Source organism: Drosophila virilis, unplaced genomic scaffold (assembly GCF_030788295.1).
Source record: "Drosophila virilis strain 15010-1051.87 unplaced genomic scaffold, Dvir_AGI_RSII-ME tig00001479, whole genome shotgun sequence".
In the NCBI taxonomy this organism is placed as follows: Eukaryota; Metazoa; Arthropoda; class Insecta; order Diptera; family Drosophilidae; genus Drosophila; species Drosophila virilis.
The window spans coordinates 223,765-367,943 of record NW_027212837.1 but is presented as its reverse complement, the minus strand read 5'-3'; the positions used below and the strand labels follow the sequence as shown (position 1 = coordinate 367,943).

Sequence of the window (144,179 nt, the reverse complement as noted above, 5' to 3'; positions counted from 1 at the left end):
TATTGGCCTTCACGCACTATGCGGTATACACAGCGCGGCATCGATCCTGCCATACGCACGCAAGACTCCATTGTCATCCAAGTAGGGCGCCAGCCTTCTTATGCCGCTTCGATGACCGACTGATTCTTCATTGTATGAGGCTCGAACCTCGTGCGCGTGAACCTTAAAACCCAAGCCGTCGTCCTCACCAGCCGACTGTAGCTAGAGAATCTCTGAAATGAAATGAAAAAGTTATTTGCTGCAACTAAGGCAAATTCACTCGGCATCTCTTCTTCGTAGGATGAGTGTTCAATGCCCGGTTCGGACTGTGACCGTGACCGTTGGCTGAGGTCTACGTGGCAATGCGGCCTCGTTGCGTCGTCTGCTGCATTTTTAGCAGTAGGTACCCATCTCCATTGGGAAACCTTTCTTGACTCCAAAATTTCTCCCACTCGATTTCCGACGAACTGCTTATATCGATGGTGGGTGCTGCCTATCCAACACAGCACTGTTTTGGAGTGAGTCCATAGTATAGAGTCGCTGATCGCTATACTGTGGTCCTTTTTAAGTGTCCATCAGCCTCTTGCTGCTTGCAATTCCAGTCGTGGAATTGACATCGTCTACATTGGGGCACACTTCGTCTTGGCACATACGAAGCATACACGCACTTGTTGTCGTAGCTGGCCCTTAAGTAAGTCACAACTAGGAATGCTGACTGGCTAGCAAGGAGAAAAACGTGCAGCTGTATTGGCCGCACAGGTGTTGAGCTCCGAAATCCTTCCACGTTGTTCATATCCTAAAGCCATTTGCAAAAGGCCGGGGTACTTTGCGGTACTTTGTATGTATGTTGAATTTGAAATCGTCCGTGTCTGGTTGCCAACACATGTCCAGAATCTTTTCTTTAGCTTCCGATGCTCCTAGCAGCCCCATGTTGGCCCAGCACGTCAGCTACAGTAGGCGAACTGGAAGTAAACTAGCACAATTCAAATCCAGCATTTGCATATATTTCTCGTATTCTTGTTGATATGGCTTCATCTTTACTATCAAAACTTTTCACATAGTCGTCCACATAGTGGCATTCAAGAATAGCTTTAACCGCGCGAGGATCTGAATCCTGAAACTGCAGGGCATTGAAGGTCTTCACATAGTGCGCAGCGCTTGGCGAACATGCTGCTCGAAACGTCATTACCCTCATCTCATAAACATCAGGCTCCCGGCGCCATCGCCGTTTCGCCACAGGAATCGCTGGGCGCATCTATCCTGCGGTCGAATCACACAATGGAACATCTCTCGGATGTCTCAACAAACGCCAACGGCATCTTCCCGAAAATGGGAGAGAGCAGCCGGCAGCGACTTATAGTGCTGCGGCCCCTTGGATAATGCCAAATTCAATGAAATATCACCAACTTTTGCTGCCGCGTCGAACACCAGTCTTATCTTACCGGGCTTATGTGGATTTTCAACTCCAGAGTGCGGAAGATACCAGAGTGTCGCTGTTGGCTAAAGCGACCTCATGCTGCTTCAGTCGTCGAGCATATCCTTTATGAACATAATCGTCCATAATTTTCTTATAGGCTTGTTTAATCCGATCGTTACGCTTCATCTTTCTCTCAATGTTAACCAATCTTTTGTTTGCCATATCATAGCTTCATGGCAACTCAATATTATCACGGTTCCATAATAAACCCGTCTGGTGACGTTCTCCTATTTTCACCGTGGTGTCTTCGAGTATCCTCTGTGCTCGTGCATCGTCGCCTGCGACTGGTGGTGTAAGCTTCACACCGAAGTTTTCGATTTCAAAATAGTCGCTTACCATTTTTTGGATTGCATCCTCCTGCGACACTGCTGGAGGCATGACTTTGATGACATTGCCGTCGGTTGACGTCTTACCGGCCCAAAAACTACGTATCCAAGTTCGGTGGCTGCGGCATATGGTCCCTGTGGTGCAAATCTTTTTGTTTTCATTGGCAGTCCAAGATGCGCATGGTTAAGTCCAATCAGAAGTTTTGGTACCGCCCCGCGATACGGTTTCATTGGAAGACGTGCACCGTTGCCCCACATTTGGACGTCACGTTAATGCAGGCTTTGCATTGACAAGCTCAGGTTGGACACGGCGTACACATTTCGCAACACATGACGTTTGCCCTTGTCCGCTCCACTAACTTCCATGCTTACCACTGTGGTCGGCTTTTTTACCAAACCAATGTATATTTAGTTGCCTGCGTTCCCCTTTGATATCTAGATCTCGCAGTAGCTCGTCGTCGATCATCTTTACAGTCGAGCCCTCGTCGAGGAGCGCGTACGTATCGATCCGCTTATTGGCCCAGTGCAATGTCACTGGCAATATGCGGAATAGTAGGCGTTCTCCATCCGAATCGAAACAACTTAAGTTCCTTTGTTGCGTCAATTGAGCATCCACTGGCTGCGGTGCCCTTGTGTGAGGATCCGCTGTCTGCGGCATCCGTCCAGTATTTATCACTCTATCACCTGCTGGCTGCGGTGCATTGTGGCATCATGATCATGTAAAAGTCGATGATGTCTCTTCCGGCATCCATTAACTTGGCATTCGTTGGCCCTATTGCAGCCTCTTGCCATGTGGCCACCTCGTAAACACGAAAAACAAAGCCGGTGCCTTTTTACCACTGTCCACCTTTTTAGCGGAGAGGCTAAGTTAAACTCGTGTCAGTCGTTGACTGCGTGTTGTCCATTATAGATTGGACACTGTTTGGTGCGACCTCGGTGACGCCCTTCATTATTCTAGTCAATGCTGGCATGCAGCAGTTTACGTCTTTTCTCCTTACTATCGACGTCCACAATCGTACATACCACATTGGCGTAGTCCGTTAACCACGCGCTAAAATGTATGACTGTCGGGATAGGCCTAATCGTAGCTGCATGTCTGGCCCATTCCACTCTCTTGCTTGGTGGTAGCTTAGCGACCATATCCTCCATCAGTGTAGGATTCGCTAAATGCTGTTACTCGTTAGCCGATTGTAGAAAGGCGGCAAGGTTACTCACGCCTGTAGCATATGACACGATTTTAGCTATGCTGTGCTCCTGAATTGGCTGCACATCTCGAATACTAATTAGCTGGCTGCGTATTAGCTGTTCTCATTCCTGGGATGTATAAGCAACGACTTCACAGTGTCACGTGCTTCGCCTTTGAGTGCCTTCAACAATCGCTGATTATTCTCCAGATTCGTACAGTTGTACGCCAAAGCTGTTTCCGTAAACGCGCAAATGAATATAGGCCAATCTTCAGGTTGGCCTCCAAACTCGGGTGGATCTGGCAATTTGCGTGGCAGGCATACATCGTTCCTGGGAGTCGTCCATGCGGAGTTCCCAGTTACCTCCAAAATTATCGCTCGTTGGTTCTCCTGTGCCGGAGTGTAGCTGAGCGTTGGCTGTGCAATGCTTGCAGAGCAATTTGGCGTCGAGCGGCTTGACGTTGTAGAGCAGTTATCCATAACTGTAGCCCGTTCTACCATTTGCAAGTGTGTTCCCGAATTTCCACTCAATGACGTAGGCAGTGCCTCACTCACAGATGACGATCTGCCCCAAATGTCAGTTCCACTCAAAATTGCAGTTTCACTCAAACTTCCACTCGATGATGGCTCTCCGGTCAAAGCTCCAATCAAAGATGGGGGCAGGTTGGCTGTACCACTCACGCGAGATTTACTGAACTTAACGGGATCAGTAATTATACTCACATGTGCTTGTCCAGTTTTTGACCTCTGCAACTCGTGCTCTAGCGCAGCGACTCTCTTTATCAACTCCATGACTTGCGTACTTGAGAGTTGCGTGCTTGGGCTTGGCGCTCCTGTCAATGTGTGGCTCGTGCACTCACTCCCGCGGCCACAGTGCCGGCAGGTTGTACATGTGTGCCCACATCCTCGGTGCTGGGGCTTTGTGGTGCGATAACAGCAGGAACTTGCATTTGTGATACAGTGCTCACTATTTTACTTGTCCGCTTTCGCTGCGTCCCACTCGCCGTGGTAACTATCTCCTGGCCATCATTTAAGCGTGGGCTTTTCCTGGGTGACCGTTGTGTCATCCTATTCAGCTCGAAGATGGTTTCTACTGTATTTTACGCTGGCTGCGTATCAGTGACTATGCGTATCAGTGACTGTATAAGTGGGTGGAGGCCCTGCCTGTGCTGTGTCTATGTACACACAATGTAACACCAAGGTTTCACCACGTCTTGTCTTCAGCGCCAGTCGCCCTTGCAGTTTCTTACAATAAGAACTGCGAATAAAAGATCATGTCGCGTGCCAAAGGAAGGTGTAGTTGCAATTTGAACACTGCAAGGTTTATGCCTGGCCCACGGCCATGTTACTCCGATGTTAATAGAGCTAGTCCAAGTGTTTTATTCTAAACAGATTACATAGGTTAGAACTTAGATATATATTCCCTCAGCAGTCTTTCCTCCTACGGCTTTCGAACTTACGACAATAAATGTCTTAACATTTAAGTAATGGCGGCAACAACCCAAATACAGTGTGCCCGTACATTCAAAAGGCAAAAATACATACTTTCAGAATGTACTTAATACTAAACAATGTAACTTAATTCGTCCCGCAACAGTTACTATTATGTATCTGTATGACATTTACAATGATGGGGAAGGATATGATTCTATAATGTGCCTTGTAGGTAGGTCGTCGGGGTGCAGCCATATATAAAGGAAAAAGCAATAAAACATATAGGAAATTGTTTAAAATGCATTGCCTTCGCACCCAAGTCGGGTAAGAGTAAAGGACTATTATATAGCATACCGAAAGGAAAAAGCCATGGAAGATAATCCATATAGACCATTGCGGACCAATTAATGCAGGAAGAGCTAATAAATATATATTTGCGGCTGTTGACGTATTTTCTAAATTTGTAACACTTTATACAGCAAAGACAACATGTTCTGAAGTAATCGGTCGAAGGCCTGTTGAACGTCTACAAAGACTCCATAGCAATAGTCTTTGTCGTCGTAAGCCTTAAGAATATGGTTATTCACTCTGTGAACCTGTTCGCAATGCTCACTCCTGAACCCAATCTTGTGATCAAAAAGAGTGGCCATTTGATCCATAAGCAAGTCGGGCAACAATCAGGCTTTCCCAGACCTTGGACATAGAAGGCAGGAGACTGATCGGCCGATATGACCCAGGGTCATATTCCGGCCTGGCCGACTTATGGATCCTCGCTAACTTCCACTGTGCTGGGAAGTGTTGCGTCCTTAGCATAGCATTGAAGCTCAACGTTATAAAAAGGAGTGCGCGCATTGACAGGGCCTTCAGAGTGGTGTGGCATATTCCACGCTCCACGCAGATGGGACAGGTGGTGAAACTGAAGCGGAGTCTCCAACGCTCGAATCTAATCGAGCTCTTCTGGGGAGGCCAAATCGAAAGGCGTGAACCATTCCTCAAGCTGGCTGGCTTGCTCAGCTTGCTCTTAGTCTGTAAGGCAGTATTTCCCATTGTAACGAAGAAGGGGAGCGATTCTCCAGGGTTGGCGCTTGAGGTATTTAGTTGCTCTTCAGAGTGAGTAATATGAGCCCTCTGGGCCTGCTGTCCAGGGCAACAATTAGTGCCAAATGGTCGCTTGGGAGATCCCAGCCGTCCGCGATTGAGAGGAGCTAGACAGGAATTCCCTGGCAGATGGCGAAGTCTATGCAATACGGAGTGCCTCTGCTGCCTTACGGGTATCCTTTGGGAGATCATGTGGCCACTACCTTCGCTTGACGATGCATTGCTGTTATTTGGCCTGCAATAGACTACTGCAAAGTCCACGCTACCAGCATCAGTGGAGACTTTCGCCGTCAAATATTGGTGAGCACGATGGCAATGCTCAATTGTGGGAAATGTGCCAAGTTACTCCGGACGAGGACAGCGCAGCCGCCACTAGCTGCGCGATTTTGAGTCTAGTGTACAGGGTACGTCTCGAAGCCAAAGATTCTGAGGTAGGTAGGGCCGTTGGCTCTAGTTTCTGACAGCAGAATTATGCCGATGGCGTGTTTTTGTACTAGGCTCTCCACCTCTAGTACTTTACCGAAAATGTCATTGGAATTACAGATTATCACATTCAGTGGTGTGTTCATTTGGATAACAACGCGGGCAGAAGGTTAAGGATTTGCTGTTGCATACTCAAAACCTGCTGTTGCATTTCTGCCATTTTTTCGATAGCTCGGCTCATGCCTTTGATGGCAGAGGAAAGTCCTTCCCCGTATCCAGATGTCTGCTGTTGCTGTTCTTACGCAGTCAGCCTGCCCTGTGTGGCTGTTCCCTGAGCAATCCATGTAGCCTAGCTTGCGCTGGTCCTTCTCTCTGGGTGCATTGTTCTCTCTGCTGAATGCATCTAGTCCTCTACTGATGGCAGCGGCTAATGAAAGCCCTTCTACTTGTTTAGTGGGTGCTGAATGGAGGAAGTTAACAGGTGTAGGCCAATGAGCTTTATTGCTGCGGCTCCGACTCGCTTGAGGCGCTGGGAGATTTTTCATTTTGGCGGGCTTTGGGGCTCCCGCACGCTATATGTATTCGGTGAACCACTCGCTCCTTTATAATTAGTCAGGACGTGTGCAATCGGCAGTGCGCTGATGGAGGTCGCATTTAATGCACTTGTATCGTTTTCTACAGTATGTGGCTGAGTTCCCGTACTCCTGATATCTTATGCATTGCACACCGTCCTGGCTTCTTCGAGCAGTCTCCAACTTGACCACCTGCTAGCACATCTTCCTGAGGGTAAGAGCCTCCTTTTTGTTGGGCGCCGGCTTCAAGTAAATGAAGTGGATATTGATGAGCTCCTTGCAGACTTTGTTGTTGTGCACGTAGAGAGCGGTATGGCCCTGGCTTCGCAGGACGTCGATGAGCTCACGGTTGAGTGTGGAGTGGTGGAGGCCTTTGACGACTATGTAGTAGGGCTTCTCCTTCTGCAGCAGGTATGAATATAACTGAATTTTTGTTCTTTCATTGGCTAGGAGTCGCATAGTCCCACCTAGGCTGTATTTGATGGTCAATTTATCAAATTCCACAACTTCGGATAGTATAAGCCACACGTCGTTGATGATGCCAATGTCATTAATGACGATGGGGGTTGGCTTCTTGCCTCCAGTGGAGGCATTGTTGTCGCTAAGGCAGGCTAGTTCTCTTCTTGGGCTGAGCTAATCTGCTCTGGCTCAGATTTGCTAGTCTCCATGTCTTCGTCGCTATCGGGTGGTGCCAAGTGAAGGCATATCATTAGAAATGAATCCAATAGGATTTATGTTTTTGAAGTGAACTGGTGTCAGTCTTGTTCTGTTTTCGCCGAGCGGCAGGTGCAGACCTGCTGTCATAGACTTTGCGTTTATTGTTTTTTTTTTTTTGCCTGTTTTTTTTTTGCCCCACTTCTCTTTGTACCCAAGAAATCTCTGCCAAGTTCCCAGGAGAATATATGGCGTTTAGTAGTTGATTATCGCTAAAAAAAAACAAATAACTTTTAGCAGACAAATACCAACATTTGATAGCCTTCGAACTTATGTCGGGATTCCACCAAATTGAACTAAATGAGAAATCTAGAAATATTATATCATTTTCAATGAGCACTGGCTCTTATCGCTTCACGCGGTTACCATATGGTCTTAAGGTAGCATCAAATTCATTTATGCGAATGATGCCAAGCATTTTTGGGCCTAGAGCCATCCCAACCATTTATATGGAGCAGATAGTGGTTATCGGCTGCTTAGAGCAGCATATATTCAAAAACTTGACAGGCATATATGACCTTTGTCGAAAACATAATTTAAAATGAAGCCCTGAGAAGTGTGGGCTTTTCATGGAAGAGGTAACATTCTTTGAGCATAAGTACACAGACCTGAATGACATGAATAGGAAAATATAAATGGTTCAAACAACATCATCCAAGCATCATTGTGTAACTAAAATTCGGTAAGATAAATTGTTTACTTAAAAGAGGAACGAATCATTGTTACGGGCAGCAAAGCGATTCAAAAATTAAATACCACACAAAACAATATGCTGTTTTTGAAATTGCCAGCTGTGGGAAATATATTGATCGATTCGAGGGGTGCGCAATTATCGGAGCCTCCAGTTTCTTAGCGTGAATCTGGATATTTTTGAAAGGGAGAGAGGTTTTTGGAAAGCAAAAACAATGTAAGGAATGATCCAAACTCAACTGTAAGCCGGCCGCAAAGAAATCAAAAAAATCGTAATTCATAGAAAAAGGCAAATTTCCCGTAATTTGAAAATAAATATTAATTTGATTGAAGTGAAAAAAAAAATATGCAAAAAAATATATGTAAGTTAACACATAACACTTAATATAGGATATTTCGTAAATTTATAATCAACCCTCGCTATCGCGTGCTTCATAAGTTAAGGAACAGCCCTCGCAATTGTGACACTGCATACTTTGTATCAGCGCGCTATAGCTGCAATGGTCAGCGGCAGTAACCGGACACTTTTGTTTTCCGTGATTGCCTAAGATTTTGCTGAGTCGGCTTGCCGACCATGACATTGTGGCGTGATGTGAGTTTTGGCTTAGCTTAAGTGAAATATTCTGTGTATTATGAAATTAGTTTTTAATGCGGCCCAGGGACTTCGCGCTTTAATTAACTCACTCACTACGGCGTATCGGCCTAGTGTTTTATAAATAACCAAAATAAAGTCTTATGACGAAAATCCGCGAAGACCTTTATATTTAAATATTAATTTGTATATTAAATTTATGAGTCTCGCCAAAACTGAAGTCCAACAATACGTGAGGAACCGCTGGCGAAGATCAGGTCACCAGAGGAGCGGATTGGCCACCACCTCTGGGTGGCCCCAGGTTTTTTTTTTTATAAATTAAATTATCAAAATTAATCAAATAAAATTAAAACAAAAACAAATTATTTTAATTATCCATATTATTTATTATTAATTATTTAGAAAGCGACGAACTGCAGTAATTCATTAACCCTGATTTTCAGTTATAATAAACTTAAATTAATTTATTCGTCCTAGGTGTCAGTGTCGTCAAGCCGTTTTCGCATCTGCCCTACACAGAAAAATTGTTATGAATATTGTTAAATATGTTAAATGTTACTTTATTAAATGGGTTTGTATGAGCAACAGTGAATTGCTCAAGTAAGGAGCTATGGTGGGTGAGATAAGGGTGTAAGGCGAGTGCCCGTCAGGATTTGCAGGTGCTTTTATGGCCAAATGACGGTGGGGAGGGCTCCGTTAGGGTGGACCTTAAAAGCTGTCCACCGTATGCATGTTTTCAGGTTGTCCGACAGAGTGCTCGCAAAGTAACCGAAAACCCAAGTTTAAATATAAATAAATTTGTTAACCGACTCTTTCATTTATCGAGAAACAGTCGTGTATTTTTTGTAAAGTCTGTGCATTGACAGTCAGCTGTTTGGACCGCGGAGAGGATCCTAGAGCCACACCTGTTGCTTCCACGGATGAAATGTCAGCCATAAGACATCAAAGAAATACAAAATAATTTCAAAATTCGAAGAATCCGTAATGGAAGCCCGTAAACTGGGCCCAGAGTGAAGGCAATAAATTCACTGCTGCGCTGCCGTTTACGGATCTGCCAAGGAAACTGAGAATATCAATTAGGTTTTTTTGCATACAATATCAATAATTCAACTTGCCACATGCAATCGTTGTCCAGCCTTTGTTTTAGATACAATTCCATGCTATACCCAGGAGTCAATCTGAGGAAAATGTAGGAAAGCGGAAATTCGAAATCCATATTTTACGTTAGTAAAAAAGACTTACAGCAGCCGCCTAAAACCAAACTTATCTCACCCATTTTTGTTATGTGCCAGTTCATATTTATAAAAAACATACAAGAAAAGTAGGAATCGTAAGTAAGTGTTACAAGTAGTCCAAATAGTTAGGTATATGGAATTTGGTAATACCAAAAGGGAAAGAGAAGAAACATACTTTGAACAGAAGGTATAGGAGCGGAATAGCATATATAAGAGGTTAAGTGTCGGAATTTTTTACTCCAATAACGCGCTCCCCATCTCAGAGAATCAAAGCCTGATATCTATCCAAACTGGATAGCAGCTCACACTAGTAGGCCATGGATAACTCCTGGGAAACGCGGGATGCCAAGAGAGGTCGTGTCATAGGAGACAGCGAGGGGCAGTCCACGTCAGCAGCAGCTCAAAGATAACAGAGAGTGGCCACAATCCCAAGCGAAATATCATCGGTCATAAATTTGGCATTGTTCCAGGCCCAAGAGACATATCGCTATGCCATGGCCTCAGAATTCGCATCCTTTCATGATGGAGGAAGGAGGAAATACTTTAATTTATGAAGATATAAGCGACAGTTTGGCGGAGTTGCGAGACGACACTGGAACATGACAGCATGAGGAATTGGCAGCTCAAAGAATGCCACCACCATAGGATCAAAGAAACAAGCCGGAACCCTGTCGTAGCAGCAACGATAGCCCATCCGGGGCACATCCGGTGAGGGCGATCGACTATCGATTGCTGGAAGCTGTTCAGAAGGACGACACTGGAGGAGATAGGCCGATCAATTTCTTATCGGCCAAAATGCGTGGAGCACAGCTCAGTTATAGTGTAACGGAAAAGGAATGTCTTGCTGCCGTCAAAGATGTCGAACGCTTTCAGCAATACGGGGAACTGATGCCGTTCACCGTGATTACCCACCATGCTGCAGTCTGCAGTGGTTTATGACATTGAAAGATCTTAGTGGGAAACTCGCTCGATGGTCACTGGCTCTTCCAACATTCGATTTCAACATCGAACACCGCAAAGGTAAAGATAATATCGTCGCAGATATGTTGTCTAGGCTGTTTAAAGTAGAGGAAGTGGATATTTTTGATTTTGAGACCACCGAGCTTGAGAGCGAGGAGTATTTGGAAAGGCTGAGCGTTGTCGAGGAGCAGACGGACAAGTTTCCAGATTTACGGATCGAGGGGGACTGCTTTTTGAACCCAGCTCAACGGGGAAGACAGCAAAGAATTCCTCTTGAAACTGTGGATTCCGGAAGCGTTGACATCGATGCTCATACAAAAGGCGCATGAAGGCGAGATGGCGATGCATGGTGGAATTGCAAAGACTTTGGCCAGAACCATGTAATTCTACTACTGGCCTTGTATGCCGATACAAGTCCGCGAGTACATCAACAACTGCGAAATCTGCAAAACGACAAAGCACGCGACTCATACAACTCGTCCCCTTATGGGCAAGGAAGTTACCACCGAAAGGCCCATACAAAAGCTGCATATGGGCTTTTTGGGAAAATATCCACGCCCTGGATCATTTTTCCAAATAAGTCTGGCTGAAGTCAATACCTAAGGAGACGACTGCGCTATTGGTGAAGTTTTTACGCGATCACATATTCACACAATTTGGGGTACCTGAAATTATTCACACGGATAATAGAAGGCAAATCATGTCTAATGACTTTGCCGAGTTCGCGAGTAAATATGGAACCACTCACCAGAAAACCGGGAACTATGCGCCACAAGTCTGAACTAGCCTCAATACGGATCCATATCGGCGACGATCATGCGCGATGGGATGAACTACTACCCGAAATAGCGGCTGCATTACGTAGCGCGATACACAACAGCATCGGAACGTCGCCTTCTTTGCAATGTTCGCGCAGCACATATTCACGAACTAGCCGCAGGTTAAATGTTAGCGACACAGAGGTGAAGAATTAGGCCCGTGTCGATAAGCACCAAATTTATAGTGCTAAGATACAGGACACTATGCAGGTACCACAAGTACATCATGTGCGGAGTCGTTAGTGAATCCAGTCGGTACGAACTTGAGATGCTACAAGGTGTGCCGATAGGAAAATTTCACGCCAATGACCTGAACGAGTAGGCATAAGCTTGTGCCCGGCTAAAGCTCTGGAAATGTATATGCACCTCGGAATATACGACGCAGCCGAATCTCAGGGAGTGGGCGATTACCTACGTTGGCGCTAACACAACAGTCGCAGCAATAAAGCCCGATTTCCATTCCTGTTTAAAGGGCATGCTTTCAAAACGGAGTGTGGTGTTCCGAGCAGAAATGCGACTAAAAAATAAATACCACACAAAACAATATGCTGTTTTTGGGATTGCCAGCTGTGGGAAATATAACGATAGATTCGAGGGTTGCGGGTGAGAGGATTTTGTTGTTGGAAAGCAAAAACAATGTGAGAAATGATCCAAAGTCAACTGTAAGCCGGCCGCAAAGAAATAAAAAACAAGTAAGTGGTTCTAATCGGGAGCTCCCGACTAAGGAATAGCCTGAACCCTCTTATTCCAACATCAAATAAATTAAAAAAAAAAAGGTTCCCTTGGCAGGGTTCGAACTCACAACCGCATTTCTTGCTGTCGACTCTACTCAGCAGCCACACGTCGGCTTGCCGACCATGACATTGTGCCGTGATGCGAGTTTTGGCTTAGCTTAAGTGAAATATTCTGTGTATTAAGAAATTTGTTTTTAATGCGGCTTTCACTGAGGCACATCGGCCCAGGGACTTCGCGCTTGCATTAACTCACTCACTACGGCGTATCGGCCTAGTGTTTTATAAATAACCAAAATAAAATATTAATTGGCACCCAACTAGTGGTAGTTACGATTACCCACGCGATTGCAAAGAAAAAAATTCTTGCAAAGTGAACATTAAGTCGCGGTCACACCAACAGTGCCGCGCAGTGAACATTACAAAAATAAAATAATACAAATAATAAGCTAATCACTAATAATAATAATAGTGACAGTGAGTTAACAAATGTAGTTGCGCAGTGAACACTACAACAAGAAGCAATAAGCTGCAGTAACAGTGAATTAGCGATCATAATCTCGTGATTCACAAAGGTGCGCTCAAGCGCAGTGCGATTTACATATACTTTTACACCGAAGCCGCTGGAGCTCTTCGGGCAGCGGAGACTGCGGCGAAGGGAGCGACTTCGAATAACAAGCCGTGGAAGCAGACCTGGGGACCGAGGTCCTCATTAGAGGGAGGGCGGTCCACAAGGACAACCTAAGAACTTCATATTGCGATTGTTTGACAACGTCATAGCTGAATGCGATGGAGAAACCCACACACTGCAGAGTTGCACCGCTTCACCTGGAGCCACATTTTGTCGTCTGGCATTAGAGAATTCATGTGCCAAAGAGCTCCATGCAGGTGGCACGGCACACGGCGAGATCCAGCCGAGCAACCTGGAAATAATCACCCATGTAGATGACGGAATCATCATCCTCAACGACGGGTCCACAAGGATTCAGGTGGACAACGGCACTGAGATCCAGGTACAAGGCACACATCTTATCACATTCGGAGATCGAGTCGCAATTAACGGGACTCTGTTTTACAATCACAACAACGTACGCAATAGAGTCCTGGGTATTGCTAATTCTCCCTTGCTGAACATCACTGCCAGCCAAGATTTCCTCAGCCTCCCTTACCTCCATCGTTTGAGTGAACGTAATTTGGAGGTGATACAGCAATTCAAGAAAGACGCCGGAACTGATTATCGTGTCGTATTCATCATTGGAGCCATATGCTGTGCTTTAATCTGCATTGGCCTCACTCTTTGGCGGATCATCGACGCAAAGAAGTCTGCGAAGCAGTTACGAGAAGTCGTCCTCAGGATTGGGCCGGCCGAGGACGGCCTTATACTTGAAGGGGGGCCTTATACTATAACACTTAATATAGGATATTTCGTAAGTTTATAATCAACCCTCGCTATTGCGTGCTTCATAAGTTAAGGAACAGCCCTCGCAATTGTACACTGCATACTTTGTATCAGCGCGCTATAGCTGCAATGGTCAGCGGCGGTAACCGGACACTTTTGTTTTGCTGCAAGAGTTATTATCCGTTATTGCCTAACATTTTGCTGAGTCGGCTTGCCGACCATGACATTGTGACGTAATGCGAGTTTTGGCTTAGCTTAAGTGAAATATTCTGTGTATTAAGAAATTAGTTTTTAATGCGGCTTTCACTGAGGCACATCGGCCCAGGGACTTCGCGCTTAAATTAACTCACTTACTACGGCGTATCGGCCTAGTGTTTTATAAATAACCAAAATAAAGTCTTATGACGAAAATCCGCGAAGACCTTTTTATTTTTATTAATTTGTATATTAAATTTATGAGTCTCGCCAAAACTGAAGTCCAACAATACGGAAGGAACCGCTGGCGAAGATCAGGTCACCAGAGGAGCGGATTGGCCACCACCTCTGGGTGGCCCCAGGTTTTTTTTTTTATAAATTAAATTATCAAAATTAATCAAATAAAATTAAAACAAAAACAAATTATTTTAATTATCCATATTATTTATTATTAATTATTTAGAAAGCGCTATTATTTATAAGTTGAGGCCACGCGCAGGCGCCGACGAACTGCAGTAATTCATTAACCCTGATTTTCAGTTATAATAAACTTAAATTAATTTATTCGTCCTAGGTGTCAGTGTCGTCAAGCCGTTTTCGCATCTGCCCTACACAGAAAAATTGTTATGAATATTGTTAAATATGTTAAATGTTACTTTATTAAATGGCTTTGTATGAGCAACAGTGAATTGCTCAAGTAAGGGGTTATGGTGGGTGAGATAAGGGTGTAAGGCGAGTGCCCGTCAGGATTTGCAGGTGCTTTTATGGCCAAATGACGGTGGGGAGGGCTCCGTTAGGGTGGACCTTAAAAGCTGTCCACCGTATGCATGTTTTCAGGTTGTCCGACAGAGTGCTCGCAAAGTAACCGAAAACCCAAGTTTAAATATAAATAAATTTGTTAACCGACTCTTTCATTTATCGAGAAACAGTCGTGTATTTTTTGTAAAGTCTGTGCATTGACAGTCAGCTGTTTGGACCGCGGAGAGGATCCTAGAGCCACACCTGTTGCTTCCACGGATGAAATGTCAGCCATAAGACATCAAAGAAATACAAAATAATTTCAAAATTCGAAGAATCCGTAATGGAAGCCCGTAAACTGGGCCCAGAGTGAAGGCAATAAATTCACTGCTGCGCTGCCGTTTACGGATCTGCCAAGGAAACTGAGAATATCAATTAGGTTTTTTTGCATACAATATCAATAATTCAACTTGCCACATGCAATCGTTGTCCAGCCTTTGTTTTAGATACAATTCCATGCTATACCCAGGAGTCAATCTGAGGAAAATGTAGGAAAGCGGAAATTCAAAATCCATATTTTACGTTAGTAAAAAAGACTTACAGCAGCCGCCCAAAACCAAACTTATCTCACCCATTTTTGTTATGTGCCAGTTCATATTTATAAAAAACATACAAGAAAAGTAGGAATCGTAAGTAAGTGTTACAAGTAGTCCAAATAGTTAGGTATATGGAATTAGGTAATACCAAAAGGGAAAGAGAAGAATCATACTTTGAACAGAAGGTATAGGAGCGGAATAGCATATATAAGAGGTTAAGTGTCGGAATTTTTTACTCCAATAACGCGCTCCCAATCTCAGAGAATCAAAGCCTGATATCTATCCAAATTGGATAGCAGCTCACACTAGTAGGCCATGGATAACTCCTGGGAAACGCGGGATGCCAAGAGAGGTCGTGTCATAGGAGACAGCGAGGGGCAGTCCACGTCAGCAGCAGCTCAAAGATAACAGAGAGTGGCCACAATCCCAAGCGAAATATCATCGGTCCTAAATTTGGCATTGTTCCAGGCCCAAGAGACATATCGCTAAGCCATGGCCTTAGAATTTGCATCCTTTCATGATGGAGGAAGAAGGAAATGCTTTAATTTATGCAGATATAAGGGACAGCCTGGCGGAGTTGCGAGAGGACACTGGAACATGACAGCATGAGGAATTGGCAGCTCAAAGAATGCAACAACCACAGGATCAAAGAAACAGCCGGAACCCTGTCGTAGCAGCAACGATAGCCCATCCGGGGCACATCCGGTGAGGGCGATCGACTATCGATTGCTGGAAGCTGTTCAGAAGGACGACACTGGAGGAGATAGGCCGATCAATTTCTTATCGGCCAAAATGCGTGGAGCACAGCTCAGTTATAGTGTAACGGAAAAGGAATGTCTTGCTGCCGTCAAAGATGTCGAACGCTTTCAGCAATACGGGGAACTGATGCCGTTCACCGTGATTACCGACCATGCTGCAGTCTGCAGTGGCTGATGACATTGAAAGATCTCAGTGGGAGACTCGCTCGATGGTCAATGGCTCTTCCAACATCGAACACCGCAAAGGTAAAGATAATATCGTCGCAGATTTGTTGTCTAGGCAGTTTAAAGTAGAGGAAGTGGATATTTTTGATTTTGAGACCACCGAGCTTGAGAGCGAGGAGTATTTGGAAAGGCTGAGCGTTGTCGAGGAGCAGACGGACAAGTTTCCAGATTTACGGATCGAGGGGGACTGCTTTTTTAACCCAGTTCAACAGGGAAGACAGCAAAGAATTCCTCTTGAAACTGTGGATTCCGGAAGCGTTGACATCGATGCTCATACAAAAGGCGCATGAAAGCGAGATGGCGATGCATGGTGGAATTGCAAAGACTTTGGCCAGAACCATGTAATTCTACAACTGGCCTCGTATGCCGATACAAGTCCGAGAGTACGTCAACAACTGCGAAATCTGCAAAACGACAAAGCACGCGACTCATACAACTCGTCCCCCTATGGGCAAGGAAGTTACCACCGAAGGGCCCATACAAAAGCTTTATATGGACTTTATATGGACTTTTTGGGAAAATATCCACGCTCTGGATCATTTTTCCAAATAAACCTGGCTGAAGTCAATACCTAAGGCGACGACTGCGCTATTGGTGAAGTTTTTACGCGTTCACATATTCACACAATTTGGGGCACCTGAAATTATTCACACGGATAATGGCAGGCAGTTCATGTCCAATGACTTTGCCGAGCTCGCGAGTAAATATGGAACCACTCACCAGAAAACCGGGAACTATGCGCCACAAGTCTGAACTAGCCTCAATACGGATCCATATCGGCGACGATCATGCGCGATGGGATGAACTACTACCCGAAATAGCGGCTGCATTACGTAGCGCGATACACAACAGCATCGGAACGTCGCCTTCTTTGCAATGTTCGCGCAGCACATATTCACGAGCTAGCCGCAGGTTAAATGTTAGCGACACAGAGGTGAAGAATTAGGCCCGTGTCGATAAGCACCAAATTTATAGTGCTAAGATACAGGACACTATGCAGGCCTATGAAAAAGCGACCAGAAGTTACCACTTGAAGTCACGAGAAATAACGTACGCACCTGGACAGGAGATATAAGGCGTAACTTTATCCTTAGTGACTTCGCGAAGGGCCGCAACGCCAAGCTCTACCGCAAGTACATCATGTGCGGAGTCGCAAGTGCGGTCGAATCCAGTCGGTACGAACTTGAGATGGTACAAGGTGTGCCGATAGGAAAATTTCACGCCAAGGACCTGAAAGAGTAGGCATAAGGTGTGCCCGGCTAAAGCTCTGGAAATGTATATGCACCTCGGAATATACGACGCAGCCGAATCTCAGGGAGTGGGCGATGACCTACGTTGGCGCTAGCGAAACACAACAGTCGCAGCAATAAAGCCCGATTTCCATTCCTGTTTAAAGGGCATGCTTTCAAAACGGAGTGTGGTGTTCCGAGCAGAAATGCGACTAAAAAATAAATACCACACAAAACAATATGCTGTTTTTGGGATTGCCAGCTGTGGGAAATATAACGATAGATTCGAGGGTTGCGCAATTATCAGAGCCACCAGTTTCTTAGCGTGACTCTGGACATTTTTGAAAGGATGAGAGGTTTTTGTAGTTGGAAAGCAAAAACAATGTAAGAAATGATCCAAAGTCAACTGTAAGCCGGCCGCAAAGAAATAAAAAACAAGTAAGTGGTTCTAATCGGGAGCTCCCGACTAAGGAATAGCCTGAACCCTCTTACTCCAACATCAAATAAATTAAAAAAAAAGGTTTCCTTGGCAGGGCTCGAACTCACAACCGCATTACTTGCTGTCGACTCTACTCAACAGCCACATCAGGAAAAAAAATTTCTTTACCCGGTAGAGCTCGAACTCGCGACACACCGCACTACTTGCTATGCCTCTACTCAGCAGCTACACCAATACTTAAGTACTTATGATAAAAAGGAACTAAACTAGCATTACAGGAAAATGTCGCAATAACCGTGCTGTTATAATGCGAAGCAGACGCGCATGATTGTGTGTGTGTACATGTATACAGAAATTCTTAAAGCTACCATTCCCCATTCAATTGCGCAGTTGCATATAACTTTGGTTTTTCTTAACCGATCTTTATGAATTGTTGATTTATAGAGGCGGCGATAGGTATAAAATGAAATATACTTGAAAAATATATAAGATTCTAGAAGCAATATATTATGTTTGGTGGATCAAGCTCTTATTATATATCCAATTTGCCCAGAAAACAGGAAGTCGATATCGATTTTTATCGATTGTTTGGAAACGGAGTAATTTATCGATTATCGGAAACAAAGTCGATCTGCGCAGGCACTATGATAACCTACATCTAAAAATTTCAAGTCTCTGGCTCTTATAGGTTCTGAGATCCTTGCGGACGGACGGACAGACAGACGGACATGGCTAGATCGACTCGGCTATTGATGCTGATCAAGAATATATATACTTTATGGGGTCGGAGATGCTTACTTCTACCTGTTACATACATTTTGATTTTGCACAAATACAATATACCCTTATACCCATTTTTAACGGGTTCAGGGTATAAAAAATCGTAATCCACAGAAAAAGGCAAATTTCTGGTAATTTGAAAATATATATAAATTTGAATAAAGTGAACAAGAAAAATATGCAAATATAAATTAGTGCATTTATGTCTGCAACTTTGGGTTTGCCGGTTGCATTTAAAAATGCATATAAAAAATGAGTTAACTAACGGGAGACTTTAAGGGACGATACGTCGCGCTTTTATTGTTTCCTAACTTAGACTAAAAAATACAATCTTTATCAATCTAAGCAATGCCTGCAGAGCCGCCGTCGCTGCCCCAGAGCCGCCGTTGCTGCTGTAGAACCGCTGCCGCCGCTCTCGCAAAAGTGCAGCGTTAGCGCCTCGTGTGCGGTGTCGGATGACCTTCGCGGCCGGTGACATAGTTGCGACATATCCGTCGCCACATGACTCTGGTCATTGGCTTCCCCAGAACGCTGGGTCAGCACATACCAATAGTCAGTGGTTAACTACTTCCCCTCTCGAAGATCGACCGTCCTCGGTTGCATTTAAGTTTTCCAATATCTTCGAGATCTTCCGGGAGTTTCGACGCTTGATTGTCAGCCTATGGAGCCAGTAGACTCCAGCCCCCACAGCACAGGCCAACAGCATTATGCCGAAGGAAATCGCCAATGTATTTCCGACTGCAATACTGTCTCTGACCTCTTTGATGTAGTTAAGGTTGTTTTCACTCAGCCGGTGAATGTAGGGAAGGCTGAGTATCGAGTCATGGCCGCTGATGTTAAGCAACGGTGATGCCGCTACCACCGGGAACCGATTTTGCACGCTCTTGCGATTGAAGTATCGCGTGCCATTTACGGTGGCATAGGACGAGAAGGTGACGAGGTTTGTCCCATCTATCTTCATCGCAGTGCAATCGTCGTAGGTGAGTATTGCGCTACGATCGTTAATGACGATGATGCCGTCGTCCACTATGGTGACAGGGGCAAGATGACTCGGCTGCGTTTGGCAATGGGCTGTACCCCCTGCATGGAGGCCTTGTGCGCAACTGATGCTCTTGGAACGCTTGCAGAATGTGGCAGTCGCAGTTTGTGAGCAATTGGCTACGGCCAACATCTGTCCATCGCAATCGGCCACAAGATTGTCGTGGAGTTGGAGCACAGAACCGTTGTGGGCGACTGGGAAAATTGTTATCTTCCTGCATTGCTTACTTATTATAGGGAATTCGATTATCAAACTTATTACATCATCCTTACGCTCTACCTTAATATTAGATACTTTCAATATGTCAGTGATAGGGGTCCCTGTGATTTGGTCAGTGAGAATATTCATAAGATCAGAATGATCTATTATTGTTGGGTTTATTACGTTAATTTTTTCTAGGGTTAAAGTAAGCATAAGGTTCCCTATTTCTGTTATTATCATTCTATTGCGTGTGCTTAAGGTTTCAAAAAGGTGGCCAGTGTCGGCCTGCTTTTCTTTTGAGGACTTAATAATTCTGTTAACGGTGTCGGTCAGTTGATTGATCTTTTCCTGCATCCTGGAATTTATAGAAATTTGTCTGTTGCTTGCAGTGACCAGCTGCATCTGAGTCAGTTCTGTTTTCCTGAAGTCGTTTGCGTCCGGGGTGCCCGCTACAACCTTAAGGGCTGTTCCCAAGTAGTCAAGGCTTCTTACCTTGCCATGGTGCTCATCGAGAGCGGACAACATGTATAGTACATGTCCAGTGTCAATTTCCAGCAATTTCCTCATATGGGATTGTGGAAACATTCCCGTCAGCTTCATGGTCTCCTCAGTCATTGTCCTATAGTCCGTGAGATTGGTAGTGTGACGTAAGTATCCGTAACTGTCCCAAAGTAGAATGTCCCCGTCCATAATCGGTATGTAGTCCGCGTGCGAATAGTCCGTCACCCGAGCAGTTGTCATGGACATGATTGAAAGTATGGTGAACATAATCCTAAAATGTTGAAACTACTGTTATCGGAATGGTAATGAAAAAAACTGTCCTTTCAATTCAACGGAGGTTGTCCTTGTGGACCACCCTCCCCCCAATAAGGACCGTTGTCCCCAAGTCCGCTTCAACCTTTTTTTCAATGCACAAAGGCTATAGCTTGTTGGCTAGTCTGCGGCTCGTCTTTACCAGGACCTTTTCTCCTACTTCGAAGACTCTGTTCCGACGCATTTTATTAACCCTAGCGTTCTGCTGGATTTGGGCCCTTTCTATCCTGCCTCTAACCTCGTGGGTGGATTCCGGAAGCGAGTCAAGCAGGATGTCCTTAGGCTTCTTCTCAACCACTGAGTGAATGGAATTGTTATACTCGATAGTGGCCTGCAGGATAAGGTCGACTGTGTCAACTATACCCCTTTGGAGCTTTAAGCACCTAGCTATCTCCAGAAGAGTGCTGTGAAAGCGCTCTACCTGACCGTTGGACGTGCTGTGAAGGGGAGGCGCATTTATCACGCTTACGCCGTAGTTATTCAATAGCAGAGACCTGATAGTCTCTGACTTGAATCCGAGCTCATTGTCGCAATACACTTGCTTAGCCGAAGGGAAAATATTCATTAAGACCAGCAGAGGTGGTCTCGTGTCTTCTATCGTTCGATACGCGATAGGCTGGACTACCGCAAACTTCGAGAACTTGTCAACACAAGTAAGGAAGAACTTTTTGTCCGTGGAGAAAATGTCAATGTGCAACATTTCTCCAGTCTATGAAGGAAGTGGCGTCTGGCCGAGTTCCTGCTTCTTTGGGTGTCTGTCGTATTTTGCTGTCGTGCAAATTCTACAGTTAAGCACCACTTCATTAGATAATTTGGTCATTTTAGGGAAATAGTACTCCGTCATGACCTGTTTTACATTCTCCTGAGCCGCCCTATGGGTTCGATTGTGTTCCCTAGTGATGATTTCTCTTCTATCACTGACGTCGAACACGTCGGCCACGAAGTTTTTGCAATACCAAAACTTCGTAATCGGAAAGGTTCTTACCAACTCGTGCTGGAAACTGGCCAAGATTGGGAGAGTACAGTGAAACGCATTAACCACGTTTGGGTTAATGATGGCCTTTATCGTTTCGATGAGGGCGACCATATCGGTAAAGTTTATCAAATGGCGGGTTTTCTCGCCGAAAAGTATGAAATTTCTTTTTAAAGGAAAGCGAGATTCCTCTAATACAACCTGGTTTCGGAAGCAGTTTAAGGGCTTCTCCGTCGAATCGATTGTGTAAGACAGGGACAATTCACTGTGAATCGTGGCCGCGTCAGATTCTGGTTCATCGCGGCTACCCTGCAGGGCATTCACGTTCTGGCGCGACAGCGCGTCCGCTACATGATTCTCTTTGCCAGGCTTATAGAAAAGCTTAGCCCCGGTTTCATCAATGCGCGCTTTCCAGCGCTTTATTTTTGCATTGGGATTGCTCTCGGATACCGAGAACGTGAGAGGCTGGTGATCAGTGAAGATATTTATGTCCCTAACCCCGTAAAGGAAGTGCCGTAACTTGCCCAATGCCCAGACGATGGCAAGCAACTCCCGCTCGTTGGTAGCGAAGTTTGCTTCCCTATCTTTTAAGGACCGGGATATCATAGCAATGGGGCGACCATTTTGCGACAAGACAGCACCTATGCCATAGGCTGAAGCGTCTGTGGTCAAGTCAAATGGTTTTTTATAGTCCGGGTACATCAGTATGACGTCTTCCGACGCTAATATCTTCCTAAGCTTCTGGAACGCGTTGCGTTGAGCATCGTTGAATTGTATAGGGACCTTTCTAGACCTGTACTTGCTAATGGATCCGTTTTCCCCTTTCAGGATGTCGGAGATTGGTTTCGCTATTGCTGCAAAATCTTTGATAAAGCAGCGGTAATAGCTTCCCAGCCCCAAAATGGATCTTACTTCAAACACCGTGGTCGGCTCAGCATATTCCCGAATGGCCTTTACCTTTTCTGGATCTGACTTTGCACCGTCTTTAGTCACTATGAAGCCGAGATACTCGACGCTTTCTTTAAAAAACTGTGACTTCTCGTGGGCCACGCGCATGTTCGCATTTAAAAGGCTCCCTAATACCCAGTCGACATGTCTGACATGGTCCGACTCGTTTTCCGAAAAGACGATGACGTCATCTACGTAAACGTAGCAAGATTTTCCAATCTGCTCCCGCAGGACGTCATCTATGGTTCTCTGAAAAATGCTTGCTGCATTCTTCAAACCGAAGGGAAGTCGACAGAATTCGTACTTCCCGCCATTGATCGAAAAGGCCGTCTTCTCACGATCCTGCTCCGCCAGCGTAATCTGGTAATAACCTGACTTTAGGTCGAGCGTCGTGAAGTACTTGGCTTTACCCAGATTAGCCAGTATCATTGTGATACTTGGCATTGGATATTTGTCGGCAACCGTCTTGAGGTTGAGCTTCCTAAAGTCTATTACGAGACGTTTATTTCTATTGCCTACCTCGTCTGTGCCTTTCTTATGTCAATCCCACAGTGGATTGTTGTAGGGCGATTTCGACTTTCTAATTATACCGTTTTTTAGTAGTTCGTTGACTTCTGAAACGACAAAATCCTCTACACCCCTAGGGTAGGGGTATAGCTTTGAGTAGACCACATTTTCGTCGGTCGTACGGATCGTGGCCACAACAGCCGTGTTATAAGACAGCGCCTCGTTGGAGTCCGCAAAAGCCTTGTTGTTTCGATGAAGTACTCGCAGAAAATCTGCCTTCACCGCAGGTGGTGCCTCTACTTCCTTATTTTTCGTGTGATTAACGCTCACACAATTGTGGTAGTGCAACGCTTCCGAAGTCGCACCAAATATTAACATTTTTTTAGGCATAAAACCGCTCCCACCTGCTTTAGCAGGTCCAGCCCTATGATTCCATCAAAAGTGGATAAAGAATCCAGTAGGAAAAAATATGTGTCGCACCCAAGCATGGATAACTTGCATTTTTCGGCGATGTTGTTGGACCCATGAATGGAGTGGACAACGAAAGGGGACTCGACCGGGACGACGCCTTTAAGGCGTTTGTGCGGTCTGATGTAATTTTTTGACGCACCCGTTTCAATTAAAAATCTCATATCTACCCCCGCTATTCTCCGTCGAATGAACGGTAGCAGGGACCTTCCCCTTAAAAATTAGCGCTATCGCTATCATAATCAGGGCTATGTTCGTCTTGTTGTTCGTCTGACGCCTCTTGTGCCGCGTCGGTGTACCCTGCGCTCTAGGCCTCGCTCGCCTGGACGTGGTCTACCCTTTGCCTCCTTTGGCCTGTCGCGCGTTCCGATCCGGCGGAGCGTTTATTTCCCTGACCTTGGCTGGCGTTTAACTTAGTCGAGCCCTGGGAATTCGAAAAGTTTGTGGGTTGCCTAAACCTGGAAGAAGAAGGGTCGACTTCCATGGGAACTGGGGCATCGGCCCCAGCTCTATTCTGGGCTTTGTCTGTGGATTGGCCGTTCTGCTTCTTGAAATGAGGATTCTTGCCCTGGCCACCCTGAATGAATTGCTTTTTTTCTTGCTGTTGTTGTTGCTGGCGCCCTTGTGGGCGCTGCTCTGGACGAGATCCCTCTTCCTGCCCCCTAGCAAAACTTGTCGCGAAGGCATATCTCTCGTGATTAGCCTCGACCTCCTGGGCTATTGCTAGTGCCGTCGGTAGATCCGAGGGGTGAGCGGAAAACAACACATCGGTTAGACTGCGTTTTAATCCAGAGATAAATACGCGAAGTGCGTCACCCCTGAATTTTTCACACATTCCCGCTGCCAGATTGCTGTCATATGACATATGGGCTTTATTTGTGAGTAACGTGAGTTTCTTTTCAACCTCATCGTAGTACTGTAAAATGGACATGCCGCCCTGCCTAAGCGTACCCATTTCCTGTTCAACTACATGGATAGGCCGCTTATCACTATAAGTGAAGTCCATCCTCGCTATGATGGCCTTAAAGTTTAACGGCGTGTTAAACGAGGCGAGAACAGCGTCTGCCGGGCCTCTCACTTTACTCCTAATGATTGCGGTGGCTTGGTAGTAACGTGAACTGCCGTCGTATTTTTTGAATATTTTATAGGCGGCATGCGCGGCCTGCCTCCAGGACACGTAAGTGTCTTGAGTCCCATGGAACTCGGTAAGACATTTTACCACGTCGAGCGGCTCATTACATTCCACCCCGTCTATGATTTCAACTTCCCTGTAAACCTTTACCGGGACTGAAGGTTGTGTGTTTCTTAGCTTATTCGATACCTGCGCAATTTGTTGTTGAAGCTCTTGCCTTAGCGTAGCTTCCCTATTCGCGAATTCTTGCGCCTGCGCTGTGAGTGCGCTCCGCACTGCGGCCTCAATTATCGCACGCAACTGCTCTGGGTCCATAACTGAGTCTGTTTCTGTATTATGTTTAGTTGGGGTGACACAACCTGATACCTGCAATGTTCCAAATCCCCCTATTAACCTCGCTAAAATACTGTCGTCGCTATCGTAGTGTTCATGCGCGTCTACGTCGGAGTCACAGTCGCTCATTCGAATTTGAACCTCTGTATGAAACCGAACAACACATAAAAGGTTAAGCTAATGGGATTTTTCTTTTTCTTTTTTATTTTTTTTAAAAAATAATTCTCATAAATTTTTTCCTCAATTAAATATAGACACTCCTTTTCTTACTTTAACAAAATTAATTTGTGCGTATTCGAAAAAAAATTGTTCTCGAAATTTTCTATTCTCACTTCACAAATCACTTACATAATTCTATTGTTGTGTATTTGTGTATTTTGATGAATTCCACCGCTGCCGTCACAACTGGAGTTTTGAAAGCGTTTTATCGCGTTTTTTTTTTTGTATTGGGTTTTTAGGTTGGGCGCCAATTAGTGCATTTATGTCTGTAACTTTGGGTTTGCCGGTTGCATTTAAAAATGCATATAAAAAATGAGTTAACTAACGGGAGACTTTAAGGGACGATACGTCGCGCTTTTATTGTTTCCTAACTTAGACTAAAAAATACAATCTTTATCAATCTAAGCAATGCCTGCAGAGCCGCCGTCGCTGCCCCAGAGCCGCCGTTACTGCTGTAGAACCGCTGCCGCCGCTCTCGCAAAAGTGCAGCGTTAGCGCCTCGTGTGCGGTGTCGGATGACCGTCGCGGCCGGTGACATAGTTGCGACATATCCGTCGCCACATGACTCTGGCCATTGGCTTCCCCAGAACGCTAGGTCAGCACATACCAATAGTCAGTGGTTAACTTATATATATATATATATATATATATATATATATACTTCTTAAATTTATTAGTGTCGCCAAAACTGAAGTCCTACAATACGGGAAGTGCCGCCGGCGAGGATCAGGTCACCAGAGGAACGGATTAGCCACCACCTCTGGGTAGCCCCAGGTTTTATTTTATATATAAATTAAATTATCAAAATTAATCAAATAAAATTAAAAGAAACAGTTGAACAATTAATATGAAATAGGCATAATTTTATATTAATTTAATTGTTATTATTTTAAAAATCCATATTATTTATTATTAATTATTAAGAAAGAGCTATTATTTATAAGTTGAGGCCACCCGCAGGCGGCGCCGAAATGCATTAATTTATTAATCCTGATTTTCAGTTATAGTAAACTTAAATTAATTTATTCGTCCTAGGTGTCAGTGTCGTTAAGCTGTTTTCTCGTCTGCCCTACACAGAAAAATTGTTATGAATATTGTTAAATATGTTAAATGTTACTTTATTAAATGTCTTTGTATGAGCAGCAGTGAATTGCTCAAGTAAGGAGTTATGGTGGGTGAGATAAGGGTGTAAGGGTGCCCGTCAGGATTTGGGAGTTGGCAAATGCATTAATGGCCAACTCATGGTGGGGAAGGCTCCATTAGGGTTGATCTTAACAGCTGTCCACCGTATGCATGTTTTCAGTTTGTCTGATAGAGCGTTCGAAAATAACCAAAATTTACTAGCCCAAGTTTAAATATAAATTATTTTGTTAACCGACTCTTCTATTTATCGAGTTCTTACTCACCCCTTGTTGATCTCTGTCTATCCGGCAAATCGACAAAGGGAATGTAAACGTGCAAATAAATTCTTTCCCCGCATCTCACCGAATCCACGAAAACCAGCGGTAACCGCTTTTCGTTCTTGCAACGCAGCAAAAGCCAGTGATAGCTGCTTTTCGTTCTTGCAGCGCAACGAATTCCAGATATAACCGCTTTTACTTCTTGCAGCGCTTTCTTGGTGTCCTTACACGAATCAGCCGCCAAAAGCCTGCATGCACACCAACACTAAGCACGGGCCACACTCAGCGAGGAAGAGTAAGAATCGCTCTCTCTTTCTCTCTCTCTTACCGACTCTGAGTGATACGAATTCACCACAGAAGACTAGGATAACTTATGTTCTTCTCTTCTTTTTTTTTGTTTGAGTACATATTCACCACTTACAATATTATGGTGCTGTCTTATTACAATTTCTAATTGATTTTCTCTTTGGTTCCTCGACAAATTTAAAATTATGGGCAATATATATTAAAATATGTTAAAAGAAGCACTACTAACAAAAGTTACACAAATAGGCAAAGAAGATGAAAATAATATATAAGCAATCCTTTTAAAATATCATGACGATCCAATAGAAGGAGTCCATACGGGGATTGATACTGTTTTAATAATAATAAATAATAATAATAGATATCCAGTATCAGATAAAAGTGCAAAAATAGTAGCTAAGGCAATATTTGAATCTTTTGTGCTAAAGTACGCTCCTATGAAGACGTTAATAACGGACTTGCGTTCTGAATACAAAAATTTGCTAATAAATGACTTATGCAAGTATATACATATAAATAATATACAATCAACAGCACACCATCACCAGACGAGTTTATCCGTTAGCATATCTCACTGGGCAAAGACGAATGAGACATATGGTTGAATTATTTTACCTATTGTTTCAACACTCCACCACCGACACTACATGACTACTGTCCATGATAACTTGTTTATGGTAGATTACCAAGACAGTTCACAGAATTTAATAATATAACTAAAATATAACCTATCTATAACATAGATGCTTATGCAAAAGAGTTTGAGTTAAGATTATAAATAGCTTATAAAAGAGCAAAAAATCTAACAGATTTAGGAGAAAAACAACGCAACACAGAATACGACAGAAGCTAAATGGCGCTTAAGTTAGAAAGTAAATATTAAGGTTCCTACAAGGTTATAAGCATAGAAGACAGAAGTTAAGTTTATCAATACAACACTATATATATAAGTTAATTATATATATACATTATATTACGTTATGATTCTAAAAGGGGAATTTAGGGTCCATATGCATTAAGTAACACCCTGTATTTAAATACATAAGTATGCTACACTTTGTTACATACAAAAAGAAACATAAAGCCAAAAGCGCAGAGCCAATTGACCTAGGCTCACATTACGTAGCGCGGACCGCCAGTACTCTAGCTAGCCGTTAAGCTGACGGCGCATATCTCACGCTACGCTTATGTAGCGCAAGCCAAGAGCACCATATATGTACTCACCAATGCATGCACATAACATTCATTCTCTTTCTCTCTCTCTCTCTCTCCCTCTTTTAATTATGCTCTGCTGCGACATAGTGATTCATATAATAATATCTCTATCTAAGGTTTTGAAGCAGACCGCGTTCCGAGTAAAGAACATTCCTAAAACCTGACTGAACGAGAATATTCGTGGTGTTTCTCTCAACATATTTCAGTAGTTTGTGAGTGGTTATTTTCTATGAATGATGGGCACATGTGACAGTCACTCTTGATGCTAGTAAAATTGCAGTGATAAATAATTTTTCAAGTAATTAAACAAAATCGAATGAGAAATTTCTGTTAGACTTTTTAGAGCTAGAGTCACCAAACTTGACATGTAGCTTCTAGAATAGTACATTTATATATCAGGTACCTTTAAGTTTAAAGCTTGTTTATAGCTATGCCACCATTTAAAGTCACAGTTTTAAACTCTGTCAGAATAAGATATACTATTGAAAATTTCCTAAAGATCATTTAAGAACCACAAAAGTTATTTTAAAAATGTAGGAGGCTTTAGTCGGTAGCTCCCGACTATGGGATAGTCTGAACAATATTATTCAAACAGACGGTTCAGGGTTCACCTGTTGGGGACTCCCGACTAGAGCCTCCTTCGACATAACCAACTGGCATAGGACAGACATCACCTCAATGAGGTGCAACGCTTTCACCGTGCTACCTTTTTTGTCGACAAGCTCGCCAACATGAATTCTAGCAATGATGCCCTTTTCTCGCTGTTGAAAGCAACGCTAACGTCAAACGATGTCGTGTGACGACAACCAGGCCAACACTTTTGCTGCTCGCCTCGCCAACCGTTTCAAGCCTCATGAAATGGCCTCACCAGACTATGTGAGAAAAATCAGGAATTTTATTCCGCTCCGCTTCAGTTGAACCTCCCAATTCACCACTTATTTCGGCGAAGTCGCTAGCATTTTCAAGGATATTAATTCCAAAAAAAAAAAAACCGCCACACGACTTGGTCTACAACAGAACTTTGCAGGCCCTTCCCGAAAATGCGCTGATATTAACACGATGTTAAGAGTGAGTTATTGCCATTGTATCGATATTCCTCAAGCCTGGAAAGCCTAATAGCAACCCTGCGTCCTATCGGCTGATCATTGTCCTGCCATCGATTTCTATGGCTTGGAAGCGACTAAGATGATTCCTATCGTGGAGTCCCGTGGACAATTTGGATCCGCGGGCCACAGTACTTCCGAACAACTACACCGGCTTTTAAACTACTTTCATCAGGCGTTTGATGCAAAAGACTATTCTAATGCAGTTTTCATTGACAGAGCATGGATTGGTCAGGTGTAGCTCCTGGGTCTCTTGGCCAAGGTTAAATCTTGTCTCCCCTCGATCGAACGATCATTTAATGACAAAGCGCGAGCGGGATTATCAGTCATATATTCCGTTCTGGCAGAGTTCCTCAAGGTAGTGTTCTCGCTCCTATTCCATTCTCGCTTCTCTCTGCTTTACAATAGGCAACCGGTCCCTGACGTAAACAAGTGGTGCATTGATCCGGGCAAAATGATGGTCACCTACGCTTATGATGTCGAAATCTTTTTCAGCTTCCGTTGCGGGTACAAAGCTTTAGATGGTATCCACAAGTACCTTCACCTTTAGACAACTGGTCTCAAATTTTGAATATTGCAATAAATACCTTCAAATGCACTAACGTGTGCTTTAATCAGAAGATAAATGTCCATCCAGCTGTGCAACTCTCAGGCGATACCGTTCCGCATGCCAACAAAATGTAATATTTAGGTTTGCCCTTTGACCAGAGGCTAACTTCATATCTCACATCAAGTCTGTGGTTGATAGTTGCCGTACCAAAATCTCCAGTCTGAATTGGCTAAATTGCATTGTTGCTCCCGTGTGGATGCACGACATTCCGATCTTGGCAACTGCTGCCAAATCCCAAAGAAAGAGAGGGCAAATTATACAAAATAAAGATTGAGCTTAATCACCGACAATCCATGGTAAGTTAATAACTCAACTCTGCATAGAGACCTTAATCGCGCGGTTGACGAGGACCATATCGCACCCACACCTATACGGCGGCTCAAAAGGTGGCACGTCGACCTTTTCCTTCCAGGGAATTCACGGCGCACTAGGCGACGTGCTCTTTATGCCGTAATTCGTTTCTAACATAATCTATAATTTTGCTTTTACATAATCACTATATTACTAAATTAATGTTTGCCTATACTTGTCCTAAAGTTATAAATTACTGCATTAACCTGGCCGTACTTAAGTAACCATACTCAGTGCATTTGAAAGCATTTCAAGCTCTAATTGACGCTTGATAAAATAAAATTGAGTGTGTATATGCATTAAATAACGCCCTGTATTTAAATACATAAGGATGCGACACTTTGTCGCATACAATGGCAAACATAAGGCCAGAAGCGCAGTGCCGCATTAGTTTATTGACTCAGACTCATATTACGCAGCACGGACCGCTAGTACTCTAGCTGGCCGGGTTTAGCTGACGGCGCATATCCCACGCTTACCTTATATACCAATAGTACCATATATGTACTCTACTAATGCATTCACGTACCACACTCTCTTTCTTGTAATTATTCTGTGCTACGACAAAGCCATACAAATAAAAATACTTATATCTAAGGTTTTGAAGCGGACAGGATTCCGAATAAAGAACATTGCAAAAATTACTATAAACCAGTACTGACGTGCAAGATCTTTTTCTTTTCATTGCGACTGTGTCAGGTGTCATCCAAATCCATTATCATCTCTCTTAGTCCACCATGGGAGTAATAGACACAAAGACGGTGGATTCCATCGCCAACGTTATTAATAAAGTTTAGACCAGACTTAAGAATAATAACAGTTCTGGTTGCAATTATCGTAGTGCTGAAGTGTATTAACCTTTTCTTAAAATTACACGAAGTGCACAATAGGTGCTTAAAGAGAAAATATATGAGTCGTACAAACGACTTAGATAAAATATAAAAAAAAAAAAAACGATAATATCATTTTACTTTTGATCTTTCCTAATAAACTCAATGGATACGAACAAGGCGATAGCATAAGACTTACATTTTAGGGAAAGAGTTCAGCACTTAGTAACTGCAACTCTAATAAGTATATACTTACGAACTCATGTACCTATATATGGAATCTCGATCACTCACCTCTGCTCAAAAACGCAAAACGGAATAGTATTAAGTACAATCCCTGGTATACAAGTGAAATCAGTAATTAAAGAAACCCAATATTAGGTAGAACGTTCGATTTTGTAGCATTCAAAAAAACACACAACAATTAGAAACCCCTATTTTAGGACTTACCGACATTATTATTGTGCGTACAGATAAATGAAAAATGTCTATAAATGTAATGGAAGCAAATCGTTACCATTCTTTGGGAATAACGCAAGGAGTTTAATAAATCTTTCAAGTGTCTTAACAAAAGTGCACCTCTCTCAAACGAGACAAAGTGAAAACACGTTAAAATTCTTGTAGATTCCTACAATATCAACCGTCAACCTATATGTGACAATGCAACGAAATTAAACGATTGTCATATAACACAGACAGTTGATGCATTAAGCACGTTAAGAGAAAACAGACGAATTTCGGAGAGGCAAAATATAACAATAATTCTTCCAAATTGTCTTAACACTTCAGCGCCATTCATTTTTATTGCCAGCTCATACAAAGCCATAAGATTAATACTCAATCAATTGATAACGCAATGGGAAAAATAATATACCAGAAACTCTGCTAGTAGATCAAGGAAAAAAAATGTCTCAATTTTAAAGAACAATAAAACAGTTTCAAATATATATAAAGACTGCAAAACAAATATCACAGCGATTGGACAGGGAACAATAGAGTCAATTAGACATCCACAATCAATCCATTTTGTAATCCCTCACACTTTTCAAATAGTTCACAATAAATTTCCCATACCTTGCGATGGAATTCTTGGACTCGCCCTCATCAGAAAATTCAATTACAGAATAAATAAGCAATATGATGAATTCATCATAAAAGCAGACTCAATTAATTATTAAATACATGTACCGCTAATACATAATGATATTGATAACTCAATATTATTACCAGCTAGATCAGAGATAGTGAGAAAATTTACGCTTCTGGCAAATGAAAGTACAGTTCTTATACCAAACCAGGAAATACACCCTGGGATAATAATAGCAAACATTATCATAACAAGTAATAGCGCAACAAGTAATAATAGAAGTAGTAAACATGAAAATAACATTAATACCAGCAATAGAACAAATGAAATCATAAATAAATTAAAATTCCCTGATCAATTCAAAAACAAGCTTTCTGATTTATATACCAAATAAGTGACATATTTGATCTAGAAACAGAAACAATTTCAATTAATCGTTTTTATAAAGAACAAGTATGATGTTCTAGTCGGGAGCTCCCGACTAGGGGATACCCTGAACCAAAGACAGTATAAACACTGAGATGAGTAACGTCCATACATTTGAATGCGACGCAAAATTTCTAGCCTGGCCTTTCATCTGGCCTTTGAGGCTTCGTACGGCAAGCCTGCCGACTGGTTGTTCGTTCTCCAAAGACCAGACGAAGGAATGCCGAAGTCGTGGCTTGCTGATGCTGACACGAGCTACGAAGTTAGTCGCCAGCCTGCCTTCAGCAAAGCTGGTCGATGCTTTGCGTCGCTTCGTTTTCGAAGTACATTGAGCGAAAAAGCTTAGAGCTAACGATCGACGCAAAGTGATTTAGCTTTATTAATGAAATGCATGCTTTATTTAAATGATATATTACCCTAGATAATAACGATTAATTTTACAGGAAAGTTTAAGAACTTATATAATTTTTACACAGGGCGCTTCTTGCGCAATAATTATGTTAAGAAAATAGCACACATAGATTGATTTCACTTTTCTTTTTGGACAGTGTATGCTCGAGAAAAGTTCTTGTCTCAGCCAATAGCATGCGTGCACCTTTCGTTGTATGTGTGAATTATACATGCATAAGATCTTTAAAGTATGTATGTATGTGTTGTTAATCACTGCTCTGGCTTTAGCTGGCAAGAAATTAATTTTGTTAGTTTTCTAGCGCAGATCATGACCTATCCCAAATTTGTGTTGATATATGAATGCATTTTGTGTACTGAGGTTGGCTCCGCAGAAAATACCCGAAGGTCATATTTAGTTATGACCCCATTATAAATTTAATGGTCTCCTCGCGGTGTTCCCTGCGTACTTTGTTCTTTATAATTCGAACAACAAAAATAATAAAATAAAAAAAAATAATTAAATGTTTCTTTGAAAAAATAATAATTTAATTAATAATTTCAAATATAAAAAATTATCATAGAGCCGAAGCTGAGAGCAAATTCTATTTGTAGCTTTTTCGCAATGCTATTAATTCCGTTTTCGTTCTCAATTTTCAAAATATCAAACTGCATAGTAGCATTTTGTTGTATGGCGTTACTCATCTTAGTGTTTATATTGTCTTTGCCTTTGGTAAATGCTCTCGATGCGTAAGCTACTGGAAGATGAGTTCCATTTTGGGCCTGTGTTAGCACTGCACCACAGGCTTGATTACTAGCATCTGTGATTATACAGAATTCTTTTGTAAAATCTGGATATTGTAACAGGGTAGGCTTTATTAATTGAGCTTTAAGATATTCAAAAGCATTTTGGCATTCATCAGTGGAACATTCTTTTTACTTAATCTTGTTATATGCATAGAATAATCGGCGAAATTTTTGATGAATCGTCTGTAGTAATTACAAAATGCTATAAAACGTCTAGCGCTATCAGTGCTATGCGGAATTGGATAATTTAATATGACATCAAACTTTTTGTCATCTGGCAAGATTCCCTTATCTGTGTGTCCCAAAAATGTGACTTCATGCATGAAAAATGAACATTTTTCAGGATGTAGCTTCAAGTTGTGTTTCCTACACATGTCAAAAACACCAATTAAATTATTAAGCATGTGTTTTTCTGAACAACTGATTACTATTACATCGTCTATTTAAAGGAATGCTTGTGATGGTTCAAATCCAGAGAATACAATAGTCATCATTCTTTGGAATGAAAATAGCATTCGCGTGAAGCGATAATAGCCATTGCTCGTTGAGAAGGATGTTATATCTCTAGAGTTTTCGTCTAGCTCAATCTGATGGAATCTTGACATCAAGGCTTGAGAAATATTTTGCTCTACCTCTACCTTTGATCTAAGATATCATCGATCCTAGGAAGTGGAAATTTATCGGAACGTAATTTTTTATTATTTCGGCGAGGATTTCTTTGGTACTAGTAACAGTGGACTGTTGTATTCTGAGGCTGAAGGTTCAACTATTCTATCTTTAATTAGTTTATCAACTTAAGCTTAAATTTCGTCTTTTCGACTTTGGGGAGTGCTATAATTGTTTATATATGTAGGTTTAGCATCTTTTAATCTTAGTTTCTGCTTATAAAAATTATTGGTTGTTATTGATTCGGTATCAAGTCCGAATATGTCTGTGTATTTACCACAAAGTTCTTTTAATTGTTTATTAAACAGTTTTGGAAAATTTTTAGTTAACTTTGACATAACATCGTTCGTTCTAGTTTCATTGTTTATTTCGGATATATCATAATTTGCTAATGGTTCATAGTTCAACTTATTTATATTAATCATTAGATCGGTACTAGTTGTATTTAGTAAACGGACGAATGCATTTGTAGCTGTTGTAGCTGCATATATACCAGGTTGAATTTCCTGGTTCGGAATTAAAATGCTATCTTCATTTGAAGTTAACTCAAATTTTCGGACAACTTCGGATCTTGCTGGTAACACTATTGTATTGTTACCATAGCAGTAATTTATGGGAACATGTATAGGATAGTTTAGATTGTCTGGTCTTATTATGAGCAGATCTTTTGAAGGTGTAAAATCTAGTTGACAATTATATTTTTTAATAAAATCTATGCCTAAAATTCCATTACATGGTACAGAAAAAGTGGAATCGACAATATGAAAGTTGTGTGGAATTATATATTTAATTGTTTGTATTTCTAAGGATGTCAGTCCTTTAGATTGAATTAATCCTTGATTGATTCCCTTAATATTTATTTTGTTGTCCATGTTTATATCATTATATATCTTAGTTGTCTTTTAACAGAGATATGTCTGCACCAGTATCTATCAAAAACATTAATTTCTTGCCTGTAGCTACGTTTGTGAATGTTACGAATATATTTACACTAAGATTAATCCTATGAACCTTTTTACTGTCTATTGCTGTGTACCTAAGGGCTGTTGTGAGTTTCCCGAAGCATTCTGGGCAGTGCTCACATTATTGTTATTGCCATTATTATTGTTGTGGCCTCTGTTTGAGCTACCACGGCCTCAAGAGTTACCCCTTTATATTGGCCTCTATTTCTATTGTTGCCGTCATTATTATAATAATTATTATTATTATATCTATTACTATTATTTTGATAATTTACACGGTAGTTTCCGCGGTTATACCCTCGGTTCGTCTGTGCAACTATCGACAAACACAGTTGCAATCTCACTCATTGTATTGAAATTTCGTGATTTCATTACAGGCCTAACTTCGTCAATTGTGCTGTTTTGCTATGATTGATTTTGCAGCAACTTGTAGGCTCAGTTCTTCGCCATGTTCTAGTGATACACCGTTAATCATATGTGCTGATTGCATAGCCCTTGTCAACTGTTCAACTTCTTGAATATATTGACATGCTGTCTTTTGCTTTTGCTGCAGATTGAACAATTTAGCGGATAATGCTTTAGCTGATTCGCCTTTTATACCGCTTTTTAGTTTGTCTATTATGGACACTATTGTTTGTTCAGTATTGATTAAGTTTCGAACATGGCCTTTGAGTCTAGTTTTTATTAGGCTGACTGCTGTAGTTTCATGTGTTCCTTGTAGTGAATCCACTAAATTAAGAGCATCAATGAAACTTTGTAGATTCTCAGACTTTCCACTAAGCTCAGGTATGAGTGAAGAGTCTAGCTTAAGAAATTCTACTTGTGACATGGCCATATTTCGAGTTTTTACTTCAGTAATCGAATCTGGTTCAGGCTCAGATAGTTCGGCTAGTGTGATTACCGCTGGTATCGTAAGATCGCTTAGATCTTCTTCTTTTATATGTTTATCTGAAAGGCTTGCGATTTCAAATTCGCTTACCGTCTCTAAGTCTGTGTTTGTTTCTTCCTCGACTAATGCTGGAGTATTCAAAATCGAAGGTATTGTTATGTCTAGTGTATATTTAGATTTAATGCTATTTAGGTTTGTTTTCAACCTACCAATGTGGGGTATTTAATTTTTCTTTATTGTCGTGTATCAGTGAACGTGCTTGGTTAAAACATGCAACTAGTGTTGTTGCGTCTCTTCCTATAGTCTCATTGGCATTATTCCTATTTTATGCCAAACAATTAATTCGGTATTAATCTTTTGCCATTCCATTTCATTTCAAAAAAAAAAAAAATTTGTTGGTCTATATTATTTTAAATGTTTTCAGGAAATAAAAATAAAGTCTTACTATGCAGACAAATTTATAAAATAACCAATAAAATTTGCAAAAGCATATAAAAATGTATTATGCAAAAAGTCATATATTTTATTATATTTTTTATTTTTTTTTTCAATAATCTTTTTTAAGCACTGTTTGTTGCTGATTACTAGGAAATTTATTTTAAATTCTATCCATGCATTTATTATGGTACTTATACAATTTGTATAATAGATGTGCTAGTATTATAATAACAATTATAATAATAAGTATTGTCATTAGTTTTAGATCGATGTTATCGACTTTGACTTTGTTTATTACATTAGCTGTCGAGTCTACAGGTTTTACGTCTACAATGCCCATTTTGCAAAATTTTCAAAATTTTCCACCGATTTACTTATTTCATTATACCCTGAACCCATTTAAAATGGGTATAAGGGTATATTGTATTTCTGCGAGATCCAAATGTATGCAACAGGCAGAAGGAAACATTTCCGACCCCATAAAGTATATATATTCTTGATCAGCATCAATAGCCGAGTCGATCTAGCCATGTCCGTCTGTCTGTCCGTCCGTCCGTCCGTCCGTATGTATGAACGCAAGGATCTCAGAACCTATAAGAGCTAGAGGCTTGAAATTTTAGATGTAGGTGCTCCTAGTGCCCGCGCAGATCGAATTTATTTCCGATAATCGATAACATACTTTGATTCCAAGCAATCGATAAAAATCGATATCGATATCCCGTTTTTGGGCAATTTTGGTAAATAATAAGAGCTAGAGTCACCAAGTTTGACACATAGCTTCTAAAATAGAATATATATATATATGCATTTGATATTGGAAGAAGAGGGTTCAGGGTATCCCCTAGTCGGGAGCTTCCGACTAGAACCTCTTACTTGTTCAATACATAAGTATGAGACACTTTGTTGCAAACAATAATAAACATAAAGCCAGAATCGCAGAGCCGCATTAGTTTATTGACTCAGACTCATATTAAGCAGCGCGGATCGCTAGGACTCTAGCTGGCCGTTTAGCTGACGGCGCATATCTCACGCTTACCTTATATACCAAAAACACAATATATGTACTCATTAATGCATGCACATACCACACTCTCTGTCTCATTTAATTAAGCTTTGCTGCCACAGAGCTATACATATAGTAGCACCTTTATCTGAGGTTTTGAAGCGGACAGAGTTCCGAAAAAAAACATTTCATAAATGATTATAAACCAGCACTAACGTGCAAGATCTCTTTCTTCATAAATAAATAAAAACAAGTAAGAGTTTCTAGTCGGGAGCTCCCGACTAGGGGATACCCTGAACCTTCTTCTTCAAACATCAAATGCATATATATATTCTATTTTAGAAGCTATATGTCAAGTTCGGTGACTCTAGCTCTTATTATTTACCAAAATTGTTGAAAAAACAGAATATGAATATCGATTGCTTGGAAACGGAGTACGTTATCGAGTATCGGAAGTAAACTCGATCTGCGTGGGAACTAGGAGCACCTACATCTAAAATTTCAAGTCTCTAAATTTCAAGTTTCTATAGGCTCTGAGATCCTTGCGTTCATACATACGGACGGATGGACGGACGGACGGACAGACAGACGGACATGGCTAGATCGACTCGGCTATTGATGCTGATCAAGAATATATATACTTTATGGGGTCGGAGATGCTTCCTTCTGCCTGTTACATACATTTGGATTTCGCAGACATACAATATACTCTTATACCCATTTTAAATGGGTTCAGGGTATAAAAATGACCATTGCCAATCACGACTCAAATTGCCCTATAATGCATTTAGAAACAAGTAAAGATATTTAAAAACTAACTTAAAATCGTAAATTATTTACGGCCTTGGGTAACCACAAGGACGCCTCCTGCGCCGTAAGCTCACTCGTGGGAGAAGGCCAAAATATCGCCTTATGAGCCGCCGGATGGGTATAGCTGTAGCCAGGGCTCGGCCAAGCGATTGCTGTGAACCAACAGATCGTTGTATCGGCTTGAGTGGAAGGCGATCTGGCCCTCGAAAATCTCCAGATTTAAGCCTATTTTGCATGACTTGGCAGCCATTCCCCAGATCGGAATGCCGTACAACCATACGGGGACCATCATCTGCATATATACTGTGCACTTATTGTTCAAAAAAAGCTTGCTCTTCTTATTTAGTAGCCAATATAGGTTGCGAGACTAGTTTGGCAACTATTAATCACTGACGTGATGTAGAGTCTAAAATTTAATCGCTGGTCGAAGAGAAATCTAAGATATTTAACTTTATAGCTCTGTGGGATGGTGTCGCCGCAAAGCTGCACAGCTGGATGGACAGAGTGAAGCACACGTTTGTGCATTTGGATTTGTTTGTTTAAATATTACATCTTTTAGACCAGTTGTTTAGAAGGTTAAGGTACTCTTGGGTACCGTCTGCAGCTTTGTATTCGGAGTGGGAGCCGAAAAAAGGGTCACTATCAGGTATTTCAGACTTAAGGATCATCGAAACAATAGCAAACTTCCACGAAGACGGGAAGTATTGTGCTCTTAAAATGGCGTTGAAGACCATCGCAAGGAAGAGTAGCGCGTTCTCATGAAGAGCTTTCACCGTTCTATTGCAAACCAAGTCGTGTCCGGGACCTTTTTTGGAATTAAGTTTCATTATTATATTGTAGACTTTCGCCTAGATAAATGGTCCAACTGAAGCGGAGCGGAAAGCAGAGACCTAATGTCTGTCACATCGTTTGGTGGCCATTTCATGCGGCTTGGAGCGGTCGGTGAGGTGAGCAGCAAATGTGTTAGCCTATTCTTCATCTGACCAACACCATTTGCCGTTGGCGCCTTTCAGTGAGAGTCGGTTGGCGTATATGCTCCAGGTTGCTTTCCACAGCGAAACGGAGGTTTCGTTGCTGGAGTCCATGTTGACGAGCATGCTATCCAAGAAGGCAGCTCGGCGTGAGCGTAACGCCTCTTTGAGGTGGTGATCTGCCGCGGGCGGATACAAATTTTTCGGAGCTTGCGTTTCTTTGACAGGAGGCGACGCAGCTCAGGGATTAGTGGGAGTGTACCGCTAATGTGTGTGTGGCGAGCTTCAAGAGTGGCTCTTCGAACTTTGCTTGTAAACATATCTTAGGCATCGTCCATGTCCGTACCTGAATTCAGCTCCATGTCGGGGTAAATCGAGCCATTCAAGCGACCGATGAGCATAAGGAAATTAGCGAAGTCCAGACAGCTTGGTTTGTTCTTATCTTTGCTTGGGTGTCTCGTGGGACAGCCAGTCGCCAGCTCCCTACCTCGTTGGCTGGCGTTCCAATCACCGCCGACAAGGAACATACGGTCTAGATCTCTTAATAAGTCTGCAAAGTCGGTACTCAGCCAAGTGAAGGTTGGAGGGCAGTAAATAGTAATTAGTAGCTTGGGGAGTCGAGTTTCCATGAAGTCGGGTTTCGCTGATGAGTATTATATCAATACAGATGCTTTGCGCGAAGCATTCGACTTCGCTCATTTTTTTGGAAGCTCCATTAGCGTTCTAAACCAACGCACTAATGGAAGCGCATAGAGTATCCTACATATAAATCTCTCTCTCTGACGTTGATATGCATTGTGCTGCTTCTCGGGTGAGCTTTAAAGGCCCTTAGTGATATCTGCATACGAAAATAAATAAACAATCGTTATAAAAAAAATAAGCCGCAAAGTTTATGCGTTAAATATTTTAGCTCATTAAGATGATTAACAATTGACTTTGTCTCATTATATGCATTTGTAACATTATAACTATTACTAAAGCACTGATAATTTACGAGGCTGACCTCTATTTTGGTTCCAAATAGCGTCGCACCTGGAAGAAATTTTAAGTTAGTTTTAAAATTTGAACAAAAAATTAATAACATTATAATAAATTAAAAGTCATAGTTTTGCGTAAATGTACAGATCCCCAACTGCCAGCGATATAAGTGTCCAAGACCTAGTGCTAGGCTGGTAAAAAGATTATTTCCCTAAGAGATTATTACCCTAAAAGAAACGGCGGTCATCTCCGCGCCTACACACCTGTCAACATTTTTGAAGTCTGAATTAGCTTCTATCACACAAAGCAAAACAACAACTGTTAGAGAAGAAATAGAAACAATTACATATCATATGAATTCAGTAACAGTCAAAACTCTCCTGCAATAAAACATAAAGTAAAATAAATCACACAATTTGCCGGCAAACAAGAACACTATATCTCTTGGTGACAGGCGGGAATTGACGCATACGAAAATTTCAAGCCATACAATGGCAGTTTTCAACGTTATCAGGCAGCTTTAATTATAAACAACAAAGCCCGTCTTAAATGATAAATATAAAAGTGAAGCATTGCTAACATTTGTCTCTGGATTCAAGAACTTCTTGAGGATTGGGGTCTTCCCAGTTCAACCAAAGAATTTCCCAACGTTCATAGCCCTTGCTTAGGAGGAGAAGTGAGCTACGATTGATATGCGATCACGGCAAATGTTGCCAAATACAGTGAGGAATACAACCATCTGACCAATAACTAGCCACGACAAGTAGGTAGCTGAAAACAATCTTCGTTTAGTCAGAAAAATAACACGTGGACACGTCGTCGCGCTGCAGACAAGCACCACAATTTTTATGAAAATCAGCATCAGGGATATACTGTTCTCAATATGACTCGGCCTCGTAACATAACACACACAATTGAATCCTAATGGGAAAAAATCGGCTTAAAATAGCAGATCTGAAAACAATACAATCGCAATTGCAATACTGTTAATCGATTTTACAGAAGAAGAAGCTCTTACCTGCTATTTCAATTCGTTTTTTTTTTTTTCTCAGTAAGACTCATTTTTGGGTGTGGCAGTTGCAAGTCTGTTTCGAGTTCGAGTGATACTTAGTGAACTTTTTTTTTAATTTAATTTTATATCTGTTACCCCGTCGATCGCGATGGTTTTGGGAGCGACTGGTCGCTTCTAAGATGATTCTTGTCGTGGAGTCATTCCTGAATAACAAATTGAAACCGCGGGCCACAGCACTACCGAACCACCTCGCCGGCCTTCAACCTACATTCTCCAGGTATTTGACGCAAAAGACTATTGTAATGCAGCTTTCATTCACATAGAGCATGATTTGGCCATGGTAAAATCATCTCTTCCCTCGATCAAACGACCCTTCAATGTAAAAGCGCAAACGGGACTATTAGTCAAATAGCCCGTTCTGGCGGACATACCGGTCCCTGACGTAAACAAGTGGTGCGCTGTCAATGTCGGAATCTTTTTCAGCTTCCGTTGCGAGTACGAAGATGCAGATGGTATCCAGGTGTACCTTCACCTTCTAGACAACTGGGCTAAAATGTGGAATATTGAATAAATACCAAATTCACTAAGGTGTGCTTTAATCTGAGAATAAACAACACCGTTCCACATGCCAACAAACTTGAATATTTAGATTTGCCCTTTGACTAGAGGCTAACTTTCATATCTTACATCGAGTCAGTGGTTAATAGTCCGTACCAAAATCTCCAGTCTGAATTGGCATTGTTGCTCCCGTGTGGAGGCACGGCATTCCGATCTTGGAAACTGCTGCCCAGTCCCAACGAAAAAGAGGGCAGATCATACAAAAAAAAACATTGCGCTTAATCGCCGACCATCCATTGTATGTCAGTAACTCAACTCTGCCTAAAGACCTGAATCTCGCAGTCGCCGAGAACCAGATCGCCTACACCTATGCGGCGGCTGATAAAGATAAATTTAAAAAAAAGTTCCCTTGGCAGGGTTCGAACTCGCAACTAACCGTATTACTTGCTAACGATTCTACTCAATAGACAAACCAGCAAAAGAAAATAAAAATAGTTTCCCAGGTAGGGATCGAACTAGCGATAGACCGCACCACTTGCTATGCCTCTACTTAACAACCACACCAATAATTAAGTATTATCGAGAAAGAAAAAAAAACAAATTAAAATAGCATCAGAGAAAAAAGTCGCAATTACAATGCAGTTAAAATGCGATAGAACGCGAAGCAAACACGCATGAATATGTGTGTATGTATACACAATTTCTTGACGTTTCCGCTAGCTGTGCCATCCAATTGCGCAGTTACATATAACTTTGGTTTTCTTTTAACCCATATTAATGAAATTTTCTACAGTATATCTCAAAAAGTCAATTGCATTATAAATGTGGTTTAGATTGGTTGGCAATATAATTTGAGTTACTAACTTGATTGACAGCTCTGTGGGGTCAGCGGGGAGATGGCCATAGGCATAAAATGAAAGATACTTGATATATATAATATTCTAGAAGCAACATATCATGTTTGGTGACTCTAGCTCTTAATATTTACCAAAATTGCTAAAAAAAAAAAAAAAAAAAAAAAAAAAAAAAAAAAAAACAGGATGTCGATATCAATTCTTATCGATTGCTTGAAAACGGGGTAAGTTTTTGATTATCTGAAACTAGGAGGACCTACATCCAAAATTTCACGTCTCTAGCTCTTAAAGGTTCTGAGATCCTAGCATTCATACATACAAACAGACGGACGGACAGACGGAAAGACAGACGGACAAGGCTAGATCGAGTCGGCTATTGATGCTGTTCAAGAATATATATACTCTATGGGGTCGGAGATGTCTTTTCAAGATGTAATGGTCTTTTTATATTACATGGGGGAACATTTTGTAATTTGGTAAATCTGAAGTAGGGCTTCGTCCGTGTGTCTAATTATAATTTTTTGGTCCTTCTTCTCGTTGTTCTTCATAGTTTACTCTTATAATGTTTCGTTCATTTATAATTTTGTTTTTAAAATCTAATATTAAAGTGTTAAGTTTTTCGTCATCTTCCGTATTTTTTGCGTAATTCGGTGAGCATTTAATTGTGGAGTGGTAACGGTTATTAAAGGCTCCAATAGATATTTGAATGTTTGATTCAATTGAAAAGTCATTGTCTATTTCGTTTAGTATTTCAATTATTATACCCTGATCCCATTAAAAATGGGTATATGGGTATATTGTATCCAAATGTATGTAACAGGCCGAAGGAAACATCTCCGACCCTATAAAGTATATATATTCTTGATCAGCATTAATAGCCGAGTCGATCTAGCCATGTCCGTCCGTCTGTCCGTCCGTCCGTATGTATGAACTCAAGGATCTCAGAACCTATAAGCGCTAGAGACTTGACATTTTAGATGTAGGTGCTCCTAGTGCCCGCGCAGATCGAGTTTGTTTCCGATAATCTATGACTTACTCCGTTTCCAAGCAATCGATTAAAATCGATATCGATATCCTGTTTTTTGGGCAATTTTGGTAAATAATAAGAGCTAGAGTCCCCAAACTTGACATATAGCTCCTAAAGTAGAATATATATATGCATTTGATGTTGGATGAAGAGGGTTCAGGGTATCCGATAGTCGGGAGCTCTCGACTAGAACCTCTTACTTGTTGTAGAATGTTATCTTTCAATATCTGCGTTTCCTGTATGTGAGTTGGGTTTTGTAAAATGTACTTCTATCTGTTCTGCTTCTAAAAATTTTATTATTTGTTTTAACCTGAATTCATTATCCATAATTATCTTTTTAGGTTTGTTAAATTTTGTAAAATGTTCAATTATAATTTGCATCTTTGTTCTCCAATTTCTGTCTCTTATATTATACGCTACCGCAAGTTTAGTGAGCTTATCTTTAGTGGTTAAAAAACTTTTGTGTTTTATATGAAATATGTCTAAATGAATAATTTCATTTTTTGTTTTAGGCGTTTCAGTTATGTTAAAATTTGCTTATATCGGGTTTCTGTCATCCTTTATTTCTTTTCATTTGTTACAGTTAGATATTATTAAGTGAATGTGGTCTCTTAATCTTGGAAAATAAATGTTGTCCTTTAAACTATAAAATGTTTCATTTATGCCACTGTCCAGTGATTCTTTTGTATGATAAAATGAAATTTGCTTATGCAGTTCATCTTCATTTGATATTTCTAAGCTCGCTTTGTGCATTTATAAGATTTATAATTATTTGTTGTTTGTCAGAAAAAAGGTTAATTAAGATGCATTAAATCTTATGATATTCTTTATCTGTTACCTCTGAATATATTCCTACTGTTCCTTTATGTAGTAAGTTATTTTGAAGTTCCTGTTTTATATCCATTTTAGAATCTGCTGGATTTATTTTTATTATTTTTCTGCCATGCAAGCCAATAATGTTATCTACTGCAGTATATGCTATGATTATTTGTGTTTTATACTTATTAACAGTTTCATTTTTTATATAAAAATGTCTTAGTTGTTTTTCTTCTGCTGAATGTTGAGTGTCTGATAATTCAAAATTTGATTCTTCATTATTGTTTTTATTTATTAGTAAGGCTGTTTCCTGTCTACTCAAAAAGTCTGCTACTTTATTATCTTTTCCTTTCAAATATAATATTTCATAATCAAACTCCTGCAATTTTAGGAGCCATCTTTGATTTCTGGTTGTCATTTCTTTACCTTTACCTTACCTTTTACCATGCCCGTCTGTAACAATTTGAAATTTGTTACCAAATAAATAGTGTCTGAAATAGTCCACTGCTTGAACAATGAATAGAAATTCTTTATCCATTGTACTATAATTTTTTTCATGTTTGTTTAGAGTTCTGGAAACAAAAGCAATAGATTGCTCTTGCTGTGATGAAACAGCGCCAATTGCAAAGTCACTGGCATCTGTAGTAACTGTAAATGGTTTGTCAAATTCTGGATATTTAAGTATCAAATGTGATATAATTAGTGATTTTAAGTTTTCGAAAGCATCTATATATTGTGGGTCATTTTGATTGATTGCACAACCTTTTTGCAAATATCTAATCATAGGGTGAGCTATTTTAGAGTAGTCTTTTATAAATTTTCTATAAAATCCTGTCATTCCAAAAAATCTTTTTAACTGTTTTTCTGTTTTTAAAAGTGGTATCAGTTTAATTGATTCAATTATATTTGGGTTTGGTTTCAACCCTTCTTTCGTTAGAATGTGACCTACAAATTTTGCATTTTGTTTCATAAACGAGCACTTATTTGCTTTAATTTTCAAATTATGCTAATGAAGCTTTCTGAAAATCTTTTCTAATGCATATTTGTGTTCCTCCAGAGTTGTTGAAAAAATGAATGTGTCATCTAAATATATACAACACAGATTTTGTTAATAAAGTCCCTTAATATTTCGTTCATTAATCTTTGAAACGTTGCTGGTGCATTTTTTAATCCAAAAAGCATTCTTATATACTCGTATAAGCCCATTGGTGTAACGAAAGCTGTCTTTTCTATGTCTTGTTCTTCCATTAAAATCTGATGATATCCTTTTGCTAAATCTGAAGTGCTGAAATACTGAGATTTCCCCAACTTGTCTAATATTGCGTCCATGATAGGTAATGGTTACTTATTAGAAACGGTATCCTGATTTAAGGGTCGATAATCTACACATATTCGAAATTTTTGTACTCCTGATTGATCAATTTTTTTAGGTATCACACAAATATGAGAACTGTATCTGCTTTTACTTTTCCTGATTATACCACTTCTTTCCATTTCAATTATTTGTTTTCGAACTTCTTCTTCATATTTTTGAGTTAATTGGTTGATCTGTAGTTGTTCTAATACTGTGAACTACTGTATTTGTATTAGTCAATATATCTCCATCTTTAAAGTATAATTTTCTGTATTTATTGAAGGTCTTCAATTGAGGTCTTCAATTTCACTTATTTCCATAACACAAACATCAATTGGTTGTTTCGATAGGAATGAAATTTCAACCCAATTAAAAAGTTTTATAATTTTGTTTTTAAAATCAATACTTTCAACATTTCTTTGGATAAAATCCATGCCCAAAAGTAAATCTTAGGATTTTTCTCGGGGCAAAGCTACCCATCTTGATCGTGCATTTTATGCATATTTAAATTCACTTGGTACTTTAGTTTAATTTAATTAATTCTTAGTTTTTAGTTCACCGTTTATTGTATGAATAATTTTAGAATATTTTTCAATTATTGTATATTTAGATGTATGCACACTTGCTGTGTTAAGAATACTAATAGTTGATCCCGTGTCAACTAGGATTATTGTTACTCTCAATAGTCCCTTTAATAAAAATTTTCTTTTCATCCGAGGCTAATTGGTTAAAAATGTTGGTTCTACATGCTTGATCTTTCACGATTTTCCTCATTTAGGTTGTCAACACTCATTGCTTCTATTGGTGCTTGCTGATTATTTTGTTGAATATTTTGGTTTTGGCTAAAATTTTGCTGCTGTCTAGTATTCTGACTTTGGCGATTTTGGTTGTAATTCTGATTTTGATTATACTTAGTTATAGTTTTTATTGTAATTTTTGTTTTGATTATAATTTTGATTTTAATTTTGATTATTTCTTACATTTTGGCTTTGATTTCCCTGTTTTTGTTCATGATTCTGATTCCTATTGTTCAAGTTATTATAATTGGTTTGCCTGTTATTTTTGTTGTTACGTCCAGAGTTCTGGTTTTGATTATTTTGGTTTTGAATATTTTGATTTTGATTCTGTTCTTGGTTAGTGTTTCGTTTGTTGTCAGTGTTTCGTTTAAGTAATAGTTTTTGATTTAAATTTCCATAATTTAGTCCGATAAATTTTGCAATTTCGGTCCTTACTTCAGATAATGTTGTTTTGGTCATTTATGAAATTGCCATAGGGCCGGATGCTAATTCCTTGACTCGTTGTATTAACAAGCCACTTAATATGTTCACTAGTCTATCATTATTTTCAAATACTGAAACATCTGTAATTTCTTCAACAACCTGACGAACCTTATAATCTAAATTTCAAATGGTAATTACTCTTAAAGTATTAATTTTTCTGGTTAGGGCCATCTGGTCTGTTCTGGTGCGGTAATGATATCTAAGTCTGATCTTGCATGTATCCCAAGCTTCTGATGGGTTAATGCTTATAATTATTCTTGCCGGACCTTAAATTTTGGTGTTGAATATGACGCTGAATGTCTGGGCACTGTTTCCATACTCCTGCATAACGTGGTCCACCGATACAATAGAGTACCTTCTCCAGTGAACACAGGTAAGTATCTGGTTTCTCGTTCAATGCTCTTTCGTTGTTTCGTTATTGGATTGGTATTGTTTTGCTTCTGCTGCTGCTGCTCCAGTATTATTGATGTTAATGCTTGAATGCATTGCTGCATTGTTGTTATATCGCGTTGATTTCACACAAGTATATCAATATTTTTTAGCACTTTTACTGATTCGTTCACTTCAGTTTTACCAAAGTTTCCTCAGCAATTGTTAGCACAATTTGTATTTTCTCCAAAATTATAGTAGTACATGTTTATTAGCACTTTTACTGGTTCGTTCACTTTAGTTTTATCAAAGTTTTCTCAGCAATTGTTAGCACAATTATTGTATTTATAATTTTTTTTTATTTATTTTTTTTTTCGACACCGGCTGCGCCAATTATATGTATATGTTTGAAATGTATACCAAGAAATAATACAACACTCGAATTTAACTTTTAATTTGGCGTTTATTCGTACTGGCTAGATCTGTGGTTTTCTTACAACTGAATTATATTTCTAAGACAAAAGAGTACAAAGGCTCAGTTGGCGATTTGGGGCTATTGTTTATAGAGAGCGCCAAGCAGAGAAGCTGATGCTTTGTTTTATGTTTACATTAATGCATCGGAGCGGCATAGCCACTTTTGGTTATTTGTTTACAATATGAGCCTTTAGCAGAAATGCTGCGAGGCTCTGGGCTGATCGCTTAGGAATTGTTTATATAAAGTGGTCACCATCAGTGAAGCTGTTGTGGCGACTTAACCAAATTAATAATGAAATCTATTTCAAAAGAAGTTGCGTCGTATTTATGTGTCAAAATATTTTATAACACTTCGATCTTTAAGAGTTGGATTGTGTTTACATTAAATTGGATTTCAGTCCAGCGAATACAGGGCTTGCAAGATCAACTGGTTTGAACTCGACATTATATTGGTGTCAATGGGGTGGTGACGTCAAGGGCGTAACTCGCGTACGAAAATTTCAAGCCATACAATGGCACCACTCAACGTTATCAGGCAGCTTCAATTATAAACAACAAAGCACGTCCTAAATGAAAAATAAAGAAGTGAAGTTCAGCAAACATTCGTGTCAGGACTCAAGAAATCTCTTAGGATTAAAGTCTTTCCAGCCCAACCAAAAAATTTTCCAACAGCCATGGCCCTTACGCAGAAGGATAAGTGAGCTACGATCGCTATGCGCTCACGGCAAATTATAAAGACAAAACTCATAAGTTCAGAAAACAACTACTTCAGGGATGGCGTCGGAATGACCTCCGACAATCAACAGATAATTCTATTTACCGGGGCAAAATGGTAATAATTCCAAGTAGATAGCTGAAAACAATGCCCGTTTAGTCAGAATTTTAACACGTCGACACGTCGTCGCGCTGCACACCAGTAAAGAATTTTTTAGGACATCAGGTTCAGGGTTTCCATGTAGCTTTTTTTTGTAGTTGTTTATTTCTGTTTCTTTGCTTAGCAACCTTTATCACCGTGAGTAATTTCCATGCAGAGTATTGACCATATGTCCCAGGGTCTGGAAGAGACAAGTGAGAGTTACGAGTCTGTAGCCCAGGCCGTAGCCGTTTGACCACGAGATGGCCTGACCGAAATAGAAACGTGCAATCTGTTGGAGGTGCATCTCAGCTACCCAAGTACAGTAGCAGAACAAACCATCAGGCCTTCCAAATATTATGTAATGCCGCTTCCAACGCTGTCACACTTTACACTTGCCGAAAAAAGATTCAAAACAAAGTCAACATGGTCACACAATAGAATAAGGACTTCGACGGCATTATCAGCCTCGATCACCCAAAAATAAAAACGATTGAACATGAACACAGCTTAGAGTCAATTCAATTTATAAATTCATTTTATAAAAACAATGATGATGCGGTACCCCCTCCACTCAAATGAAACTCTTAGCAGCATGATCGTGCAAAGATTCAAGGCGGTCCTTGCCCTTTAATATTCTCTAAACTATATGTAGGTGTAACCGATTTTCTCAACTCAGAAGGCAAACGACATCGCGCAGATGCCATAATAAGGTTGACCTCTTTCAAACGCGCTCGTTTACCCTAGCAGTAATAAAAATAAATTAACAAACAAAAATATATTGTTCTCAATAGGACTCGACCACGTAAGATAAGACGATACTTGCCGCCGCCTCTACCCAATAGGCACACAAACAATGGAATCCTAATGAGAAAAACGGTTTAAAATAAATTAAAATACAATCGCAATTTTAATACTGTTGATAGATTTCAAAGAAGACGAAGAGGAAATTCTACACAACCTGCCATTTTGATTCGTTTTTTCTTCAGTAAAAAAGGCTATCTTCATCACGCCAAAGATCTAATACCGTTGCAGACCCAACCTTTTCATATAGTGCTTGGCCCGTATCTAAGAAGCACAGGGAAAATAGTTAATGCCGAGTTTGGTCAAGATATCTTCATAAACAAAGAAGGGTTTTAATCAAAAACCTAGCTTTCGACCGATTGTAGATATTTGGCAGATGTGTGATAAGTAGTCCGATGTAAATAAGATTCTGCAAAAATCAAATCAAAATATCTTGAATGACAGAAAAATTTTTCATACAACAATATAATTTTCGACCAATCGTTCTCGTGGCAGCTATATGATATAGTAATTCGACCTTAATAGGATTTTGCATACATATGAGGAGTATAGTAAAACTCATAAATGCCTGTCTCCTGGGTCTCCTAGCCAAGGTAAAATCTGGTCTTTCCTCGATCCAACGATCCTTCAATGTCAAAACACGAATGGGATTATCAGTCATATATCTCGATCTGGCAGAAGTACCTCAAAGTAGTGTTCTCGCTCCTATTTCGTTCAGGCTTGTATGGGCTATACAGCAGACAAACCGGTCCCTGTCATGAACAAGTGGTCCATTGATCCGGGCAAAATGATGATCACCTACGCTGATGATGTCGCAATCTATTTCCGCTGCGAATACGAAGCTGCAGATGGTATCCAGGAGTACTTTCACCTTCTAGACAACTGGGCTAATATCATGCAAAAAAAAAAACATTGCGCCTTATCAGTGACTATCCATGGTATGTCAGTTTCTCAACTCTGCCTAATGACCTGAAACTCGCGGTTGCCGAGGACTAGAGCACCTAAACCTGTGCGGCGGCTCAAAAAGTGGCATTTTCACATTTTCCTTCGAGGGAATTTACGGCGCACTAGGCGACAACCAGGCCTCTTTAGGCTCAATTTGTTTAACATCATCTATAACTTTGCCTTCACATAACCACTATATTACTAAATTAATGTTTGTTATTACTGTTTGTCCTTAAGTTAAAAATTAATGCATTAACCTGGCCATACTTAAGACATAAATACTCAGCGCATTAGAGCGCATTCCACGATTCGAGCTTGATAAAATACTATTAAAAAAGTAAGCCATCAAGCTTACGTGTTAAATAATTTGGCTCATTAAGATGACTTACAATTCATTTTGACTCATAATATGCATTTGTAACATCATTATTATTACTAAAGCACTAATAGTTTACGAGGCTGACCTCTATTTTGGTGGCAAATAGGGCCGCACCTGGAAGACAATTTTAGTTACGTTTAAAATTAATAAAAAAATTATAAATATATAATAAATTAAAGTCATTGTTTCGCGGAAATGTATAGGTCCCAAACTGACAGCGATATAAGTGACTAAGACCTAGTGCCAGGCTGGTCAAGCTAAACACACCAGAGGTTATTACCCTAATAGATACGGCGGTCAACGCCGCGCCTAGACATCAATCAACATTATTTAAGGCTGGAGTTAGGAGAGCGCAATAAAGCTTCATCGCTCGCTTTGGGAGCGAATGTGCCTCGCTTCTCCAGCATAGCGTTATGTAGGTCAGTTGTCGAATTATATCAAAGCGATACACATTGAAACGCATAATCTGTCTTTTAAAGTCACCAAATTTCGGGTTTATTAATAACATAACATAATAACATTCTTCAGGCTGAATTAGGAGCTATCACACAGAATACAACATCAACTATTAAAGAAAAATAAGAAAGAATTTCATATCACAAAAATTTAGTAATATTAAATAATATTAAGTAAAATATATCCCATAATTGGCCGGTAAACAAGAACACTATATCCCCTTGGCGACAGACAGGAATTGGCGCCTACGATATTTGCAAGCTATACTATGGAAGTTCTTAACATTATCAGGCAGCTTCAATTATAAACAACAAAGCATGTCTTAAATGATAAATAAAAAAGTGAAGCTCTGCAATCATTCGTCTCTGGACTCAAGAAATCCCTTAGGATTAAGATCTTCCCAGCCCAATCAAAAATTTTTTCGAGCTGGCTATGGCCATTGCGCAGAAGAATCAGTGAGCTACGATCGCTATGCGCTCACGGCAAATTATGCCAAATACAGTGAGGACAAAACACATAAGCTCAGAAAACAATTACTCCAGGGATGGCGTCAGAATGACTTCCGACAATCAACAGATAATCTTAATAACCAGGGCAAAATGGTAATACTTCAGCCAAGTAAATAGCCCGATTAGTCAGAAAACAAGTCGTCGCTCTGCAGACTAGCAACACAATTTTTTAGAACATCCGGGGATTCATGCAGTTCTTATTTGTAGATTTTTTTCTGTTACTTTGCTTAGCAAGTTTTATCACCGTGAGTAATTTCCATGCAGAGTATTATCCATACGATCCAGGGTCAGGAAGAGACAAGTGAGAGTTACGAGTCTGTAGCCCAGGCCGAAGCCGTTCGACCACAAGACGACTTGACCGAAATCGAACGTGCAATTTTTTGAAGGTGCATCTCAGCTACGCAACTACAGTAGCAGGAGAAACCATAAGGCCTACCTGCGTCCTATCGGCCGATCAGTGTCCTGCTGTCGATCGCGATGGTTTGGGAGCGACTGGTCGCATCTAAGATGATTCTTGGGTGGAGTCCAGTGGATTCATTCCTGAATAACAACACTGCCCAACTAGTACGCCGGCTTTCAAACTACATTCTTCAGAAGTTTGACGCAAAAGAGTATTGCAATGCAGTCTTCATTGAAATAAAGCATAATTTGGACAGCTGAAGCTCCTAGGTCTCCTGGCCAAGGTAAAATCTCGTGAACAAGTGGTGCATTGATCCGGGCAAAATTATGGTCATCTACGCCAATGATGTCAGAATCTTTTTCAGCTTCTGTTGCGAGTACGAAGCTGCAGATGGTATCCAGGAGTACCTTCACTTTCTAAACAACTGGGCTTATATGTAGAAAATTGAAATAAATATCTCCAAATGCACTATAGTGTGCTTTAATCTGAGGATAAATGAGGGAAAGCTGACTGGCAATACCGTTCCACATGCCAACAAAGTGAAATATTTAGGCTTGCCCTTTGACAAGAGGCTAACTTTCCCAGTCTCAACGAAAGAGAGTGCAACTCATACAAAAAAACATTGCGCTTAATCAGCGACTATCCATGGTATGTCAGTAGCTCAACTCTGCCTAAAGACCTGAATCTTGCGGTTGCCGAGGACCAGATCGCCTACACCTATGCGGCATCTCAAAAAATGGCATTTTCACCATTTCCTTCGAGGGAATTCACGGCGCACTAGACACAACCAAGCCTCTTAAGGCCGTTATTTGTTTAACATCATCTATAACATTGCTTTTTCATAACCACTATATTACTAAATTAATGTCTGCTTAAACTATTGTAATTACTGTTAAAAATTACTGCATTAACCTGGCCATACTTTAAACATAGACAACTAAGACGTTTTAGTCGGGAGCTTCCGACTGGGAGCACATTCATCTAAAATTTCAAGTCTCTAGCTCTTTTAGGTTCTGAGATCCTTGCGTTCATACATACGGACGGACGGACGGACAGACAGACAGACGGACATGGTTAAATCGACTCGGCTATTGTTGCTGATCAAGAATATATATACTTTATGGTGTCGGAGATGCTTCCTTCTGCCTGTTACATACATTTGGAATTCGCACAAATACAATATACCCTTATACCCATTTTTAATGAGTATAAAAAGATAGACTAGACTAGACTAATAGTTTACGAGGCTGGCCTCAATTTTGGTTGCAAATAGCGTCGCACCTGGAAGAAAATTTAAGTTAGGTTTAAAATTAATAAGATATATAATAATATTATAATAAATAAAAAGTCATTGTTTCGCGGAAATGTACAGGTCCCCAACTGCCAGCGAGAGAAGTGACTTAGAACTAGTGCTGGTCACGCTAAACACACCAGAGGTTATTTCCCTAATAGATACGGCGGTCAACGCCGCGCCTACACACCAATCAACATTTTTTAAGGCTGTGTTGGCGGAGATCCGCGCATTGAGTTATAAAATGAATTTGAAAACATGAAGTCTAGTGTAAGTTAGGAGAGCGCAATAAAGTTTAATAACTCGCGTTGGGAGCGAATTCGCCTCGCTTCTCCACCTTAGCGTTATGTAAGTCAGTTGTCGAATTAAATCAAAGCGATACGCACTAAAACGCATAATTTTTCATTAAAATCCACCAAATTTAGGCTTTGTTAATTGTATAACATAATAACAATTTTCAGGCTGAATTAGCAGCTATCACACAAAACACAACATCAACTATTAAAGAAGAATTAGAAACAGTTACATATCACATAAATTCAGTTAGATTAAATTTATATTTAAATCTAAAAATCTATATTTTACTATAAAATATATCGAATAATTGGCCGGCACACAAGAACACTATATCCTCTTGGCGACAGACAAGAATTGACGCCTTTGATATTTTCAAGCTATGCTATGAAAGTTCGTATAATGATCAGGCAGCTTCAATTATAAACAACAAAGCATGTCTAAAATGAAAAATAAAGAAGTGAAGCTCTGCAAACATTCGTCTCTGGACTCAAGAGATCCCTAAGAATTATGATACTCCCAGCCCAACCAAAAACTTTTCGAACAGGCCATGGCCCTTGCGCAGAAGGATAAGTGAGCTACGATCGCCATGCGCTCAAGGCAAATTATGCCAAATACAGTGAGGACAAAACTTATAAGCTCAGAAAACAACTACTCCAGGGATGGCGTCAGAATGGCTTCCGAAAATCAACAGATAATCATAATTACCTGGACAAAGTGGTAATAGTTCAGGTAAGTAGACAGTTGAAAACAATGCCCGTTTAGTCAGAAAATTTACACGGCGACACGTCGTCGCGCTGCAGACTGGCAACACAATTTTTTAGAATATCAGAATCTGGGATTCAATGCAGTTTTTTTTTTTTTTTGTGTAGTTTTTTTTCTGTTACTTTGTTTAGAAATATTTATCAACGTGAGTAAGCAAAATTTACGAGTCTGTAGCGCAGGCTGAAGCCGTTCGACCACAAGACGACTTGACCGAAATCGAAAGGCGCATTTTTGGAGGTGCATCTCAGCTACCAAAGTACAGTAGCAGGGCAAACCATAAGGCCTACCTGCGTCCTATCGGCCGATCAGTGTCCTGCCGTCGATCGCGATGGTTTGGGAACGACTGGTCGCATCTAAGATGATTCTTGTCGTGGAATCCCGTGGACTCATTTCTGAATAACAACAGCAACATTCCTGTATAACAGCACTACCGAACGAGCACGCCGGCTTTCGAACTACATTTTTCAGGTGTTTGACATAAAAGAGTATTGCAATGCAGTCTTCATTGACATAAAGCATAATTTGGACAGGTGAAGCTTGTGGGTCTCCTGGTCAAGGTAAAATGTCGCCTTTCCTCGATCGAACGATCCTTCAATGTCAAAGCGCGAACGGGACTATCCGTCATATATCCCGTTCTGGCAGACGTACCTCAAGGCAGTGTACTCACTCCTATTCCGTTCTCGCTTCTCTCTGCTTTACAGCATACATACCGCTCCCTGACGTGAACAAGTGGTGCATTGATCCGGGCAAACTGATGGTTACCTACGCTAATGATGTCGGAATCTTTTTCAGCTTCCGTTGCGAGTACGAAGCTGCAGATGGTATCCAGGAGTACCTTCACTTTCTAGATAACTGGGCTAAGATGTGGAATACTAACGTGTGCTTTAATTTAAGGATAAATGAGGGATAGCTCACTGGCAATACCGTTCCTCATGCCAACAAATTGAAATAATTAGGCTTGCCCTTTGAATAGAGGCTAACTTTCATATCTCTCAAGTCAGTGGTTAATAGTTGCCGTACCAAAATATCAATTCTGAAATGGCTAAATTGCATTGTTGCTCCCGTATGGATGCACGGCATTCCGATTTTGGAAACTGCTGCCCAGTCCCAATGAAAGAGAGTGCAAATCATGCAAAAAAAACATTGCGCTTAATCAGCGACTATCCATGGTATGTCAGCAACTCAACTCTGCCTAAAGGCCTGAATCTTGCATTTTCACCATTTCCTTTGAGGGAATTCACGGCGCACTAGGCGTCAACCAGGCCTTTTTAGGCCGTAACACACCAGAGGTTATTACCTTAATAGATACGGCGGTCAACGCCGCGCCTACACACCAATCAACATTCTTTAAGTTTGTAGCGGCGGAGATCCGCGCATTGAGTTACAAAATTAATTAGAAAACATGAAATCTAGTGTAAGTATGAAGAGCGCAATAAAGCTTCATCACTCGCTTTGGGAACGAATTCGCCTCGCTTCTCCGTCTTAGCGTTATGTAGGTCAGTTGTCGAATTAAATCGAAGCGATATACACCGAAACGAATAACTTGTCTCTTAAAGCCACCAAGTTTCGGTTTTGTTAATTATATAACATAATTAAATTCTTCAGGCTGAATTAGGAACTATCACACAGAACAAAACATCAACTGTTAAAGAAGAAAACCAAGAACACTATATCCTCTTGGCGACAGACAGGAATTGACGCCTACGATATTTTCAAGCCATACTATGGAATTTCTTAACATGAATAGGTAGCTTCAATTATGAACAACAAAGCATGTCTTAAATGAAAAATAAAGAAGTGAAGCTCTGCAAACATTCGTCTCTGGATTCAAGAAATCCATTAGGATTAAGATCTTCCCAGCCCAATCACAAATTTTTTCGAACTGGCTATGGCCCTTGCGCAGAAGAATCAGTGAGCTACGATCGCTATGCGCTCACGGCAAATTATGCCAAATACAGTGAGGACAAAACTCATAAGCTCAGAAAACAATTACTCCAGGGATGGCGTCAGAATGACTTCCGACAATCAACAGATAATCTTAATTACCAGGGCAAAATGGTAATACTAATACTAGCAACACAATTTTTTTGAAACATCAGGTTCAGGGATTCCATGCAGTTCTTTTTTGTAGTTTTTTTTCGGTTTCTTTGCTTAGCAACTTTTATCAACGTGAGTAATTTTCAGGCAGAGTATTAACCATACCACCCAGGGTCAGGAAGAAACAAGTGAGAGTTACGAGTCTGTAGAGCAGGCTGAAGCCGTTCGACCACAAGACGACTTGACCGAAATCGAAACGTGCAATTTTTGGAGGTGCATCTCAGCTACCAAAGTACAGTAGCAGGAGAAACCATAAGGCCTACCTACGTCCTATCGGCCGATCAGTGTCCTGCCGTCGATCGCGATGGTTTGGGAGCGACTGGTCGCATCTAAGATGATTCTTGTCGTGGAATCCCGTGGACTCATTTCTGAATAACAACAGCAACATTCCTCAATAACAGTACTACCGAACGAGCACACCGGCTTTCGAACTACATTTTCAGGTGTTTGACGCAAAAGAGTATTGCAATGCAGTCTTCATTGACATAGAGCATAATTTGGACAGGTGAAGCTTCTGGGTCTCCTGGTCAAGGTAAAATGTCGCCTACCCTCGATCGAACGATCCTTCAATGTCAAAGCGCGAGCGGGATTATCCGTCATAAATCCCCTTCTGGCAGAAGTACCTCAAGGCAGTGTACTCACTCCTATTCCGTTCTCGCTTCTCTCTGCTTTACAGCATACATACCGTTCCCTGACGTGAACAAGTGGTGCATTGATCCGGGCAAACTGATGGTTACCTACGCTAATGATGTCGGAATCTTTTTCAGCTTCCGTTGCGAGTACGAAGCTGCAGATGGTATCCAGGAGTACCTTCACTTTCTAGATAACTGGGCTAAGATGTGGAATACTAACGTGTGCTTTAATTTAAGGATAAATGAGGGATAGCTCACTGGCAATACCGTTCCTCATGCCAACAAATTGAAATAATTAGGCTTGCCCTTTGAATAGAGGCTAACTTTCATATCTCTCAAGTCAGTGGTTAATAGTTGCCGTACCAAAATATCAATTCTGAAATGGCTAAATTGCATTGTTGCTCCCGTATGGATGCACGGCATTCCGATTTTGGAAACTGCTGCCCAGTCCCAATGAAAGAGAGTGCAAATCATGCAAAAAAAACATTGCGCTTAATCAGCGACTATCCATGGTATGTCAGCAACTCAACTCTGCCTAAAGGCCTGAATCTTGCATTTTCACCATTTCCTTTGAGGGAATTCACGGCGCACTAGGCGTCAACCAGGCCTTTTTAGGCCGTAACACACCAGAGGTTATTACCTTAATAGATACGGCGGTCAACGCCGCGCCTACACACCAATCAACATTCTTTAAGTCTGTAGCGGCGGAGATCCGCGCATTGAGTTACAAAATTAATTAGAAAACATGAAATCTAGTGTAAGTATGAAGAGCGCAATAAAGCTTCATCACTCGCTTTGGGAACGAATTCGCCTCGCTTCTCCGTCTTAGCGTTATGTAGGTCAGTTGTCGAATTAAATCGAAGCGATATACACCGAAACGAATAACTTGTCTCTTAAAGCCACCAAGTTTCGGTTTTGTTAATTATATAACATAATTAAATTCTTCAGGCTGAATTAGGAACTATCACACAGAACAAAACATCAACTGTTAAAGAAGAAAACCAAGAACACTATATCCTCTTGGCGACAGACAGGAATTGACGCCTACGATATTTTCAAGCCATACTATGGAATTTCTTAACATGAATAGGTAGCTTCAATTATGAACAACAAAGCATGTCTTAAATGAAAAATAAAGAAGTGAAGCTCTGCAAACATTCGTCTCTGGACTCAAGAAATCCATTAGGATTAAGATCTTCCCAGCCCAATCACAAATTTTTTCGAACTGGCTATGGCCCTTGCGCAGAAGAATCAGTGAGCTACGATCGCTATGCGCTCACGGCAAATTATGCCAAATACAGTGAGGACAAAACTCATAAGCTCAGAAAACAATTACTCCAGGGATGGCGTCAGAATGACTTCCGACAATCAACAGATAATCTTAATTACCAGGGCAAAATGGTAATACTAATACTAGCAACACAATTTTTTTGAAACATCAGGTTCAGGGATTCCATGCAGTTCTTTTTTGTAGTTTTTTTTCTGTTTCTTTGCTTAGCAACTTTTATCAACGTGAGTAATTTTCAGGCAGAGTATTAACCATACCACCCAGGGTCAGGAAGAAACAAGTGAGAGTTACGAGTCTGTAGAGCAGGCTGAAGCCGTTCGACCACAAGACGACTTGACCGAAATCGAAACGTGCAATTTTTGGAGGTGCATCTCAGCTACCAAAGTACAGTAGCAGGGCAAACCATAAGGCCTACCTACGTCCTATCGGCCGATCAGTGTCCTGCCGTCGATCGCGATGGTTTGGGAGCGACTGGTCGCATCTTCTTGTCGTGGAATCCCGTGATTCTTGTCGTGGAATCCCGTGGACTCATTTCTGAATAACAACAGCAACATTCCTCAATAACAGTACTACCGAACGAGCACGCCGGCTTTCAAACTACAGTCTTGAAGTGTTTGACGCAAAAGAGTATTGCAATGCAGTCTTCATTGACATAGAGCATAATTTGGACAGGTGAAGCTTCTGGGTCTCCTGGTCAAGGTAAAATGTCGCCTACCCTCGATCGAACGATCCTTCAATGTCAAAGCGCGAGCGGGATTATCCGTCATAAATCCCCTTCTGGCAGAAGTACCTCAAGGCAGTGTACTCACTCCTATTCCGTTCTCGCTTCTCTCTGCTTTGCAGCATACATACCGGTCCCTGACGTGAACAAGTGGTGCAATGATCCGGGCAAACTGATAGTTACCTACGCTGATGATGTCGGAATATTTTTCAGCTTCCGTTGCTAGTACGAAGCTGCAGATGGTATCCAGGTGTACCTTCACCTTCTAGACAACTGGGCTAAAATGTGGAATACAAATGAACTGTTAAAGAAGAATATGAAACAATTACATATCACATAAATTTAGTAACATTAAACATAGTAAAATATATTCCACATTGGCCGGCAAACAAGAACACTATATAACACTTGGCGGCAGATAGGAATTGGCGCCTACGATATTTGCAAGCTATACTATGGAAGTTCTTACATTATCAGGCAGCTTCAATTATAAACAACAAAGCATGTATAAAATGAAAAATAAAGAAGTGAAGCTCTGCAAACATTCGTCTCTGGACTCAAGAAATCCGTTAGGATTAAGATCTTCCTAGCCAAACCAAAAAATTTTCGAACAGGCTATGGCCGTTGCGCAGAAGGATCAGTGAGCTACGATCGCTATGCGCTCACGGCAAATTATGCCAAATACAGTGAGAACAAAACACATAAGCTCAGAAAACAATTACTCCAGGGATGGCGTCAGAATGACTTCCGACAATCAACAGATAATCTTAATTACCAGGGCAAAATGGTAATACTTCAGCCAAGCAAATAGCCCGAGTAGTCAGAATATTAACACGACGACAAGTCGTCGCGCTGCAGACTGGCAACACAATTTTTTAGAATATCAGAATCAGGGGTTCCATGCAGTTTTTTTTTTGTAGTTTTTTCTGTTACTTTGCTTAGCAACTTTTATCAACGTGAGTAATTTTCAGGCAGAGTATTAACCATACCACCCAAGGTCAGGAAGAAACAAGTGAGAGTTACGAGTCCGTAGCGCAGGCTGAAGCCGTTCGACCACAAGACGACTTGAGCGAAATCGAAACGTGCAATTTTTGGAGGTGCATCTCAACTACCAAAGTACAGTAGCAGGGCAAACCATAAAGCCTACCTGTGTCCTATCGGCCGATCAGTGTCCTGCCGTCGATCGCGATGGTTTGGAAGCGACTGGTCGCATCTAAGATGATTCTTTCGTGGAGTCCCGTGGACACATTCCTGGAAAACAAGTGGAACATTCCTGAATAACAGCACTACCGAACAAGCACGCCGGCTTTCAAACTACAGTCTTGAAGTGTTTGACGCAAAAGAGTATTGCAATGCAGTCTTCATTGACATAGAGCATAATTTGTACAGGTGAAGCTCCTGGGTCTCCTGGCAAGGGTAAAATGTCGCCTACCGTCGATCGAACGATCCTTCAATGTCAAAGCGCGAACGGGATTATCCGTCATATATCCCGTTCTGGCAGAAGTACCTCAAGGCAGTGTACTCACTCCTATTCCGTTCTCGCTTCTCTCTGCCTTACAGCATACATACCGGTCTCTGACGTGAACAAGTGGGGCATTGATCCGAGCAAACTGATGGTCACCTGCGCTGATGATGTCGGAATCTTTTTCAGCTTCTGTTGCAAGAGCGAAGCTGCAGATGGTATCCAGGAGTACCTTCACCTTCTAGACAACTGGGCTAAAATGTGGAATATTGAAATAAATTCCTCCAAATGAACTAACGTGTGCTTTAATCTGAGGACAAATGAGGATCAGCTCACTGGCTATACCGTTCCACATGCCAACAAAGTAAAATATTTAGGCTTGTCCTTTGACTAGGGGCTAACTTTCATATCTCACATCAAGTCAGTGGTTAATAGTTGCCGTACCAAAATCTCCGATCCGAAATGGCTAAATTGCATTGTTGCTCCCGGATGCACGGCATTCTGATCTTGGGAACTGCTGCCCAGTCCCAACGAAAGAGAGTGCAAATTATGCAAAAGAAAAAAAAAAGAAACAAAACTGCGCTTAATCAGCGATTATCCATGGTATGTACGTAAGTCAACTCTGCCTGAAGACCTGATTCTCGCGGTTGCCCTGGACCAGGTCGCCTACACCTATGCGGCGGCTGATAAAGATAAAGCGCTATTTTCACCTTTTCCTTCGAGGAAATTCACGGCGCAGTAGGCAACAACCAGGCCTCTTAAGGCCGTAATTTGTTTTACATCATCTATAACATTACCTTTACATAACTACTATATTACTAAATTAATGTTTGCTTATACTGTTTGTCCTAAAATTAAAATTTACTTAACCTGGCCATACGTAAGAGATAGATACTCGGCGCATTGGAGAGCATGCCAAGATTGGAGTTTGATAAAATAATATTAAAACAAGTAAGAGGTTTCAGTCGGGAGCTCCCGACTAGGGGATACCCTAAACCCTCTTCTTCCAATATCAAATGCATATATATATTCTATTTTAGATGCTATGTGTCAAGTTTGGTGACTAGCTCCTATTATTTACCAAAATTGCCCAAAAAACAGGTTACCGATATCGATTCTTATCGATTGCTTGGAAACGAAGTAAGTTATCGATTATCGGAAACAAACTCGATCTGCGCGGGCACTAGGAGCACCTACATCTAAAATTTCAATTTGTCTCTAGCTCTTATAGGTGCTGAGATACTTGCGTTCATACATACAGTCAACTAATAAAATAGGCGAAAAATCGAAATCAATCCAAAAATCCTGAACCGCCTCAACGAATTAACACAAAACCTGAACCTTAACAAGCACAACAGATGAGCCGGACTCAGAGCACCTGCTCAACACAATATTGGCAAAACTAAAATAATCATTATAAGAAACAAAAATTTAATACTTTCAATCATTCGTCATTTTTAACAAAATCAATATTATATAAGAATAATTGAATTTTATACTACCTCATTAAATGCTCGAAACCAAAAACTGGTTGAAATAAAAATAAAATTTATCCTGTTCACCATTATAATAAAATATTAGATCTAGAAGAAAGTAAATAATCTTTACCATAAGCGATTGGGAAGCGACTGTACCCTCACCTTCTGTAGTATATTGAAAAAACCTACCTGCCCCCATCAACTAACTGCAGGAACCGTCGCGCAGTGCAACATCCAATCGGGTCACGTGGTTCAAATAGCCCACGTTGAAGGGGTTATTATTATTGACGAAGCCACCATCAGCATCATGAACAGGAACGGCCTCAACTAAACAATCTCGGGAACATATCTAATTAGCTTTGACGAACAAGTGTCTCTAAATGGGGCTCTGTTTGATAATTATAACAAGTCTCTAAGCAAAAATCAGCAGCATCCATCATGACACAGGTCAACAGCCCTGGGCTTCAAAATCATCTCAGAATGCCTTTCGTCCACGAGCTAAGTTTACGAAATCTCTCGATACATCGGCAATATGAAGGGGGTTTTACCTGTTCGGAATAAATAGCGCGACTCCATAGAAAATATGTTGACAAACAAAATTGCAACATACACACCAGCCGCAAAAACAGCAGTTTCGGGGCTAGCGGCTGATTATAAATATAAGAATTATTGTATTTAGCTTTTTGTATGGTTTTGAGTGGGAATATAGCGATACCATCCTGTGCTTAATATATTAAACAACTGAAAAGACAACATTTTTCGTAATTCATATATAGTATTAAACTTCGATCATTTTCGGTTTCTTAATATGCGAAATGCCAACAGAATAAATAGTATTATATACAAAAATTATTCAATTTCAAAGGCAATCATCTGAAGAAAAAACCTGACGCACATTAATATTAATGCGTGAGTCGGCGATATAACGGTTAAACGGCATCCAAAAGCACGTATCAGTAACCTGATCGTACAATTCAAAATTCATTGAATTGTTAAAGAATTCCTTGCTTTTCCATTGAGGTATTGTAAGAAAATCATTCCATGGTTCTTTCTGTGTTTTCATGACGCGTGGTACAGCATGATAACAAAGACGCGATTCCCTAGACATAGTTAAAACATCTCCACTACGAAGAAACAAAGCACTAGGTTGCTCTTCTTGTGTGTTTTGACCTATAAGAAAAATAGCAGTTTGTCCGAAACTGCATTAAGAATTTAATAAGAGCTGTGTATTTTTAAGACTATCTTAACCGGTACCTGTATGAAAATAGCGGAAAGCCTAAGACATAAGCAAAATATTGGGATAAGCTAAACAAGTCAATTGGAAACAATGTGTGCATGGCCTCATCGTAAGCTTTGGTATCCCAGTTGTAATGATACCCCAATGTTGTCCAGCGCATTGAAGTCTTAAGACGGTGAGCAATACTTTTCTCAGTGCACTTATGTAACTCTCTCCACCAGTCAGATACAGTATTAGATGAAAAATGTATTGCATCCAAGTTCACGATGTTTGGTGCAAGAGGGTAATCCCGCAGACTTCGAGCTATCCAATAACGCTGACCAGTGAATGTTAATGAATTTCTGATGATCAAAAGACCAGGATGTTTTTTAAGCATATAGCACCGCCACATATGCAGTGGTCGCAAGCCAATTGGTATATGAGAGGTGTTTCGCACTATTTTGAAAATTTACCCCTTCTTGGTGGAAATGGGGGTCAAAGATCTGGTGGGTGACGTTTCGGCCTGATATTCATTTTCTTGTATCCATATAAAAATTATTTTGAGACGTGTTTCACATTTTTGGCAAATTAAAACATTCTCGGTGGAAGGTGCAATTCAAAGACTTTTTGGTGAAGTTAAAGTTTTGTCCGATTTGCTTCAAACTTATTTCCAAATGTCTATATAAGAATTTTATTGTATACCTGTTTCAGCGAATTAGGAAATTCCACCCACAACAGTGGTATATTGGCGGAAAACGTTTGTATGAAAGTTGTTTGTTTATCGTCCGATCTTTGTCAAAATCATTATCAAAGCTTTTTGAGGACATCTATTTTAAACGTGCCACGGGGACCGTCTGATTTATTTGCATCCTATTTCTTATTACCTGCCGTAATAAGAATTCTTCGACAAGCCAACGATGAATTACCCTTATATAGACACCGATTTTTTTTCAAGCAAAATTGATACGCAAAGCAAAAAAAAAATTATAATATAATATGTAAATATTTATAATTTAGGTCATCTATGTTTTTATTATGATATACTTGTACGGGGTTTCTTGAAAAGCTATGCAGGGAAAATGAGATGCACAAAAGTGCACAATGAGTGAAAGCAAGACACACTCTGCACATATACACATGTTTTCGGGCTGTTAGGATTTAAAACTGACATACATGTAAGAATGAGTGCGTCTTATAATGTTTATTAAATGCAATACATTACAAGATTCCATATGAAGTCGCATTTATTAGCTCCATTTTTAGCTTCACTCTCATCTCCTCTTCACCTTGGTCTGATGCTCCCGAACTACTTTTCCAGCCGTGGAACGCTTCTCTGCCACATCCACGGTCAGTTCAGTTCATTAAGGTTATTGAACTCCTTCACTTGTTCCAACTTGTGGATACCTGCATTCAACGTCACTTTAAACTTCTATTACAGGTCGTATCCAACAAGCGTATCAACGTACCAATCCGAAATTACTAAAAATATATGTTTCGCGTTTAGGTTATCCACTCGGACATCAGCTATAAATTCGCCCAAAACAGACGTAGCTACGTTCCCTAAACCAAACAACTTCAAATGACTTTTTGTAGCGGGTAGTTTGCAAAATTTGTATCAGAGACGCACTTACGCATCAACAATACATTTGCGTCTGTGTCGGCATAAACGACAGCGTTGTATTGTAAATAAGTTCAGCAATATTCTTTTAAATAATTGACATTCGGCTTTGTTGCACCTCAAGCTTCAGCCATATGGCAACTTTCGTTAGATTTAAAGCATTTTGTTTCCACTTTGCATTCTGCTCTTTTGTGTGATGATGACAATTGTAAAAGTGCTGCTCCTCATTTTTCTCGCATCGGTTGATAATCTCATCCGTTTTTATATTAAATTTACGAGCGTTTATACCAAATGTTAAGTTCATTTCTTCGTTTTTCTCGGTCGCAATATGCCGTCTCGCTGCCCTTTTCTTTCTCTACGAAGTTTTTCCTAGCTTGCCGCCTGTTCATATCCTTGAACGTATCTTTTCGCAAATGTGTATTGCACCGGCGACTTTTATATGATGTTACGTTGACGTTTTTTGTATTGACATGGTAAACTTACGTGTTTCCGGCATTCTTTATCTATGGTACGGTTGAGCCCCCATGTAGGAATTATTGATGATGATTTTCCTGTTTTATTTCATTTTTTTCGTTTTTACATTTTCAAATTTCTAATATTGGTGTTTCACCGGTTGCGGTAACATGTAAGTGGCGAAAGTACCGCTTTTTTTAAATAAACAGCTGACAAGTTTCTTTAATTTACATAAGCGCCGTAAAGTTTTCCTTTCAAAACTCAAAAATTGCGCTCTCAAAGTAAGGGCTCCATTTTAGGTACTCTTTTCGAGATTTCGCCATGTTTAAATTCTAAAAACGGTGGGCTTGTTTTAATATTAAATTTCTTATATAAAGTTGCCGCTTGCCTTCGTTGATATATCAGCTGCTTATGGTTATGATACTTTACTATTTTCACAACATCGATAGAAATCTCGATTAATTAATTAATCATTGCAAAAAACACGAAATGTTCGGGGGTAATTCACATTTCTGAAAAATGTGCCTTTTTTGAATGATGTGTGAAATCTGTTTTCTTATGGGGAAATACAGGGCAAACATTTGTAAAAAATTTTACTTTTCCTGAAATGTGTGAGAAATGTGTTCAGTGAGGCTATAAAAATGCTCACATCTCTGATAAATGATTTGATGAGTCCCAAATTAATCGAGTTGGTTTTTAGAGGTTGTTTGCTTGGTTTGTTCCCACCTTCAATATCTTATCAAGACCGATCAATTTATCAAATGTCGAGACAATTCAACAGAAAAATTATGCTGCGTAGAACATGGGTAAAAACATTTTTCTGAGTTTCGGGCATAATGACCTTGCGTGATTTTATTCTACCTCTTGGGCTCAGTTCAGTGCTGAATGCAAATTGGCTGGATGTGCAGCGAAGTGGACATCGGTGAGGTTTTTTTTAGGAACTGAGACGCGAATTCGAAAAGCATTAACTGTACATTTATTTTTTACACATAACCATAGGAAAAATGGCATCCTATAACATGTTGACTTGGTCAACTGGGTTAGTTTGCTTGACTTCGTTATAATATTGAGAAAAAAATGAAATGTCCGTGCCTTAGCGTACCGGTTTTTAGCTCGATAATGTGAATTGGCTGCTTTTCGCAGTATGTAAAGTCTAATCTCAAATCTGTACTAAAGGAAGCATGTACTGCGTATGTTGGGCCTCTGATCTAGCTTCTTATAATTATCATTGCCTGGTAATGGCGATAGCTGCCATTAAATGGTTTAGCCTTTTATAGGCGGCGGTAGTTGCCTGGCGCCATGATACGTAGGTTCCATATAAACCTACAAATTCTGGCAGACATTGACCGAGTCACATACAGTTTTGTTAAGTAATTGTTCCAAAATGAAAAACATCGCACAAATTCATTTTTAAGTTTCGTTTCCCCACGCGCTTCTTTAAGAAAGACCACAAATTTTCAATATGGCTTAAGTCTGGCTTCTGGGCGGGGGTATCAATGAGTTTGCTACAATTGTAAAGCAGCCAAGTCCTGCACAGAAACGAGTTCAGTTTGGGGTCGTTCCTGATAAAGCTTGTACCTCTGTTTATTGGGGTGTTGTGGGGAAACCAAACTTCATTGCACTGCTTGACAATTCAGTCTTTAGAATGTCCAAGCATAACTCTTTCGTCACCACATCCTTAAAAATACGTAGCTCACCAACACCTTTCGACGTTATGCAGCCTCACACCATTACAGAGAGCTGGCAAACTTAACTGTGGGTATTTTTTTTCTCCAATCTTTGCTTGGTCCGTCATGATAGTATACCACTATATTTTTCTCGTCATAAAAAATAACGTTATCCCAGTACTCGGCGGACTTGTTGACACTGGCAATAGAAAAATTATGCCGCCACTGAATATTTACTACATACAGTAATGGCAAAGACAATATAAACACTAAGAGGAGTAACGCCATACAACAAAATGCTACTATGCAGCTTGATTTTTTGAAAATTGAGAACGAAAACGAAATCTGTAGCTTTGCGCTCTCACAGCCGAGAGAACGAAAAAGCTAAAAATATAATTTGCTTTCAGCTTCGGCTCTATGAGGGCCGTGTAAGCAATTATGTTTGCATGCGTGTGAATATACAAATTATGTCTTCCGTCGTGACTTCGTTGTCTGGCGACGATGTGTGGTTGGTCGGACGGTGGTGACTTCTTCTCTTTGTGAGGTGGTGATGAATTCAACAGGTGATTCTTCTCCTTGTGAGGTGGTGATGAATCCAACAGGTGATTCTTCTCCTTGTGAGGTGGTGATGAATCCAACTGGTGACTATTGGAACGATGTGATTAGGTTGAGGGAACTTTCCCAGTTGCCCGTCTTGGACGTGGTCAACTATGATTGATAACACAAATAATGTTTATTGACGGCAATGCCGGAGTTTAATCAATCACTCGTCTTATAATGTTGCGATCTAGATTGAGACTGACGGCTACAGAAATGTTCAAGCTTATGTTTGCCCTGTGCTGCCAACGCATCACGCCATACGCTAGAGTCGGAATGCCGACTCAGCAATCTTGGGCAGCAGGGGTGTCCGTTTTCAGTTGCTGTGCGCAGAACTCTTGGCAGCGGGTCAGCATTGTTTACAAGAATACTACTTTTTTTTTTTTTTTTTTTTTTTTTTTTTATTTTATTTTATTTATTTATTAATGGTCGACAAAACGAGTGTCTTCCTCATTATTCAAAATTGTACAATATAATTATATGCTAAAAGCCTAGTTAAAGGATACAATTTTCTAAATAACATCACCGACCGATGGAGGTGTTTTATTTGCCAGTCCGGCCAGCTGTGCCCCTTTTCACAGCTAATTTTGTCAGTGACGCTATTAGAGCCTACATCTAAGCAGAAGGTTGTAAGTAGGAAAAAAGTGATCTCAAGTGAAATTAAAAATAATCTTAATTTGCTATATTAATAAAGAAAATACAATAAATAGGAAAAAAGAAAGTAAGAAAATTGTTAATAAAGTAAAGCAATGTAAGTTAGATAAAGAGTGTTAAGTGGATAGGACAAAGAGAAAAGTAATGGGAAATCGCCGACACGGTGGGGGAAAATTTTTCAGCCTGACCGGCTAGCTATGCCCCTGCTCATAGCTGGGAATGGTCAGCGACTTCCCGAAGGTATCCTGAAAGCAACGATTTTATTAGGGGTAGAGACAGTTCGGTAGAGAAAACGTGATGCAAACTATTATAATTTTTACATAGCACGCGAAAAGAATTGTGCATAGCGTAATCAGTTGTGCACGTAGATAGTAATAAGGGGCGATAATTTCTGGTTGGTCTAGCCGGAACAGAGAATTGGAGACGCCCTAGCAGAAAAGGAGAATCAATGTCGCCAATAATCAACTTATGTAGAAGGACAACACCGAGAATTGTCCTACGGTTGATTAACGACGGAAGGTTGAGAAGAAGCAGTCTGCTGGAGTAGGACGGCAACCGAAGATTAGGGTCCCAATTTAAACCTCGTAAGGCAAACAGCAGAAATTGCTTCTGAACAGATTCAATACGATCCTGGCTGTTGATATACTGTGGAGACCAGATGCAAGAGCAGTATTCAAGGATAGGGCGAACAAGAGAGATGTACAGAAGTTTTGTTATAAAAGGATCGTTAAACTCTTTAGACCATCGTTTAATGAATCCAAGTAAACCCTTTGCCTCATTAACAAGGGTATCTATATGAAGATTGAAACAGAGTTTAGAATCAAAAATAACGCCTAGATCCTTAACTGTTAGTATACGTTGCAAAGGGATATTGTCGATTGTATAACAGACAAGATAAGGTGTAGTACGATTAAAAGTCATAAACATACACTTTGAACAATTTAGATGCAATTGATTGGCCGAACACCAAAGTTGCATAGCGTTCAAATCGTCTTGTAGACGAGAATGATGTAGGGGGTTGGAGTATGATAGAAAAAGTTTGACATCGTCCGCATACATGAGTACACGAGCATGTGATATAACAGAGGGAAGATCATTTATAAAAAGTGTAAAGAGTAAAGGTCCAAGATGACTACCTTGAGGAACACCAGAAGTAACGTGAACCCTTTTAGAGGTAGTCAACCTCAGTATTACTCTTTGGGTCCTACCTTTTAAATAAGAATTAATCCAAAGTAAAAGGGACAGAGGGAAACCTATTCGGTCAAGTTTAAAAAGTAAAATGTCATGGTGCACAGAGTCAAACGCCTTACTGAAGTCAGTGTAAATGACATCAGTTTGCATTTTCGAAAGGAAAGCATCATTTACCAAGGAAGTAAACTCAAGCAGATTGGTCGTAGTTGACCGATTCTTTACGAATCCATGTTGAACAGGGGAAACAACTGATTTGCAGAAATGCTGCAAATTCTAAGTGATTATTTTTTCAAATAATTTAGGAATAGCAGACAGTTTTGCAATGCCCCTGTAATTTTGTATATCAGACTTCCCACCTTTCTTGTGAAGAGGAATGATATAAGATTCTTTCCAAAGAGATGGAAAGACAGAAGTTTCAAGGGATAGATTAAAAAGCTTTAGCAATGTATAGAAAATATTGTCCGGCCCAGGAGAGTAAGAAGATTTTAGAGAGTTTATAGCTAATAGGAGAGAGGAGTGTGAAATAATGGGGGAGGTATAGAACTAGCGGAGGAAATAGTATAAGGGTAAGAATTAGTATTAGGACAGACTGAAGAGTAAGTTGATTGGAAAAAATTAGCAAAGAGGTTAGCAGAATCAGTGTCATTGCTAGCTTTATCCATCCCAAGAAAAAAAGAAGATGGCAAACTTGAAGACTTACGCTTCAAGTTTACAAAATTATAAAACTGTCTCGGATTTCGGGCGAATTGCCTTTTACAACGAATTAGATAATTCTCATAGCATTGAGAATTAAGAAGAAAGAAGTTCGACTTGGCTATGGAATATTTAGCCAAGTCTGTACACGAACCAGACTTTTTAAACTTTTTAAAATATTTGGATTTTACATTTTTTAGATGTGATAATCTGTGAGTAAACCAGGGTGGTTTTGAAAAAGTAGTCGAAGGAATTGACAGGAATACACACATAAAAGAGGGAGTTTAGGGTGATATAAAAAGAATTAATGGCTGTATTCATATCAACTGAGTCATATAAGAAAGACCAATCGGTTGAATAAATAAGCTGATTCAGCAATGAATAATTTCCTTTGCGAAAGCAATAGCGGGGCTTATTGGCTGATGAGCACGAAATGGAGGGATTACAATTTAGCATTGCAATCTCTAAAGTTGGATGATAGACATCCTCAGGAAGAGATAAAGGAGGTGACCTAGACACATTAGAAATAAGGTAGTCGTTAACAAATACAAGGTCAAGTGTTCTATTCATATGATTAGAAATTGAATTGATTTGAAACAACGAAAGATCAAGCATGCAGTCTAAAAAATCGTGCTGTGCTGAGGGCACTAGATAATTTTCAGCAGTGAATAATGACCAAGAGATGTTCGGCAAATTAAAATCACCCAACACCAATAATAGGTCATTATCCCGCACGTGTGAAGAAACTTCTTTAATACAAGTAATATGATTCATATAAACTTGAATATCAGAAGAAGGTGGGACATAAGAGCATGTTACATAGATATTCCGTGTAGGAAAAGACACCTTAACTGAGACAATCTCAGCGTCAGTAGTCGTACTAAAACAGAAAAGTTCAGACTAGAGAGTGGCTTTAACGGCAATTAACACCCCACCACCTCGAGTCGGCCGATCATTTCTAAACAAAATAAAGTTATTCGGTAATATCTCAAAATCAGATATGGTTGAGTTTAACCATGTTTCTGAAAATGCTATTATGTCCGAATCGAAGGAAGTGCTGGCAATAAAAAGATTTTTTAGCTTTGAAGTGAGACCTCTGACATTCTGATAATGAATAAAGATTTGGTCAGAAGATGAAGCTAGTTTTTTGGGGCAGAAATGGTACCCTGTATTGAAGGGACTGGAAGGGTGACAGGCTGGTTACGCTTTTTAGGCTTGAACTCATGAACAATCATGTGTGGTGGCCAAAATTTGGGATCACAAATGATTGGGAACATATCATGTGAAACATTTATTTTGAATGATGATATTTCACGAGGGGTGGAGAAATTAAATTTAGTTATTGACACGCTAGCAGAAGATTTGCTAGCAATATAGGCTGCCAATGACGCAGAAGTGGTGTCCGACGAAAGTCGAGACACAAAAACTTGCCTACGAAGGGCAACCAAATACTTATGATTGTGTGTTGCGTACTTAGAAATAACAATGTATGACTGTGAGAGTGTATCTTATATGTTTAGTTGTTAACGAATGACGAATGAGCCAATTAGTCCGAAGCTCAGGACCGCACCAACCGCGAACCAGAATTTAGGCGAGCCACCCGCAATTACCTCCTCCTTAAAATCTCGAATTGATTACAAAATGTTGATGTTCATACGATGCAGGAGTGGTATGCTTAGTGCCGGGTCATGTCCGATGATGTTTAGGAGCGGTGACCTCACGGTGCCAGGCTGCTTGCTTGGTGATTTGCGCAAGTTTACAAATTCTGTGCCATTGATAGTTGCAGACCGTTCGAAAGTTATCAGGAAGGTTCCTGACGCGGTTACCTCTGCGCCATCATCTGTTCGGACGCGCGCTGTCGCTTCGTTGATAACCACGACGCCGTCGTCTACAGGCATTATCGCTTTCAGGTGGCTAGGTTGAGTGTGGCAGTTGGCGATGTTTCCCGCGTGAAGGGAGCTAGCACAGGTTTCGCGCCGTGCTCGTTCGCAGAAGGTGTTATGCGTAGTTACGGTGTATCTAGTAACTGCAAAGGTTTCCTTTTCGCATTCCGCCAACGTGTCTTCATCGAGAATGGTTTGTTAGTGTGAAACGGGGTAGACGGAGACCTTTTGGCACCTAAATTCAACTTTAGGGTAGGCTATTAATATGTGGATAATATTCTCGGAGTGAAGGACCTTGATCTTAGAAGCTTCTATTAAGCTAACTATTGGGGTATCTTGTTCGATAAGTGATTTCAGATCGGTATGATCAAGGATTGTAGGATTTACTATGTTTGCTTTTGCCAACGTTATGGTGAGTATTAAATTTTGAATTTCTGTGTTCAGTATTCTATTTCTTGCCAACAGTGTCTCGAATAAATGAGGAGTGTCAACCAAATCGCCTTTACGGGAACTGATAATATTATTGATAGTGTCCGTCAGTCTGTTTATTTGTTTTTGAGGTTCGGAGTTTATTAGTATCTGTTTGGAGTTAGCCTCCACCAACTGCGTCTCTTTAGCGCGGACCCTTAGGAAATCTGAAGCATCAGGGGTGCCAGCAACAACCTTCAAGGCAGTGCCTAAGAAATCGAGGCTTCGTGCAAATCTGTGATGCACTTGAAGAACGGCCAACAATGTTCTAAGGTGATCTGTATCTACGTCTAGTAGTTTGCGCATATGCGACTGTGGAAAGGAATCGGACAGTTTTTCCGTCTCGTCTACCATACTAACAAATTCAGAAGTGTTACTTGAGTGCCTCAAGTAGCTACGTTGGTCGAACACCAGTACTTCCCCGTCTAAGACCGGAATGTAGTTGGCATGCGAGAAGTCGGTGATCCGAGCATTTACCGCTGCTAGTGCCACAAGCAAAGTGAGTGCAAACCTGAAATGGACGAACAATATAAGACGGTGTTCTAACTCTAAGTTGGCTTAAGAGCTAATTGTGGAGGAAAACTTATTTCAGGTTGTCCTTATGGACCACCCTCCCCTTAATGAGGACAGACGTTCCCAGGTCTGCTTCGACCTTTTGTTCTGAGCATAAGGGAGTTAACTTGTTCCCTAGCCTCTTGTTGTTCTTCTGGAACACCTTTTCTCTTACCTCGAAAACGCGGTTTTGCCTGGATGCATTGCACCTTTTGATATTGTTTTGCTGTGCCTTAATTAGCCTGTCTTTGACGTTCTCGCGACGATCATAAGCTGCGGCATGGACGACCTCAATTGGTTTCTCGCGGGTTACTGAGTGCAATCTTTTGTTGTACTCTATCGTAGCCTTCAAGATTAATTCTGTAGTGTCACTGATTTTCTTGTCTAACTTGAGGCATCTCGCAATTTCGGTCAGGGTGCTATGAAAGCGCTCCACCTGGCCGTTTCAGGTGCTGTGGAGCATCGAGGTGATGGTCTCGGAATTGAAGGCCGCCTCGTTATAGCAATAAATTGTCTTGGTTGCGGGGAAAAGGTTAACAATTTGCAGTAGAGGGCTTGTGACATTGATTATCGTTCTGGATAATATCGGTTGGACGACTGCAAATTTGGAGAATTTGTCTATGCAAGTCAAGAACTGTTTCTTGTCTGTCGAGAAAATCTCAATATGCAACATTTCGCCAGTATAACTTGGTATAGGCGTTTCCCCGAGTTTTTGTTTCTTCGGGTGCCTATCGTACTTGGCTTTAGTGCAGAGCCTGCAGTTTGCAACCACTTCTTTGGCCAGACTGGCCATATTGGGAAAATAATAGTCACGAAGTACTTGTTTAATGTTTTCCTGAGCTGCTCTGTGCGCTCGATTGTGCTCGGCAGTGATGATTTCTAAATGCTCGTTTTTGTCCGTTATATCTTGCACAAGATTTTTGCAATGCCAGAATTGGGTGACAGGGAAATGCAAAATCAGGTCGTGTTGGAAACTTGCCAACGTGGGAAGATCGCAATGTATTACATTAACGACTCCAGAGTTCAGTGTTTTGCTGCGAAACAGCAACAAGTTTCGCTTTAGCGGAAAACGCGATTCCTCTAGGACAATCTGGTTCCTAAAGCAATTCAAAGGTTTGTCTGTTGTCTCGACCGTGTAGGTCAGGGAAAGTTCGCTGTGAACGGTTGCAGCGTCCGAACGGGGCCCATCTTGCAAAGCATTAATGTTTTGCCTTGAAAGGGCGTCCGCCACCAGATTCTCTTTGCCCGGTTTATAAAACATTTTGGCATTGTGCTGGTCAATGTAAGATTTCCATCTTTTAATCTTGGAATTCGTGTTCTTGTCCGACACAGCGAACGTGAGCGGATGGTGGTCCGTGAAAATGTTAATTTCCCTAGAACCGTACAGAAAGTTCTGCAGTCTGCCTTAAGCCCACACAATGGCCAGCAATTCTCTTTCGTTAGTGGCATAGTTTTGTTCGGCCTGTTTTAAGGCGCGAGAAATCATTGTTATTGGCCTATTGCCTTGGGAAAGAACCGCGCCAATTCCACTGGCCGAAGCATCTGTGGTTAAATCGAACGATTTCTGGAAGTCTGGATACATTAACATGACATCTTCTGATGCCAAAATACTCCGCAGACGGTGAAATGCATCGCGTTGAACTTCATTAAATTAATTTTTTTACCAACCTTTTTTTTGGGTTACCGTATGAGTCAGTGCCTTTTTTATCAACCACCCGTGTTGGGCTGTTGTAAGGCGATCTGGAGGGCCTGATTATGCCATCGTCCAGTAATTGTTTGACTTCTTTGTTTATGAAGTCAGAAACACCCATGAGACTCGGGTATCTTGAATACACAGGCTCGTTGTCTACTGTTCGGATTGTAGCGATGACAGCAGTATTAAAAGGGAGAGCTTCATCTGCATTTGAGAAGGCTCTTTTGTTTCTGAGTATCATGTCCCTGAACTCTTTCTTTACGGAAGGGGGAACTACGATGTCGTTGACATCGGTGAAGTTCACATCAGCACATTGATAGTACTGGAGTTTTCGGATGTACTCTGGTATTCCAGAGTGTTTTTTGCCAAGTTCAATTTGACTCCGGCTTGTGTTAGCAAGTCGAAGGCTATGATGGCGTTGAAAGAACTTAGGGTATCGAGGAAAAAAAACGGGGAGGTATGTTGGAAAATATTCATCAAGCATTTGCGCTTGATTTCGGTAGACCCGTGGATCGAGTTTACCGAGAATGACTTGGCGACCGGCGTTATGGTCTTTAGCTCTGTTAAGGGCTCCACATAATTTTTTGCCGCGCCAGTGTCAATCAACATCTTCAGAGTTCTCCCAGCCAACCGTCGTTCAATGTACGGAAGCCGGGAGTGTTCCCTAAAGAATTAATCGAGTCGTCACCAGGTGCGTACTCGTTCTCACTCTCTAGTTCTTCAACTGCCTCTTTGGCCGCCTTCTCAAATTCTGTTACGGCTTCTTTGGAATCTGATTGTACGACATTGTTAACGCGTTGTCGTCTTTGACCTGTTGAGCGGTCTGACGAATTCTTGCGTTTTGGTGCGTTGGACTCATTAGCCTGACGCTTGCTGTAGTCGGTTTTTTGTCTAAATCTGGAGAAAGAGTCAACTTCCATGGGCTGTGGTTTGATTGTCTTTAGGGGCCTGGGGCTGGGGACCGCCCTTTTGGCGTTTCACAAAATGGGGATTTCTCTCCTGATTTTGCTCATCTTTGTTAAATCTGGTTTGTTTGCCTTGGGCACGGTTTTTGCTACTTTCAGCGATTTGCGCTCGGTCTTGCAAGGCTTTAGCGTAAGAGTTCGCGAACATGCTTCTCTCAATGCTAGCTTCTGCCTCTCTGGCAAGGGCCAGTGCGGATGGTAGATCTTTTGGTTGTGCAGGGAACACAACCGCTCTCAACGGCTTTCTGAGACCGGAGATAAAGGCGTGCAAGGCGTCGTCTCTGACCTCCCGGTTGAGCAAATCGGTGCCTTCTTGGTCGTGAGACATTACAATTTTGTTAGTTACGAGAGTGAGTTTCTTTTCGACGTCATCGTAGTATTGCATCAGGGACATTTCGCCCTGCGTAACTTACTCCAAACATTGTCTCAACGAGCGCAAGGATGTTTTATCCGAGTATGTGCAATCTAGCCTAGCTAGTATTGCATCGAAATTTAGGACAGTGTTGTGAGACACTAGTAAGGCTCCAGGTGGGCCTTTGATTTTGTTCCTAATGATCGCTACCGCTTGGTAGCGTGCAGTGCTCTTTGGATAGTTCTTGAATAGTTCGTATGCGTAGATGGCTGCTTGCCTCCACGCTACATACTCATCCTGTACGCCGGAGAAATCCGGCACAGATTTAATAATGTCCAAGGGAATATCGCATTCGGCGTTAGGATCGACGGATATTTTCTCGTATGTGACGATTTGCGGCGCCTCCACCTGCAAACCCTGAAGCTAAAGCGGTTATTTGTGCTTGAAACTGATTTTGTTGTTGCGCTAAAGCTTGCCTGATGGCACCCTCAATGAGAGTCTGAACTTGAGCCGGCTCCATTTCTTCAGTTACGACGGTATCTGCAGAAGTAGGATCTACTGAGCAATTGATTTCCCCCTCCCAGCTATCGTCACTATTATATTCAACTTTTACCTCCCTATAATTCCAACTCATTGGCTTATTTTTTTTTTTTTTATTTTTATTTTTTTTTTTATTTTTTAAGATAATAATGAAATTTATTTAACGAGATAAGTGTGCTGCTACCTTGCAAGGCAACTTAAACTAATCAGAAATTTAAACTAAAAATAACAAAATAATTTATGATAGACCATAACAATGAATTAAAGATAGCTTATAGGGGGGAGGGTTAAGGGGTGATACTGGGGAGATCGTCTAAATTTTAGTATGAGATATTTATGTCAAGATCCGGTTCAGGAGATCTTGAGGGTGATGGCGTTTGAGTCTCCTCCTTACTCTTGTACGGTTACAGGCAGTATTTAGGCGTCTAGCTAAACTGTTTGGATGAGCTCCTAGCCTCTCCGTGTATTTTTGGGCAATCACTTGAATTCTGTCACCTATTTTGGGCAGCTTAAGGTCGCGCTCAATGTTACGTGTCCTTATGTACCATGGAGACCCAGAGATCATCCTCAAGGTCTTAGCTTGTAGCACACGGATCTTATTCAGGTGCGACTTGGCAGTAATACCGTACACCTGTATGGCATAGAATAGGCTGGCAGCTAAAATGCACTTGTATATTTTGACCTTGTTCTCCAGCGACAATTTGTTTTTGGCGGAGAGTAACCAGGACATCTTGTTTAATTTGGCTCTATATTGTTGCTGCAGTGACGTGACATGTCTTTCGAAGGTAAGGCTTCTGGCTAGGATGACACCTAAGTACCTGTGCGCAAGTGAATGATCCAGTACTCTTCCATTAAGTGATACGACTGGGCAGTTTTGCACTCGATTTGTGAAAGTCACGTTTGCACATTTACCTGCGTTTATGCACACATTCCATTTCGATGCCCATTCCTGGAATGCGTCCAAAAACTCCTGCAGTGCACTTTTGGCTAGTAGTATGCAACTGCTTTTTGTGAGCACCGCAGTGTCGTCGGCGTAGGTCGCTATTAGCGTATCGCTTTTGTCGACTGAGGTGATTGCCATATGGTTTGGTATATCCGCTGAAAATATCGAGTACAGTGTGGGGCCTAGAACACTGCCCTGGGGAACGCCAGCCTCGATTGATTTAATGGAGGACTTGCACCCATCGTCAGCCACTCGGAATGTGCGCCCTTCTAAGAAGCTCTTTATAACCTGGAACAGCTGGGGGGTTAAGAGTCTCTTGGCTTTGTAAAGAAGTCCTGGGTGCCACACCCTGTCGAAAGCTTGCTGTATGTCCAGGAAGACAGCGACCGCATACTCTTTCTTCTCTATGGCCTCTAGCGCATAGTTGACAACTCTATGCAGCTGTTCTGGAGTGCCATGCTGCTTGCGAAATCCAAATCCAAATTGAATCATTGGCTTATGGTTGGCACTTTTCAAAACTTAGGCCGATCGAGAAAGATCGGCAGGTAAAACTGTTGGCAATAACGGAAACTGGTTTATCTTGGGGTATGCAATATTTATTATAAAAAATTGTTAAGGGTATGCAGCAAAAAATATGATGCTGCCGAAAGTATGCAATAATTATTCGTTTAAGGTATGCAGTGCTTTATTGACAAGGAACGCTGGTAAAAGTGTGCAACAATTTTTAGTAAAAGTATGCAACAATTTTATAAAAGTATGCAATGATTTAAAGGAATGAAGTGCTGTCAGAAGAAAGCAGCAATATTTACTTTACTTTACACTTTTTTTTTTTTTATAAAAATCACACGTATCGGTACGTGGCGTTCGTAAATAATTTCTTCAAAACTGAAATCACTTATGAACTTACATGGTTTGGGTTCCTATTTATTGGTTGGGCGCCAATTATGTCTTCCGTCGTAACTTCGTTGTCTGGCGACGATGTGTGGTTGGTCGGACGGTGGTGACTTCTTCTCTTTGTGAGGTGGTGATGAATTCAACAGGTGATTCTTCTCCTTGTGAGGTGGTGATGAATCCAACAGGTGATTCTTCTCCTTGTGAGGTGGTGATGAATTCAACAGGTGACTATTGGAACGATGTGATTAGGTTGAGGGAACTTTTCCAGTTGTCCGTCTTGGACGTGGTCAACTATGATTGATAACACAAATAATGTTTATTGACGGCAATGCCGGAGCTTTATCAATCACTCGTCATATAATGTTGCGATCTAGATTGAGACTGACGGCTACAGAAATGTTCAAGCTTAAGTTTGCCCTGTGATGCCAATGCATCACGCCATACGCTAGAGTCGGCATGCCGACTCAGCAATCTTGCGCAAGCAGCACGGGTGTCCGTTTTCAGTTGCTGTGCGCAGAACTCTTGGCAGCGGGTCAGCATTGTTTACAAGAATACTACTTTGTTGCTGAGGGCAACCAAATACTTATGATTGTGTGTTGCGTACTTAGAAATAACAATGTATGACTGTGAGAGTGTATCTTATATGTTTAGTTGTTAACTTACATACATAAGAGCATATTTGAATGTGTTGTTATCCACCGCTCTGGCAAAGTCTCTGGCTAGCAAGGAAACAATTTTCTTAGTTTTTTAGCGCAGTTCACAACCTACCCAAAATTTCTGTGATATATGAATGCATTTCGTGTACTGAGGTTGGCTCCGTACAAAAAAAAATTGTATTTTTAAGTCGATGCAAATATTTATGTAATTTTTTATATTTGAAATTATTAATTAAATTATTATTAGTTTTAAGTAATACAAAAAAAATTAAGGAAATGAAAGTGCAAATTTGTTGTTTTCAAAGATACATTTAATTAATTTTTACTTCTTTTTATTTTATTATTTTTTGTTCGAATTATAAAGAACAAAGAACGCAGGAAACACCGCGAGGAGGCTATTATAATTATAATAGGATCATAACAAAATATGACCTTCGAGTCGACTTGAAATGTAACTGTATTTTTTATCACTCTTTTATTTCTTAATTGGAGAATTAAAATAATATTAATTTAATATAATAAAATAATGTAAATATTTGCATCGACTTAGAAATACATATTTTCTGCGGAGCCAACTCAGTACACGAAATGCATTCATATATCAAAATTTGGGATAGGTCATGATCTGCGGTAGAAAACTAACAAAATTAATTTTTTGTTAGCTAAAGCCAGAGCAGTGAATTACAACACATACATACATGCTTTAAAGATCTTATGCATGTATTATTCACGCATACAACGAAAGGTGCACTCACGCTATTGGCTGAGACAAGAAATTTTCTCGAGCATACACTGTCCAAAAAGAAAAGTGAAATTAATCTATGTGTGCTATTTTCTTAACATAGTTATTGCGCAAGAAGCGCCTTGTGTAAAAATTATATAAGTTCTCAAATTTTCCTGTAAAATTAATCGTTAATATCTAGGGTAATACATCATTTAATTAAAGGATGCATTTCATGGATAAAGCACACGCACTTTGCGTCGATCGTTAGCTCTAAGCTTTTTCGCTCAATGTACTTCGAAAACGAAGCGACGCAAAGCAGCATCGACTAGCTTTGCTGAAGGCAGGCTGGCGACTAACTTCGTAGCTCGTGTCAGCATCAGCAAGCCGCGACTTCGGCATTCGTTCGTCTGGTCTTTGGAGATCGAACTACCAGTCAGCAGGCATGCCGTACGAAGCCTCAAAGGCTAGATGAAAGGCCAGGCCAGAAATTTTGCGTTCCATTCAAATATATGGACGTTACTTATCTTAGTGTTTATATTGTCTTTGGTAATGGCTTCTTTCTAGCTATCAGGTTTGTCAAAAATACCTGGGAATTCTTTGACTTTAACTTTAAGTTGAAACAATTTTCTTGCGTATTTATTTATCGCGTTTTTACTTATAGCTTTTAAAACCGTTAAAGGTGCCTAGTTCAGACAAGCCATACATCAAAATGATAGAAACATGAAAAGTTGATACAAGTGAGCCCCATGAGTGCTTGTGACCATTTGTTGTGCCCGAAGAGAGTAAGACTGCTGAGAGGGACAGCTGAATGCTGGCCTCGAGAGCCGAACGGTCAGAATGAAGTTGCGTCTCGCTCAGCGCACAACGTCGCTACGGGTGATGCTTTTTCTTAATATATGCTAGTTTTAAATCCTAACAGCCCAAATATATTCATAAGTATATATGCATGTGCATAGTGCGCCTGGCTCTCACTCATTGATTTGAGCATCTTGTGTGCTTGTGTGCATCTCATTATCCCTGCATTCAAAAATCTCCGCATTCTACAAACATACATATGTATGTTTGTGTTGAGTGGATGCGCGTACAAGTACATAAGGTCTTTGTCGCGACCCAGACAATTTTTCTTCCAGCCAGGCATAATGAGAAGAATCTGATTTATTTTTATTTAAGAAAAACTTTAATTACCTAAATGAAGAATTAATTTGCTTAAAATAAAAAAAATTCCAACTCGAATTTCTGCACATCCGTTTTTCGAAAAATCGCGAACAAGATCACATATGTACCCTGCTTCTTGTGCACACGCACACCCATACAAACATTTATTTAGGTGATATGATATTAATGAGAGTACTGATAGTATGTCTTCTCATTCGAGTGATCAGTTTTGTGAAATTATTAAAGCGTTTGACCCGTCCAAAATTGCTATTTGTTGGTTAGAGTATGAAATCTTTTTAGGCCGGTGAAACACGCATATTTACATAACAAATATATGTTAGAAAGCCCCAGGGATGCAGAATCATTTGCAGATGATCTGGTTCTAGTAGTAGTGAGCAGAGATAAATGAAGTAGAAGCAGCAGCGAATGCAGCCATAAGGAACATGGTCATGGACTTGAACATGGACTTCAACCGTAAATTAGGAGAGCGCAATAAAGTTTAATCACTCGCTTTGGAAGCGAATTTGCCTCGCTTCTCCACCTTAGCGTTATGCAAGTCTGTCGTCAAATTAAATCAAAGCGATACGCACTAAAACGCATAATTTGTCTTTAAAATCCACCAAATTTCGGCTTTGTTAATTGTATAACATAATAACAATTTTCAGGCTGAATTAGCAGCTATCACACAAAACACATCAACTGTTAAAGAAGAATTAGAAACAATTACATATTACATAAATTCAGTTACATTTAATCTATATTTAAATCTATAAATCTATATTTTACTACAAAATATATCCCGTAATTGGCCGGCAAACAAGAACACTATATCCTCTTGGCGAAAGACAAGAATTGACGCCTACGATATTTTCAAGCTATGCTATGGAAGTTCGTATAATTATCAGGCAGCTTCAATCATAAACAACAAAGCACGTCTTAAATGAAAAATAAAAAGATGAAGCTCTGCAAACATTCGTCTCTGGACTCAAGAAATCCGTTAGGATTATGATCTTCCCAGCCCAACCAAAAACTTTTCGAACAGGCCATGGCCCTTGCGCAGAAGGATAAGTGAGCTACGATCGCTATGCGCTCACGGCAAATTATGCTAAATATAGTGAGGACAAAACTCATAAGCTCATAAAACAACTACTCCAGGGATGGCGTCAGAATGACTTCCGAACATCAACAGATAATCTTAATTACCTGGATAAAATAGAAATAATTCAGCCAAGTAGACAGTTGAAAACAATGCCGGTCTAGTCAGAATATTAACACGGCGACACGTCGTCGCGCTGCAGACTGGCAACACAATTTTTTAGAATATCAGAATCAGGGATTCCATGCAGTTTTTTTTTTTTTTTTTTGTGTAGTTTTTTTCTGTTACTTTGTGTAGAAATATTTATCAACGTGAGTAAGCAAAATTTACGAGTCTGTAGCGCAGGGTGAAGCCGTTTGACCACAAAACGACTTGACCGAAATCGAAACGTGCATTTTTGGAGGTGCATCTCAGCTACCAAAGTACAGTAGCAGGAGAAACCATAAGGCCTACCTGCGTCCTATCGGCCGATCAGTGTCCTGCCGTCTATCGCGATGGTTTGGGAACGACTGGTCGCATCTAAGATGATTCTTGTCGTGGCATCCCGTGGACTCATTTTTGAATAACAACAGCAACATTCCTGAATAACAGCACTAACGAACGAGCACGCCGGCTTTCGAACTACATTTTTCAGGTGTTTGACGCAAAATAGTATTGCAATGCAGTTTTCATTGACATAGAGCATAATTTGGGCAAATGAAGCTGCTGGGTCTCCTGGTCAAGGTAAACTGTCGCCTTCCCTCGATCGAACGATCCTTCAATGTCAAAGCGCGAACGGGATTATCCGTCATATATCCCGTTCTGGCAGAAGTACCTCAAGGCAGTGTACTCACTCCTATTCCGTTCTCGCTTCTCTCTGCTTTACAGCATACATACCGGTCCCTGACGTGAACAAGTGGTGCATTGATCCGGGCAAACTGATGGTTACCTACGCTGATGATGTCGGAATCTTTTTCAGCTTCTGTTGCGAGTACGAAACTGCAGATGGTATCCAGGAGTACCTTCACCTTCTAGACAACTGGGCTAAAATGTGGAATATTGAAATAAATACCTCCAAATGAACTAACGTGTGCTTTAATCGGAGGATAAATGAGGGACAGCTCACTGGCTATACCGTTCCACATGCCAACAAAGTGAAATATTTAGGGTTGCCCTTTGAGTAGAGGCTAACTTTCATATCTCACATCAAGTCAGTGGTTAATAGTTGCCGTATCAAAATATTCAGTTTGAAATGGCTAAGTTGCATTGTTGCTCCCGTATGGATGCACGGCATTCCGATCTTGGAAACTGCTGCCCAGACCCAACGAAAGAGTGCAAATCATGCAAAAAAACATTGCGCTTGATCAGCGACTATCCATGGTATGTCAGTAACTCAACTCTGCCTAAAGACCTGAATCTTGCGGTTGCAGAGCATCACATCGCCTACACCTATGCGGCGTCTCAAAAAGGCATTTTCACCATTTCCTTCGAGGGAATTCACGGCACACTAGGCGTCAACCAGGTTTTTTAGGCCGTAATTTGTTTAACATCATCTATAACATTGCTTTTTCATAACCACTATATTACTAAATTAATGTTTGCTTATACTGTTGTAATTACTGTTAAAAATTACTGCATTAACCTGGCCATACTTAAAACATAGATAATCCGCGCATTAGAGAGCATTCCAAGATTGGTTGCAAATAGCGTTGCACCTAAAAAAAAATTATCATAAATAAAAAGTCATTGTTTCGCGGAAATGTACAGGTCCCCAACTGCCAGCGATAGAAACCTACATCTAAAATTTCAAATTTCTCTAGCTCTTTTAGGCTCTGAGATACTTGTGTTCATACATACGGACAGACGGACAGACAGCCAGATGGACATAGCTAGATCGACTCGTTTTGATCAAGAATATATCTACTTTATGGGGTCGGATATGCTTTCTTCTGCCTGTTACATACATTTGGGTTGTGCACAAATCCACCAAATTTCGGTTTTGTTGATTGTATAACATAATAACAATTTACAGGCTGAATTAGCAGCTATCAAAAAAAACACAACATCAACTGTTAAAGAAGAATAAGAAACAATTACATATCACATAATTTTAGTAACACTAAATATAGTAAAATATATCCCACAATTGGCCGGCACACAAGAACACTATATCCTCTTGGCGACAGACAAGAATTGACGCCTACGATATTTTCAAGCCATACTATGGAATTTCTTAACATGAATAGGTAGCGTCAATTATAAAGAACAAAGCACGTCTTAAAACTAAAGAATTGAAACCCTGAAAACATTCCTCTCTGGACTCAAGAAATCCCTTAGGATTCAGATCTTCCCAGCCCAACCAAAAAATGTTCCAACAGGCCATGGCCCTTGCGCAGAAGGATAAGTGAGTTACGATCGCTATGCGCTCACGGCAAAATAATGCCAAATACAGTGAGGACAAAACTCATAAGCTTACACAACAACTACACCAGGGATGGCGTCAGAATGACTTCCGACAATCAACAGATAATCCTAATTACCACGCCAACATGGTAATAATTCAGCCAAGTTGAAAACAATGCCCGTTTAGTCAGAATATTAACACGGCGACACGTCGTCGCGCTGCAGACTGGCAACACAATTTTTTAGAACATCAGGTTCAGGGATTTCATGCAGTTTTTTTTTGTAATTTTTTTTTCTGTTACTTTGCTTAGCAACTTTTATCAACGTGAGTAATTTCCGTGCAGAGTATTAACCATACGACCCAGGGTCAGGAAGAGAAAAGTGAGAGTTACGAGTCTGTAGAGCAGACCGAAGCCGTTCGACCACAAGACAACTTGACCGAAATCGAAACGTGCAATTTTTGGAGGTGCATCTCAGCTACCAAAGTACAGTAGCAGGAGAAACCATAAGGCCTACCTACGTCCTATCGGCCGATCAGTGTCCTGCCGTCGATCGCGATGGTTTGGGAGCGACTGGTCGCATCTAAGATGATTCTTGTCGTGGAATCCCGTGGACTCATTTCTGAATAACAACAGCAACATTCCTCAATAACAGTACTACCGAACGAGCACGCCGGCTTTCAAACTACAGTCTTGAAGTGTTTGACGCAAAAGAGTATTGCAATGCAGTCTTCATTGACATAGAGCATAATTTGGACAGGTGAAGCTTCTGGGTCTCCTGGTCAAGGTAAAATGTCGCCTACCCTCGATCGAACGATCCTTCAATGTCAAAGCGCGAGCGGGATTATCCGTCATAAATCCCCTTCTGGCAGAAGTACCTCAAGGCAGTGTACTCACTCCTATTCCGTTCTCGCTTCTCTCTGCTTTACAGCATACATACCGTTCCCTGACGTGAACAAGTGGTGCATTGATCCGGGCAAACTGATGGTTACCTACGCTAATGATGTCGGAATCTTTTTCAGCTTCCGTTGCGAGTAGGAAGCTGCAGATGGTATCCAGGAGTACCTTCACTTTCTAGATAACTGGGCTAAGATGTGGAATACTAACGTGTGCTTTAATTTAAGGATAAATGAGGGATAGCTCACTGGCAATACCGTTCCTCATGCCAACAAATTGAAATAATTAGGCTTGCCCTTTGAATAGAGGCTAACTTTCATATCTCTCAAGTCAGTGGTTAATAGTTGCCGTACCAAAATATCAATTCTGAAATGGCTAAATTGCATTGTTGCTCCCGTATGGATGCACGGCATTCCGATTTTGGAAACTGCTGCCCAGTCCCAATGAAAGAGAGTGCAAATCATGCAAAAATAAACATTGCGCTTAATCAGCGACTATCCATGGTATGTCAGCAACTCAACTCTGCCTAAAGGCCTGAATCTTGCATTTTCACCATTTCCTTTGAGGGAATTCACGGCGCACTAGGCGTCAACCAGGCCTTTTTAGGCCGTAACACACCAGAGGTTATTACCTTAATAGATACGGCGGTCAACGCCGCGCCTACACACCAATCAACATTCTTTAAGTCTGTAGCGGCGGAGATCCGCGCATTGAGTTACAAAATTAATTAGAAAACATGAAATCTAGTGTAAGTATGAAGAGCGCAATAAAGCTTCATCACTCGCTTTGGGAACGAATTCGCCTCGCTTCTCCGTCTTAGCGTTATGTAGGTCAGTTGTCGAATTAAATCGAAGCGATATACACCGAAACGAATAACTTGTCTCTTAAAGCCACCAAGTTTCGGTTTTGTAAATTATATAACATAATTTAATTCTTCAGGCTGAATTAGGAACTATCACACAGAACAAAACATCAACTGTTAAAGAAGAAAACCAAGAACACTATATCCTCTTGGCGACAGACAGGAATTGACGCCTACGATATTTTCAAGCCATACTATGGAATTTCTTAACATGAATAGGTAGCTTCAATTATGAACAACAAAGCATGTCTTAAATGAAAAATAAAGAAGTGAAGCTCTGCAAACATTCGTCTCTGGACTCAAGAAATCCATTAGGATTAAGATCTTCCCAGCCCAATCACAAATTTTTTCGAACTGGCTATGGCCCTTGCGCAGAAGAATCAGTGAGCTACGATCGCTATGCGCTCACGGCAAATTATGCCAAATACAGTGAGGACAAAACTCATAAGCTCAGAAAACAATTACTCCAGGGATGGCGTCAGAATGACTTCCGACAATCAACAGATAATCTTAATTACCAGGGCAAAATGGTAATACTTCAGCCAAGTAAATAGCCCGATTAGTCAGAAAACAAGTCGTCGCTCTGCAGACTAGCAACACAATTTTTTAGAACATCCGGTTCAGGGATTCCATGCAGTTCTTATTTGTAGATTTTTTTCTGTTACTTTGCTTAGCAAGTTTTATCACCGTGAGTAATTTCCATGCAGAGTATTATCCATACGACCCAGGGTCAGGAAGAGAAAAGTGAGAGTTACGAGTCTGTAGAGCAGACCGAAGCCGTTCGACCACAAGACAACTTGACCGAAATCGAAACGTGCAATTTTTGGAGGTGCATCTCAGCTACCAAAGTACAGAAGCAGGACAAACCATAAAGCCTACCTGCGTCCTATCGGCCGATCAGTGTCCTGCCGTCGATAGCGATGGTTTGGGAGCGACTGGTCGCACCAAAGATGATTCTTGTTGTGGAATCCCGTGGACTTATTTCTGAATAACAACAGCAACATTCCTGAATAATAACACTACCGAACAAGTACGCCATTCTTCAGCTGTTTGAAGCAAATGAGAACTGTATGCAGTCTTCATTACCATAGAGCATAATTTGGACAGGTGAAGCTCCTGGGTCTCCTGGCCAAGGTAAAATATCGTCTTCCTTCCATCGAACGATTCTTCAATGTCAAAACGCGAACGGGATTATCCGCCATATATCCCGTTCTAGCAAATGAACCTCAAGGTAGTGTTCTCACTCCTATTCCGTTTTCGCTTCTCTCTGCTTTACAGCAGACATACCGGTCCCTGACGTGAACAAGTGGTGCATTGATCCGGGCAAACTAATGGTCACCTACGCTGATGATGTCGGAATCTTTTTCAGCTTCTGTTGCGAGTACGAAACTGCAGATGGTATCCAGGAGTACCTTCACCTTCTAGACAACTGGGCTAAAATGTGGAATATTGAAATAAATACCTCCAAATGAACTAACGTGTGCTTTAATCGGAGGATAAATGAGGGACAGCTCACTGGCTATACCGTTCCACATGCCAACAAAGTGAAATATTTAGGCTTGCCCTTTGAGTAGAGGCTAACTTTCATATCTCACATCAAGTCAGTGGTTAATAGTTGCCGTATCAAAATATTCAGTTTGAAATGGCTAAGTTGCATTGTTGCTCCCGTATGGATGCACGGCATTCCGATCTTGGAAACTGCTGCCCAGACCCAACGAAAGAGTGCAAATCATGCAAAAAAACATTGCGCTTGATCAGCGACTATCCATGGTATGTCAGTAACTCAACTCTGCCTAAAGACCTGAATCTTGCGGTTGCAGAGCATCACATCGCCTACACCTATGCGGCGTCTCAAAAAGGCATTTTCACCATTTCCTTCGAGGGAATTCACGGCACACTAGGCGTCAACCAGGTTTTTTAGGCCGTAATTTGTTTAACATCATCTATAACATTGCTTTTTCATAACCACTATATTACTAAATTAATGTTTGCTTATACTGTTGTAATTACTGTTAAAAATTACTGCATTAACCTGGCCATACTTAAAACATAGATAATCCGCGCATTAGAGAGCATTCCAAGATTGGTTGCAAATAGCGTTGCACCTAAAAAAAAATTATCATAAATAAAAAGTCATTGTTTCGCGGAAATGTATAGGTCCCCAACTGCCAGCGATAGAAACCTACATCTAAAATTTCAAATTTCTCTAGCTCTTTTAGGCTCTGAGATACTTGTGTTCATACATACGGACAGACGGACAGACAGCCAGATGGACATAGCTAGATCGACTCGTTTTGATCAAGAATATATCTACTTTATGGGGTCGGATATGCTTTCTTCTGCCTGTTACATACATTTGGGTTGTGCACAAATCCACCAAATTTCGGTTTTGTTGATTGTATAACATAATAACAATTTACAGGCTGAATTAGCAGCTATCAAAAAAAACACAACATCAACTGTTAAAGAAGAATAAGAAACAATTACATATCACATAATTTTAGTAACACTAAATATAGTAAAATATATCCCACAATTGGCCGGCACACAAGAACACTATATCCTCTTGGCGACAGACAAGAATTGACGCCTACGATATTTTCAAGCCATACTATGGAATTTCTTAACATGAATAGGTAGCGTCAATTATAAAGAACAAAGCACGTCTTAAAACTAAAGAATTGAAACCCTGAAAACATTCCTCTCTGGACTCAAGAAATCCCTTAGGATTCAGATCTTCCCAGCCCAACCAAAAAATGTTCCAACAGGCCATGGCCCTTGCGCAGAAGGATAAGTGAGTTACGATCGCTATGCGCTCACGGCAAAATAATGCCAAATACAGTGAGGACAAAACTCATAAGCTTACACAACAACTACACCAGGGATGGCGTCAGAATGACTTCCGACAATCAACAGATAATCCTAATTACCACGCCAACATGGTAATAATTCAGCCAAGTTGAAAACAATGCCCGTTTAGTCAGAATATTAACACGGCGACACGTCGTCGCGCTGCAGACTGGCAACACAATTTTTTAGAACATCAGGTTCAGGGATTTCATGCAGTTTTTTTTTGTAATTTTTTTTTCTGTTACTTTGCTTAGCAACTTTTATCAACGTGAGTAATTTCCGTGCAGAGTATTAACCATACGACCCAGGGTCAGGAAGAGAAAAGTGAGAGTTACGAGTCTGTAGAGCAGACCGAAGCCGTTCGACCACAAGACAACTTGACCGAAATCGAAACGTGCAATTTTTGGAGGTGCATCTCAGCTACCAAAGTACAGTAGCAGGAGAAACCATAAGGCCTACCTACGTCCTATCGGCCGATCAGTGTCCTGCCGTCGATCGCGATGGTTTGGGAGCGACTGGTCGCATCTAAGATGATTCTTGTCGTGGAATCCCGTGGACTCATTTCTGAATAACAACAGCAACATTCCTCAATAACAGTACTACCGAACGAGCACGCCGGCTTTCAAACTACAGTCTTGAAGTGTTTGACGCAAAAGAGTATTGCAATGCAGTCTTCATTGACATAGAGCATAATTTGGACAGGTGAAGCTTCTGGGTCTCCTGGTCAAGGTAAAATGTCGCCTACCCTCGATCGAACGATCCTTCAATGTCAAAGCGCGAGCGGGATTATCCGTCATAAATCCCCTTCTGGCAGAAGTACCTCAAGGCAGTGTACTCACTCCTATTCCGTTCTCGCTTCTCTCTGCTTTACAGCATACATACCGTTCCCTGACGTGAACAAGTGGTGCATTGATCCGGGCAAACTGATGGTTACCTACGCTAATGATGTCGGAATCTTTTTCAGCTTCCGTTGCGAGTAGGAAGCTGCAGATGGTATCCAGGAGTACCTTCACTTTCTAGATAACTGGGCTAAGATGTGGAATACTAACGTGTGCTTTAATTTAAGGATAAATGAGGGATAGCTCACTGGCAATACCGTTCCTCATGCCAACAAATTGAAATAATTAGGCTTGCCCTTTGAATAGAGGCTAACTTTCATATCTCTCAAGTCAGTGGTTAATAGTTGCCGTACCAAAATATCAATTCTGAAATGGCTAAATTGCATTGTTGCTCCCGTATGGATGCACGGCATTCCGAATTTGGAAACTGCTGCCCAGTCCCAATGAAAGAGAGTGCAAATCATGCAAAAATAAACATTGCGCTTAATCAGCGACTATCCATGGTATGTCAGCAACTCAACTCTGCCTAAAGGCCTGAATCTTGCATTTTCACCATTTCCTTTGAGGGAATTCACGGCGCACTAGGCGTCAACCAGGCCTTTTTAGGCCGTAACACACCAGAGGTTATTACCTTAATAGATACGGCGGTCAACGCCGCGCCTACACACCAATCAACATTCTTTAAGTCTGTAGCGGCGGAGATCCGCGCATTGAGTTACAAAATTAATTAGAAAACATGAAATCTAGTGTAAGTATGAAGAGCGCAATAAAGCTTCATCACTCGCTTTGGGAACGAATTCGCCTCGCTTCTCCGTCTTAGCGTTATGTAGGTCAGTTGTCGAATTAAATCGAAGCGATATACACCGAAACGAATAACTTGTCTCTTAAAGCCACCAAGTTTCGGTTTTGTAAATTATATAACATAATTTAATTCTTCAGGCTGAATTAGGAACTATCACACAGAACAAAACATCAACTGTTAAAGAAGAAAACCAAGAACACTATATCCTCTTGGCGACAGACAGGAATTGACGCCTACGATATTTTCAAGCCATACTATGGAATTTCTTAACATGAATAGGTAGCTTCAATTATGAACAACAAAGCATGTCTTAAATGAAAAATAAAGAAGTGAAGCTCTGCAAACATTCGTCTCTGGACTCAAGAAATCCATTAGGATTAAGATCTTCCCAGCCCAATCACAAATTTTTTCGAACTGGCTATGGCCCTTGCGCAGAAGAATCAGTGAGCTACGATCGCTATGCGCTCACGGCAAATTATGCCAAATACAGTGAGGACAAAACTCATAAGCTCAGAAAACAATTACTCCAGGGATGGCGTCAGAATGACTTCCGACAATCAACAGATAATCTTAATTACCAGGGCAAAATGGTAATACTTCAGCCAAGTAAATAGCCCGATTAGTCAGAAAACAAGTCGTCGCTCTGCAGACTAGCAACACAATTTTTTAGAACATCCGGTTCAGGGATTCCATGCAGTTCTTATTTGTAGATTTTTTTCTGTTACTTTGCTTAGCAAGTTTTATCACCGTGAGTAATTTCCATGCAGAGTATTATCCATACGACCCAGGGTCAGGAAGAGAAAAGTGAGAGTTACGAGTCTGTAGAGCAGACCGAAGCCGTTCGACCACAAGACAACTTGACCGAAATCGAAACGTGCAATTTTTGGAGGTGCATCTCAGCTACCAAAGTACAGAAGCAGGACAAACCATAAAGCCTACCTGCGTCCTATCGGCCGATCAGTGTCCTGCCGTCGATAGCGATGGTTTGGGAGCGACTGGTCGCACCAAAGATGATTCTTGTTGTGGAATCCCGTGGACTTATTTCTGAATAACAACAGCAACATTCCTGAATAATAACACTACCGAACAAGTACGCCATTCTTCAGCTGTTTGAAGCAAATGAGAACTGTATGCAGTCTTCATTACCATAGAGCATAATTTGGACAGGTGAAGCTCCTGGGTCTCCTGGCCAAGGTAAAATATCGTCTTCCTTCCATCGAACGATTCTTCAATGTCAAAACGCGAACGGGATTATCCGCCATATATCCCGTTCTAGCAAATGAACCTCAAGGTAGTGTTCTCACTCCTATTCCGTTTTCGCTTCTCTCTGCTTTACAGCAGACATACCGGTCCCTGACGTGAACAAGTGGTGCATTGATCCGGGCAAACTAATGGTCACCTACGCTGATGATGTCGGAATCTTTTTCAGCTTCTGTTGCGAGTACGAAGCTGCAGATGGTATCCAGGAGTACCTTCACCTTCTAGACAACTGGGCTAAAATGTGGAATATTGAAATAAATACCTCCAAATTAACTAACGTGTTTTTCAATCTGAGAAAAAATGAGGGTCAGCTCACTGGCTATACCGTTCCACATGCCAACAAAGTGAAATATTTAGGCTTGTCCTTTGACTAGAGGCTAACTTTCATATCTCACATCAAGTCAGTGGTTAATAGTTTCCGTACCAAAATCTCCAGTCTGAAATGGCTAAATTGCATTGTTACTCCCGTGGGGATGCACGGCATTCCGATCTTGGGAACTGCTGCCTAGTCCCAACGAAAGCGAGTGCAAATTATGCAAAAAAAAAAAAAACAAAACTGCGCTTAATCAGCGATTATCCATGGTATGTACGTAAGTCAATTCTTCCTAAAGACCTGATTCTCGCGGTTGCCGAGGACCAGATCGCCTACACCTATGCGGCGTCTCAAAAAGCGGCATTTTCGCCTCTTCCTTCGAGGGAATTCACGGCGCACTAGGCAACAACCAGGCCTCTTAAGGCCGTAATTTGTTTAACATCATCTATAACATTGCCTTTACATAACTACTATATTACTAAGTTAATGTTTGCTTATACTGTTTGTCCTAAAATTACTTAACCTGGCCAAACGTAAGACACAGATACTCAGCGCATTGGAGAGCATTCCAAGATTGGAGTTTGATAAAATAATATTAAAACACGTAAGATGTTCCAGTCGGGGGCTCCCGACTAGGGGATACCCTGAACCCTCTGCTTCCAATATCAAATGCATATATATATTCTATTTTAGATGCTATGTGTCAAGTTTGGTGACTCTAGCTCCTATTATTTACCAAAATTGCCCAAAAAACAGGTTATCGATATCGATTCTTATCGATTGCTTGGAAACTAAGTAAGTTATCGATTATCGGAAACAAACTCGATCTGCGCGGGCACTAGGAGCACCTACATCTAAAATTTCAATTTGTCTCTAGCTCTTATAGGTGCTGAGATCCTTGCGTTCATACATACGGACGGACAGACTGACGGACATGGCTAGATTGACTCGGCTATTGATGGTGATTATAAATATATATACTGTATGGGATCAGAGATGCTTCCTTCTACCTGTTACATTTTCAATGGGTTTAGGGTATAGAAAACCGTAGACGACAAATACCCTTACCTACCATTTCGGCAATCAGTCCAGGAAGGTTCAGATTAATCTAAAGAGCGATAAGCTTTCGGCAAACTAAAAAGCAAATCTGCTCCAAAAGATGCGCTCGTGACACGTCCAGATTTTAAAAGACCAATTGACTTAACGACAAACGCTTCGGGACACGGCTTAGAGGCAGTGTTTGACCAGGACGGTAGGCCAATGACAATGATCTTGCGAATTTTACGGTATTCTTAAGGGATCACATGAAGTGGATTCTAAATAGACTTCGAAAATTTTGAACCACTGATTGACAGAGTAAGAATAAGACACAGACACGCACGTAGCATTATTCTTATAGAAACAGCACAAAAAAAGTAGCAGGGATTAGATTTAAAGTCAACTAATAAAATAGGCGAAAAATCGAAATCAATCCAAAAACCCTGAACCGCCTCAACGAATTAACACAAAACCTGAACTTAACAAGCACAACAGATGAGCCGGACTCAGAGCACCTGCTCAACACAATATTGGCAAAACTAAAATAATCATTATAAGATACAAAAATTTAATACTTTTAATCAGTCGTCATTTTTAACAAAATCAATTTTATATAAGATTAATTCAATTTTATACTACCTCATTAAATGCCCGAAACCAAAAACTGGTTGAAATAAAAATAAAATGTATCCTGTTCACCATTATAATAAAATATTAGATCTAGAAGAAAGTAAATAATCTTTACCATAAGCGATTGGGAAGCGACTGTACCCTCACCTTCTGTAGTATATTGAAAAAACCTACCTGCCCCCATCAACTAACTGCAGGAACCGTCGCGCAGTGCAACATCCAATCGGGTCACGTGGTTGAAATAGCCTACGTTGAAGGGGTTATTATTATTGACGGAGCCAGCATCAGCATCATGAACAGGAACGGCCTCAACTAAACAATCTCGGGAACATATCTAATTAGCTTTGACGAACAAGTGTCCCTAAATGGGACTCTGTTTGATAATTATAACAAGTCTCTAAGCAAAAATCAGCAGCATCCATCATGACACAGGTCAACAGCCCTGGGCTTCAAAATCATCTCAGAATGCCTTTCGTCCACGAGCTAAGTTTGAGAAATCTCTCGATACATCGGCAATATGAAGGGGGTTTTACCTGATCGGAATAAATAGCGCGACTCCATAGAAAATATGTTGACAAACAAAATTGCAACATACACACCAGCCGCAAAAACAGCAGTTTCGGGGCTAGCGGCTGATTATAAATATAAGAATTATTGTATTTAGCTTTTAGTATGGTTTTGAGTGGGAATATAGCGATACCATCCTGTGCTTAATATATTAAACAACTGAAAAGACAACATTTTTCGTAATTCATATATAGTATTAAACTTCGATCATTTTCGGTTTCTTAATATGCGAAATGCCAACAGAATAAATAGTATTATATACAAAAATTATTCAATTTCAAAGGCAATCATCTGAAGAAAAAACCTGACGCACATTAATATTAATGCGTGAGTCGGCGATATAACGGTTAAACGGCATCCAAAAGCACGTATCAGTAACCTGATCGTACAATTCAAAATTCATTGAATTGTTAAAGAATTCCTTGCTTTTCCATTGAGGTATTGTAAGAAAATCATTCCATGGTTCTTTCTGTGTTTTCATGACGCGTGGTACAGCATGATAACAAAGACGCGATTCCCTAGACATAGTTAAAACATCTCCACTACGAAGAAACAAAGCACTAGGTTGCTCTTCTTGTGTGTTTTGACCTATAAGAAAAATAGCAGTTTGTCCGAAACTGCATTAAGAATTTAATAAGAGCTGTGTATTTTTAAGACTATCTTAACCGGTACCTGTATGAAAATAGCGGCGCTTCATGATTCAATTCCGAATGATCAGTGTGACCAGATAAGCAAGTGCCAATAGGGTAGTAATTAATAATACCGGCTTGTGGGATGTAATTTGGAAAGCCTAAGACATAAGCAAAATATTGGGATAAGCTAAACAAGTCAATTGGGAACAATGTGTGCATGGCCTCATCGTAAGCTTTGGTATCCCAGTTGTAATGATACCCCAATGTTGTCCAGCGCATTGAAGTCTTAAGACGGTGAGCAATACTTTTCTCAGTGCACTTATGTAACTCTCTCCACCAGTCAGATACAGTATTAGATGAAAAATGTTTTGCATCCAAGTTCACGATGTTTGGAGCAAGAGGGTAATCCCGCAGACTTCGAGCTATCCAATAACGCTGACCAGTGAATGTAAATGGATTTCTGATGACCAAAAGACCAGGATGGTTTTTAAGCATATAGCACCGCCACATATGCAGTGGTCGCAAGCCAATTGGTATATTTAGGTATTCCCGCATATGTAATTCAGTGATGTTCATCGACTTCACCAACTGTGGTTACAGACATAAACAAACAATAAATAACAAAAAATGTAAATTAGCAATTATTAAGCTTTTCTTGATGAAGAAGGATAAATAAGGAGGTAGAATCCATTCCTTATAGTTTATTTAAATATATTTAACACTAAAAAAGATTACCTGAAAAATAATTTTGAGTGTTAAGATGATTTATAAACTATTCACTTGGTCTTATAGCATTAATTTGTAACATCGTAATTATTATTAAAGCGCGCATAGTTTACGCGGCTGACCCCTATATATTGGTCCAATTTGTCTTGCAAGTCGTTCCAGGAAGGCAGGAAGTTTGATATGGAGGTGAGTGAAGCCCACTTCGGAATTCGCTCTATAACCCGGGCTTGCCTGTAGCACGTATAAAATAAATGTTTTCAAAAAGCATTAAAAATAAACAAACTACTTTCATACAAACGTTTTTCACCAATTTACCACTGTTGCGGGTGGGATATCCCAAATCACTGGTGCCGATCGGCAACAAACTTATTTTTAAAGATCTTTCTTCAAATTAATTTGAGAGGTGTTTCGCACTTTTTTGAAAATTTACCTCTTCTTGGTGGAAATGGGGGTCAAAGATCTGGTGGGTGACGTTTCGCCCTGATATTCATTTTCTTGTATCCATATAAACATTAATATGAGACGTGTTTCACATTTTTGGCAAATTAAAACATTCTCGGTGGAAGGTGCAATTCAAAGACTTTTTGGTGAAGTTAAATTTTGTCCGATTTGCTTCAAACTTATTTTCAAATCTCTATATAAGAATTTTATTGTATACCTGTTTCAGCGAATTAGGAAATTCCACCCACAACAGTGGTATATTGGCGGAAAACGTTTGTATGAAAGTTGTTTGTTTATCGTCCGATCTTTGTAAAAATCATTATCAAAGCTTTTTGAGGACATCTATTTTAAACGTGCCACGGGGACCGTCTGATTTATTTGCATCCTATTTCTTATTACCGTAATAAGAATTCTTCGACAAGCCAACGATGAATTACCCTTATATAGACACAGATTTTTTTTCAAGCAAAATTGATACGCAAAGCAAAAAAAAAATTTTAATATAATATGTAAATATTTATAATTTAGGTCATCTATGTTTTTATTATAATATACTTGTACGGGGTTTCTTGAAAAGCTATGCAGGGAAAATGAGATGCACAAAAGTGCACAATGAGTGAAAGCAAGACACACTCTGCACATATACACATGTTTTCGGGCTGTTAGGATTTAAAACTGACATACATGTAAGAATGAGTGCGTCTTATAATGTTTATTAAATGCAATACATTACAAGATTCCATATGAAGTCGGATTTATTAGCTCCATTTTTAGCTTCACTCTCATCTCCTCTTCACCTTGGTCTGATGCTCCCGAACTACTTTTCCAGCCGTGGAACGCTTCTCTGCCACATCCACGGTCAGTTTAGTTCATAAAGGTTATTGAACTCCTTCACTTGTTCGAACTTGTGGATACCTGCATTCAACGTCACTTTAAACTTCTATTACAGGTCGTATCCAACAAGCGTATCAACGTACCAATCCGAAATTACTAAAAATATATGTTTCGCGTTTAGGTCATCCACTCGGACATCAGCTATAAATTCGCCCAAAACAGACGTAGCTACGTTGCCTAAACCAAACAACTTCAAATGACTTTTTGTAGCGGGTAGTTTGCAAAATTTGTATCAGAGACGCACTTACGCATCAACAATACATTTGCGTCTGTGTCGGCATAAACGACAGCGTTGTATTGTAAATAAGTTCAGCAATATGCTTTTAAATAATTGACATTCGGCTTTGTTGCACCTCAAGCTTCAGCCATATGGCAACTTTCGTTAGATTTAAAGCATTTTGTTTCCACTTTGCATTCTGCTTTTTTGTGTGATGATGACAATTGTAAGAGTGCTGCTCCTCATTTTTCTCGCATCGGTTGAAAATCTCATCTGTTTTTATTTTAAATTTTCGAGCGTTTATACCAAATGTTAAGTTCATTTCTTCGTTTTTCTCGGTCGCAATATGCCGTCTCGCTGCATTTTTCTTCCTCTACGACGTTTTTCCTAGCTTGACGCCTGTTCATATCCTTGAACGTATATTTTCGCAAATGTGTATTGCACCGGCGACTTTTATATGAGGTTACGTTGACGTTTTTTGTTTGACATGGTAAACTTACGTGTTTCCGGCATTCTTTATCTATGGTACGGTTGAGCCCCCATGTAAGAATTATTGATGATGATTTTCCTGTTTTATTTCATTTTTTCGTTTTTACATTTTCAAATTTGTCATATTGGTGTTTTACCGGTTGCGGTAACATGTAAGTGGCGAAAGTACCGCTTTTTAAAATAAACAGCTGACAAGTTTCTTTAATTAACATAAGCGCCGTAAAGTTTTCCTTCCAAAACTCAAAAATTGCGCTCTCAAAGTAAGGGCTCCATTTTAGGTACTCTTTTCGAGATTTCGCCATGTTAAAATTCTAAAAACGGTGGGCTTGTTTTAATATTAAATTTCTTATATAAAGTTGCCGCTTGCCTTCGTTGATATATCAGCTGCTTATGGTTATGATACTTTACTATTTTCACAACATCGATAGAAATCTCGATTAGTTAATTAATCATTGCAAAAAACACGAAATGTTCGGGGCGAATTCACATTTCTGAAAAATGTGCCTTTTTTGAATGATGTGTGAAATCTGTTTTCTTATGGGGAAATACAGGGCAAACATTTGTAAAAAATTTTACTTTTCCTGAAATGTGTGAGAAATGTGTTCAGTGAGGCTATAAAAGTGCTCACATCTCTGATAAATGATTTGATGAGTCCCAAATTATTCGAGTTGGTTTTAGGAGTTGTTTGCTTGGTTTGTTCCCATCTTCAATATCTTATCAAGACCGATCATTTTATCAAATGTCGAGACAATTCAACAGAAAATTTATGCTGCGTAGAACATGGGTAAAAACATTTTTCTGAGTTTCGGGCAGCCCTCTTGGGCTAAGTTCAGTGCTGAATGCAAATTGGCTGGATGTGCAGCGAAGTGGACATCGGTGAGGTTTTTTTTAGGAACTGAGACGCGAATTCGATAAGCATTAACTGTACATTTATTTTTACACATAACCATAGCAAAAATGGCATCCCATAACATGTTGACTTGGTCAACTGGGTTAGTTTGCTTGACTTCGTTATAATATTGAGAAAAAAAATGAGATGTCCGTGCTTTAGTGTACCGGTTTTAAGCTCGATAACGTGAATTGGCTGCTTTTCGCAGTACGTAAAGTCTAATCTCAAATCTGTACCAAAGGAAGCATGTAGCTTCTTAAAATTATCATTGCATGGTAATGGCGATAGCAGCCATTAAATGGTTCAGCCTTATATAGGCGGAAGTAGCTGCCTGGCGCCATGATACGTTCCATATAAACCTACAAATTCTGACAGACATTGACCGAGTCACATACAGTTTTGTTAAGTTATTGTACCAAAATGAAAAACATCGCACAAATTACTTTTTAACTTTCGTTTCCCCACGCGCTTCTTTACGAAAGACCACAAATTTTCAATAGGGTTTAAGTCTGGCTTCTGGGCGGTGATATCAATGAGTTTGCTGCAATTGTACAGCAGCCAAGTCCTGCACAGAAACGATTTCAGTTTGCGGTCGTTCCTGATAAAGCGTGTACCTCTGTTTATTGGGGTTTGTGGGAAAACCAAATTGATTGCACTGCTTGACAATTCAGTCTTTAGAATGTCCAAGCAAAACTCTTTCGTCACCACATCCTTGAAAAGCCCAGCCCCACACCATTACAGAGAGATTGCCAAACTTAACTGTGGGTATTTTTCTTTCTCTTATTTTTTTCTTCTTTTTTTCGTTCAGCCAGGCATAATGAGAAGAATCCGATTTAGTTTTATTTAACAAAAACTTAAATTACCTAAATGAGGAATTAATTTTGATTAAAATAAAAAAATTTCCAACTCGACTTTCTGCACGGGTAAGCAATCGTCAGTTTTTCGAAAAATCGCGAACAAGATCACATATGTATCCTGCTTCTTGTGCACACGTACACCCATACAAACATTTATTTAGGTGATATGATATTAATGAGAGTACTGAGAGTATGTCTTCTCATTCGAGTGAGCAGTTTTGTGAAATTATTAAAGCGTTTGACCCGTCCATGTGCAAAATTGCTATTTGTTGGTTAGAGTATGATATCTTTTGCAGCTGATCTGGTTCTAGTAGTGGTGAGTAGAGAGATAAATGAAGTAGAAGCAGCAGCGAATGCAGCCATAAGGAACATGGTCAGCTGGATGCGTCGGGCTAGCAAGTCATCAGAGGCTATGCTTATAACAAGCTGCATTAGTATCGACTCAAAGGCTTCCATCAAATATCTGGGGGTCATATTAGACAACAGGCTTGGATTTCGACCTTACGTTGACTATATTAGCCATAAAGCAGCACGAATGCAGACGTATACTACCCAACGGTTCTGTTCCCTCACATGATGGACTGGTGCGGTTCATGCTGAGAGGAGACGGTAACTGGAGAAATCAAAGCCAACGTAAAGAATTAGGCATCCACAGGGATCTGAGAAGATGCTGTAGAGATGCTACTGGCCAGGGTATAACTCTCAGTCTTACCAGGCCTAGCGAGTTACAAGATATTTATAATATCGCTGGGAGTGAGGGCTTAAGGGGGAAGGGGGTGAGTATCCTGACCAGACCAAGGCTAGCTCTATTTCCGCACGCCTACACTACCGGGCCGTGGCCTCGTACCAACTACACTAGTGGGCCGTGGCCTCGTACCAACTACTCTAGCGGGCCGTGACCCCGCGCCAACTACTCCAGCGGGCCGTGGCCTCACGCCAACTCCACTACCCATACTCTCTATCGGGCCGTGGCCTCGTACCACTCCTCTATCGGGCCGGTAATGCCCACCCCGGGGCCACAATCCCATACCACATGCTCCTGATCGAGGTTAGGTCGAACACCGGTTAATTCCGATGTTAAGGTAAGCCAGGTTACCAGAAAACAAAGAATTGTCCGGTTTCTTCTCGATAATTATAACATATGCACTTTATTTACTCCTCGCTTATTGCTACTTTATAGAACCTCACGAGCTAAACCCTGACGCTCTGTTTTCTGGAACCCTAGCGCTCCGCTGTACACTCTATGACCTTCCTCATCTCACAATGCACGTCTACTCACCCTAAGCGTTCGTTCCCAAGTGTCGGCGCGATCGCCGGCAAGCCATGCGCTTGCCTCGGCCGGTCAACCTCGCCGCAAGCTTTCTTAACTTCGCCTCGGAGCTTTCGCTCTTCGTCGCCGAATTGCAGTTGCGCTCTCGAGTGCGGTGTTGAGCAACCGACGCATTCGCGCCTCTCTTGCGATCAGTTCTATCTGTAAATTCAGCTTCTTGGTTAACTTACTCATTACTTATTTGTTAATGCCCTATCTCAGTGCGGCTCACATTTTACTAGGCCTATTCTCAATTATGTTATTAGTGTTAATCTTATCTAAACTTTATTATAATGGTTTCGTTGGGCGATGGGTGTCGCTCTCATCCTTCGCCTACTCGTGGGCATTTACGTGCCCTGGATCTTCGTCTTCTTCGTCGCCCGTCGCCTTTTGGTAGAATGGTTTCAACTGTGAAATGTTGGCCACGCTCTTCTTATGGTCGCCTGATTTCACCAGCCGTACAATATTGGGGGACATGAATTTGACGACCCTGTATGGGGCCGTCACGTGCCGCTTCTGTAGCCAACATAAGTCTGCCTTTGCAGCTCTACGCGCCGCCTTCTGGGTTCTTCAGGCTCTCGATTTGAGCCGGACTTGATTTGCCTTTTCCTTACCTTTTCCATCGGGTGCCGAGCAGGTGCTCCCCTTCCATTACCTGGGAGGCCTTCCTCCGACTCCCTCTGTCGCCGAGCCGGTGCTCCCTTTCGATTACTTGGGAGGCCTTCCTCCGACTCCCTCTGTAGCCAAGCAGGTGCTCCCTTTTCATAACCGGGGGGTCCTTCCTCCGGCTCGCTCTGTAGCGGAGCAGGTGCTCCCTTTTCATGACCTGGGAGGCCTTCCTCCGGCTCCCTCTGTAGCCGAGCAGGTGCTCCCTTTTCATGACCTGGGAGGCTTTTTCCCCCGGCTCCCTCTGTAGCCGAGCAGGTGCTCCCTTTTCATGACCTGGGAGGCCTTCCTCCGGCTCCCTGTGTAGCCGCGCAGGTGCTCCCTTTTCATGACCTGGGAGGCTATGAGGCCATGATGAGCATCGCCATGCTGATCGTTTTTTCCCCTAAGCTGACGTGTACTCTCAAGGCTTTCTCCACCACTATGGTAGTATTTCCTCCGCTCTTCCCCGAATCGTCCACTTGCGTACGCAGTCTTCACTCATGAAGCTTCGAGTGGCTCCAGTATCGATCGTGGCAGGCATCGTTCGTCCGCCGATCTCTACCGCAGCGACGATCCGGCCACCGTCCACCTTCAGCGGGTGTCCTACTACTGCGTTCCGTGTGTATCGGCGCCGACCCGATCCTGGTCCGGACGACGCCGTTGCCCCTTTCCCGCCTCCGCGCGGTGGCAACACTCCCGACTTATCCGGCCCCTGCTTTCACATACCCAACAAAATAAGACGGGGGCGTTGGGACATTGCCTGGCGAAGTGCCCCTCCTGTGCGCACCTACGACACGCGCGTCGCGGATCATATCCGTTCACGGCAGCTTGGCAAGCCGAGCCCAAATCTCAGTCGAATGACCGCCATCCTGCACATAGGTGGACAGCCACTTACGTAGCTCCTCCACCCGCCCGTCTTTTTCCAGCCCAAACTCCTAGGCGATCGCCACTAACTCCTCTTTGCGTCGCTGGTGAATCCAAGGGACGCCTACCCCCGGGTTTTGGCACTCACCTGCCTCCATCCTTTATTATATACCTTCTTGGTTGCCGACGTCGCTGTTTCCCTCTCTTCCTGTTTTAGGGGTTCCGACGGTCCCTTTTATTTCTCTTCTTTCTTTGATCAGTTGGTGTCTTTAGTCACTTTTACCAAACTTACTCAGCCACTTTTGTTCCGTTTAGTTTTCTCTTTATTTTGCCTCTTTATCTTCCACCAAACAAATATACAAAAAAAATTCAAAAAAAAATTTTCTTTTCTTTTGTTTATAAAAAACTCAATTAAATTGTCCTTTTCACTTTTTCATTCACATTCAATCTTAAAATGCGACCATCCTCACTGCCCCCGACAACTGTACTGACGAATTCAACTTTCACTGCGCGTGAGTTGAATTCGCCCCACTGTACAGCCGCTGCCACGACGCCTTAACGGCCCTTCGACGCCGTCGTCGACTGCGCCGCGCGTTTGTGCACCCGTGCGCGAGCGTGATATCGACGTCTTTTCGTCTCCTTGCTTTGCGTGCTAGATTTTTGCAAGCATTTTCGACACTAAAATTCTGCACGTGTTCATTTTTCTGCCTTTGCCTAACACAGGGTATAACAATGTTTGCTGGGGTATACTGGACTACTTAATCCCCTAGTTTTATATTTCACACATATGCCATATCCTCATTAACTTGTTCTCTGCTAGGGTACTTTCCCACTAGGGTTTACCCGACTAAAAATACCCCTTTTTAAAATAAAACCTTTTTTTTTTGAAAATACCTTTTTGGGCATGTTTGCGGGATTTAATCCGCTGACATGCCACACCCCTAAACGCCTCTGGTCCCTGCTTGGGCGCCACTTGTAAGGATGCTACTGGCCGGGGCATAACTCTCAGTCTTACCAGGTCTAGCGAGTTACAAGATATTTATACTTTCGCTGGGAGAGAGGGTTTAAAGGGAAAGGGGGTGAGTATCCTGACCAGACCTAGGCTAGCTCTATTTCCGCACGCCTACACTACCGGGCCGTGGCCTCGTACCAACTACACTAGCGGGCCGCGGCCTCGCACCAACTACTCTAGCGGGCCGTGACCCCGCGCCAACCACTCTACCGGGCCGCGGCACCGCGCCAACGACTCTAGCGGGCCGTGGCCTCGCTCGAACTCCACTACCCAAACTCTTTATCGGGCCGTGGCCTCGTACCACTACTCTATCCGGCCGAAGCCTCGCGCCAACTCTATCGGGCCGTGGCCTCGTACCCCTACTCTATCGGGCCGGTAATGCCCACCCCGGGGCCACAATCCCATACCACATGCTCCTGATCGAGGTTAGGTCGAACACCGGTTAATTCCGATGTTAAGGTAAGCCAGGTTACCAGAAAACAAAGAAATGTCCGGTTTCTTCTCGATAATTGTAACATATGCACTTTATTCATTCCTCGCTTATTGCTACTTTATAGAACCTCACGAGCTAAGCCCTGCTGCACTGTTTTCTGGAGCCCTAGCGCTCCGCTGTACACTATGACCTTCCTCGTCTCACAATGCACGTCTACTCACCCTTAGCGTTCGTTCCCAAGTGTCGGCGCGATCGCCGGCAAGCCATACGCATGCCTCGACCGCTCAACTTCGCCGCGAGCTTTCGCTCTTCGCCGCCGAATTGGAGTTGCGCTCTCGAGTGCGGTGTTGAGCAACCGATCAGCATCGCACGGTTGCAGCGACGGCAGGCGTTTAAATTCAAATTCGCTCTTCTAACTTTCATGGTTCCTTGCCTCTTTACTCACTAATATAATTGGTGATTATAATATAATTAATACTTATTATATAAGTATCAGGATAATGAATAAGTAATATGGCTTATAATATTGTCGGCGCCTCGCCTCCTATATAACTAATACCACCAGCGGCTCCTCGCCGTGATTTGGCCACGGGAACGATGGCTTCTCGCCAAAAAAACTGCGGGGCGGCGGAACTCAGTAGCCGTCTCACAATGCGAAAAGAAGCTACGTAGAATCGAGACTGCCTAAAATAGGCAACCCATCCAACCCTGCGAGAAAAGTGGTGTCTGAGTGGGGGGAATGAGTTTGGTTTGTGGGTTTTGACGGAGTCACACAGACACGCACACACAAATGTTGTGAATGAGCTGATCATGGGCGTGAGGTGCGCCACTCTATTTTATGATTTGAGCAAACCCGAACAAAACGAAGTCGACTGTATATGTTCTATGGTTAGTGGTGATACGCACCAAGCCTCCGTTACAAACATCCCAGCTCCTTTCTATACAGAAATACATGCGCAGTTTACGCAGCGGAACTGTATTCAGATTTGGGATCAAAACAATTATCAATGGTGCAGTGTATTCATTTTAGCACTTTGTATAAGTTAACTCCAAGGTTTATTAAACGATGAAAAAATATAATTTTTATGGAAGCAAGACTTCCTTTATTTGATGTTAATTTAGAACTAAATAAACTTAAATCAATTCCAGTCCTAGTAACCTGTTGCTTAGCGGCAGCGGCGTCGCTGCTGATGTTGTTGGCCCGTTGTCATTTGTCAAAAATTTAACTTTTTTTTTTAATAAATGAGAGAGAAATGTGTTCAGTGAAGCTATAAAAGTGCTCACATCTCTGATAAAAGATTTGATGAGTCCCAAATTAATCGAGTTGGTTTTTAGAGGTTGTTTGCTTGGTTTGTTCCCACCATCAATATCTTATCGAGAGCGATCATTTTATCAAATGTCGAGACAATTCAACAGAAAAATTATGCAGCGTAGAACATGGGTGAAAACATTTTTCTGAGTTTCGGGCATAGTGGTCACTATGCGTGATTTTATTCTACCTCTTGGGCTAAGTTCATTGCAGAAGGCAAATTGGCTGGATGTGCAGCGAAGTGGACATCGGTGATGTTTTTTTTAGGTGCTGAAATGCGAATTCGAAAAGCATTAACTGTACATTTTTTTTTACACATAACCATTGTAAAAATGGCATCCTATACCATGTTGACTTGGTCAACTGGGTTAGTTTGCTCGACTTCGTTATAATATTGAGAAAAAAATTAGATGTCGGTACCTTAGCGTACCGGTTTTTAGCTCGATAATGTGAATTGGCTGCTTTTCGCTGTATGTAAAGTCTAATCTCAAATCTGCACTAAGGGAAGCATGTACCGCGTATGTTGGGCCTCTAATCTAGCTTCTTATAATTATCATTGCCTGGTAATGGCGATAGCTGCCATTAAATGGTTCAGCCTTTTATAGGCGGCGGTAGTTGCCTGGCGCCATGATACGTATTTTCCATATAAACCTACAAGTTCTGGCAGACATTGATCGAGTCACATACAGTTTTGTTAAGTAATTGTTCCAAAATGAAAAACATCGCACAAATTCATTTTTAAGTTTCGTTTCCCCACGCGCTTCTTTAAAAAAAGACCACAAATTTTCAATAGGGTTTGAGTCTGGCTTCTGGGCGGGGGTATCAATGAGTTTGCTGCAATTGTACAGCAGCCAAGTCCTGCACAGAAACGATTGCAATTTGGGGTCGTTCCTGATAAGGCTTGTACCTCTGTTTATTGGGGTTTTGTGGGAAAACCAAACTTGATTGCACTGCTTGACAATTCAGTCTTTAGAATGTCCAAACAAAACTCTTTCGTCACCACATCATTGAAAATGCGAAGCTCACCAACACCTTTCGACGTTATGCAGCCCCACACCATTACAGAGAGATTGCCAAACTTAACTGTGGGTATTTTTCTTTCTCTTTTTTTTTCGTCCAGTCAGGCATAATGAGAAGAATCCGATTTACTTTTATTTAACAAAACCTTAAATGACCTAAATGAGGAATTAATTTTGATTAAAATAAAAATAATTCCAACTCGACTTTCTGCACGGGTAACAAATCGTCAGTTTTTCGAAAAATCGCGAACAAGATCACATATGTACCCTGCTTCTTGTGCACACGCAGACCCATACAAACATTTATTTAGGTGATATGATATTAATGAGAGTACTGAGAGTATGTCTTCTCATTCGAGTGATCAGTTTTGTGAAATTATTAAAGCCTTTAACCCGCCCATGTGCAAAATTGCTATTTGTTGGTTAGAGTATGAAATCTTTTTAGGCCGGTGAGACACGCATATTTACATATCATATATATGTAAGAAAGACCCAGGGATGCAGAATCATTTGCAGATGATCTGGTTCTTGTAGTGGTGAGCAAAGAGATAATGGAAGTAGAAGCAGCAGCGAATGCAGCCATAAGGAACATGGTCAGCTGGATGCGTCGGGCTAGCAGGCCATCAGAGGCTATGCTTATACCAAGCTGCATTAGTATCGAGTCAAAGGCTTCCATCAAATATCTGGGGGTCATATTAGACAACAGGCTTAGATTTCGACCTCACGTTGACTATATTAGCCAGAAAGCAGCCAAAATGCAGACGTATACTACCCAACGGTTCTGTTCCCCCACATGATGGACTGGTGCGGTTCATGTTGAAAGGAGACGACAACTGGAGATATCTTAGCCAACGTAAAGAATTAGGCATCCACAGGGATCTGAGAAGATGCGAAAAGAAGCTACGTAGAATGGAGACTGCCTAAAATAGACAACCAATCCAACCCTGCGAGAAAAGTGGTGTCTGAGTGGGGGGAATGAGTTTGGTTCTAGGGTTTTGACGGAGTCACACAGACACGCACAGACAAATGTTGTGAATGAGCAGATCATGGGCGCAGATCGTGGGCGTGAGGTGCGCTACTCTATTTTATGATTTGAGCAAACCCGAACAAAACGAAGTCAACTGTGGACGAGAAATCATAAATGCATGGCCACATGCGTTTGCACGAGTTGTCCTATCTATATGTTCTATGGTTAGTGGTGATACGCACCAAGCCTCCGTTACAAACATTCCAGCTCCTTTCTATACAGAAATACATGCGCATTTTACGCAGCGGAACTGTATTCAGATTTGGGATCAAAGCAATTATCGATGGTGCAGTGTATTCATTTTCGCACTTTGGATAAGTTAATTCCAAGGTTTATTAAACGATGAAAAAATATAATTTTTATGGAAGCAAGACTTCCTTTATTTGATGTTAATTTGCAACTAAATAAACTTAAATCAATTCTAGCCCTAGTAACCTGTGGCTTAGCGGCAGCGGCGTTGGCAGCGGTGTCGCTGCTGATGTTGTTGGCCCGTTGTCATTTGTCAAAAATTTGACTTTTTCTGAAATGTGTGAGAAATGTGTTCAGTGAGGCTATAAAAGTGCTCACATCTCTGATAAATGATTTGATGAGTCCCAAATTATTCGAGTTGGTTTTTGGTTTGTTCCCACCTTCAATATCTTATCGAGACCGATCATTTTATCAAATGTCAAGACAATTCAACAGAAAAATTATGCTGCGTAGAACATGGGTAAAAACATTTTTCTGAGTTTCGGGCATAGTGACCGTGAGTGATTTTATTCTACCTCTTGGGCTAAGTTCAGTGCTGAAGGCAAATTGGCTGGATGTGGAGCGAAGTGGACATCGGTGAGGTCTTTTTAGGAACTGAGACGCGAATTCGAAAAGCATTAACTGTACATTTTTTTTTTACACATAACCATAGCAAAATTGACTTGGTCAACTGGGTTAGTTTGCTCGACTTCGTTATAATATTGAGAAAAAAATTAGATGTCGGTACCTTAGCGTACCGGTTTTTAGCTCGATAATGTGAATTGGCTGCTTTTCGCTGTATGTAAAGTCTAATCTCAAATCTGCACTAAGGGAAGCATGTACCGCCTATGTTAGGCCTCCGATCTAGCTTCTTATAATTATCATTGCCTGGTAATGGCGATAGCAGCCATTAAATGGTTCAGCCTTTTATATGCGGCGGTAGTTGCCTGGCGCCATGATACGTATTTTCCATATAAACCTACAAGTTCTGGCAGACATTGATCAAATCACATACAGTTTTGTTAAGTAATTGTTCCAAAATGAAAAACATCGCACAAATTATTTTTTAAGTTTCGTTTCCCCACGCGTTTCTTTAAAAAAAGACCACAAATTTTCAATAGGGTTTAAGTCTGGCATCTGGACGGGGGTATCAATGAGTTTGCTGCAATTGTACAGCAGCCAAGTCCTGCACAGAAACGATTGCAATTTGGGGTCGTTCCTGATAAGGCTTGTACCTCTGTTTATTGGGGTTTTGTGGGAAAACCAAACTTGATTGACAATTCAGTCTTTAGAATGTCCAAGCAAAACTCTTTCGTCACCACATCATTGAAAATGCGAAGCTCACCAACACCTTTCGACGTTATGCAGCCCCACACCATTACAGAGAGATTGCCAAACTTAACTGTGGGTATTTTTCTTTCTCTTTTTTTTCGTCCAGTCAGGCATAATGTGAAGAATCCGACTTATTTTTATATAACAAAAACATTAAATACCTAAATGAGGAATTTATTTTGATTAAAATAAAAATAAATCCAATTCGACTTTCTGCACGGGTAACCAATCGTCAGTTTTTCGAAAAATCGCGAACAAGATCACATATGTACCCTGCTTCTGATCTGGTTCTAGTAGTGGTGAGTAGAGAGATAAATGAAGTAGAAGCAGCAGCGAATGCAGCCATAAGGAACATGGTCAGCTGGATGCGTCGGGCTAGCAGGCCATCAGAGGCTATGCTTATACCAAGCTGCATTAGTATCGAGTCAAAGGCTTCCATCAAATATCTGGGGGTCATATTAGACAACAGGCTTAGATTTCGACCTTACACGTTGACTATATTAGCCAGAAAGCAGCCAAAATGCAGACGTATACTACCCAACGGTTCTGTTCCCCCACATGATGGACTGGTGCGGTTCATGTTGAAAGGAGACGACAACTGGAGATATCTAAGCCAACGTAAAGAATTAGGCATCCACAGGGATCTGAGAAGATGCGAAAAGAAGCTACGTAGAATGGAGACTGCCTAAAATAGGCAACCCATCCACCCTGCGAGAAAAGTGGTGTCTGAGTGGGGGGAATGAGTTTGTTTCTTGGGTTTTGGCGGAGTCACACAGACACGTACAGACAAATGTTGTGAATGAGCAGATCATGGGCGTGAGGTGCGCCACTCTATTTTATGATTTGAGCAAACCCGAACAAAACGAATTCGACTGTGGACGAGAAATCAAAAATGCACGGCCTCATGCGTTTGTACGAGTTGTCCTATCTATATGGTCTATGGTTAGTGGTGATACGCACCAAGCCTCCGTTACAGACATTCCAACTCCTTTCTACATAGAAATACATGCGCAGTTTACGCAGCGGAACTGTATTCAGATTTGGGATCAAAGCAATTATCGGTGGTGCAGTGTATTAATTTTCGCACTTTGTATAAGTTAATTCCAAGGTTTATTAAACGATGAAAAAATATAATTTTTATGGAAGCAAGACTTCCTTTATTTGATGTTAATTTGCAACTAAATAAACTTAAATCAATTCTAGCCCTAGTAACCTGTTGCCTAGCGCCAGCGGCGTTGGCAGCGGCGTCGCTGCTGATGTTGTTGGCCTGTTGTGATTTGTCAAAAATTTGACTTTTTCTGAAATGTGTGAGAAATGTGTTCAGTGAGGCTATAAAAGTGCTCACATCTCTGATAAATGATTTGATGAGTCCCAAATTATTCGAGTAGGTTTTTAGAGGTTGTTTGCTTGGTTTGTTCCCACCTTCAATATCTTATCGAGACCGATCATTTTATCAAATGTCAAGACAATTCAACAGAAAAATTATGCTGCGTAGAACATGGGTAAAAACATTTTTCTGAGTTTCGGGCATAGTGACCTTGCGTGATTTTATTCTACCTCTTGGGCTAATTTCAGTGCTGAAGGCAAATTGGCTGGATGTGCAGCGAAGTGGACATCGGTGAGGTTTTTTTAGGAACTGAGACGCGAATTCGAAAAGCATTAACTGTACATTTTTTTTTACACATAACCATAGCAATATTGACTTGGTCAACTGGGTTAGTTTGCTCGACTTCGTTAAAATATTGAGAGAAAAATGAGATGTCCGTGCCTTAGCGTACCGGTTTTTAGCTCGATAATGTGAATTGGCTGCTTTTCGCTGTATGTAAAGTCTAAGTCAAATCTGCAGTAAGGGAAGCATGTACCGCCTATGTTGGGCCTCTGTTCTAGCTTCTTATAATTATCATTGCCTGGTAATGGCGATAGCTGCCATTAAATGGTTCAGCCTTTTATAGGCGGCGGTAGTTGCCTGGCGCCATGATACGTATTTTCCATATAAACCTACAAGTTCTGGCAGACATTGATCGAGTCACATACAGTTTTGTTAAGTAATTGTTCCAAAATGAAAAACATCGCACAAATCAATTTTTAAGTTTCGTTTCCCCACGCGCTTCTTTAAAAAAAGACCACAAATTTTCAATAGGGTTTAAGTCTGGCTTCTGGGCGGGGGTATCAATGAGTTTGCTGCAATTGTACAGCAGCCAAGTCCTGCACAGAAACGATTGCAATTTGGGGTCGTTCCTGATAAGGCTTGTACCTCTGTTTATTGGGGTTTTGTGGGAAAACCAAACTTGATTGACAATTCAGTCTTTAGAATGTCCAAACAAAACTCTTTCGTCACCACATCATTGAAAATGCGAAGCTCACCAACACCTTTCGACGTTATGCAGCCCCACACCATTACAGAGAGATTGCCAAACTTAACTGTGAGTATTTTTCTTTCTCTTTTTTTTCGTCCAGTAAGGCATAATGAGAAGAATCCGATTTATTTTTATTTAACAAAAACTTAAATGACCTAAATGAGGAATTAATTTTGATTAAAATAAAAATAATTCCAACTCGACTTTCTGCACGGGTAACAAATCGTCAGTTTTTCGAAAAATCGCGAACAAGATCACATATGTACCCTGCTTCTTGTGCACACGCAGACCCATACAAACATTTATTTAGGTGATATGATATTAATGAGAGTACTGAGAGTATGTCTTCTCATTCGAGTGATCAGTTTTGTGAAATTATTAAAGCCTTTAACCCGCCCATGTGCAAAATTGCTATTTGTTGGTTAGAGTATGAAATCTTTTTAGGCCGGTGAGACACGCATATTTACATATCATATATATGTAAGAAAGACCCAGGGATGCAGAATCATTTCCAGATGATCTGGTTCTAGTAGTGGTGAGTAGAGAGATAAATGAAGTAGAAGCAGCAGCGAATGCAGCCATAAGGAACATGGTCAGCTGGATGCGTCGGGCTAGCAGGCCATCAGAGGCTATGCTTATACCAAGCTGCATTAGTATCGAGTCAAAGGCTTCCATCAAATATCTGGGGTCATATTAGACAACAGGCTTAGATTTCGACCTCACGTTGACTATATTAGCCAGAAAGCAGCCAAAATGCAGACGTATACTACCCAACGGTTCTGTTCCCCCACATGATAGTCTGTTGCGGTTCATGTTGAAAGGAGACGACAACTGGAGAAATCCAGGGCAACGTAAAGAATTAGGCATCCACATGGATCTGAGAAGATGCGAAAAGAAGCTACGTAGAATGGAGACTGCCTAAAATAGGCAACCCATCCAACCCTGCGAGAAAAGTGGTGTCTGAGTGGGGGAATTGAGTTTGATTCGTGGGTTTTGACGGAGTCACACAGACACGCACAGACAAATGTTGTGAATGAGCAGATCATGGGCGCAGATCATGGGCGTGAGGTGCGCCACTCTATTTTATGATTTGAGCAAACCCGAACAAAACGAATTCGACTGTGGACGAGAAATCAAAAATGCATGGCCTCATGCGTTTGTACGAGTTGTCCTATCTATATGTTCTATAGTTAGTGGTGATACGCACCAAGCCTTCGTTACAAACATTCCAGCTCCTTTCTATACAGAAATACATGCGCATTTTACGCAGCGGAACTGTATTCAGATTTGGGATCAAAGCAATTATCGGTGGTGCAGTGTATTAATTTTCGCACTTTGTATAAGTTAATTCCAAGGTTTATTAAACGACGAAAAAATATAATTTTTATGGAAGCAAGACTTCCTTTATTTGATGTTAATTTGCAACTAAATAAACTTAAATCAATTCTAGCCCTAGTAACCTGTGGCTTAGCGGCAGCGGCGTTGGCAGCGGTGTCGCTGCTGATGTTGTTGGCCCGTTGTCATTTGTCAAAAATTTGACTTTTTCTGAAATGTGTGAGAAATGTGTTCAGTGAGGCTATAAAAGTGCTCACATCTCTGATAAATGATTTGATGAGTCCCAAATTATTCGAGTTGGTTTTTGGTTTGTTCCCACCTTCAATATCTTATCGAGACCGATCATTTTATCAAATGTCGAGACAATTCAACAGAAAAATTATGCTGCGTAGAACATGGGTAAAAACATTTTTCTGAGTTTCGGGCATAGTGAACTTGCGTGATTTTATTCTACCTCTTGGGCTAAGTTCAGTGCTGAAGGCGAATTGGCTGGATGTGCAGCGAAGTGGACATCGGTGAGGTTTTTTTAGGAACTGAGACGCGAATTCGAAAAGCATTAACTGTACATTTTTTTTACACATAACCATAGCAATATTGACTTGGTCAACTGGGTTAGTTTGCTCGACTTCGTTAAAATATTGAGAGAAAAATGAGATGTCCGTGCCTTAGCGTACCGGTTTTTAGCTCGATAATTGAATTGGCTGCTTTTCGCTGTATGTAAAGTCTAAGTCAAATCTGCACTAAGGGAAGCATGTACCGCCTATGTTGGGCCTCTGATCTAGCTTCTTATAATTATCATTGCCTGGTAATGGCGATAGCTGCAATTAAATGGTTCAGCCTTTTATAGGCGGCGGTAGTTGCCTGGCGCCATGATTCGTATTTTCCATATAAGCCTACAAATTCTGGCAGACATTGATCGAGTCACATACAGTTCTGTTAAGTAATTGTTCCAAAATGAAAAATATCCCACAAATTAATTTTTAAGTTTCGTTTCCCCACGTGCTTTCGAAAAATCGCGAACAAGATCACATATGTACCCTGCTTCTTGTGCACACGCACACCCATACAAACATTTATTTAGGTGATATGATATTAATGAGAGTACTGAGAGTATGTCTTCTCATCCGCCCATGTGCAAAATTGCTATTTGTTGGTTAGAGTATGAAATCTTTTTAGGCCGGTGAGACACGCATATTTACATAACATATAAATGTACGAAAGCCCCAGGGATGCAGAATCATTTGCAGATGATCTGGTTCTAGTAGTGGTGAGCAGAGAGATAAAAGAAGTAGAGGCAGCAGCGAATGCAGCCATAAGGAACATGGTCAGCTGGATGCGTCGGGCTAGCAGGCCAACAGAGACTATGCTTATAACAAGCTGCATTAATATCGAGTCAAGGGCTTCCATCAAATATCTGGGGGTCATATTAGACAACAGGCTTAGATTTCGAACTCACGTTGACTATATTAGCCTGAAAGCAGCCAAAAGGCAGACGTATACTACCCAACGGTTTTGTTCCCTCACATGATGGACTGGCGCAGTTCATGTTGAAAGGAGACGACAACTGGATATATCTAAGCCAACGTAAAGAATTAGGCATCCAAAGAGATCTAAGAAGATGCGAAAAGAAGTTACGTAGAATGGAGACTGCCTAAAATAGGCAACCTATCCAACCCTGCGAGAAAATTTTCGCACTTTGTATAAGTTAATTCCAAGGTTTATTAAACAATGAAAAATATATAATTTTTATGGAAGCAAGACTTCCTTTATTTGATGTTAATTTGCAATTAAATAAACTTAAATCAATTCTAGCCCTAGTAACCTGTGGCTTAGCGGCAGCGGCGTTGGCAGCGGCGTCGCTGCTGATGTTGTTGGCCCGTTGTCATTTGTCAAAAATTTGACTTTTTCTGAAATGTGTGAGAAATGTGTTCAGTGAGGCTATAAAAGTGCTCACATCTCTGATAAATGATTCGACGAGTCCCAAATTATTCGAGTTGGTTTTTAGAGGTTGTTTGCTTGGTTTGTTCCCACCTTCAATATCTTATCGAGACCGATCATTTTATCAAATGTCGAGACAATTCAACAAAAAAATTATGCTGCGTAGAACATGGGTAAAAACATTTTTCTGATTTTCGGGCATAGAGACCTTGCGTGATTTTATTCTACCTCTTGGGCTAAGTTCAGTGCTGAAGGCAAATTGGCTGGATGTGCAGCGAAGTGGACATCGGTGAGGTTTTTTTTAGGAACTGAGACGCGAATTCGAAAAGCATTAACTGTACATTTTTTTTTACACATAACCATAGCAAAAATGACATCCTATAACATGTTGACTTGGTCAACTGGGCTAGTTTGCTCGACTTCGTTATAATATTGAGAGAAAAAATGAGATGTCCGTGCCTTAGCGTACCGGTTTTAAGCTCGATAACGTGAATTGACTGCTTTTCGCAATACGTAAAGTCTAATCTCAAATCTGTACAAAAGGAAGCATGTCCCGCGTATGTTGGGACTCTGATCTAGCTTCTTATAATTATCATTGCCTGGTAATGGCGATAGCTGCCATTAAATGGTTCAGCCTTTTGTAGGCGGCAGTAGTTGCCTGGCTTCATCATACGGTTCCATATAAACCTACAAATTCTGGCAGACATTGACCGAGTCACATACAGTTTTGTTAAGTAATTGTTCCAAAATGAAAAACATCCCACGCGCTTCTTTAAGAAAGACAACAAATTTTCAATAGGGTTTAAGTCTGGCTTCTGGGCGGGGGTATCAATGAGTTTGCTGCAAGTGTAAAGCAGCCAAGTGCTGCACAGAAACGATTTCAGTTTGGGGTCGTTCCTGATAAAGCTTGTACCTCTGCTTATTGGGGTTTTGTGGGGAAACCAAAATTGATTGCACTGCTTGACAATTCAGTCCAAGCATAACTCTTTCGTCACCACATCCTTGAAAATGCGCAGCTCACCAACACCTTTCGACGTTATGCAGCCCCACACCATTACAGAACGCATGCCAAACTTTACTGTGGGTATTTTTCATTCTCCAATCTCTGCTTGGTCCGTCATGGTAGTATACCACTATTTTTTTCTCGTCGCAAAAAATAACGTTATCCCAGTACTCCGCGGACTTGTTGACACTGGCAATAGAAAAATTAAACCGCCACTGAATATTTACTACATACAGTAATGGCTTCTTTTTAGCTATCAGGTTTGTCAAAAATATCTGGGAATTCTTTGACTTTAACTTTAAGATGAAACAATTTTCTTGCGTATTTATTTATCGCGATTTTACTTATAGCTTTTAAAACTGTTAAAGGTCCCTAGTTCAGACAAAACAAATATCAAAATAATAGAAACATAAAAAGTTGATACAAGTGAACCCCATGAGTGCTTGTGATTATTTGTTGTGCCCGAAGAAAGTAAGACTGCTGAGAGTGACAGCTGAACCTCGAGAGCCGAACGGTCAGAGCCGAACGGTCAGAATGAGGTTGCGTCTCGCTCAGCGCACAACGTCGTTGCGGGTGATGCTTTCTCTTAATATATGCTAGTTTTAAATCCTTACAGCCCAAATACATACATAAGTATATATGCATGTGCAGAGTGCGCCTGGCTCTCACTCATTGATTTGAGCACTTGTGTGCATCTCATTATCCCTGCACTCAAAAATCTCCGAATTCTACAAACATACATATGTATGTTTGTGTTGAGCGGATGTGCGTGCAAGAACATAATGCCTTTGTCGCGAACCAGACATTTTTTCGTCCAGCCAGGCATTATGAGAACAATCCGATTTATTTTTATTTAACAAAAACTTAAATTACCTAAATTAGGGATTAATTTTACTTAAAATAAAAAATACTTCCAACTCGAATTTCTGCACGGGTAACTAATCGTCAATATTTTGAAAAAATCCTGAACAAGATCACATATGTACCCTGCTTCTTGTGCACACGCACACCCATACAAACATTTATTTCGGTTATATGAAATTAATGAGAGTACTGAGAGTATGTCTTCTCATTCGAGTGAGCAGTTTTGTGAAACTATTGAAGCGTTTAGCCCGTCCATGTGCAAAATTGCTATTTGTTGGTTAGAGTATGAATTCTTTTTAGGCCGGTGAAACACGCATATTTACACAGCATATATATGTAAGAAAGCCCCAGGGATGCAGAATCATTTACAGATAATCTGGTTCTTGTAGTGGTGAGCAAAGGGATAAATGAAGTAGAAGCAGTAGCGAATGCAGCCATAAGGAACATGGTCAGCTGGATGCGTCGGGCTAGCAGGCTTATAACAAGCTGCATTAGTATCGAGTCAAAGGCTTCCATCAAATATCTGGGGGTCATATTAGACAACAGGATTAGATTTCGACCTCACGTTGAATATATTAGCCAGAAAGCAGCCATAATGCAGACGTATACTACCCAACGGTTTTATTCCCACACCTGATGGACTGTTGCGGTTCATGTTGAAAGGAGACGACAACTGGAGAAATCCAGGGCAACGTAAAGAATTAGGGATCCACAGGGATCTGAGAAGATGCGAAAAGAAGCTACGTAGAATGGAGACTGCCTAAAATAGGCAACCCATCCAACCCTGTGAGAAGAGTGGTGCGTGAGTGGGGGGAATGAGTTTGGTTCGTGGGTTTTGACGGAGTCACACAGACACGCACACACAAATGTTGTGAATGAGCTGATCATGGGCGCAGATCATGGGCGTGAGGTGCGCTACTCTATTTTATGTTTTGAGCGAACCCGAACAAAACGAAGTCGCCAATGGACGAGAAATCAAAAATGCATGGCCACATGCGTTTGTATTAGCTGTCCTATATATATGTTCTATAGTTAGTGGTGATACGCACCAAGCGTCTGTTACAAACATTCCAGCTCCTTTCTATACAGAAATACATGCGCAGTTTACGCAGCGGAACTGTATTCAGATTTGGGATCAAAGCAATTATCGATGGTGCAGTGTATTCATTTTCGCACTTTGTATAAGTTAATTGCAATATATATTAAATGATGAAAACAATATAATTTTTATGGAAGCAAGACTTCCTTTATTTGATATTAATTTGCAACTAAATAAACTTAAATCAATTCTAGCCCTAGTATCTTGTGGCTTAGCGGAAGAAGAATTGCCCAACGTGCCCACAATATCAGCAGCGAAGCCGCTGCCAACGCCCCTGCCGCTAAGCAACAGGTTACTAGGGCTAGAATTGATTTAAGTTTATTTAGTTGCAAATTAACATCAAATAAAGAAAGTATTGCTTACATAAAAATTATATTTTTATCATTGTTTAATATACTTTGGAATTAACTGGCGCCCGAGCAGGGACCGGGTCGTTAGCCGGTTTTACGCGAAAATAAAACCAGTGCAACTCTCGTCAATTAAATTCAACGATTGGTGAAATTCTCCAAAGGCAATTGCAACTTAATTGTTTAATTTTGCCCATCGGTGGTCAACGCATCTCGTAAGGCGCACCCGCAGGATACTCTCAACGAAGACTGGTCGCAGGATCCCCAGTAGATACCCAAATCCGGACCGGCAGGGGACGTTGCCACATCAGGAATAGTACTGTAAGTTAGAAATTAAGTGAAAAACATACAAACGAACAAACACCTAACACAAAAGTCAAATATAATTATAAGAAAAAGAAATGCAAAATATTGTAGATCAATAAGCAAGATAAAGAAGTGTAAAACGATAAACAAATATAAAGACTACGAATGTAGTATACATTTATTCCAACTTGGCGACTCCCAAGGGACCCTCCAAAGTAGAAGGAAGAAACCAGCCACTGGTTTTAAAAAGAAAACAAAAACGACCAAAAATTCAATCAAAATATATAGTACAAAAATTAACACCGGATTTAAATAATTTTCGCGAATATCTTAAAATATACAATAAGAAATATATCTTGATTATAGCTAATGAAAGCAATTTAGTCAGGCCCCCAATAGTATCAGATCAACCTCAGGTTGACATAACTTGAACAGACAGCAACAACGACATATCGACAGACAAAAATAACACATTTACAAAATAGAGGCATGGCGAATACCGCAGAGCAGATGATAGCAGCCATGGTTAGCCAGATTTTGGCACAACAATTGCCGACATTAGTAAAGCAGTTAGTGACGTAGACGACCAAACAATAACTGCCAACGACAATTTAAACCATAATACTTTGGCATATTACATACAGTGAGAAACAAAATCACTGGCAATGTTGACACGGCCCTCGAATCGCATAATGTTCCCCTAAATTGGAGCGCTATCTCCAAATGTGTCTCACGCTGCAATATGCAGACAAAAGAGATCTGGGAACATTAGAATATCAGATGACAATGTTAGTGCAAGGTAACAACCAAACAGTAGAAGAATTCTACCAGGTCGTTTACAACCACTTGTCGCTGATACTAAATAAAGTAGGCTGCATGAAATTAAATAGGGAATCCGAAACCCTTATGACAAAAATATACCGAGATAAAGCATTAGATACCTTTATTAAAGGTTTGAAAGGAGATTTACTACGGATTCTTGGAAGAAAGGAGCTAGCAGATCTACCTTCACCCCTTCACTATTGTTTTAAACTTGAGAATCAAAGCTATCGCACTAACATGGCTTTGAATAGAAATCAACAGACACATGCCAGAAACCCAAATAGAAATATACCACCACCTACACTGCCACCCCGAACAGCTCAGACTTCTTTCGCCCAAACTTTTAGGCCACCACCCAGTTACAGGCCCTAACTCCCGATCCATTTACCTTGGCCAACTAATACAAGCCATGGACCACCGACTTACAACAATAATGGCCCGATTCCACAGTACCCCAACCAAAGAACCTACCAGACACAACCACAACAGGTATGCGTACTCAATAGACCTTCTGCACCAAAACCCCAACCACGTCCTGTACCAACGGACGGTGACCAAAGCATATTCACGAGGATGATAAATTACATGTACAGACCAAATTTTGAGGTAGAGAAAAGACCTCCACCACCAACAAACGCCACGGACAAAAAACAAAGAAATTTCAACATACAAACAGGAGAACAGACAGACAGAAAACACTGACAACTCTGTGACCATGGAGGAATACGTACAATCAATGCTAAATTACAAACAGCAGACTGAATACGAGCAGCCATTAAACGAAAGAAGCAGATGACGGACAAAATACCCAATACGAACACTCAGACATTAAATTTTAAGGATAAAGATCTCCTCTCTCCCTTATATAGAATGTAAGATGGGGAGCGGAAAGTTACTCAAAATATTAATAGATACAGGATCAAATCGAAATTACGTCCAACCCAAATTCGTGTGCGAACTTATCACAAATGAAAAACCCTTCGAAGCCGTCACAGTCGGCGGAAGCATTAAAATTACACACCACAAGTTCGCTTATCTTTTCAATAGAACCGATATAAAAATAAAATTCTTACCCAACTTAAAATCGTTCGACGCCATATTAGGTAACGATAGTCTAATGGAACTAGATGCTGTGATACAAAGCAGCAAGAATCTACAAATAATCAAGAACGATATTAGCATACCCATTAAGCAGATAAAATAGAGGCGGTCAACACGCTAATACCAAAGACAATATAAACACTAAGATGAGTAACGCCATACAACAAAATGCTACTATGCAGCTTGATTTTTTTAAAATTGAGAACGAAAACGAAATCTGTAGCACATTGCGCTCTCACAGCCGAGAGAACGAAAAAGCTAAAAATAGAATGTGCTCTCAGCTTCGGCTCTATGAGGGCCGTGCAAGCAATTATGTTTGTATGCGTGTGAATATACATACATAACAGCATATTTGAATATGTTGTTATCCACTGCTCTGGCAAAGTCTTTGGCTGGCAAAGAAACAATTTTCTTAGTTTTTTTAGCGCAGATCACGACTTACCCAAAATTTCTGTTGATATATGAATGCATTTTGTGTACTGAGGTTGGCTCCGCAGAAAATATGTATTTTTAAGTCGATGCACACATTTATGTAATTTTATATATTTGAAATTATTGATTAAATTATTATTTGTTTTAAGTAATACAAAATAAATTAAGGAAATAAAAGTGCAAATTTGTTGTTTTTAAAGAAACATTTAATTCATTTTTATTTTATATTTTATTTTATTATTTTTGATGTTCGAATTATAAAGAACAAAGTACGCAGGGAACACCGCGAGGAGGCCATTATAATTATAATGGGATCATAACTAAATATGACCTTCGGGTCGACTTGAAATGTAATTGTATTTTTTAGTTTAATTTTGATTTAATTTAAAGAAATTATGTAAATAAATGCATCGACTTAGAAATACATATTTTCTGCGGAGCTAACCTCAGTACACAAAATGCATTCATATATCAACACAAATTTGGGATAGGTCATGATCTGCGCTAGAAAACTAACAAAATTAATTTCTTGCCAGCTAAAGCCAGAGCAGTTAATAACAACACATACATGCATACTTTATAGTTCTTATGCATGTATAATTCACGAATACAACGAAAGGTGCACGCAAGCTATTGGCTGAGACAAGAACTTTTCTCGAGCATACACTGTCCAAAAAGAAAAGTGAAATCAATCTATGCGTGCTATTTTCTTAAGAAAGTTATTGCGTAAGAAGCGCCTTGGGTAAAAATTATATAAGTTCTTAAATGTTCCTGTAAAATTAATCGTTAATATCTATGGTAATATATCATTTAAATAAAGCATGCATTTCATGGATAAAGCACAAGCACTTTGCGTCGATCGTAAGTTCTAAACTTTTTCGCTCAATGTACTTCGAAAACGAAGCGACAAAGCATCGACTAGCTTTGCTGTAGGCAGGCTGGCGACTAACTTCGTAGCTCGTGTCAGCATCAGCAAGCCGCGACTTCGGCATTCGTTCGTCTGGTCTTTGGAGAACAAACTACCAGTCGGCAGGCATGCCGTACGAAGCCTCAAAGGCCAGATGAAAGGCCAGGCCAGAAATTTTGCGTCGCATTCAAATGTATGGACGTTACTCATCTTTGTGTTTATATTGTCATTGGTAATACCACGGACAGAACATATGACAAACGAACAAAAAAATAGCCTCAATCAACTAGTTAAAATGCACCCACGCCTATTCGCCAATCCAGACGAAAAACTGATATACACAACCAATGTCAGAGCAGAAATTTAAACAAAAACCGACTGCCCCATATATTCAAAATTTTACCAATTTCCAATGTCTTTAAAAGACGAGACACAACCAATCCCGATCGCCATACAATTCACCTGTGTGGATTGTTCCGAAAAAATTAGATGCCCCCGGGCAAAAGAAATATCGGATGGTTATAGACTACAGGAAACTGAATAAAGAAACTACCGCAGACAAATACCCGAAATTAAATACCCCTTAAAAAGTCAGACATAGAAAAAACTGCCTTCTTTAACAACGGAAAATACGAGTTTGCACGACTCCCATTCGGTCTCAAGAATGCACCCTCAATTTTCCAGAGAGTTCTTGACGATATCCTTCGTAAGCATATTGGAAAAATATGCTTCATTTATATTGACGATATCATTATCTTTAGCAAAGATGATGAAACGCATGCGCAGCACCTTGCCGCCATATTCAGAACTCTACAACATGAAATGTCAGTTGGACAAATGCGAGTTTAAAAGCTGTGTAGAATTCCTGAGATTTGTCAGCTCAGACAAGGGGATAAAAATAATCCAAACAAAATTGAGACAATAAGGAAGTACCCACTTCCAAAAACACTCAATGATTTAAGAGGAGGTTTATGAAACACTTCGCTAAGTTGGCAAAGCCCCTTACCTCTCTTTTAAGAGGGGAAGATGGACGTGTGTCCAAAAACCAATCAGCTAAAAATCTCATTAGTCTCAACGAAGAAGCGATCGAAGCAGTCAATAAAATAAAAAACTCCCTAGTTTCGAATGAGATAATACTTCATTACCCGGACTTTAGCAAAGAATTTCATCTGACAACAGGGGCTGTCCTATCCCAGAACAAGCGACCCATTATTTTTCTCTCTAGAACTCTCTCTAAAACAGAGGAGAACTTCGCCACCAACGAAAAGGAAATGTTGGCAATAATTTGGACCCTAAAAGCCTTCAAGAATTACTTCTACGGCAAAGCAAGTGTAAAAATATACACCGACCATCAACTCTTGACCCACTCTTTTAGCAGTTGGATGGGCAACGCTAGGATAAAGAGGTGGAAAGCTTACCTAGAAGAGTTCGACTACGAACTCCTCTATAAGCCAGGTAGGGATAATATTGTAGCCGACGCGCTATCACGTATCCCTGTGATCAATAATATTGGATCAGTAGCCTCCACCCAGCACAGTGCAGACAGTTCAAGCCACAACTTAATTCCGAGCATAGAAGCTCCAATTAACGTATTCAAAAACCAGATATTTCTCAGTAGAGCCATCGAAACAAATTACGAATTCCATATCCCATTCCCAACATTTCACAGCCCTACGATTACTTGACCAAATTTCTCAACACGACCTTACGCAAATAAGAAAGATTCTAATTCCCAAAAATTAAGCAACGAATAAAAAAATTAGTAAAACAGTGTCAGGTTTGTAAAGAACACGTAAGAGGTTCTAGTCGGGAGCTCACGACTAGGGAATACCCTGAACCTTCTTATTCCAACAACATGCTGTCGATTCTACTCAACAGCCACACCAGCAAAAAAAAAAATACTTTCCTCGGTAGAGTTCGAACTCGCGACAGACCGCACCACTTGCTATGTCTCTACTCAGCAGCCATACCAATAATCAAGTACTTATGATACAAAAAAGGAACTAAAATAATAATTTACCATGCTGTTAGAATGCGAAGCAGACGCGCATGAATGTGTGTGTAGATGTATACAGAAATAGTTAAAGCTGCTGCCCCATTTTTTTTTCTTAACCGACCCGTATGAAATTTTCTACAGTATATCTTATTATACCATAGAATATTTGTGTATTCTGAAAACGTCAATTGCATTTAAATTGTGGCTTCAATTGGTTGGCAATACAAATTGAGTTATTATTATTGATTTATAGCTCTAGGGTGGTAGCGTGTAGGTGAAAGTGAAAGGTACTTGACATATATATTATATTATAGAAGCAACATATCATGTTTGGCGACTCTAGCTCTTATTATTTACCCAATTTGCTCAAAAAACAGGATGTTGATATCGATTTTTTTCGATTACTTGGAAACGGAGTAAGTTATCGATTATCAGAAACAAACTCGATCTGCGCAGGCACTAGGAGCACCTACATCTAAAATCTCTAGCTCTTATAGGTTCTGAGATCCTTGCGTTCATACATCCGGTCGGATGGACGGACAGACCGACGGATATGGCTAGATCGACTTTGCTATTGATGCTGATCAAGAATATATATACTTTATGGGGTCGGAGTTCCATCCTGTTACATACATTTGCATTTCGCACAAATACAATATACGCTTTTTACCCATTTTCAATGGGTTCAGGGTATAAAAATACGTTAGGCATAATTCCCGAATACCCAGGACATACAGTCCATATCGGCATATATATGACAGAAAAAATGTAGTACTAACGGCATTAGAAAAATTTTCGAAATTAGCTCAGGGGCAATAGAAGACATTAAAAAAACACTTTATGAAATCCTTTTTTATTTTGGCGTACCTAAAGCAGTTGTAATAGATAACGAAAAATGAATTCAGCCTCAATCACTTTTATGATGCAGGATCAATTAAATATAGAAGTTTTTAAAAAACCACCCTACGAAAGCGCAGTAAATGGTCAGGTAGAATGATTTTATTGAACACAATCGGATATTATGAGATGCAAGAAAAGAAAACAGGAATACGGAACATTCGAAGAACTACTTAACAAATCAATAAACGACTACAACTGCACAATACACTCGACAACTAACAAGTGACCATTAAACATATTCTTCGGCAGAAACGTGACAACAGACCCTGACCAATACGAAAAAGCTAGGAAGAACATTGACAGACTCGAACAGAAACAATCGACTGACATGCAGAATCATAACAAAAAACGTAACGACATACGAACTTATACGGCAGGTCAAGCAATATTCGTCAAAGTCAACACCAGATTAGATACCAAACTGTCACCCAGATACAAAAAGGAAATAGTTAAAGAAACTAGAAACACAACCGTACTAGCAAAAACTAATACAAATAATACATAAAATCAATATAAACAAGAGGTTCTAGTCGGGAGCTGCCGACTTGGGGAAACCCTGAACCCTCTTCATCCAACATCAAATGCATATATATTCTATTTTAGAAGCTATATGTCAAGTTTGGTGACTCTAGCTTTTATTATTTATGTGATGAGATAGAATTTGCAGATGTTTTTGTTTTGTTTTCTGTTTTTTATTGTAAAAATTTCAAATTTAGAAGAAATAGAATTTAAAAATGCTATAATAAGGCCACTATTAAAAAACAGCAATATAATAATTTAGAATTTAACGAACTGTTTCATTGTAATAAAACAATCAATGGCATAATTAACAATTGTAAAAGATACCATAACATTAAAGTTTTTAACAAATCAAAAATTGTAAACTAGAACACTGATAATTGTATACCTAAGTTAGTTAGTGGAGAGCAAGCGCTTTGCAGCTTTGGCAATGCAGATCATATCCCAGAGATCGTGGAAATCGACGATGGACTTATACTAGTGAACGACTTCAACGGCACTATTAGATGGCAATAAGAGGAGAAATGCGTGCGAGGCACCTACATGATTAACTTCTGGAACGAAGCCTTATTCATCAACAAACAAGAGTTCAGCAACTTAGCGGTCACAGTCATGACCCCAGGAAATCCCACAATACAAATAACCCCAATAGAAAACAAAAGTATTAAGATTCTTCTTCTGGAATCATTAGAAGAATTGCACATCAGCAATATAAACAAGAGGTTCTAGTCGGGAGCTTCCGACTAGGGGATATCCTGAACTCCCTACTTCCAACATCAAATGCATATATATCTTCTATTTTAGAAGCTATATGTCAAGTTTGGTGAGTCTAGCTCTTATTATTTAACAAAATTGCCCTAAAAACAGGATATCGATATCCATTTTTATCGATTGCTTGAAAACGGAGTAAGTTATTAAACTTGATCTGCGCTGGCACTAGGAGCCTACATCGAAGATTTCAAGTGTCTAGCTCTTTTAGGTTCAGAGATCCTTGCGTTCATACATACGGACGGACGGGCGGACATGGCTAGATCGACTCGGCTATTGGTGCTGATCAAGAATATATACTTTATGGGGTCGGAGATGCTTCCTTCTGCCTGTAACATACATTTGGATTTTGCACTAATACAATATACCCTTATACCCATTTTTAATGGGTTCAGGGTGTAAAATCATGCTGCAGAATATCACATTGTTTTATGACGTTACTCATCTTATTGTTTATATTGTCATTGATCAAAATGTGTGTTGTTAGTCAAAATACAGTTTGTCTTGTAATTCGTTGCCAAATAAAAAACATCACACAAATTCATTTTTACTTTACCGACTTAAACTATTTTCCCTTAACTTTTTTTTGCAAAATTATTATTCTTAGTATTTTTCATAAATACAAGGCACAAAATAAAATTCAAAACAAAAAGTACCACTACCACTAGGGGAAATTTGCTAAGGAATTTTACAATATTATAAACTGCGCTGAAAAAGAAAAAGAGTTTGGAATAGCAGCAGAAAAGCAGACCAACGGAGACTCACTAGATGCGATAGTTCAATGATGCGCATTTTCTTAAGAATGAATTGTCAAGGAGCCCAATAAAGTTTGGTTTTGTAGGTTCCCCAAAACCCCAATAAACAGTGGTACAACCTCAAACACATATCGTTTCTGCGTACAATTTGACAAAGTTACTAACACCCACGCCCAGAGTCCATACATAAACCCTCTTGGAAATTTGTGGGCATTCTTAAAGAAGCGAGTGGGGAAACGGAGCGCAACTAACAAAAATACTTTGATCAAGGCCATTCAAGGAGAATAGATACATATTCCCGAAATGTATGACCTGGATAACCTTATTCAGTCAATGTCTCGTCGTCTGCGGGCTTTAATGGACGTTTATGGCCAAAATACCAAATGTTGGTACTACTAATTGCAATAGTTTCCTAGTCATACATACATATATACAATAATAGTTGGATAATTGACAGAGCAATATTTGCCGAATTTTTGTTTTGCATGTGTATTTTACTCTTGGTTTTTGAATTTTCGAATTTTTGTGCCTCATATGAAGAATTCTTAGAATAATAAGATGCAAAAATAAAATTAAGAAAAATTAGGAAAAGTGGGCAGTCTAAGATTAAAAATGAAATGTGTGATGTTTTTCATATTGCAAACAGTTACTTGACAAACTGTATACATACATATTCATGTACATATGTACCGACCAATGAATACAATTTATGTACATTCCTACATACATATATACATGTGGACATGATACACAATTCATTTATCTACTTACATTACACCAACTGTAAGCGGAATTGTTTGCTTCATAAATGTCGAAGTCAATTACATCTTGAAGGTCAGGCAATTGACCTTTTTTTTTATAATGCTTAAAAGATTGTTTAAACATTTTACAAAATATTTGAAGAACTAAGATCTTCAGCCGTGTAGCTGGTTGTTTTTAAGGATGTGCGTCAAATTAGCGGCGGTGACTTAGCGTCGAATTTTGGTACTTGTTATCGGAAAAGTATCGGTCACTTTCAAATGCATTTATTTGTTTTTAAGCACGAAACCAAATAAATTGAAATGCCAAAATGCAAAAAATTTAATTATTTACTATCTACATTCATTTATTTTTGAATTTGAATTTATACCAATCTTGAAAAAATTATAAGAATCGATCAGCACGTTTTTAAGATATTTGTACTACAGTGCAGCAACCTCGTTGCTAGCCCCATACAAAATGACCGTAAAATATCACCTTTGCACTTAAACCTTAATATCTTTTCCCAGGGATAATGACCCTCAATGCACGGTATACCAACTTGAAGATACATGCTTAAGGAAGCTTTACGCATTAATTCTAAACAAATCGATCAGCCAGTTTTTTAGAAAAATAACAATATGTAAACACACCTCATGTTGTTCATTCAAAAGGCCTATCGAGCTACTAGCTCCAACGGGAACCGAACCACTGCTCGGAATCAGCGTTGAACAATGTGATACATTATTGAGCGGGAACAAATTAATTCAAAATACTTGTATATGGAAAAGAAATGCAGTAATATATAAAATAATTGTCATATTACAATAAAACATCATCTTTGGTAAAATAGACTGCTGCAAAAGACGACAACTATGCATTTAAGTATTTATAGACGAATAGGTGGAAATATTTCAACCTTTATTATTCTATTTCTCCGATAATGGCCCCAAATGCACGGTAGTTTTACATGTAGATCGCGAATTATCAATCATTTTGTTTTTTACATCAAAAAAATCGTCCAGCCAGTTTTTGAGAAATTCGCATTTTTCTATTTTTCTTATTATATTTTCTTATTATATTATGCAAAAAAACTAGCTGGCAACATTACACACATTACATACAAAATGGACGCGCAGCTTCAGCAACTTACGGCAGAGGTAGCAAAGCTAACCGCAACACATGCGCCGCAGAATTTGATTAATAAATATGTAAAGTATGTAAATGTTGCCAGCTAGTTTATTTTTGCATAACAGGGGGTATAATAAGAAAAATAGAAAAATGCGAATTTCTCAAAAACTGGCTGGACGATTTTCTTGATTTAAAAAGCAAAATTATTGATAATTTCCGATATTAATTTGTTCCCGCTCAATACTGTATCACATTGTTCAACACTGATTTCGAGCAGTGGCTCGGTTCCCGTTGGAGCTAGTAGCTCGATAGGCCTTTTGAATGAACAACATGAGGTGTGTTTACATTTTGTTATTTTTCTAAAAAACTGGCTGATCGATTTGTTTAGAATTAATGCGTAAAGCTTCCAAACATGAATGATTTTTTGCAATGATTTTTTGCAATTTTGCTTAGTCACCGCCGCTAGTTTCACCACTAACCAAACAACATATAGACTGGACATCCCATACAAACAGCGTTGTCACAAAAAGTATCGGAGGCATCTGGTCCAAAATCGCGAGTAAGGGAGTAAGATATACATATGATGTATTTTTGAACCGCTTACTCTACAGGAAAGTGCTTGGCGCAATCTCTTCCATATGATTTGTGCGATAGAACGGCAACGCTGTTAACTTTTATCTCGCTCGCACTTACTCTCAGCTCTCAATGCTCTCTCTATGTTTAGGGATCGTTTCAATGTGTGTGCGTGTGTATTTGTCCGACAAGCAAAACTGCGCACAAATTCAATTTTTTCCCAAATGCTGAGGCATTTCTACCCTTTTGAAGGCACGAGTAATATGAAATAGGGAAAGGGTTTGCCACGTCGATGCGAAATTCTTGCATTTTAGCTCGCTATCGTTGGTAAGGGTACCCAAGCGTTGCGCTTGTGTGCTTGTTGCTTGCCTGCCTGCCTGTCCCCGATGCAAATTTAACAAGATTTTAGGATTTCTGATTTTGAACCTTTACACATAGACACACACATACAAATGTCTGTGAATGGGTTGATCATGGGCGCAAAAGAAAAATCATTATTAGCACGCGTCTGACGCACGCCCTTCTTTTTAATGATTTTGTTGAATGAAATTTGAGTCAAAATAAAAATCTTTAAAATATTAAAATATACCAAATTAAAGAAAAGGAGCGATTATATTTTTATAGTTTTAATAATTTTGGTGATCAGTCAATTGACCTCCATATGCAGGTGCTTGCCAAAAGTTGACCCATTCGGCCCAACGGGCTGCTGCAGGTAATAATGGGTCAACATTCATTCATGTGTGTGTATTTGTCCGACGAGCAAAACTGCGCACAAATTCAATTTTTCTCAAATGCTAAGGGTAGAAATACCCTTTTGAAGGCACGGCTTATATGAAATAGAGAAAGGGTTTGCCACGTCGATGCGAAATTCTTGCATTTAAGCTCGCTATCGTTGGTAAGGGTACCCAAGCGTTGCCATGTGTGCATTTAGAATATTTTGGACTCGCTATTCACGCATACTTGCATATTTTGTGTATGATTAGAAGCATTTATGCACTTGTGTGCCTGTTGCTTGCCAGCCTGCCTGTCCCCGATGCAAATTTAACAAGATTTTAGGATTTCTGATTTTGGACCTCTACACACAGACACACACATACAAATGTCTGTGAATGGGCTGATCATGGGCGCAAAAGAAAAATCATTATTAGCACGCGTCTGACGCACGCCCTTCTTTTTAATGATTTTGAATGAAATTTGAGTAAAAATAAAAATCTTTTAAATATTAAAATATACCAAATTAAAAAAAAGGAGCGATTATATATTTATAGTTTTAATAATTTTGGTGATCAGTCACTTGACCTCCATATGCAGCTGCTTGCCAAAAGTTGACCCATTCGACCCAACGATCTGCTGCAGGTAATAAGGGGTCAACATTCATTTATCAAAATCTCAAAAAATAAGGGCGCGCGTCAGACGCGTGCCAATAATGTATTTTCTTTTGCGCCCATGATCAGCCCATTCACAGACATTTGTATGTGTGTGTCTGTGTGTAGAGGTCCAAAATCAGAAATCCTAAGATCATGTTAAATTTGCAATGGGGACAGGCAGGCAGGCAAGCAACAGGCACACAAGCGCATAAATGCTTATATGCATATACAAAATATGCAAGTATGCGTGAATAGCGAGTCCAAAATATTTTAAATGCACACATGGCAACGCTTGGGTACCCTTACCAACGATAGCGAACTAAAATGACAGAATTTCGTATCGACGTGGCAAACCCTTTCTCTATTTCATATTAGCCGTGCCTTCAAAAGGGTAGAAATGCCTCAGCATTTGGGAAAAATTGAATTTGTGCGCAGTTTTGCTGGTCGGACAAATACACACACACACACACACATTGAAACGATCCGTAAACATAGAGAGAGCATTGAGAGCTGAGAGTAAGTGCGAGCGAGATAAAAGTTAACAGCGTTGCCGTTCCATCGCAAAAATCATATGGAAGAGAGTGCGCCAAGCACTTTCCTGTAGAGTAAGCGGTTCAAAAATACATCATATGTATATCTTACTCCCTTACTCGCGAGTTTGGACCAGATGCCACCGATACATTTTGTGTCTACTTCTGGTACTCATGTCTAGTCTATATGTTGTTTGGTTAGTGGTTTGACGCACATTTATTTGCAGTGGAATCAGTGAAGCCAATTATCGATTTGTTGTATTGCCTGATATCACTAACCAAACAACATATAGACTGGATAAGATAATTTTAAATGCACACATGGCAACGCTTGGGTACCCTTACCAACGGTAGCGAGCTTAAATGCAAGAATTTCGCATCGACGTGGCAAACCCTTTCTCTTTTTCATAATACTCGTGCCTTCAAAAGGGTAGAAATGCCTCAGCATGTGGGAAAAATTGAATTTTTGCGCACTTTTGCTTGTCGGACACATACACATACACACATTTAATCGATCCCTTAACATAAAGAGAGAGCATTGAGAGCTGAGAGTAAGTGCGATCGAGAGAAAAATGATCATCGTTGCCGTTATATCGCACAAATCATATGGAAGAGAGTGCACCAAGCATTTTCTATAGAGTAAGCGGTTCAAAAATACATCATATGTATATCTTACTCCCTTACTCGCGATTTTGGACCAGATGCCTCCGATACTTTTGTGACAACGTTGTTGTTTGGTTAGTGCTGATATCCTGATACATTTTCCTATAGCCTCTGTTCACTGGTTTAAGAAATGTCGCATTGTCAAATTTCACATATTGTTGTTCCACCGGTTGTCGGTAACATGTAAGTGGCAAAAGTACCGCTTCTTTAAAAAAAACAGCTGATCGAGTTGCTTAAATTAACATAGGCGCCGCAAAGTTTTTCATCCAAATCTCAAAAATTGCGCTCTCGAAGTAAGGGCTCAATTTTAGGTTCTCTTTTCTAGATTCCGCCATGTTCAAATTCAAAAGATGGTGGGATTATTTTAATTTTTCATTGCTTATTTAAAGTTGCCACTTGCCATTGATGATATATCAGCTGTTTATGTTTACGATACTTTACTATTCTTCACAACATCGATAGAGAAATCTCGATTAATCATCGCAAAAAACACGAAATGTTCAGGGCGAACTTAAACATTTTTCAAAACTGTGTCTTTAAAGATTTGTGAAATGTGTTTTCTTATGGGGAAACGCAGATGGCGCGTTTCAAATGTTTTGAAAAATTGTGACATTTTCAAAAATGTGTTTATTGGACAGAGGCTATAAGCTGATCAAGGGTTTGTCGTGATACAGAGATATTTTCATCATAGGAGCGTAAATTTGGGCGACTGACTCGGACTTTGTTTTTTGGCATGCCTTCGGTGGGCTTGCGGCTGCAACAGGTACAAATGTGTGAACAGTCAATGAAAACAGGTGGATCTCACTTGTGGCTCGTTTGCACTTTGATATGGATGCAGACGCATGCAAGACATTCTGATCGTTCATTGCCTGTCATAAAACTCTTAAACTTAAAATTATTATAATAATAAATTCAAAAAAAGATTACTTGCGTACCCTTACCGCCGAATTATTTTCTACAACTGCTTACTCGAAAGAGCGCTTGTGCCAAATAGGTTCCCACAGCAGGTCGCCTATCAATCAGTTGTAACGACATCATAGACAAAGAAATGAGAAGAAAAAAAAGCAGTTCTGCATTTATTTATGAATGTATAAAGTACGATAACTACCTCAGAGATGGAGATAGGGAGCAGCGTATGCCCACCCTACTATGATCGTCCAAGAGCCAAGATATGTTTGAGACGATCCCTTCTACACCCTTGTTATTGCTTACATTGACTTAAGTCCGCTTTTCAAAAGTCCCGGAATGGGTCTTAGTAAGAATTCATTCTAACTTCTTTATTTATGCCAATTAGATCTTTCATTTAAGTTGTTTTTAATCCGTAACATTTCAAAAGCTATTACAACTTAAAGATGAGTTAATTTTACTTAAAGTAAGAAGCGATAGTCATTTGTTATATTAGTTGCTTCCCTACCACTAACCAAAGTTTTACATATCCTTAGCTTACTCTAGGCAAAAACTAGTTGATTTCATTTATTACTAAACCGAATCGAAAAGTTGCTGAAAACATTAAGATTAATATGTATATTTTATATGTGCAAATATGGAAAAGACGAAAATATGTATCGTTATAATAAAAGTACGATTAACCCATGCAGCTTATATTATGCGGCTAATGGCCATTTAAGTTGTTTAAAAAAGTTACCGGAGGTGTGCGTAATATTTAACGCCACTACTGTACGGTGCACAGCTGATATGCACTGCATGGGACTGATCAAGCGTTCGCCAATTTGTTATCAATTTTATTTCACCCTTGTTTACTCAGGTTTCACATAAGCTCGGTTCACGCTTTGACGCAACAAAACGATAAAACAACAACAACTGTAATACCACTAACCATACAATGTATCACCAACCAAACAACATATAGACTAGACATGAGTACCAGAAGTAGACACAAAATGTATCGGTGGCATCTGGTCCAAACTCGCGAGTAAGGGAGTAAGATATACATATGATGTATTTTTGAACCGCTTACTCTACAGGAAAGTGCTTGGCGCAATTTCTTCCATATGATTTGTACGATAGAACGGCAACGCTGTTAACTTTTATCTCGCTCGCACTTACTCTCAGCTCTCAATGCTTTCTCTAAGGTTAGGGATCGTTTCAATGTGTGTGTGTGTGTGTATTTGTCCGACCAGCAAAACTGCGCACAAATTCATTTTTTCCTAAATGCTGAGGCATTTCTACCCTTTTGAAGGCACGGCTAATATGAAATAGAGAAAGGGTTTGCCACGTCGATGCGAAATTCTTGCATTTTAGCTCGCTATCGTTGGTAAGGGTACCCAAGCGTTGCCATGTGTGCATTTAGAATATTTTGGACTCGTTATACACGCATACTTGCATATTTTGTGTATGATTAGAAGCATTTATGCACTTGTGTGCCTGTTGCTTGCCAGCCTGCCTGTCCCCGATGCAAATTTAACAAGATTTTAGGATTTCTGATTTTGGACCTCTACACACAGACACACACAAACAAATGTCTGTGAATGGGCTGATCATGGGCGCAAAAGAAAATACATTATTGGCACGCGTCTGACGCGCGCCCTTCTTTTTAATGATTTTGATGAATGAATGTTGACCCCTTATTACCTGCAGCAGTTCAGCCCATTCATAGACATTTGTATGTGTGTGTCTGTGTGTAGAGGTCCAAAATCAGAAATCCTAAAATCTTGTTAAATTTGCATCGCCGGCCTCAAAAGGCGAACGTTCAGTATGAAGCCGCATCTCGCTCAGCGCATAACGTCGCGGCTGATGCGTTTTCTTAATATATGTATGTGTGCCATTTTTACAGCCCAAAAACATATATGTGTATGCATGTGCCTCGCTCTCACTCATTGCTTCGCGCACTTGCTTCCATCTCTTTCTCCCTGTATAGCTTCCCACAAAACCCCGAGATCTACAAACATTCATACGTTTGTGTTGTGTGGATGTGTTCACAAGTAGATCGCAGCGTTTGTCGCGAGCCAGAGGTTATTTCTTCAATTGTGTGCCTTTTGTGCCTGTGGTAGCAATAGGCACTCACATTTAAATGCTCTATCATGTATTTCTTCGTCCAGTCAGGCATGATGAGAAGAATTTGATCAAATTTTATTTAATACACAATTAATTGACCTAAATAAAATATTTATATTTATTTTCTGTTTACTTTAGGGACCTATTTTCCTTAAAATACAAAAATATCTAAGTCGTATTTCTGCAAGGGTAATTCACCGTCGGCTTGTCGAAGAATTTAAGAAAAGACCACAAATTGACGCACACTCTTTCAAGTAAGCAGTTGTGTGAAATTATTAAAGGGTTTGGCCTGTTCATGTGCAAAATTGATATTTCCCATGCTTGTTGAAAGGGTAAGGGTACCTGATCGCTGGCATGTGTGCATGATAACTTTTTGAGTCGGCCAACCACGCACACTAACACACTTTTCTATATGGATGGAAGCATTAATGCGCTTGTGTGTGTGTTGGTTGCCTGTCTGCCTGCTCGATGCAAATTTGACAAATTTGAAGTTTTTGGCATTTGTGAATTTCGAGCTCTACACACACACATATACACAGTCACAAATGTGTGTGAATGAGCTGATCAAGGGTTTGTCGTAAGGCAGAGATATTTTTATCAATGGGTGCGTAAATTTGGGCGACTGGCACGGTCTTTGTTTTTTTGGCATGCCTGCCGTGTGTGTAGAGCTCGAAATTCACAAATGCCAAAAATTTTGTCAAATTTGCATCGGGCAGGCAAGCAGGCAACCAACACGCACAGAAACGCATTAATGCTTCCATCCATATAGAAAAGTGTGTTAGTGTGCGTGGTTGGCCGACCCAAAAAGTTATCATGCAAACATGCCAGCGATCAGGTACCCTTACCTCTACAACAAGCATGGAAAATAGCAATTTTGCACATGAACAGGCCAAACCCTTTAATAATTTCACACAACTGCTTACTTGAAAGAGTGTGCGTCAATTTTTTTTTTAAATTCTTCGACAAGCCGACGATGAATTACCCTTGCAGAAATACGACACAGATATTTTTGTATTTTAAGCAAAATAGGTCCCTACAGTAAACAGAAAATAAATATAAATATTTTATTTAGGTCAATTAATTGTGTATTAAATAAAATTTGATCAAATTCTTCTCATCATGCCTGACTGGACGAAGAAATACATGATAGAGCATTTATATGTGAGTGCCTATTGCTACCACAGGCACAAAAGGCACACAATTGAAGAAATAACCTCTGGCTCGCGACAAACGCTGCGATCTACTTGTGCACACATCCACACAACACAAACGTATGAATGTTTGTAGATCTCGGGGTTTTGTGGGAAGCTATGCAGGGAGAAAGAGATGGATGCAAGTGCGCGAAGCAATGAGTGAGAGCGAGGCACATGCATACACATATATGTTTTTGGGCTGTAAGGATTTAAAAATGGCATACATACATATGTTAAGAAAACGCATCAGCCGCGACGTTATGCGCTGAGCGAGATGCGGCTTCGTACTGAACGTTCGGCTTTTGAGGCCGGATCGGCTGCCACTCTCAGCAGTCTCAGCAGTGTCTGGGCACACTTAAATGGTCGCAGGTACCATTGGGGTCGCCTAGTTTCGATTTTTCATGTTTCGATTAAAAGTGCCATTTGGTATGTCTATACATTGTATGGTTAGTGGTAATACCTGGGTAAACAGAACAATTGTAAACTGTAATGGCGTTACAGATTTTTTTAGCAGATCCAGCGAAGAAAGTACTTTCGGCGGTGTCCATTCGAGTGGTATTTATAAATATGTTTAAGGGCAGGGCTTATTTTTCTGACGCATTGTTAAGATGAATTAAAGTTTTAAAATTTTCATTTGCCGACTTTGCTTTTCACTTTGTTTTTCACTTATTGTTAAATCGGCAACTTTTCGCTTTAGCTCACAATACCCAACGCCAAAAAATAAATAAATGTAAGGGAATATTATCAAAACCAAAACAAAAAAATATGCAACTTCTTCGTCGCCAGGTTGGCCGATCGGTAATAAACTATTATGACTTATTCAATTAAATTATTCGACCATAGCAAAGTTGTTAAATCAAAAATATTTTTCACTGCAGGTTATGGCTCGGACTATTACAAACGGCGGCACTTTCTTTTGCTAATTTATAAAATTTTTTGTGGCCTGTGTTTTTTTTTTTTTTTTGCAATGCTCCCTGTGCCCGTAATTCCGATTCTGCTCGTTTATTTCAGAGAGTGAGAAACTGAGCTTAGGAGTTTTCGGTAAAGGTGCCAATCTGTGTACACAAGAAAATGATGATTAGAAAAAAAGTACACAGCGCAAAAGCAAAAAGCGGCTGGTCCGAAGGAGAAGAGAAATATTTACCCTTTTGAGATTGGCAGCAAAATTAAAACTTGGAAATGTTGTTCCGTCCGACTGTAGGCTTTGCATTTTCAAACTACGGTCAGCTATGCACCGATTGATAGCCGCCTGCATGGATTCAAGCCAATTGGAGTTTTATGGACCAATGTCATTAAGCATAAATTTCTTTTCTCTAGTATTTAAACGTACAGCCTTGTATATTTCCGCAACAAACCAACTTTGTGGTAATTATTTGTTTTTAAATGTAGCATAAAAGATGAAGAAAAAAATACAAAAACGTGCTTGCGATTAGGCTAAGCTTTACGCAAAATTATTAACTGCGACAACTCTGGTTGACAATCAATAGTAGAAAGGTCGAGTCTACTATACTACTAAAACTAAAATAAGTCTACTACTAAGTGTCAAACTGTCACATCTAGTCACAACTGCATTAACAAAATTTCCATTGCCTACTTTTGGAAACCCAAAAAAATAGTCAACTAATTTTTTGGTAACAAGCGCCACTACAGTTCGGCTGCCACTCCCAGCAGTCTTACTCTATCTGGGCACACTAAACTGATCGCAGACAACCTTGGGGTTCCCTCGTTACGATTTATCGTGTTTCGATGAAAAGGCTGTTTGGTATGGTATGCAACGAGGTATTAAGTATTGCCGTTGCTTGGCCATTGACATCACGGATAGGACCAGCAGTCAACTGCTCCTGTAATGGTAAATGTAATAGATTCATGGTGTTCAATACACGGGCACGTCTGTGTCGTTTGACTTTAGTTTTTAGAATGTTTTATTTAATCTATTCTTATGGCTAAGACCGCATAGCTGCGCTGCTGGTTATGCCAGGAGAGAGTCTTATGTACATATTTGCATGTATGTAAATTAGTGCATTAATGTCTGCAACTTTGGGTTTGCCGGTTGTCAACATTCATTTATCAAAATCTCAAAAAATAAGGGCGCGCGTCAGACGCGTGCCAATAATGTATTTTCTTTTGCGCCCATGATCAGCCCATTCACAGACATTTTGTATGTGTGTGTCTGTGTGTAGAGGTCCAAAATCAGAAATCCTAAGATCATGTTAAATTTGCAATGGGGACAGGCAGGCAGGCAAGCAACAGGCACACAAGCGCATAAATGCTTATATGCATATACAAAATATGCAAGTATGCGTGAATAGCGAGTCCAAAATATTTTAAATGCACACATGGCAACGCTTGGGTACCCTTACCAACGATAGCGAACTAAAATGACAGAATTTCGTATCGACGTGGCAAACCCTTTCTCTATTTCATATTAGCCGTGCCTTCAAAAGGGTAGAAATGCCTCAGCATTTGGGAAAAATTGAATTTGTGCGCAGTTTTGCTGGTCGGACAAATACACACACACACACACACATTGAAACGATCCGTAAACATAGAGAGAGCATTGAGAGCTGAGAGTAAGTGCGAGCGAGATAAAAGTTAACAGCGTTGCCGTTCCATCGCAAAAATCATATGGAAGAGAGTGCGCCAAGCACTTTCCTGTAGAGTAAGCGGTTCAAAAATACATCATATGTATATCTTACTCCCTTACTCGCGAGTTTGGACCAGATGCCACCGATACATTTTGTGTCTACTTCTGGTACTCATGTCTAGTCTATATGTTGTTTGGTTAGTGGTTTGACGCACATTTATTTGCAGTGGAATCAGTGAAGCCAATTATCGATTTGTTGTATTGCCTGATATCACTAACCAAACAACATATAGACTGGATAAGATAATTTTAAATGCACACATGGCAACGCTTGGGTACCCTTACCAACGGTAGCGAGCTTAAATGCAAGAATTTCGCATCGACGTGGCAAACCCTTTCTCTTTTTCATAATACTCGTGCCTTCAAAAGGGTAGAAATGCCTCAGCATGTGGGAAAAATTGAATTTTTGCGCACTTTTGCTTGTCGGACACATACACATACACACATTTAATCGATCCCTTAACATAAAGAGAGAGCATTGAGAGCTGAGAGTAAGTGCGATCGAGAGAAAAATGATCATCGTTGCCGTTATATCGCACAAATCATATGGAAGAGAGTGCACCAAGCATTTTCTATAGAGTAAGCGGTTCAAAAATACATCATATGTATATCTTACTCCCTTACTCGCGATTTTGGACCAGATGCCTCCGATACTTTTGTGACAACGTTGTTGTTTGGTTAGTGCTGATATCCTGATACATTTTCCTATAGCCTCTGTTCACTGGTTTAAGAAATGTCGCATTGTCAAATTTCACATATTGTTGTTCCACCGGTTGTCGGTAACATGTAAGTGGCAAAAGTACCGCTTCTTTAAAAAAAACAGCTGATCGAGTTGCTTAAATTAACATAGGCGCCGCAAAGTTTTTCATCCAAATCTCAAAAATTGCGCTCTCGAAGTAAGGGCTCAATTTTAGGTTCTCTTTTCTAGATTCCGCCATGTTCAAATTCAAAAGATGGTGGGATTATTTTAATTTTTCATTGCTTATTTAAAGTTGCCACTTGCCATTGATGATATATCAGCTGTTTATGTTTACGATACTTTACTATTCTTCACAACATCGATAGAGAAATCTCGATTAATCATCGCAAAAAACACGAAATGTTCAGGGCGAACTTAAACATTTTTCAAAACTGTGTCTTTAAAGATTTGTGAAATGTGTTTTCTTATGGGGAAACGCAGATGGCGCGTTTCAAATGTTTTGAAAAATTGTGACATTTTCAAAAATGTGTTTATTGGACAGAGGCTATAAGCTGATCAAGGGTTTGTCGTGATACAGAGATATTTTCATCATAGGAGCGTAAATTTGGGCGACTGACTCGGACTTTGTTTTTTGGCATGCCGTCGGTGGGCTTGCGGCTGCAACAGGTACAAATGTGTGAACAGTCAATGAAAACAGGTGGATCTCACTTGTGGCTCGTTTGCACTTTGATATGGATGCAGACGCATGCAAGACATTCTGATCGTTCATTGCCTGTCATAAAACTCTTAAACTTAAAATTATTATAATAATAAATTCAAAAAAAGATTACTTGCGTACCCTTACCGCCGAATTATTTTCTACAACTGCTTACTCGAAAGAGCGCTTGTGCCAAATAGGTTCCCACAGCAGGTCGCCTATCAATCAGTTGTAACGACATCATAGACAAAGAAATGAGAAGAAAAAAAAGCAGTTCTGCATTTATTTATGAATGTATAAAGTACGATAACTACCTCAGAGATGGAGATAGGGAGCAGCGTATGCCCACCCTACTATGATCGTCCAAGAGCCAAGATATGTTTGAGACGATCCCTTCTACACCCTTGTTATTGCTTACATTGACTTAAGTCCGCTTTTCAAAAGTCCCGGAATGGGTCTTAGTAAGAATTCATTCTAACTTCTTTATTTATGCCAATTAGATCTTTCATTTAAGTTGTTTTTAATCCGTAACATTTCAAAAGCTATTACAACTTAAAGATGAGTTAATTTTACTTAAAGTAAGAAGCGATAGTCATTTGTTATATTAGTTGCTTCCCTACCACTAACCAAAGTTTTACATATCCTTAGCTTACTCTAGGCAAAAACTAGTTGATTTCATTTATTACTAAACCGAATCGAAAAGTTGCTGAAAACATTAAGATTAATATGTATATTTTATATGTGCAAATATGGAAAAGACGAAAATATGTATCGTTATAATAAAAGTACGATTAACCCATGCAGCTTATATTATGCGGCTAATGGCCATTTAAGTTGTTTAAAAAAGTTACCGGAGGTGTGCGTAATATTTAACGCCACTACTGTACGGTGCACAGCTGATATGCACTGCATGGGACTGATCAAGCGTTCGCCAATTTGTTATCAATTTTATTTCACCCTTGTTTACTCAGGTTTCACATAAGCTCGGTTCACGCTTTGACGCAACAAAACGATAAAACAACAACAACTGTAATACCACTAACCATACAATGTATCACCAACCAAACAACATATAGACTAGACATGAGTCAAGAAGTAGACACAAAATGTATCGGTGGCATCTGGTCCAAACTCGCGAGTAAGGGAGTAAGATATACATATGATGTATTTTTGAACCGCTTACTCTACAGGAAAGTGCTTGGCGCAATTTCTTCCATATGATTTGTACGATAGAACGGCAACGCTGTTAACTTTTATCTCGCTCGCACTTACTCTCAGCTCTCAATGCTTTCTCTAAGGTTAGGGATCGTTTCAATGTGTGTGTGTGTGTGTATTTGTCCGACCAGCAAAACTGCGCCCAAATTCATTTTTTCCTAAATGCTGAGGCATTTCTACCCTTTTGAATGCACGGCTAATATGAAATAGAGAAAGGGTTTGCCACGTCGATGCGAAATTCTTGCATTTTAGCTCGCTATCGTTGGTAAGGGTACCCAAGCGTTGCCATGTGTGCATTTAGAATATTTTGGACTCGCTATACACGCATACTTGCATATTTTGTGTATGATTAGAAGCATTTATGCACTTGTGTGCCTGTTGCTTGTCAGCCTGCCTGTCCCCGATGCAAATTTAACAAGATTTTAGGATTTCTGATTTTGGACCTCTACACACAGACACACACAAACAAATGTCTGTGAATGGGCTGATCATGGGCGCAAAAGAAAATACATTATTGGCACGCGTCTGACGCGCGCCCTTCTTTTTAATGATTTTGATGAATGAATGTTGACCCCTTATTACCTGCAGCAGTTCAGCCCATTCATAGACATTTGTATGTGTGTGTCTGTGTGTAGAGGTCCAAAATCAGAAATCCTAAAATCTTGTTAAATTTGCATCGCCGGCCTCAAAAGGCGAACGTTCAGTATGAAGCCGCATCTCGCTCAGCGCATAACGTCGCGGCTGATGCGTTTTCTTAATATATGTATGTGTGCCATTTTTACAGCCCAAAAACATATATGTGTATGCATGTGCCTCGCTCTCACTCATTGCTTCGCGCACTTGCTTCCATCTCTTTCTCCCTGTATAGCTTCCCACAAAACCCCGAGATCTACAAACATTCATACGTTTGTGTTGTGTGGATGTGTTCACAAGTAGATCGCAGCGTTTGTCGCGAGCCAGAGGTTATTTCTTCAATTGTGTGACTTTTGTGCCTGTGGTAGCAATAGGCACTCACATTTAAATGCTCTATCATGTATTTCTTCGTCCAGTCAGGCATGATGAGAAGAATTTGATCAAATTTTATTTAATACACAATTAATTGACCTAAATAAAATATTTATATTTATTTTCTGTTTACTGTAGGGACCTATTTTGCTTAAAATACAAAAATATCTAAGTCGTATTTCTGCAAGGGTAATTCACCGTCGGCTTGTCGAAGAATTTAAGAAAAGACCACAAATTGACGCACACTCTTTCAAGTAAGCAGTTGTGTGAAATTATTAAAGGGTTTGGCCTGTTCATGTGCAAAATTGATATTTCCCATGCTTGTTGAAAGGGTAAGGGTACCTGATCGCTGGCATGTGTGCATGATAACTTTTTGAGTCGGCCAACCACGCACACTAACACACTTTTTTATATGGATGGAAGCATTAATGCGCTTGTGTGTGTGTTGGTTGCCTGTCTGCCTGCTCGATGCAAATTTGACAAATTTGAAGTTTTTGGCATTTGTGAATTTCGAGCTCTACACACACACATATACACAGTCACAAATGTGTGTGAATGAGCTGATCAAGGGTTTGTCGTAAGGCAGAGATATTTTTATCAATGGGTGCGTAAATTTGGGCGACTGGCACGGTCTTTGTTTTTTTGGCATGCCTGCCGTGTGTGTAGAGCTCGAAATTCACAAATGCCAAAAATTTTGTCAAATTTGCATCGGGCAGGCAAGCAGGCAACCAACACGCACAGAAACGCATTAATGCTTCCATCCATATAGAAAAGTGTGTTAGTGTGCGTGGTTGGCCGACCCAAAAAGTTATCATGCAAACATGCCAGCGATCAGCTACCCTTACCTCTACAACAAGCATGGAAAATAGCAATTTTGCACATGAACAGGCCAAACCCTTTAATAATTTCACACAACTGCTTACTTGAAAGAGTGTGCGTCAATTTTTTTTAAATTCTTCGACAAGCCGACGATGAATTACCCTTGCAGAAATACGACACAGATATTTTTGTATTTTAAGCAAAATAGGTCCCTACAGTAAACAGAAAATAAATATAAATATTTTATTTAGGTCAATTAATTGTGTATTAAATAAAATTTGATCAAATTCTTCTCATCATGCCTGACTGGACGAAGAAATACATGATAGAGCATTTAAATGTGAGTGCCTATTGCTACCACAGGCACAAAAGGCACACAATTGAAGAAATAACCTCTGGCTCGCGACAAACGCTGCGATCTACTTGTGCACACATCCACACAACACAAACGTATGAATGTTTGTAGATCTCGGGGTTTTGTGGGAAGCTATGCAGGGAGAAAGAGATGGATGCAAGTGCGCGAAGCAATGAGTGAGAGCGAGGCACATGCATACACATATATGTTTTTGGGCTGTAAGGATTTAAAAATGGCATACATACATATGTTAAGAAAACGCATCAGCCGCGACGTTATGCGCTGAGCGAGATGCGGCTTCATACTGAACGTTCGGCTTTTGAGGCCGGATCGGCTGCCACTCTCAGCAGTCTCAGCAGTGTCTGGGCACACTTAAATGGTCGCAGGTACCATTGGGGTCGCCTAGTTTCGATTTTTCATGTTTCGATTAAAAGTGCCATTTGGTATGTCTATACATTGTATGGTTAGTGGTAATACCTGGGTAAACAGAACAATTGTAAACTGTAATGGCGTTACAAGCAGATCCAGCGAAGAAAGTACTTTCGGCGGTGTCCATTCGAGTGGTATTTATAAATATGTTTAAGGGCAGGGCTTATTTTTCTGACGCATTGTTAAGATGAATTAAAGTTTTAAAATTTTCATTTGCCGACTTTGCTTTTCACTTTGTTTTTCACTTATTGTTAAATCGGCAACTTTTCGCTTTAGCTCACAATACCCAACGCCAAAAA

At 40.4% G+C, this 144,179-nt stretch overlaps 1 protein-coding gene and 1 long non-coding RNA gene across 10 annotated transcripts; both read right to left on the bottom strand.

Moving 5' to 3' along the window:
• Positions 1-63,353: 63,353 nt before the first annotated feature.
• Positions 63,354-67,299, bottom strand: LOC138911533 (uncharacterized). Its single transcript, XR_011417234.1, has 2 exons — positions 63,837-67,299; positions 63,354-63,781 (listed from the first exon to the last, which is right to left on the bottom strand). It is a non-coding gene; the product is annotated as an uncharacterized lncRNA (long non-coding RNA).
• A 6,275-nt stretch (positions 67,300-73,574) lies between these two features.
• Positions 73,575-128,214, bottom strand: AlkB (alpha-ketoglutarate-dependent dioxygenase AlkB). 9 transcript variants are annotated; one of them, XM_070210868.1, is made up of 5 exons: positions 127,578-127,864; positions 120,502-120,581; positions 78,975-79,252; positions 78,037-78,618; positions 73,575-77,942 (listed from the first exon to the last, which is right to left on the bottom strand). In XM_070210868.1, exons 4-5 carry the CDS (start codon positions 78,069-78,071, stop codon positions 77,459-77,461), a joined length of 519 nt encoding a protein of 172 aa, XP_070066969.1. In that variant the 5' UTR covers positions 78,072-78,618; positions 78,975-79,252; positions 120,502-120,581; positions 127,578-127,864; the 3' UTR covers positions 73,575-77,458. The 9 variants fall into 9 exon arrangements, 6 of the variants coding, with proteins under 6 accessions (XP_070066969.1, XP_032289072.1, XP_032289074.1 ...); XM_032433181.2 differs by having other exon boundaries at positions 77,253-78,618; positions 127,578-127,859; XM_032433183.2 differs by lacking the exons at positions 73,575-77,942; positions 78,037-78,618; positions 78,975-79,252 and adding exons at positions 95,221-95,648; positions 95,704-96,251 and having other exon boundaries at positions 127,578-127,734.
• Positions 128,215-144,179: the final 15,965 nt, after the last annotated feature.

Excerpts from the sequence above, each read along its gene's own strand:
- AlkB (XM_032433181.2), bottom strand. The coding sequence starts at position 78,559 with ATGATTCAATTTGGATTTGGATTTCGCAAGCAGCATGGCACTCCAGAA.